The sequence below is a fragment of the Lonchura striata genome, chromosome 3 (genome assembly GCF_046129695.1).
Source record: "Lonchura striata isolate bLonStr1 chromosome 3, bLonStr1.mat, whole genome shotgun sequence".
Classification (NCBI taxonomy): Eukaryota; Metazoa; Chordata; class Aves; order Passeriformes; family Estrildidae; genus Lonchura; species Lonchura striata.
This window is the reverse complement of record NC_134605.1, coordinates 8,613,986-8,757,147: the sequence shown is the minus strand read 5'-3', so window position 1 is coordinate 8,757,147 and position 143,162 is coordinate 8,613,986. Positions and strand designations below refer to the sequence as shown.

At 39.7% G+C, this 143,162-nt stretch overlaps 7 protein-coding genes and 1 pseudogene across 14 annotated transcripts; 4 read left to right on the top strand and 4 right to left on the bottom strand.

The window, feature by feature from the left end:
* The window catches only part of LOC144246031 (calcium/manganese antiporter SLC30A10 pseudogene), a 635-nt pseudogene extending 611 nt beyond the window's left edge, over positions 1–24 (bottom strand).
* Positions 25–4,578: 4,554 nt separating this feature from the next.
* On the bottom strand, positions 4,579–42,030 carry EPRS1 (glutamyl-prolyl-tRNA synthetase 1). Of its 6 annotated transcripts, XM_021546826.2 has the most exons (35): positions 41,928–42,030; positions 39,622–39,706; positions 35,097–35,196; positions 33,127–33,283; positions 31,849–31,988; positions 31,103–31,203; positions 29,717–29,843; positions 29,325–29,517; positions 28,774–28,945; positions 28,030–28,263; positions 26,944–27,028; positions 26,570–26,629; positions 26,258–26,278; positions 24,074–24,184; positions 22,431–22,567; positions 21,511–21,718; positions 20,963–21,075; positions 20,237–20,354; positions 19,757–20,131; positions 18,675–18,905; positions 17,746–17,994; positions 16,948–17,178; positions 16,346–16,611; positions 15,314–15,365; positions 14,256–14,465; positions 14,031–14,103; positions 13,185–13,264; positions 12,757–12,858; positions 12,040–12,195; positions 11,722–11,919; positions 11,193–11,366; positions 9,037–9,197; positions 7,517–7,595; positions 5,224–5,288; positions 4,579–4,949 (listed from the first exon to the last, which is right to left on the bottom strand). In XM_021546826.2, exons 1-35 carry the CDS (start codon positions 41,971–41,973, stop codon positions 4,799–4,801), a joined length of 5,061 nt encoding a protein of 1,686 aa, XP_021402501.2. In that variant the 5' UTR covers positions 41,974–42,030; the 3' UTR covers positions 4,579–4,798. The 6 variants fall into 6 exon arrangements, with proteins under 6 accessions (XP_021402501.2, XP_021402503.2, XP_021402502.2 ...); XM_021546828.2 differs by lacking the exon at positions 18,675–18,905; XM_021546827.2 differs by lacking the exon at positions 26,258–26,278.
* Positions 42,031–45,104: 3,074 nt separating this feature from the next.
* Positions 45,105–56,348, bottom strand: BPNT1 (3'(2'), 5'-bisphosphate nucleotidase 1). The gene is made up of 9 exons (XM_021546837.2): positions 56,185–56,348; positions 52,946–53,070; positions 50,822–50,926; positions 50,454–50,561; positions 49,857–49,905; positions 49,047–49,138; positions 47,887–48,084; positions 46,917–47,022; positions 45,105–45,731 (listed from the first exon to the last, which is right to left on the bottom strand). Exons 2-9 carry the CDS (start codon positions 53,060–53,062, stop codon positions 45,583–45,585), a joined length of 924 nt encoding a protein of 307 aa, XP_021402512.2. The 5' UTR covers positions 53,063–53,070; positions 56,185–56,348; the 3' UTR covers positions 45,105–45,582.
* Positions 56,349–56,434: 86 nt separating this feature from the next.
* IARS2 (isoleucyl-tRNA synthetase 2, mitochondrial) lies at positions 56,435–82,843 on the top strand. The gene is made up of 23 exons (XM_031504237.2): positions 56,435–56,626; positions 57,034–57,156; positions 57,997–58,153; positions 59,113–59,261; positions 59,351–59,400; positions 59,497–59,606; positions 59,692–59,782; positions 60,153–60,268; positions 61,313–61,482; positions 62,247–62,337; positions 62,545–62,696; positions 63,640–63,800; positions 71,152–71,254; positions 71,863–71,956; positions 77,153–77,261; positions 78,050–78,152; positions 79,122–79,247; positions 79,619–79,750; positions 80,325–80,431; positions 81,163–81,308; positions 81,459–81,649; positions 82,213–82,357; positions 82,469–82,843. The coding sequence occupies exons 1-23, from the start codon at positions 56,435–56,437 to the stop codon at positions 82,621–82,623; spliced, it is 2,973 nt and encodes a 990-aa protein (XP_031360097.2). The 3' UTR covers positions 82,624–82,843.
* Positions 82,844–83,045: 202 nt separating this feature from the next.
* Positions 83,046–125,162, bottom strand: RAB3GAP2 (RAB3 GTPase activating non-catalytic protein subunit 2). 3 transcript variants are annotated; one of them, XM_031504241.2, is made up of 35 exons: positions 124,965–125,162; positions 116,237–116,304; positions 112,856–112,979; positions 111,326–111,407; positions 109,380–109,427; positions 109,201–109,276; positions 108,955–109,056; positions 107,796–107,895; positions 106,563–106,661; positions 105,610–105,758; positions 104,605–104,684; positions 104,399–104,488; positions 103,786–103,925; positions 102,925–103,141; positions 102,481–102,624; positions 102,140–102,222; positions 101,760–101,824; positions 101,284–101,374; positions 99,339–99,466; positions 98,421–98,634; positions 95,999–96,096; positions 95,331–95,436; positions 94,262–94,422; positions 92,308–92,524; positions 91,778–91,951; positions 91,553–91,659; positions 90,497–90,563; positions 89,805–89,875; positions 88,475–88,510; positions 87,838–87,912; positions 87,410–87,628; positions 86,227–86,316; positions 85,924–86,142; positions 85,159–85,317; positions 83,046–84,895 (listed from the first exon to the last, which is right to left on the bottom strand). In XM_031504241.2, exons 1-35 carry the CDS (start codon positions 125,071–125,073, stop codon positions 84,749–84,751), a joined length of 4,155 nt encoding a protein of 1,384 aa, XP_031360101.2. In that variant the 5' UTR covers positions 125,074–125,162; the 3' UTR covers positions 83,046–84,748. The 3 variants fall into 3 exon arrangements, with proteins under 3 accessions (XP_031360101.2, XP_077637994.1, XP_077637993.1); XM_077781868.1 differs by having other exon boundaries at positions 106,563–106,655; XM_077781867.1 differs by having other exon boundaries at positions 116,237–116,301.
* Positions 125,163–128,068: 2,906 nt separating this feature from the next.
* On the top strand, positions 128,069–130,412 carry LOC110483020 (acrosin-like). The gene is given in 5 exon segments (XM_077782533.1): positions 128,069–128,316; positions 128,593–128,808; positions 129,118–129,383; positions 129,661–129,806; positions 130,227–130,412. Coding segments are annotated over 5 exon segments (1,062 nt in total).
* Positions 130,413–132,429: 2,017 nt separating this feature from the next.
* On the top strand, positions 132,430–134,257 carry LOC110483013 (acrosin-like). Its single transcript, XM_021552646.2, has 4 exons — positions 132,430–132,686; positions 133,001–133,266; positions 133,522–133,667; positions 134,072–134,257. The coding sequence occupies exons 1-4, from the start codon at positions 132,487–132,489 to the stop codon at positions 134,255–134,257; spliced, it is 798 nt and encodes a 265-aa protein (XP_021408321.2). The 5' UTR covers positions 132,430–132,486.
* A 2,626-nt stretch (positions 134,258–136,883) lies between these two features.
* On the top strand, positions 136,884–139,106 carry LOC110483008 (acrosin-like; the record flags this gene model as incomplete). Its single annotated transcript, XM_077782532.1, has 5 exons — positions 136,884–136,972; positions 137,249–137,464; positions 137,775–138,046; positions 138,349–138,494; positions 138,933–139,106. Coding segments are annotated over 5 exons (897 nt in total), but the record flags the coding sequence as incomplete, so codon positions are not given.
* Between the last annotated feature and the right edge of the window lie 4,056 nt (positions 139,107–143,162).

The following is a 143,162-nucleotide window of genomic DNA, read 5'->3' as shown; positions in this document are numbered from 1 at the left end:
ATGCCTGCGGCTCCCTGCCCTCGCTCCTGGAATCTGCGGGGACGGCGCCGAGCGGGAGCAGCTCCCTGCCCGCGCTCCTGCCCTTCAGCTGCCACTGCTGCTCACGCCTGGGAGCCACTTTTATAGGAAGCAGTAAAACAATAAATCAGTTTAAAGGGCAGTTCGGCAAGATTTGTTATGTGAAGACACACTGAGGGCTCCAGTCCTGCAGGTGTCCCACCCTCAGGAGGCATTTTTTCCTACAAAACCAAAAATAAACCTAGGAAGGCTACTGGGAGCACCAGCACTTGCTACTCCACTCAGTGTCCTGAAAAACTGAGTAAGGCTCAGACAGAAGAGCATAAGAAGGTGGCTCAGAATTTTAAGTGGTTAGAAAAGACCTCTCTTTTGCATAAAATTCTCCTCTCGTGTCTATTCCTGTTGTCAGTAATTCTAGTATTGAAAAAAATCTTACTACACACCTGTGCAAAAAGACACTTGAAATCCAGGTTGGGTGGACATGATTTTTAAGAACACAACAAACATGAACTGCTTGTGAGACTCACTGAAGATGTTGCACATAGAACAAGCTCCAAAGACAACTGATTGTCCATTTTAACAACCTAATACTACAACTATACAACTTCTTGTACTTCTTGGCACATTTTAACATTGCTCATGTATATGGAGAAATTTATGAGGCCATTTTCTAAACAAACTTCCAATAGACATGGAAGTTGAGGCTTAACAATAAACCCAAAGCACATTGGTTTTCTCCCACTTTGAAAAGCTGTCTCAAAATCTCAAAGCAATTCTTATACACTTGCACATAAAAGAGTTGGGGAAAGCACAACCAGAAGTTCAACCTGCTGACGTCCTAGCTTGCACTTTGTGCCATTTCTGGAAAATAGATCCTGAAGCAGTAACATTTTTTGTCACTCACTGCAGTACCTGTTGAGCTCTGAGTGTGCACATATTAACACAAACTACCACTAATGGTACACCAGGCAGTATGGGCCATAAGACCAGGTGTTCTCCTTGAAAAGTTTATGATCCAACTTTTTATTTAAAACACCCATCTGTGTCCATATATGCACACAGTTAGTTATGAGGTAGGACAGAAGGAAATTACATTAATTACATGCAGTACAGCTATGGAGAGATAAGATAATATTGATAACCTGAGCTGACCAATTGTCCCTGCTGGCCTTAGGCTTGCCAAGGTGAATTAACTTTAGGTTAAAAACAAACACACACCCCTACATCTGGATTTTTGCTTACAGGGTTTCAACAGCCAAAATATTTATGTTCAAAGTCCAGTTTGTTAGAAGTCTTTCCTGCCAACATACATAATTTTTAACATTTGGTCATTTGCCTACCCACACACTGCAGCTGCAACTCAAGGGTTCCCCTCCCCCAGTCATTTTAAGAACACCATTAAGCCTGGAAGGGTGGATTACTAGAACTCATTACAACATTGAAAACTGGCACTTACTCATCTTCCTTTTCATCTTCTCACCAGTGTCACCACTTCTACCACAGCAGTTATTTCCACAGCATTTTTTTCCTTCTTGTATTAAAGTGATGTTTAACTACTTATTTTACTACCAGAACTACAGAGCATGAATGGTGAGAATTTTTTTTTCATGTTATTCTCCTTTCAGTGGGTACAGACCGAGGTCAAACTTCAGTGGTCTCAAAAGTCCTGCCTTACACAAAGTTGTGATTACCGAAACAAGAGATAAATGAAGCAGTCCCTTTGCAGCAGAGCTAAAATGTTCACCTGTGCTCTATTTCCAAAAAGGAGCTGCTACTGCAACATTAAGGCACTTTCCTAACACCCACCCCCTTACAATTTAACCCAAATTTATCAGTACATAAGAACTAAAGAATACCAGGAATTTTGCAATTCTATTATAAACACAAAGCAGTATAATTTGATCAACAGCAGTGTATTATTCAAATTCATAAACCTATTTTTTTAACAGACAGAATCTATGCAGGGTCTGAATGTTTTTTTTTCTATAATGCTTCACAGATAGCTCAGGTTGTACTTTTGGCAAAAGGATAGTTGATATGGATGTTACCCCTCCCAGGCAAATATTAGCCTCCTTGTGGAAGATCATCACAGGGACATCTGCATGTGAGATATCAACATTTCAGACTCTTCAAGCCTTATTATGACCAGGAAGAAATATGTTAAGGAAAAGTAAGATGGAAAAAAAAAAAAAAGAAATTAAAAAAAAAAAAAAGCTGGCTGTTTGTGAAATCTGTCTTCAAACAAACCCATTTGTAGGCTCAGAGCAACTCATTTCTAAGAATAGTGTGTCAACATGTTTACTCGAGGATTTGATCCAGTCAACTGGTTGAAGGTTGACTGTTTGTTTAAATTGGTAAGGTCAGAGGATGCATTTAGTTTTGCCTTTCCTTTGTTCTGAGTTACTATGAGCTTCCACATCTGATTTTTAAAATATGGGTGTTGTAGAGCATTTCAGTGGGAGCTGTGAGTGCTCATCTATTCTTAAGAATCTGGTTTGCTCTGCCAAAAAATCTGGGCACATTCCTGCCTCTTATACCCTAAGACATCCCTCTCCAGGCTACTTTTAGTCACCAATCATTTCAGGATGTGAAAACATCACTCTGGTGTTATTGCTCACCCTCTTTCTCAAAAGTACAGTCCCAGTCAGCATTAGAGGCAGCACACCAGGACACAAACCCTGGGGCCACTCATCTGCTTTGTCAACTTAATCCAAAGATAAACGCACTGACAAATCCTTCCCTAAATCTTTTGCCCATTACTACACCTGAGAAAATATCTACACAAATGCAAGACAGGCAATTTTAAGATGCAATTGAAGCAAACCTTTCAGGACTAATCATAATCCAAAGAATATTACAGCGAATTTCCAAGTTTCAAGCACTCTGAGCAAGCTGATATGAAATATTTAAAATTTTTTGTACTTTTCTGTGGAAAAACTGGGGCACAAGGCACACAGTCCTAAACTGGACAGGCCAGGTTCAAATTTTAATATTCAAAATTTTGACTAGGAAGGCTGACCACAGGAATCTGGGGAAAAGCAAATATTCTGCATGTCTTTAAAAAACAGAGATCTGGCAATAGCACTCTAAGTCTCCTGCATGCTTTAGACTATGACTGCTTCATAAAACCAGGTTTTTGGAAATAGGCAGCCATGTAGTGTTGGGCCAGGAAGCATTTGGGGAGGATCTTAATGGTCCAACTTTTTAATGATCAAGTTTTCACTATATTCTTTTCAGGGGAAGGTGTTCATGTAGAGAGCCTTCAAACATACAGGAAGAAAAAAAGTAATAAATCAAGTGTGTGTCATCTAACCAGTGTTTTGTGCCAGGGCCACCTCTTTATTTTTCAAAGTCAATCTTATGCTCAGAGTGGAAGTGATGCTATTTTAAAAACGATTTTGCAACTCTGTAACACCCAGCCTCCTCTGCTAGAGCAACACTTGGTAAGTGTAGGAAAAGCAAAAAAGGTTTTGTGAAACATGCTGTGGATATAAGCACAGGCTAAAATCTCTAGCACTGATCTTAACTCTCTTCAGATTGCATTTGCATTACTCATTGCAGTATCACTGTCAGATAGCCATAAAGCCCAGTCTGCAAAATAAGAAAAACAGAGTTTGGCAAAATGTCTGCAAGAAATGGCCACAACCCACACCTTGCTACAAGGCATCATTTAATCCTTCAAACTTGCTTTACAAGGGGTGAAAATCTGGGAGGTGATTCTTTCCCTGTACCTCTTGTGAGATCCCACCTGGAGTGTTGTGTCCAGCTCTGGAGCCATCAGCATAAGAACAATGTAGAGCTATTGGATGAGTCCAGAGAAGGGTGATAAAGAGACCCAGAGGTATGGAGCACCTCACCTGTGCAGACAGGCTGAGCTGGGGTTGCTCAGCCTGGGGCAGAGAAGGCTTCAGTGAAACCTTAGAGCACCTTAGAGTACCTAAAGGAGTCTATGGGAAACCTGTAGAGGGACTTACAAGAGCAGGTAGTGATAGAATAAGGGGGAATGGCTTTAAGTTGAAAGAGGGCAGGTTCAGGTGAGATATTAGGAGGGAACTCTTGACTGTGATTGTGGTGAGGCATTGGAACAGGTTGTCCAGGGAAGTTGTGGATGCTCCATGCCTGGAAGTGTTCAAGGCCAGGTTGGATGGGGCTCTGAGCAAACTGGTCTAGTGGAAGGTGTCCCTGTCACAGCAGGGGAGTTGGAGTGAGATGATCTTTAAGGCCCCTTCCAACCCATTTAAGATTTTGTTTAAATGACAATATTCCTTGAAAGATCTGGCTTCAGAAGGGAGTTTTCTAAAAGTAGTAATTACTATGCCTACAGGTTAGTAGCAAGTCTCTCCTGAAAAATTTGAAGGCAAAATTAGAAGCAGATGTTTTATCTAGGAAGTAGATGTCAGCACGCTAAAGTGTGCTGTAGTTTTTATGACATTCTCTCCAACCTTTCAGGCATTTTCTCAATGTACAAGGAAATGCATGCACCAAACCAGACAAAAAACCACAAGCAAATACCTATTCCTCCCTACTGAGCGACACAGAAAAAAAACCCACCACAGCATGTTACAGCTCACAATACATTTTATTTTACTGGGGATGTTTACAGAAAAGTCTGTGAATTACTGCTAGCCTATGACCATCGGGGAGCCGGGTTATGGTTTATGGCTTTGTCTTTGAATTATTTAAAAAGGTCATAAAACCGATTGAAGTTTAAGGGGCTATTTCAGTCTTATTAAAAAAAGTTCAATTCACAGATAAAGGAGAAGGTTCTTCCACTAGTGATTTAGTAGCTACGACCAAAGAGGGTGTAGAACTTGGCAGGGTTTTTGCCACACACACATCTTGCTCCAGGCTGGAGCTCACAGAGTGGCTGGAAAGGTATGCAGAGGCTTTTTGCTCCCATGGATGGAGCACCAGGCTCAAGATCTTGATCCCTGAAACAAAAGGTTATTAATAAATAAATGTATTAATAAATAAATGTTTCTATTAAAAAATAGAAGCACAACAGAAGTGTATTATACATGAAATCTTAAAATCACATTAATTATTCTGAAAGTTCCAGAGCTAAGGAAGTAAATATATTGAATTATGTAGGGCAGCAAGAGTCTGTACGTAAGTGTACCCAAAGGCATCTTGCATTCCTGTTTTATATTCAAAACATTTTGATTTTGATCTTGGTAAATATTCTCCAGTTCAGTTATATTTTACCTGGCAGTGGTCTTCTTGATCCAATCTTCGCACTCAATTTCCCCACAGAAAGGGATTTGTACAATCTGAAGGGAGAAGAGGAGAGGAGAGAGAAAAACCCAACAGTTATACATGTAAAAAAATCATCTTTGTCTTTGGAAGACTCCTAAACCTCTCATATACAGATCTCAAATTGGGAAAAATTCCAATTAATACAATTGAATTTTAATAGCTCTTCTTTATCAGAGCAATAGATAAGCACATCCCTCCACAGTGCAGTATGGAAAATCCTACATAAACCCAAAGCATCATTTAATTTTTTTTTTTTTAACCAGATACATCTTTCTTCTGTGAAAAGTATAAACATTCTTTTCTTATTAAATGTTTTGTTTTTAGGAAAAGTTTAAAATTTTCAAACTACTGAACAAATGCTCGCCTTATAAACTGTAAGACAGTGCCCTAAGTTCCCATTTTAATTCCATTACTATGAATTTTCTTTTTTTCTGAGTGTACATCATTTTAAGAAAATAGAACTGCCAACAACACATTTTTCTGGGGGGTGTAGGGTGGGTGTGCAGCTTCCTGCTGTCTCCTTCACTTAGTTTAACTGAAGAAAATGAGAGAATAAGGCTGAAATAATAATGTCACACATTCTTCCTGTACTACTCTTAGCTATTGTAGCACATCTCTTGCCCCTAGTTTTATATTCAATTTTACTGACTTTTTTTTTTTTAATTTTTAATGGATTTCCACAGAGAAAATTCAGTTTGCTACCAAGAGGTAGCATTACTTAAAAAGACCCCCTACACACATTTGAACGCTCATGAAATGCTGATAGCTGAGGGCAATCTCAGCTACTAAATTCAGCCTTCATTCATTTTAATTCTATCCCAACTGTGAATCTTAGGTTTACTCAGTGCATCTTTCTTTCACCTAATTGACATTCTTACTGCAAAATTATCAATTTGCCATTAACTGGAACACACCTTTAGTAGACTTCACTTTATAGCTTCACCTTCTTGCAACTGAAAAAAGGAACTATTACCACTGTACTACACTGTTCTTGACTTAATCTTTTGTTAGTGAAATGAAAACAGTGCACATTTTTAAAGAGCTAAGAGTATGCAATGCCATTAGGGAAAAACAGCAGCAGGAATTAAACAGGAGCATTTACTTGATCTTAAAAATTTTCCTCTTAAACACTAGTCAGTACTAACAGAGCGTAATTTCAAGTAATTCAGAATACATATGCTATAAAATTATGTTAATGCAACAAAAATATCTAGAGAGTGAAACAAAGACTAAATGGCAAATTTTTTCTTTTTTTTTAATAATTTAGATATGCAGCTCATAATAAATTCATATAACCTAAGTACCAAAACAGTGGAAGTATCCAGCATGGAATGTAAAACTATTTGTTCACATTTCCAAGCTTAACTACATTTAGACCACATTAGAATTCTAAGCATTATAAAAACAGCTTAATTATCTTTGTCATATCTAGAATCTAGCTGCACACAACAGTGAGTGCTGGACATTGCTAAGTCAGCTCCTCCTCTGAAGTTCATCATTATTCCTTTAAATTTTGCTCTAAATTAAATATAAGTGCAATAGAAATACAAGAAAATAGTATAATGGAAGGTCAAGCCTAACCAGGAATAACTTAAATTTATTTTTGAAGTTTAACAAAGTATTCATAGATTCTCGGCACTTGTACATTTTTCATCAGGAATTTTGAAGTTTTCAGAGTGGATCTAATTCGTACACAACCCCCTCATCTCTATAAAATACACAACCTGGCTAACTAATGTTGGGGATCCTACCTCTTGAACATATTAATTCATATACATAAACAATTTTCCACCCTGATCTGTGACAGAATTTCAGGGTTAAAAAATTCTGTCAGGAGCTCTTTGTAAAACAAACAGCAGCTCAGTTCTGTGCTGAAAGCTTAATCTCTCATCTAAACTTAAATACCTTTTCACAGATGTTTAGATCAGTAGAGCTCACTCATCCACATGATGGGTTGTTTTTACTATAAATCCAAGGAAGTTTCTGACTTGCAGTAATTCTTAATGAACCCAATGGCTTCTACTCAGGTCATAAAGGTAAAATTTCCTTGACGTAAATAGCTTGTACTTTAAACTCTTACCTGGACCTTTATACAAGACTTAGTAAGACTTGTTTTGTCACTGCATTAGAATAATGACAGTGAAGTTATTGTAATCTGAATGTTTACAATACTCACTCTTAAAAGCATATTCTGATAAAACCATTATTGAAGCACAAGAATAGAAGTGGTAAATCCCCTTACCTTTCCTGAATCAAGCTCTTTTTGAAAGTCCTCCATATTACTGGCCACCACCATATGACTTTTTAGGTCCTCGGACGCTCTAAGAAAAGGAAAAAAATTCAGTCAGGGCAGATTTAGTCACATAAACTCTCTGGCCTAATGAGCTGAGTTTTCAGAGCCAGTCAAAACAAAAGGTTACAAAAAGCTATATATTCATTAGAATCTTCCTAATCAGGTTATGTCTACCACTGATCCTCAAGGAGGTAAAATTTTGATTAATTGCAGATGGGTTGCTGCACATTTCCCTGTGTTCATTCACATTGTTGTGCCCATCAGTTAAACACTGACCTAAAGCAGACAGAAATAAACCATATGGATGTATATTTTGCTTTTCAAATTATCTTCTAAATCTAAATCACAAAATGCTTTTGAACTAGGTGAAAATATTCTGCCTGTAAACAATTTTGATCACCAGAGAAGGAAATAGAAAAGCTCATCTGCCACAGTGCTGTGTTAACACTCTGTTCTCTTGGTGGATTTATAAGCAACAATCAGCAATAACAGACCTGTGAGGGATTTTGGCATTTGCAATAAGGGCCAAAAACAGTTTCAAAAAGTATTTGACTGCATACAAGAAAACAGTCTTGTGAAGGTCAATAAGGTCTTAAAATACACTTATGGACACATAACTTCAGCTACTGAAGTTACTTGGACAGCTTTGTGTCTTTCAAAATTGTGCACCAAAAGCATCTTTCACAATTGAATCCTGTACAAAAGATCATGGAATTATTTAGGCTGGAAAAGACTTCTAAAGTCATTGAATCCATCCACTAAGCCAACACTGCCAGGCCCACCATGAAACCATGCCCATAAGCACATTTATATGTTTTCTGAACACTTTCATGGATGAGTATTCCATTACTGTGCTGGCAGCCCGTTTCAATGCTTGACCACACTTGCAGTGAATACATTTTTTCCAATGCCCAATCTAAACATCCCCTGGCTCAACCTGAGATAATTTCCTCTTATTCTGTCAAGTTACCTGGGAGAAGAGACCAACTCTCACCTGGCTACATCCTCCTTCCAGGTAGTTGCAGAGATTGATACAGTCTCCCCTGAGTTTATGTTTCTCCAGAAGAAACACCCCTCCACTCCTTCAGCCACTCCTCATAGGATTTGTGCTCTACACCCTTCACCAGCTCTGCTGCCCTTCCCTGGGCAGTGTGAAGGTCATTGGTCATACAATGACCAATGGGTCACACCTATTTATGGTGTATTTATTTATTTAAAATACACATGAACTCATGGATTTATTTTTTAAAGCAAGTTCACAACCTTTTACCTTTTATTTCAAAAGAACAACAGACAGCCTCTATTGCTGAATGTGAAGGAGTTTAAGAGGCAGAAAATTACATGACACAAACAGGAAGATGAGCCTAACCTGTCTCTCTCCACAGATAAACCATTAATGTGAGAAGTTCTTCTGACAGATGAAAGGCATCTGTGCTTAGCAGAGCCACTTACTGTCTCTCTTAGTTTACCTGCTGTAAAGGTTTGCATGGATCTCCTCCAAGATCTGCTTAAGTTTCTCTTCTGCTTCATGTTCAGACAACGTCAGCTTCTGCCCTGTGTCTCTTCTAACAGCTACAAACTGTTGGCTCTTCATGTCTCGTGGTCCTACTTCAACCCTGACTGGCACACCCTTCATGGAAAAAAAAATTAGATATTCTGATGAAGAATTCTCATAAGAGTTCATTTTCTCTTTATCTGTGGCTTTTTTTTTTGTTTGTTTGTTTGTTTTAAAGTCCAGTCTTAATACAGGCTTAAATGATACATTTAAGTTTCTTTGAAAAAAAAAAATCATTATATATTACAAAGCTTTTAAGATTTCTGTCTTTCCCATCCACATTCTCTTCACTTGTGCCTTCTACCTTGCTTCACTAGCTTGGAGACTGCATCAGTGCAAACATGCAAGTGCAAGCATGAAGCACCTGAAACTGCACTAAGGTATCCCACACACTGCAAATCATATTTTTTAAGTCTGAATAATTAAGACTTCTACAGCAATTATAATGTTCTAGTTCATCCAGTAATACATTTAATTCTGATTTCAAAGAATGCTTTTAATAGCATTCAACAGGTATTTTTTTTAGCAGCAAACAGCAAAAGTTCTGTTAAATACAGCCTAATATCAACATTAATTGCATAGGATATTTGACTACAAACAGCTAATTGCTTTAGCAAAGCAAGTAATTTCAAGTACATCAGCATTTATCATATCAAAGTTTATAAACTTTGGTGGTAAAATGTAATTTCTCATCCCCAATACACCATCAGACAAAAATATTTTCCATGTTACTGAAAAGAGTCAGTTGAGAGCCTATCATGTAATTATTTTCTCTACATCCTAACATGTATCCCAGAGTATCCACATTCTCTCACAGGAAATTAAAAGAGTGAATGCAAATATATTCTGGAGAATTGTTCCCCCTGCAAGGAAATTGAATCAAAAAGTTTATAAGCTAAAACCATTGCACAGTGTTCAAGAGATGAACAAGACAATCAAAATCTGTACCCAAGCTTTCTGTGCATTGTGTACTCTGGAATCTCCTCAGGTTCACAGCTTCCAAATGATTCCCTACACTCCCTCTGCCCCCACTACCTTATTTATGCTAAAAAGGTGACTAATACAGTAAAATCCATCTGATCAATGAACTATCTACTAGTGCTGCACAGCTACATTAAAAGCTATTCAAAACTGTTATCAACAAGCAATTCAAACTGAACATTCTAGTTTATGCCCACAAAACATTGTCTCCATAATAGAAACCTGGAAGAGAGTATCCAGTACTTCTGATTGTAATACAACTAAGTGAAAGAATACTTCATGATCCCTCAAAGATTTCCCAAGAAAGCAACAGAACTAATACCAGACAATATGAAAGAAGTACCAGTGACCTTTTTTTAGGAAGCAACATCAGAAGTTTGCTAAGCTGAAAAGTACGTAAGGCAAAATATTTTCCTGTTAATTCTTGTACTTCTTATTCCAGAATCTTTGTATTTCTTAAACAATTTGGGTCACTTCTATCAGGTTACTTTGAAGATTAACATATTGAAACTGATTTTGAATTCAGAATAAAAATATGGTTTCATAACAACACTCAACACATCATTCAATTTTTAATTACCATTATTACCATTGTTTTATTCTGCTCACTATTTCTGTTTTATAAAAGCCTCTTGTATTAGGGGAAGCAGAACTGTTCCTCTAAAGTGCTATATGTTTGGAACATGGCAATTTTGAAACAAAAAAATTGCTCCTTTCTTTGCTGCCATCGCAGGTCTATCTTCTCTGTTCTGCTGTATGCACCGAAGGCTCTGCTTTGAGTCAGGACACACTGAAGTATTAGTACTCATTTTATAAAATGCAAGTAATTTATGCACCTAATTTAAATTTTTAGGTATATACATAGAGCCCTGGAGATTTGAAAATCCCTAATGACATGCAAATCCTAGCAAACAGAACAAGTCTCAGAAAACACCTTTTCTTCTTTTATTTACAAACACGATCACCGATTATCAGGCAGCAATTCTTAATTTACAGAATACATTTGCCTTCAGAACACAGGGCATACATAGCATACCTTATATATACACCTCACCTAGGCTTCAAAACACCTCCTGGAAGGAAAAGTACCTTAAGCTCCCAGTGGTTGAACTTCCAGCCAGGTGAGTAGTTGTCCCTTAAATCAGCCCGGACACGGATGTTCACAGCAAGCAGCCTGCTACGATATTCATTACATTTCTTCAACAGAGCCTCTCTGTCCTCTTCAGAAAGGGAGTTTGTGATACCACAAGGAATAATTACAACCTGCAATAGAACAGGACATGTACTTTATGCTACAAAAAAAATAGCTCATAGTTATAAAAAACTTGAAACCAAAATTGTGGCCCTATATTCCAGTAATTTCCTTCATGCTCTCAGAAATGAAGGATGCATTTCCATTTTCATACTAATGGCACAGATAACTTTATTTCAAATGGATGAACTATCAAAGGGGACTGGTCTGTCACAAGTATCCTAATGATCTGAATTAACTTCACACAGCTACTCTGTAACTAGACAGCTCCATCCTATATTAAGTCTTCCAGCTGCCTGATATGAAATGCTCATGAATTCCAAGACAAAAAAGGAAACTAAAGCAGTTTAAGGCATTTTTACACACCTGAATACAGGCTACACGAGGTGGGAGTACCAATCCCATGTTATCTCCATGAATCATTGTCATTACACCAATAGTCCGAGTTGTAATGCCCCAGGAATTCTGATAAGCAAACTGTTTTTCTCCTGGCTTCTTGGGATCTTCAAACACAATTTCAAACATCTTTGAGAAATTCTGCCCTAAATGATGTGACGTTGCTCCCTGAAATAGATAAACACAGAAAATTCTATTCAATGGAAAGCTAAGTCTATCAAGCATCAGTTTAAATATTTAATCTTCCTATATTTAATGAAAAAAATAATTATTTTAATAGGTAAATACCTGGATAGCTCTTCCACTGGCAGATATAAATGCCTCTAAAGTGGTTGTATAATCCCCCCCAGCAAACTTCTCCTTCTCTGTCTTCCTTCCTTTCACAACAGGTATTGCCAAGAGATCTTCATACACCCGAGCATAGAGATCAAGTATCTGCAGCACCTACGATGAACAAACTATCTTCAGAATTACTCAGTATTTTGCATTTGTTACATCATGAAATATTTTTACATGACAGAGTCTGAAATCTTAAAAATTTGACACTTTCTCAAGATTTTGTTTAGAAACTAAGATTTCTTCAATTAGTTTAAACTTTGGATGCTATTTTCCCTGAATCAAAAAGCAATAACTCTAAGTCATGACAGACAACAAGAAGAAAGTTTTAAAACTGGGCAAAGGAAGTTTTAAAACTTCTAGCAGTAAACACGTGGATGCGTTATTTAAATTTTTAAGGAAAATTGATTTTTAAGTATTTTTAAGAAAAATAAATTAAGGAAAGCACATACTATATATCACACTCTTCAAACTCCCTATATTGATTGTAGAGACTGAAGCCTCAGAAATGGGTTACATCTGAGAAAAAAATGGGTTCTAATAAACTTGGCATTTAAAAGGGCTCTCTAAAAAAACATTTCCTCAAGGTCTCAGTACAAAGATTTGTTTGTGTTGCTATGGAGTAAGATAACTTCCTGAAAGGAGAAGCACCAGTGCATTTGCTTTTACCTCCTCTGCTGCTTCTTCATATGTTGCAAATGCTGTGTGACCCTCCTGCCAAAGGAACTCACGAGTACGAAGGAAAGGCTGGGGATGTTTGAACTCCCAGCGCTGGAGGGGCAGAAGCAAAAAAAATTAACACTATGAAGTGTCAAATTATTGTTAAAAATAATGTTTATAAGCAAGTATTAGAAAATTCTCAATAAAGATAAAAAAGCCAACTAGTTATAGATTTCTACTTAATACAATCAACCATGCACATTGATAAAGAATGTTTCATTAGAAACACTGTGAAAAACATATCATATAAACCATGGTAATAATTTTGCCTTGAAATATGTGCTGTGACTATTATGATCATGCCAAGTCCACAGAGAACACCTGTCCTACACTGCACTTGTGATAAGAAGAGGTACTCAGGAATTGTGTACACATACCACAACACTGCACCATTGATTAAGCTTGATGGGAAGATCCCTGTGTGACTGCACCCACTTTGCATAGGAAGGATACATGACTGTAAAAAGAAAGCAGCTTTGAGTCTCCACACAATAAAGACATTTATGACAAACTTTTCCTTTTATTACATATAAGCTTAACATTCTCTGCTGTGAGAATTATGCTTTTATGTTTCATTTCCTTTAAAATACATTTTTTTGTCTTAATATATAATATTTTCATCAGAGTACTTCCACTTTATCCCGAGTCTCTGCAAAAAAGCTTGGTTGCTGCTGGTCAAAGTACAATCCAAAGCTTATTATTTAATGACACTGGGTTTGAATCACTGCCTTACAGTATGGTAAATACACCTGGGTTCACAAATAGGAACTACCCGACTTCAAGATTTCAGGATGCTATACTAGACCTGACTCAATTAAAAACTCATGCGGGCTTAGGTCTTAAAATGCTTGTTTAAATTACTCAGAGTAACAGTTACTGTCAAAACACATGCAAAACTGAAGTGAATTATGAGTTGAAAAATTTCTTATAAACACTATAAACCAAATAATCAAATGTGTTTTCAGACAAAGTAAGTCTTCAAGAGATTGATGAAAAAATTCCTGAAGAAATCTGCATTTCCTAAAAGTGTCAATTTAATGGAACATATAATGTGGCTTTGCTATGAGCAGCAACGAGATAAAGACATTCTCCTAAGGAGTTACAGAAAACATTCTGAAAAATGAGGGCTTCCACTTTTCAGAGGGGACTCTTGTCTATCAGCTACACTATACACAGAACTTCATGTATAAGTTTACAGCCAAACTATACGAAAAGAGACCCACCTGTTTCACTTGTGGGACGTATAGCAATTGGTTCAGCCAGTTCTGTTTTCCCAGATCTTGTGACCCAAGCAACCTAAAAAAAAGGAGAAAATAAAAAAAAAAAAAAAAATCAAACAATTTGTTTGGGAAAAAATCCTCTAGCCCCAAACTTAATTTCATACACAGCTGTAGACTAAGTGGTTGGGTTTTCTTATAGTCAGACTAAAATGAAGTTTTGAAGTGTACCTCAGGAGCAAAGTCAGCAATATGAGACTTCTCTGTCTCTAGGGCAGCCTGGGACACAAACATGGGGAAGTAGCAGTTTTCCACTCCAAGTTTCTTGATCTCTGCATCAAAGAAGTCTTTGATGGCTTCCCAAATAGAATGAGCCCAAGGACGAAGAATGTAACAGCCACTGACATCGTAGTATTCAATCATCTCTGATTTTGTGATCACCTTGCAAAAGATAAATCAGAGGCTGAAGTTTCATTTTGTACACAGAGAACATTCAGCAATTCAGGTGTGTGTCATGCAATTCAAGAGAAGTCTCCTACTTAAAACTGCTCAAATTGTTAGCAGCTCAGATAGACACTAGGGTCACCTGTGTTACCTATAGAAGGTTAACCAGAAACATTAAGTTTCATTATAGGTCTGAGTACTGTAAACACTTAACTAAAACTGAATTTCATGAATCCAAGTAAGAGACTACAGTTACTTTCCAGGAACACAAAAACTGCACCTCTGTAAGAAATGTCTCTAACTCATGTCAGAAGAGAATTTTATTCCTTAGAGTACAGGCAAAAATACTACTGACAGGAAATGTACACCACTGACAGCTACTTACAATCACTCATAACAAGACTAATCTTAACTAATCATCTCTACCTGGGTTATTTTCAATTTCACAAGCCAGAAAAATTGGTCAGTATCAACATATATTAAATTTTGTTATGCATCACCTTCAGCTGAAATAAAACTCTCAGGTCTGTGAAAATCCTGTAATTTCAATTAAGTTTTTCACTCTTGACAAAAGAGGAATCCAGGTATGAATGAAGAAAATCATATATATATACTATATATATATGAGGTTGGGTGGTTAACACTCACCCTTTATACAGCTTACTAAATTTCAGCTCTTTCCTCCAAGGCACTTCTATTTAAGACCATGGTAACAACATAAGACATAGAAAAGAGCAAACGCTTTGCATTGGAAAAAAAGGAACTCAAACAGAAAGATGCAAATCCCAAACAGACATTGATTTATAACAGAATGAAACACTTAAATCAAACTGATGTGCACTTACCTGAGAGAACCACTCTGAAAGATTTTCTTCTTTTTTAGCTTCTAGACCCAGCCTATGGTATGACAAAAGAACCAGATTTGTGCTGGTCAGCATTTAGCCATGAAAGTTATCCTAACCCTTTTCATTTTCTTTTGGGGCAGGAGGTATGGCATAATAAGGTGAAAGAGAATGCTTTAGTTTTACATTAAAAAGGCTAAGTTTTGGCTGGTGGTGGTTGCTAGTATTTCCTTACCCTAACAAGAATATTTAATAAGAACAGCTCCAATTTTTTAGTACGGTTTGAAGACTTCTAATTCTCACTATGGCTGTATCAAAGAATCTCACAGCAACAAATTAAAAAACCCAACCACCAGTAAACAGTCCAATAAGAACCTAAGATTAACCAGATCTCTGTGTATGCTGTTTTACTTTTCATTTTAAACATTTCCTACCTAGCCAGTAGCTACAATTTCAAGAAAGACATGTAGCTCAAATTTACCATTTATGTGAATGTCAGTCAGACTGTTTAAGACAGAAAATTGACCCTACTTCAAAATAAAGATAACCAATATAACTACAGGATTCTAAAGAAGGTTAACCTCACCAGACTCAAATGACAGAACACAAAAGTAAAGTTTTTTTATCTCTACAAACAGGTAAGTTTTAAAGGAGGGAAATAAATCTTTTCTGGCATTATTTCTATACAAATAACCACATCTCTGTCTCTAGTATATACTTTATATATATGAAACAGGAAATGCATAGTGCTGCATAATATACAGTGTAAAAAAGACATTTAAACTTTGAGCAAGACACAGCAGCACATTTACAGAAGCAAATAATAAGCACAAAAATTTTCAGTGACAGTAACAATACAAGATGCTGAAGTACAGCTGACACTAAACTTTGGTGAATCCTGAATATGAAAATCAACCCAGTTGTTTTGCAAATGTCAACAATTGAAGTGAAATGAGACACATATCAAACTCTAAACCTAAACAGAGGTAGACAGTTGATGTTTCTATCCAATAAGATTAAAGATTGCATTTTTACCTGGTTTGTTTCTTAGGGCCTTGGCCCTCTCCTGATCCATCTGAGGAGCGCTCATTACCACTTTGTCCTTGCAAAGGTTCTTTTTTGGGGCCATCATTTTGCTTCTGTTGCTTACTCTGCTTTTCAGACTTGTTCTCCTTCTCTTTCTTCTTTTTATCTTTGTCATCTACACCAGTAGCAGATACTGGTTTATAGTCAACTCCTGCAACAGATTTATACTGGGCCTTCAACTGAAGAAGTTCTTTAACAGCCACATCGATCTTTTCCTTGAGGAAAAGAAAAGAATAAGAAATTTATAGAGAAAACACTGGAATAATATGGCTCTATCAAAAAAAAAAAAAAATATCTATATGGCATTATGCACATTCACAGACTGTTGGCAGAAAAATCTGCATAAGCCAGTCTTAACTTTAATGTGCTGACATTTTAAAGGACCATATCTGACAGCATATCTAATTTTAAAAGAATGTTTTAGATCTCAGAATTCAAATGCTGCCTATTTAAAGGTACATTTTTAATTCCCACAATAACACTGAATTTCAGAGATTTTTAGATTTCAATACATATACTACATTTTTACACTACAGTGTATATGTTATTACCTTGTCTGCTTTTTCTGCTTTTAATTTCCTAACTTCATCTCCTTGAAGAGCTACTTTGCTAAAAAGGGCTTTAGCTTCAGGAGTGTCTGGACCGCTGGGTACTGTGTTTGATATCTGAGGCACAGCCCCCTGAGCTGCTGGTGGGTGTCCTGGCTTGTACTCCTGCCCAGTCTTTTCCTTGTAGTCAGCTTTTAGAGAAAGGAGGAGTTTTACTGCTTCATCTATTTGATCCTGTGTGGAGGACAAATAGCAAGATTTACTGGTGAGAATTAAAGAGAACTGACCAGAAGCACTGATTATCACACTATGAAACCAACCCAACCAACAAACAAAAAAGCCCCCAAAAAACAACCCAACACCAAAACTAATTTTGCAAGGTGGAAATACAGGCAGAAACGGCCCACCCCAGAAGCACCTAAAAAGCTGCAGTTTGTCTCATGTTCTTTTCCACAACCATCACTGAATCTGTCTAGTTTTGAAAAGTCTTGCTATTGCTGCAGCACACCAGATAGTTGAACAGTCACTTGCCCCAAATACAGCAGGAGACAGTAAAATATATTAAACACTTCTGCAAGGTCGGTATCTGCCATGCTCATGCCTATTCACCTAGAAATGAGAGGTTAAGTTTGACTTTGTATATCTGAGTCAGAAAAATATCCAGCACAGCCTTTTTTTTTTTGCATTATCAGAGCATGCATGACCTGGATAGCAGAGCTTAATCACTACTTGGTGAAAGATTTCCCCCCAGTGGCCAAATGTGATTACAATTACAACTGCTCATTCTAATGCCTATTGTACCTTGGAAGCTTTCTCTGCCTTGAGTTTGCGTACCACTTCCCCTTGCTCAGCTACAGTATCATAAAGTGCTTTGCCATCCACTAAGCTACAGCTTGCCAAGTTACTGCAGCAGACAGGAGATGGAAGTGCAGTGGAAGATAGGCAAAGAGGTGTTGAGGGTGGATTTCCAGGCTTGTACTCTTGACCTGTCTTTTGTTTATATTCTGCCTTTAGGTTTAAAAGAATTTTCACAGCCTCATCTATTTGTTCCTGAAGCAAGAAAGAAAAAACAGCAGTTGCAGATAAGGGTAGACATAACAGAGGTGTAGCACAATAGCTGAGATAACACAAGCTCTACTAGAATGGCACTAACACAGCTGTTGTAATAAAACTTCTCAAGCTATCCTGTGAGTATAAGCTGTTATTACTAAGTTCTGTGGTCAAACATTTTACCACATTTTACCAGAACACCTACAAGTTGTACACCAAAGGACCAAATCAGGTAGTGTAGATAAGGGCTGACATCTGTGCTATGAAAGCCTCCCATTTAGGTGGCTTAGTCCCCCTCCAGTTACAGCAGTCCATGAGCTGCACACTGGAGAAGAACAGCAAATACAGAGACTCTGAAAAAATAATGGTTCTTTGGCCATGATCAGGTAATTCCCAAATTTATTGCTGCCATTCTGGCTCCAAGTTACAGCCCTTCTTTCAAGTTATTGCCTATACTCTGCTTTGCTTATCTTGCATGACTAAAAAAAAAATTTATTTATTTTCCATGCACTAACACAGAACTCATGCAGTCAGCCATATCATCAGCTCAAGAGAATTTGGGAAAGCACTTCATGGAACTAGCTTATGTTTTGCTCTTCAAATTTCACAAAACCTGCCATTGGGGTTTTAGCCTAAACTGGAGACACTGTTCCACTCAGAAGTATCCACAGGTAGAACACCTTTGAAGCTTTCTCCGATTTGAGCTTGCGGACCACTTCTCCTTGTTGAGCTACTTTGCTGTACAGAGCCTTGCTGTCTACTGGACATGGGGATGGAGGAATGGGAACAGGAGAACACTGAGGAGGGACAAAGGCCACAGGTGGGCTTCCAAGCTTGTACTCCTGGCCTGTCTGTCGCTTATATTCTGCCTTTAGGGATAAAAGGACTTCCACAGCAGCACCTATCTCATCCTGAAAGAAGAAAGGAAGGGGGACAGAAAGAGGGAGGAACAAAGATATAGAGACATAAGACTCTCAAGAGTACCATAAATATTTTAATAAAAAGACCTGCAGTTTATGTGCACCTATTCCAATTTACTAAGTACTTAGTAGAGTTGTTCAGAGAAGTTTTCTCTACTAATTTCCTATTTTAGCAAAGTAACTCCTCTTAAGGGATATACAACCCAAACTGTCCTAAGTAAAATTATAACAATAAATAAATTTAGATTTTATGGTGCCATCAAGATACTACTACTATCAACATTATTTAACCACCAGGCAAACTATGTTATTTTCCCTCTCTGCTTTGTACTGCACTAGAAAGAAAGGAAATAACACAGCTAATAGTAGCAATGTTTGCTATGTACAGTTACAGAGAGGAAGATGTCTCAAAAACATCGGTTGCAGATGGATATTTCCATTCTCGTTTTGGAGCTTTATTTTAAGGCCTAAACAGCAACAATTAAATCCTGTGATGTCACATAATTTGACCATAACAAGTTAAACAAATGAAGAAACTGCCAAGGAATTTTAATTTCCAGGACTTGATTGGATACTTAATAAACTCTTGCTGTTGGGTAAATTCTGTCCATGCTTCAGAGCACCAGCCTAAGAAATATGGGAATTCACCAGTACAAATTTGGTCATGCAAATTAACTGAAGAAGTAAGTATTGGAAAACACAAGTCTTGACAGAACAAAGCCCAGTCCAAATGACAGCCACTATAAAAAACCTGGATCTATAAGCACCCATTCATCTCCACAGAGAGGGAACAATGGGCTATGCAAACCCAGACAAAACCACAGGATTATTTTAACCATCACCTTAGATGCTTTCTCAGCTTTCAGTTTTCGGACCACTTCTCCTTGTTCTGCTACTTTATCATACAGAGCTTTACTGTCCAAGGTACCAGAGGTCCCAAGCTTTGATGACTGTGCAGTCCCAGATACTGGAGGATTTCCTGGCTTATAATCCTGGCCTGTCTTCTCTTTGTATTCTGCTTTCAAGGCCAGCAGTTGTTTCACAGCTTTATCAATATCTTCCTTTGCTGCCTTCTTAGCCTTCAAGTCACGAACTACATCACCCTGTGCAGCCACCTTGTTGTAGATGATCAAGTGACCTTCAGATGATTCAGTACAGGCTGGAGTAGAGGCATGACCAACAACTGGAGCAGATTTTCCTTTCAGAGCTGAACTAGCCTTAAAAAAAACAAACAAAAACGCCAAGTATTCAGCATGTAATCTTGTACAGAAATAGACTTATAGTAATACATTTTATGATACTTTCTTAAATTAATACTTTACCTCTTTCTTTGCAGTTTCAGCTTTGGTCTTCTCTTTTGACCCAGATGTTGGCATTTCTTTAGTGTGTCCATCAGGGATGTAAATCAAAATGCATGGAGCATCTTTACAGCTGTAAGGACTATAAAAAGATTTACAGTAAAGGAAATAAAAGATAAATATAAAACATGCATTTAAATAAATGAGCTACTCTTTCTAAAAGATGCTCTCACACAACTGCAGGTTTATCTTTATACACAGCTATAATTACCTAATTTACATAATTGGGCATCTGCAATGATTCCTCTTACATGCAACTTTTCCTTCTTTTATAATATTTATATGTTTATGTTATAATTGCATGTAGATGTTTTGATAGCTTGCTAAAAAAGTGCTACAATGAAGTAGCATGTGCACAGTCTAATTGGAAAAATGCCTATTTTATTCTGTAGCACTACTATTTAATTTCTATACTCCAAATCACAAGGTAACCATGACCTCATTACCAAGTCCAGGTTAGCTGGGGTGCACCTCAAATGCACCATACTTGGATTAAGACAATTTGAAGAGCCAGGAATGTAATAAAAAATAAAAGTCATGCCAGTCCACCAAGATATTCTTCACACAGATCATGGGAAAATGTTGGCAGACAGCATTACTCTTGCCAATGTGCGTGTGTGTGAACACTAAAACAGAGCAAGCTAAAGCAAATTCTGTGAAGTCTGTTTAGGCCATTCTCAGGTAACTTACCTCACTGGCTCATAGGGCTGATCACAAATAAAGAATCCTCTCCTCTGAAGTTGTATGATGTCTCCTTTTTTTAACTCCTTAAGGCACGGATCACCCAGCATCAGTTCTTCTTGCTGTTAAAAGAAATCAGTCCATGTCTAACAGAGCAAGGGAACAGTAAGAAATAGAGATGTAGAAGGATAGTGGTGATTTCCTCCTTTTCAAAGTGTCAAGATGTTACTTAATTCCAGCAGCAGCAGAACAAGTACTAACAAGAAGATGCAAAACTCAACCTATGGATATCAGATGTGTAAAAGTCTGGTAATAACTACGAATAAACAAGAGTCATATTTTAATTTTGAGATTATGACAGGTTACATAGAAACACGGAAACTAGATACACCAGCACAATTTATCTGTTTGACAAAAAAACTATTATATTTTAAAAAGAGCAAATAGAAACAGTGAACTTAAAAAAAACCAAAAAAAAACCAAAAAAAAAAACCCATAAAACAAACCCAGACAACACTAAGTTTTGTGGAATTAAAGGGGACAAAAATATAACTCACCTTGCTATTTCGGTTAATATATTGCTTGAAGTCTTCATCTTTACCTAGAACTGGCTTAGTGATCAGATGCTCATAATTAACACAGACAGTTGGGATGAGTGGTGCTCGTGGAGTTTCAGCCAACCAAGTGATCTTAGTAGTTTTTTTGAAGTCCTTATTATCTAAGTTCAACTTGGCATTGATGGATAAAATTTTTCCACTTGAATTTCTATAGGAAAACAGAATTTATGACAGTACAGCCTAAATGATCAGTTCTGATTCAATACTGTAAAAACAAATGTTCAGAGTTCATTTTTGAAGTGTGAATCATAGAAAATTAAAGAGTGCATTCACTGCCATTTAAGTCCTCCATTAATTTTGTTGTCTTAAATAGCAATATAGAGCAAAAAGCATCGGGGAAAAAAAATTTTTGCATTTTTATGTTCTCTATCAGAGCACACCCCATTCTGGCACTGTCTCAACACAACCACCTCAAAGATACCACAATGACATTAAATGGTCTCCTTCTCCACCTAACATCTATGCAACTGAAACTGTGACAAGTTTAGTTTCTCAGTATGCAAAAGCATTATTTGTTATGGGGTGAAAGTTGTTAACATTCCAGGTGTTTTTTTTTCTGTCTGAAAAAGCTGTTTTACAGTGGCAATATTACCAAAGAATCATGGAGAGCACTGGATGAGAAGGACATGCAGTATCAACACTGACTAATGATTTCCAACCTGAATCTACAGAAATAGACACCCTATGCTAACAATGTACTTTCATGGCATATTTCAAAGTAGACTTATAAACATAGAATCATAGACTAGACATGTATGGCCAACCATTAATTCTTTACTGTTACAAGCTTCCTGATAGAAGAAAAGGCAACAAAAAGCTGAAAAGCAAAAATTAATTTCATTTGCTATTGAACAGGTTACCTGTTTAATTTGGTGATGATGATATTGCCCCAGTTTATGAATGTCACCACCTCCCCCTCTGTCAGGGTCTCCGCATCTGCGCCCTCGATGAGGACTCTGGAGCTGTACCACACAGGCTTCAACCCAACGTCAGCATTCTGTGAACAATGGTTTACATTTCAAAGGTAACAGATGAAGACAGAAGATGGACAATAGCAGTAATGCAAAGCTACAAAGTTTTTTCACAGCTCTCTCCAGTTTCTTGTTCACAGGTGTTGCCCACATTCCCTTGACAGTACACTCAAAAAATCCACTGACAGCATATTCCATTTCCTTAAGCTCCATACATCTTTAAGATCCCACAGGTAAACCTGAAGTTTTTCTCAAGTTCCCATTTTGCTATGCAAATTTCTTTCAAAACTCATTTCAGAACTCTCACTTTTGCTTTTTTATAAAGTTAATATGGAAATACATATGGAGCTCCTTTCAGCTGCATAGATTTGTAATGACAGAAAACAGAATTACATCACTTATAAAATACTCAGCTTTAAAGTATCTCAACAATTGAGATAAACTTTTGTTTTCTAAAAAGGCCAACAGCTCTAAGTTCAGACTTTTTCAGCTGGTCAGGAGTTTTCAATTTGTTTCTTCTGGTCAGTATTTATTTCATTACATATTGAAGGCAGCATTTACTGGTACTATCAATGTTTTACTATGCTGGCTTGTATCTAACCAAACTTCACAGTCTTTGAGCCTTGAAGAGTTACAATTCTCACTTGCATCTGCTTAAACCTGTTTCCTTGTCATCAGCTATGGGGAAGAGGGGAAACCCAATGTCCACCTCTCAGTTACAAGAAATTGCTACAGGAACACTCTAAACAACAAAATCAAAACAAAGAAATTAAGCAAAGCCTCAGCAATATTCACTCATTTCTCAGTGTAAGCATATATAGACATAACTAAGGGATGCTTTTAGTGACATTTAAGCACTATTTGAGACATTGAACTCAAAGGAAAATATCTGTTACTTGTAACAACAAGAAAGAGTTGTATCAGTAACATACTCCCCTTTTAAAGGATATTACTCTGCTTACTGGATACTAGAAGTATCAAATCAGCAAGTCCTTAGCTTTTGATAAGAATTATACAAATTTAAGTCATATTAAAAACCCAGAGATTGACAGAATCAACAGGTTAGTATGTTACCTCTCCACATAAAACCTGATTTTATAAACCACTTAAAAAACACCTCACTGTTAATGGATAAAGAGCGTTTACTGTATTATAGCCACAGAGCTTGAATAAAACTTAATATTTACCCTCTGCGAAAGTTAGCATCAAACAATAGGAAAACCAGCTTGAGCAGCACTCCAGGCTTGTAATGATTCACCTCTTCTGAAAGCTTCCAGAGAGGCCTTTTTAAGGCACATTTTATATGCACTCTATAGATTTACAAAAGGAGTTTCCTCTTAAAAGAGCAAACATGTTTAGTAGTTGCACAGCTTTTGACAATTCTGAGGCAAAAAAAAGGCACCCCTTGGATAAATCTGATGCTATCTGAGCAAGCTAAAATCAGGGCTCTCCTTCCTGACTGTTTCATGCCAAGGTACTTCCCAACCTTACTGAGCTGCACTACAAGAATATTAAGAGAGTAAAGCAAGAACCTTTGGATGTTTAGCCACTTCTTTCATCTCCTCTTGAGCTTCAGGAATATTTACTGGGACCACTGCATCTTTCAGTAAAGCAGTGTACCGAGGTGCTACTGGGTCTATAACCTACAGGAAACAAATGAGGTGGGGATCATGAATATATGCCACTGACAAAGTAAAGATGCTTTACAAAACAATAACCACAAAAAATAGAAAAGGAATATTAACTGGTATTCTTTATGTTACTGCATTTTTTCAAAATTTGCTTTAATGTCACATTCATCCAAAGTTACAGAATAGGGATAATAGAGTAGTGGTAATACTTTACAATTTCCAATCTTTAGTAAAATACTCTGAGTAAAATCTGGATTGGGTACTACTGACAGAGAAGTAACCAAAATTATGATCCAATGCCTTATATGGAAGATACAAAAATGTACTCTGACATAGTTTTACTGTGCACATAAACTATTACATCTGAGCTACTTTTTCTCTAGTTAACTATATTTAAAGCAATAATTTTTAAGTGGAGTTTGTTCTTTTTCCAGCAGCACAAGACCTGATCTCATACTCATTTTCCAGGCCAGTACTCCAGCAGAATCAGTGACAGAACTGGCTGCAGAGGAGGCACCAATCAAGTCTGCAATTTTACTACAGACACATTAGATACTATAATAAGGCAATACCATAACATTGACTTCATTAGGATTTCTACAACATGACTTTGGCAAGAAAAAGGTACCACTAGGATGTCTTCCTGTATTTTATTGCCCATTATCAAACTTAGCTTCTGTAGTTTTTCACAGCATTTTTTACACCTGAAATACTGGTTTGTGAAACTGTTCAGAGGCACTTAAGCACATAATTCAAGTAAAGCAGTCATATAAGACTGAAAGGAGTATCAGAGATCTACCAGGTTAACTGGAAACTAACACAAAACACCTGATTTTATTAATCTAAAGTGATTTTTGCATTCCTTGGTTTATTCCTGCTCAAGTAAAAGCTACTCAGCTATATATTTTTCTATATTTTGGAGAAAAGTATTTAACTTGTAATGACTTGACATTAGATAATAAAGCGGTATGATGATATACTTTTAAGAAGACACATTTTTATAAGTTAGTAGTCACTGAAGTCAGACACCTAAATGTCAGACATACACTCTGAAAAAGGACTTGTGTATATATCTCAAAATGTAGGGGTATTATATGACTTCATATCATAATTTCAATAATTAAATGACCATATTTTATAGTGTTATTACCAGGCTCTTTATTTTATTCATTAAAACTCGCAATCCCTTGTCAGGTGCTAAAAATTACATGATCACATAAAAAATATGAGTTGTCACACTGATAGTCTTTGAGTTCAGAACTACCTGAAAGCAGCCAACTGGTTTTTCTCATATTGCAGACAGCTTTCAATCTGCACAGCCACATGTAAATAAAACTGGCTAATAAATATGGTGCTGTACAAGGAGCCGAGTCAGAGGTCTAAGAAACTCAGTTTAAAAGTCAATTAAAAAAAATGAGCCTTGACAGTCCATTGTGGATTCTTTCCCTCAAACCAGTTGTTAGTCATAAATATATTTATGCAGCAACAGAAAGAACCAATTCATAAACCTATGTGTATGTAGCAAATCAAATGCAAAATACATGAAGAAATACAAGACACATGCCAGACAAGCAAAAACTATTTAAATGAACAGATCTGGGTACTGTCTAAGCAAAACCAAGCAGGAATCCCAATGCAAAATAACAGGTGTTTCCACAATCACACAAAATATGCAATCCTCATGAAAACAAATCGCCTTATTATAGTGTCCAAGCATCTGCTGCCAAAAAGCAACTCATCATGTCAAGATGCAATATTCCTGATTTGCCATTCAGTCAGAAACTCCAGCAGTGCTGGCTTATCTCCCCAGGCAGAGCACGCAGTGCGTTCATCCTTTTGCCACAGAAAGGAAACGCAGCCAACGTGAACCAAATTGGGGAAAATTTGTGTTTATGTTGATAAATCAGCCAAACCAGAGGTGGTCAGCCTTTGAAAACTAGGAATAATGCATTTTCAGTGGGTTTGTAGAGCTCCTGTTATACAAGCAAGTGTGACTGTGCTATGAAGCTGCAAAATGATAGCTTATGCTATGTATGCTTACAGCACTGTAAGCTATATGCTAAGGTAAAAAGCATTAAGTAATACCTTCTTACAGATAGCTCGCAGCTTGAAAGCAGAAAAATGAAATGCAGTTTTCAGATCAGGTTTACAGCAAATACCATTATCTTTTCCCGTACTACTAAGGAAGGCAAGTAAGTACTGGTATAGGAGAATCAATAGGATTAGTGCTTCTTCAGGTTAGAGGGGGGGACATTCCATTTTCCTGAGAGTGTGCCAAATGATGCAGCATACTGCAACTGCTACTTGTTGTGATAAGCACTCCAATGAATGCTGGATTCTCTACATATCCTAGAAAGAGGATTTCAGGAGTAGCATCAAATTTGAGTAAGCACATACCTTTTTGTTAAAGGACCAGATTTTATCCCACTCCATATTCACAACAGATCGAGAGGAGCCCTGGATAAAAAAAACCCAAACCAACACCACATTAATATAAATATTCTAGCTCTTAGACTAATTTTAAACAAAGTTCTTTAAACTGAAAACTCTCTATGGTTTGTTTTCATCAAAAACAGTTTTTGAGCTTGCAAAATAAACCCCCTGCAAGTCAATTTTGCCAACACCTACTCACAGGTGCTACTATTGTTGAAGCAATACACGTGAAAGTACCAAAGCTTCAAAACAGAAACCTACCAGTGACAAGTACATTAAGTGAAGCTTCACAAATATTTGATCGAGGGATATTCAAAGAATCAGAAGAAAACACCCACCTGAGCAGCAATAAATTGTTTTAGCCCTTCAACAGTCATGCCTCTTCTCAGGACACCACGCACAGTGGGAAATCTTGGGTCATCCCTAGTGAAAAAAGGTATTCCATTAGTGCCATACACTAAATTTTCTAAATTCTGCACTTATCAAGAACTTTACTAATACTGCCACACACAAAAGGCACAGCCCCTATTTTACTTAGTGAAGTCACAGCTATGTGAGAACACCTAACTGAGAAGACTGTGCTCTTATCCATACAAAATGTATGGTGAAGGTTAGCAAGGCAAAAGTAGTGCCCCTATCCATTACTTCCCTTCCAAGGACACACAGAAAATGTTACTGGAAAGAAGAGACAATGCTACTTCTTGATATAAGTGATAGAATTCTATGATTTTTTTTTTCTCTTATGGAAAAAATAAAAAGGCCTGATCTGAAATGTAACATTTGAATTTGTTGAATCAAACTTTGCTGAGGACCTAACAGGGAGGCTTAGTTTTGGAAAGAAAGGTAAAGACCATAATAAGACCAGCTACACCTCTAGGGAAAAAAACAGGCAGGCGCAGGAAAGGATAAATTTGGCTCCAGCCAAGTGTCTCCACGCATAAACTAGGAATCTAAGCTTCCAACTCAACTGACAAGTAGACAACAAGTCCACCAAACACTGTCTGCAGAAATCGAATTAATCTGAAAAAATTATCAGAAAGAAGGAGGGTGAGGGCAGGTGGGAGAGAAGTGGAATGGATTTGACTAGATGGACAGGACCAGAAACACTTCAATCCAGGCCCTCTTCTGGCATTGTTTAGCAATTACTCCAATGACAACAACCAAATGACTCAAGAGTGGAAAACATGTAAATGCCACCCACAGCAAGAGCCAGAGTACAAAAATAAGCTGCCTCCTGTTTATTACAGGACATGAATATGTATCTACACAGCTACTGCAGAGTAGGAAACAGACACACTGTACATACAGAAGCCAGTGTAATTAATCCATATTCTTTAATATTGTTTAAATACTCATTCAAACTAGCCCAAAGCAAAAATGAATATGCCAGTCAAAGAGTGTTGACCTACAGCCATGGAACATACCATCCATCCACAAGACCTTCGTTGACAAACCACGTGAGCTTTCTCTTGGAGAGCACAGTGTTGTTGAGGTTTAGCCTGCTATACTCCCATATATATGGTTTCCTTATGCCCAGAGCCTCAATAATCCAGTAGAACTGCTCATCTCTGTCATGGTATTCAGTTGTTCTCAGTGCATGTGTGACACCTTCAATACTATCAACAATGGGGCAGGCAAAGTCGTATGTGGGATAAACCCTGACAAAAAAGATCTTTAATTAGCAAGGCAGAACAAAACACTTTCCTCCCACCTAAACATTTAAATTGAGTGCAGTTTATATCCATGTATTATAAATATTTATAAGCTATGATCCTAAAAACTTTCAGATCAAGACTTATCAAGACACATACACAATGAATTGTCCACAAAAAGATCCAGAGAGCAATACATTTTTAAGATGAAGAAAGCCTTCAAGAAATGAACTGATCACAGCCTTAATATTCAAGCCTAAACAACCCTACACTGCTAATGTTTCTTTCAAACATACATAAGAACCAAAACTGAATAATATTCACTGTTGACCACGATGGCCATCTCACAGGTTTTAAAAGTAATTTGCACAAGTGTCAGAAAGTCAAGAGACTCATCACATATTCTGGTTGAAAAATATTAGCAGGTTCCAAGTATTAAAATAAATTCATTAACGAATTTTAAGTGCCCTGAAAAGAGCAAAAGTTACAGGTCACATAAGGAGAAAGTAGACATACTTGTAGGTACTTCCGGTCCGAGGGTGAGGCTGGTTTTTACAACGATAAAGAGTTGGATCCCTCATACATCCATTATTACTACTCATATCTATTTTTGCTCGTAGACAACAAGTTTGTCCATATTCTGTTCCCTTTTTCATTTCTTCCCACATTTGTAGATTCTTATTAACACCTAAGAACAACAAAAATAAACCATTTTCTAAGGTGTTATGAAGCTGATATAGAATCAAGTTTCATTACTGCCACAACAAAAATCAGTGTCACCCACCTCTTTGGACACTGGAATTAATTTTCACACATTTTACATTTTGAATTTTTTAAGTGGTAATGAATGGTGATGAATTTATACATACCCAAGTTTACTGCCCTGGTCTAAATGTATACTTAATCCATCCAGCCTTGCAGAACAAAGCACTAAACACTTTTAAGTCCCTATAAGCACCTTGACGATATGCAATTTAGTACTCTCACTCATATTTGTTAACAACAATCAAGTTTTGATACCAAATCAAAAAGGTAAGAAAGCAAGACCAAAGCTTAAAATATCTTACAGTTATTTCTGTGTTTAGATTCCACTCTTTGCTCACGCTCTGCTTTCATCTGCTCTGCAGGAGTATCATCCACATATGCCTTCCCTTCATGAATAAGCTTCTCAGCGTATTTCATTATTGTTTCAAAGTGATCTGAGGTATATGTGAATTGATCTGGTTTGATGTGCAGCATGGCAACGTCTTCAAGAATAACCTGCGAAGTGTGAAAATGTACACTGTAATATTCAGGAAAGGTAGTTTTCTTACATCTTTATCCTCTTCATGCAAGATGTGGTGTTTTTAATGCTCCATTGTCCAGGAAGGATAAGCCATAAGAATAAGCATGAAAGAAAAGAGAGGCATGCACTTATCATTCTTTCACAGCTTATAATCACTCTGCTATCTTACTATACCTTTTCAAAGTCTTCTTTCTCTTTTTCTGGATTTGTGTCATCAAACCTCATAATAAGTTTTCCTTTAAAGTTAACTTGGTAGTGCTGATTTAGCAAGGCAGCTTTGGCATGACCAATATGCAGATATCTAAAAAGGAAATTAAAAAATAAATATATACACCAGAACTACTTCAGCTAGACTTCTTTATTTGTGAGGGAAGGAGAAAGAATGGAAAAGCAATATCTAAGTGTAACAAACAGCAAACCTAGGATATTTTAAATATTACACGTTTATGAGAATAGATTATGTTCCCTCTACCACAAATTTAGTAGTTAACTGTTAAAAATAACTAAATTGGTAAATTAGAGTGTTGATATGGATATAAAGATTGGACTGCAATTATCTCCATTTTTACAGACTAACTTAACCCAACTGCTGATGATACCCAGTAGCAGCTAAAAGATAATCTGAACCTACCACATTCACAAGAGTGGAATTTTTCTGATTGTTGTGTATTTTTTAATATAAGCTATAAAGCTACTGACATTTTGAACTAAATATAAATCCCCAAATCCACAATACTAAAATCTCTTGCAAATGCAAGAGAGTAACATGTCCCTGAAGAAGTGTTTTAAAACACCAGGATTAAGACACTAAAAACTACTAAAGTAAGTTGAGAAGAATATATGTTATAAACATACATATACATAATACATAATTTACAATATTTGAGTATCAGTTTATATTGAACTAATAGAGTAAGAAGCACAGCTACAGAAGTCATGTGATGCTGAACAGCAAGTTTAATGAACAAATTCAGTTGTGGAAATTTTATAGGCCATCAGGCAACTCCAAAAAGAAACAGAAAATGAAAAGCCAGCTGAAAATTGAGTTTATTGCACTGGCTCATCACATCTCCTCTGTGTGGTCTTTAAGGAGTTTGTGCTTTGGTATTCCACACAGTCTGGACCCCTGGCCCTCCATTATACATCTGGTGTAAAGCTTCCCCAAGGAAGGCTATCCCACACATCTTTCCTTTCTCAAATCTAAGCTTCCTTGGGAAGCACCAAGTCTCTTGACCCAATTTGTAAGGACTGCATGTCCACACCACAGCTCCTGGTGGGGCACACACATCCATTATCCATACAAATGCCATCCTCCTGCTTGTCCTCATCCCACTGCTGAGCAGCACAATATCACCTCACAACTAAACTCCCCGTTCCAAGTTGAGGCAACGGCATAATGAAGTACGGAGGAGAAGTGAACAAACAGCTCTAGTGGAGACAAAGCTTTAAACATTTATTTGGTTTAACAGCCTTGTCTGATAAGCTGATTAACATCCTTACTAAAGCACTTTTTTTTTTAAAGACAAAATAGAACCTTCTCACAGTATTCATGCTTCTTACCCACTTGCTTCAGGAGGAAACCTCACAATGACCTTTCCCATCTCTGCACCAGGAAGTTCAACAAACTTCCCAACATCTGCTTTCTTTTCTTTTTCTGTTGCCTTGAAAAGAGACATAATTACAGATTGTACTAGCTGTAAAAACAGATATAAAACTCTAGATAATAACTGCTGTATCAAAGTCTCCTTTCAAACCTACAAGCTGCCATATTGGACCGCATCATCTCTTCACAACTTTCACATTACTCAAGGCACTCCAGAAGAAGATTAATTCTAGAGTTTCAAGTTATTTTGTCTTCAAATCTTATTCACGACTGAAAAGTCACACCAGTTGTCTAATTTATTCCATAGAAGGAAACAATTTCAAGTTAAGGTTTTGTATCTTAGCGTTCTTAACCTGAATATGATTAACAAATTCAGTCAACTGAAGACAGCAATCTTTGCAAGTCTATCAGGATCTCAAACTGTCTTTAGAAAAAGCAAACGATGTATCTAAAGAGCAGTGCTGATTAAAAGAAGAGATGCCATATTTCAGTTATTCCAATTAAGCACTGGACTAGACAACTCATGCCCTTCTAAATTTGAAATCGACAGCTTCAGCTGTAAACAAGAGTTTACAAAAGTTTAGTTCATTGTACGACTGCTTACTTTCAGTTTTTAATTCAACAACTTAAAAGAGAAAGAAAACCTTGCAGTGTATTCACAGAAATAAAGCTATTCTCTCCAGAGGATCTGAGTAAACCTTACCATTTTAACCTTTGGTGTACCAGCAGCCCACTTGGCTCCTACTGACTGGAAAGCATGTTGTGCCTCAAGGAAGCTGTACCATCGCTTTGCATGCACAGGAGCTTTGTTTTGTTCTATCTGCTCTTGCCACATACTATTATCTGTTAGAAAACAAAGAAGTTTTCAAACTATTAAATTGTAAAAATAAAATTATTTTTATCAACAGCAGCTTTTTAAGACTAAGAAAAGATGATTTTAAAAATCTACTCGGTCTCTCTTCCGAAGAGATTTAGTCATGGGGACACATGCAAATTAAATAAATTCTCTTCAAACCCAGAATATACTGCATTCCTTCTTGGATTCATCAAGGCAGAAGCTGAGGGGGAACAGTCAACACACATGTTTCTTTGTATCATCCACCTCAAAATTATAGCAACTTTATTTCAAGACAGAAACATAGGATATCCTTTGATTGCGTTTACATCTAATATTTTCTACACTTTATCATAAGTGAAACATGTCAATTGGCATGAAACATGCCAATACCCCCCTTTATATCTGAGGGCTGTGTTCCTTCAATCTAATCTCCAAGGAACACAACTTCACTAGAAGGATTCTGAGGGGGAAAAGGAGAAAAAAAAAAGGATACTCCCTTGAGATTGCTCTTAAGAGCAGCAACTTTGAAAAAATACTAAAAGCTACTACTAGCTTTTAATCTTAATTATACCCTTTACTTTCAAGTGGAATTGGGTTATACTGAATGGTAGATTGTCACCTATCACCTTTAGATATAGAGCTAAGAGAAAATAAAAACCAAATCCATAAAAACAGACCATCAAAGCTTCTTTAACCTCTAAAGGGTATTTTGCAGAGTAACATCTACCTCTTTTAATAATTCAGTGTAAACACTGAAGAAATTTCCACTGCTAAGATAATGTCACAAAAAGGTCTATGCATATAATTTATGTTGCACATTTTCATATTGAAGCAACAGGTAATAAAAGATGTTCTTACAATTATTAATACAAAAGAAGTTAGAAATAATTCCACCTAGGGATTACAACTCATAAATTTCCAAATGTAACAACAATTAAAAAAAGAGCAATCCAGGATTTCCTAAGCTATACTATTGCCATCACTAGTGATGCACAGGTCACAGCAGTGTGCATGACAGTCTGTGACACAGGTAGGAGTCACTACTAGCATCCACAAAAAAGAAAAACTGGGGATTCCTGTTGTATATTGATTATCAATATATTGATATTGCAAGCCAGTGAAACAGAGAACATAAACCAATACCTTTTAGTACAGCCCAGACACACAAATCTGCAAGACTCAGAGAGTTTCCCACCAAGTAGGTCCGTAGAGACAGACAGTGGTTGAGTTCTTGGATGGCTGAAGGGAACTGGCTAGTAGTGGATAACTTTGTAGCACTAAACTCCAGCCAGTGGTCAATCTTGTTTGAAGGGACAAAAGATAGTTAAAGTTACTACAGGAATGAGAATTAAGCTTGTAAAATAACTGAATAATATACAATCAATGTAACAGCTGAATAGAAAATATTAACAGGAACATTAGAATTAAATATATCAGACTATAATATATGTTGAAAGAATATTTAAAATAAATTATATTAAAAAACTCACCCAGAATGATACTAAATGATGAAATTTAATTTCTTCCTTCAGCAGTTTGAAAACATCACCTTCACTGAAGTTATTCCCATTGGTAAAATAATAAGCAGTTCTTAGGTACTCATCACAAAAGTATATAAAAGTCATCACTGTCCTTTAGCTATTGATATATATTTGTGATCTATTTCCTCTTCCTGGCGCTGCTGCTGGTTAGTAAACCATTTTCCCCTCAGTCCCTATTTTGTCTTCCTCATCTCCTTTTAGATTTGAAGAAATCAAACCCCTGACCTTCACAAGTCTTACTCTCCATTCCTGCAAAAGTCTTTTCCATCTATCTTTGCACATAAGCACAAAAAAAAAAAAAATTAAGAATTAGGCTGGTTAATAATGTAGCCCTGTCTATAAAACAAATCCCTCAATCCTGCAAGAGACTAAGTGTGTCTTCTACTCCTCTGGTCCTATTTCATGTGTAAGCATTCTGCAAGCTGCAATGGGAATCCTTCCAACATTCAAGACAACGTGGCAGGCACAGATGTAATTACAACCACCACAGAATTCAGTTCAGTCATTTTCAGCTACACGCCAAAATATGTGCACCACAAATGCAGCTGTCCCTGTACTTCTCCAAGTACAGTAGTATTTTGGAAAGAGGCGGAAAAGAAGTAGTGTATCAGAAATACCAGCTCTGAAAGTGTGCTTGCTAAGGTCTGGGCTTAACTTAAAAACAAGGGATTTGGACAGAAATTTTAAATAGCGACAAGATAACTTACAACTTTTTAATGCATCACAGGCAAAGTACTAAGACAACACTTCCCTTGAGACAAGTTATGAGGGCTGAAGAGTGATTGAAGAGTGATTACCACTGGCTTCAAGAAGAAAATACCTGAATCAAGTCCTTCAGTCCCTCCCCAAATTTCAGAGGAAATAAATTTCAATTTGTCTGCTAGTTTCAGCTATCAATTTAAAATGCAGCACATAATTGATTATTCTGAGCTAGACCCAGGAAGAGACCGGGGTCAGGATTTTGTCCACCATCCACAGCAAAAACTACTTCAGGATTTCAATGCCACACAGCGTTCCTTGGTGTTACACTGAAGTGTTACAGGATAGCAACTGATGGCAACAGAGCTGAGAAAAGTGAGGAGGGAAAATCCCATGTTTTACCTTCCAACCTGAATTATTTTATATTAGTGAGCTGTCTGCTTAGGAATTGCTGCTGCAGGAGTGGGCAAGGGCAACCCTTCCAAAGCTCAGATTTCTTAGTCTTTATATTTTATATAGATTTCTTAGTCTTTATATTCATTTATAAGAAGGAAGCTTAGCAAAACAAACCCCTCAGCATCCCACATAGCTGGAACCTCAGTCTAACAGTAAAATGCAGAACAATAGGCACAAGGTCAAAAAAAAGCCCAACCACAAAACACCCCCCCCAAACTTAGAACAGGCCAAATGAGAAAAAGGAAAAAAAAAAAATACAAGAGACAAGAGCATGATTCAAGTCCAATCCTGAGCAACCTGGTCTAGTGGAAAGTATCCTGACCCATGGGAAAGAGATGGTCTTTGGGGTTGGGAATAGATGGTCTTTAAGGAACCTTCCAACCCAAACCATATTATGATTCTGTGATTCCTTCTTACCTCAGTGTGTTCCAACAGATTTGAGCCATATAACCCAGCAGAGGCAGCAACTCGAGCCAGGTACCGAGCTATTGAATTCACATCAGTAAATGACACTTGCCTAAAAAAAAGAGAGGGGCAAGGCAAAGGTAAATTACTACCTCCAGACAGTTCAACTTTAATTGCACACACACACACAGTTGAAACATGTGCAAAGCAAACACAAAATAATTTCCAGGCAAGCCCAACAGGTACCAGGTCACCAGAGTAGAAAAACAAAAATAAAATAAATCTAGCACAAGAATAAATAAGTCCTTGCTTTTCTATCACCAGATAGAACACTAAGCTTCTAAGCATAAAATAATTTTGTTTAAGCTAAATTAAGACTCTGATTATTCTTTCAAATACTAAAACTTTCTCCATATCTAACAGAATTCATAAGTATAACCTGAGCTACAGATTTTCCACATTATAAGGAGCTAATCACTCTTTGTTTTCTTTTCATAAAAGAAGGATCACTTTGAAGAGGATTCCTAGTGAATCAACAGAAGAATTCAGAGGTCTTCATCATGGTTTTAAGGCTAGCAACAGGGGAAAAAATCCCTGTTTATTTGTTACTTACTTTACTCAATTCACACTTCACAGAAACCATCCCCTGGTGAACAAACCTGCCTGCCTGTATTTGTTTCTTTACCCAGTCTTCTCCAGATAACAGACTAATTTGAATTTGTTGTCTCATTCCCTTATGAAAGTCCTCAACAGACCTGAAGAGGAAAGGCTCTCCAAAGGTAGTATTTCTTTGTTTTCATGTCCCTTTTCTACATTTTGTACAGCATCAAAAAAGCTGCACACTATCAGAAATCTAGCTTCCAGTTCATGTAAGAGAAATTAATATTTATTAAAGAACTCTGGAAGAATGATGCATCAGAAGCATCAGTCTCTGGATAATACTCATCTCTACTTGACAGTCCCATGTAGATGCAGATTGCAAAAACAGAGCTCCAATTGCTTCTAAATCAAGCATTGGTATCAACAAAAGAAGTCCCTGTAAGTGTTCTTTTGAACATTTATTCAATTTAATGGACTGGATGCTATACTCCAACTTGTCCAACCAAAGTTCCACTTCTGTTCTGTCATTGTTTTCTATTTCCTTTTTTACCTACTGTATCCTTTATAAAATTAAAAAAATTCTGATAGCCCTAAAGCTTTGCAAAAATCAATAAAAGTTCTGAAAATTATACAGAGTGCACTTTATATATTAACAATTAGAATGTGTCCCATTTTTAGTAAAAATGCACCAGCCAGTCTCATTAGGTTAATTGCAGTAAAACCTAAGGAATATAGTTCATTGGGAGGGTTTTTTCGGTTTGCTTGTTTTTAATTCTGCTTGCTTTCCAAGCATCTAGGATCCAGTATATATATAGAAGATCCATAAAATATAACTAAAAACAAAAGTCACAGTAGGGTCTTTAAATTCCACCCTACTGTGTAACTGAAAGTGTGTCCTATTCTAATTTCCCACTATCAAATTTTAAGAAAACTTGTTTAAACTGAGAAAAACAAAACACTTCCAACACATTTTCACTTGAAAATCTGCGAAATGCACTTCTATTGTTTTCACTAGTTCATACAAAAACAAATACCCCTTGATTACTCAAGCAAAACTAAATACATGTATAACATGGGAAAATGTTATTCTGAGTAAAGTCTTACTTATGCTTTAATAGTTGTTATTTTCTTCACAAAAACAAAATACTCCCACCCAAATATCACTAATTGACCTCTATGGAAAAGTTATAAAAGGCTCTTTGCAGCCAGTGCTTGGTAACTCCCGGGCTAAGTAAGGGAGAATGAATAGGGACAATGCAATGTTACAGGCAGAGAGTGGCTATTGAGAGTGACATGAAATGCCACATAATTAAACACCAGGGCAAATGTTTGAGACAAGGGGAAAAAGGGACCAAAAAATAAAAGCTAACACATAACACAAAAAACCCCAAAACACAAATTATTTCCAACCATAATAAAACAACGTTGAACTGATTTGTAAAAGCTTTTGCTTGATCTGCCTAGAAGGAATAACTACTATGAAATGTGCATGTGTTCACCACACAAAAGCTGTACTAAAGCTTGTTTTGACAAGACACAGGTATAGCAAAACTCTCCAAAAAGCCATCAGCACTCAGCAGAGTAGTTTGCTTAGGAGCTATTACTCCACAAAGTTTTGAAGTTAAGTCTTCAAAAAAAACCTTTAAAATAAAATTCATCATCTCAAATGAGCAATAAACCTTTTAGATAGCTGTCTGACAGCTAAGTTTCAGCTAGTTAGTTGAAAATTTTATCACCAGATTTTAACTGAGCTTCAAAATCAAACCTAGAAGAATCACAAATAAAATGTTGTTTCTTGTTCAAGTAAAGTCATTAGAACTAATGGATTCTCCAAACAAAAAAAAAAAATCAAAATCTGAAACATCCCAAGTGATTTTCACATCATGCCAAAACACGATGCTTCAGCAGAACTGATGCCATGAAATCCATTTAGCAAAAGCATTAGTTGAGATACGAGTTCAGCTGATGCCTCTCACATTGCAGATATACTTTTAACAGACTTTAAGGTACAGAATCAATTTTTAAAATTATTGTACAACCAAGTAAGGGAAAATTAATGCAATACTGAGGTCTGGAATAACTTCTTGAACATAAGCCAATGCCAGGGATAAGAGGACAGTAACACACAAAAATTTCCATCTGATGGGCCCATGATTCTAGATATTATCTACCCGAGGCCAAAGTGCAGAAAAAGAGTTTTTGCTTTACATTTCTGACAAGTTCCTTTACAGCCAAAATGAGTGCTTTTGCAGTGGACAGGAAGAAGGCATGGCAACGCTAAATTATTTAATGAAATAAATATTATTTCAAAGCAAACTATATACATTAAAAACGTTCTGTCACAGGAGCACATCTATGTATAAATACATATATACATACATATATATATATATATATGTGTGTATATATTTTAATATATATATCCATCTACTGCCCAAACAGTCAAAGAAAAACAAAATCTAAACCTGACTAAGGCTATTTAAGGGGAAAGCTTTCTCTGGCAATTAAAAAATATCCAATTAACTTTCTGTTATGTAAGCTGTATCCCACATGTGCAAAACACACACCGAAGATTATTAAAGCTGTACCAATTAAATCCCAATACAACCTGTCATGTTTCTCTTGCTTTCATTCAAAACCACAGATTCAGCGCTATCACCAGGCACAGCAAAAGACAACATGCAATATCAGATTATGCAAGAACCTCTGAGTTCAGGTCTAACATTTTAAACAGAAAACAATATTTGCAACCAGTAAAACAACCATGACTGAAGGCTGCGAGTCTTCCTGTGCTTTGATTTTCTGCAAATATATGTACATAGTGACAAGCTTATTACCTAAGGTTAGAAGACATGGAAATGCTCAGTTGGTGTTAATTTATGAGGAGCAAGTCTGTAACTGCAAGACAAAATTAAATATATATAGCCATTCTACAGACAAGCAGGTATTCCAGTTTGAGATGCATTGGTGGTTCTAACAGCATCTTCTATGGAATTAGTTCACAAAATTAGAGTTTGTCACCAAGTCTGTGAACTATAGATTCCCCCAATCTTCAAAAAAACAATCAATGTTCAAAAACTAGTTATAATCAGTAATTTCAAATTCATCATGGTGTTACCATACTTCAAGTTACAACTGCAATGCTCATGTGTACAAATATGCTCCTTACTGCAGATACTAAATGCCAGAGTTCCCACTGATATGTCAGACAGCAGGATCTCGCCTCTTGATATATCCAGATGTCTTAACTCACATGGAATTGAAGATGACAATGCAGCTTCCCAAAACTAACAGTGTTAGTCCTGCATTTCGGATAGGCATTTGATCTTACTCAGTTTGCAGAAACCATCTTCATGTCCCAAACCTGAAGTTATCCATTCCAATGGCAGAGTATTTTTAGAAGGACAGACTACATAAATTTGTCAGATTATTACAAAAATTTCTAATATTCCTTCTACATTGTGCAGATGGATACACGGGTTAGCACTACACAGTTAATTAGTACTTTCCTGACATAACATCATGCCTTTGCTTATACACACACAGGAGGGAGCCTCAAATAATGCCATCTAAACATTCAAATTTCAGTCCACCACACACATACAAATCCAAGAAATCTTATATATCAAACCTCTCTAATGTAAAACAGCTTTGCTGTTGCTAATGCATGGCACCACAAGAAGTCCTAAACAGTAAAATGACTGGTACAGCATAAATATTATACATAGGTACATGTAAATAAAAAGAGTTTTTTCCATAAAGATCTAGTTCAGAATATACTGTAAATGTTTTGCCTGCGCTAGAGACATCAGTGATGAATAAAACTGTTTTTTTTTTCCTTTTCCTCCTACCTCAAAAGGTTACTGTCAATGCTACAACCATGTGATTTTTAAAACTGCTGACCCAAAGGTAGAAGGAGAGATGCAAAGTCACTTACTCGGACACAGAGAGGATGGTTTCTTTGCCTTCTTGCACTGAAATTTCAACATCATTCTTCACATGCTCCACTGTCAGCAGAGCTCCTTGAAATAACAAGAGAAAAAGATACTGAACTTCTTCCAGGAGAGACACCTTTCATAGTTACAACCAACCATTTACATCAGCTATCCACTAGGACCAGGTGACCGAACTGACTCCTTCAAGTGAGAATGTCCAGGGAAACAAAAAAAATCAGTGTTCAGTTTCATATGCAAGAGGCTGCTTCTTGGCAATCCTTACAGCTTCAAATTGATAATGTCCAGCACACAGGGATCTGCAGTGAGCTCAGCAATTGATACATATTGCTTCCTAAGGGTATGGTAAAAATTAGTCCAGTCCCCCAGGATATGAGGAGAATGTAATCAAAAAGCTCTTAATTATTGAACAGTATTACTAATGTACTCCATCCCAGCCTTACACATGCTTTAAAGGAGAAAAATTACTGAATATACCAGCACTTTCTGGACAATGATGAGACTGTTTTTAACCTGATTTAAAGTTTATGAAAAGATTAGCCACTCAAAACCAAGAAACTTTATCCATGTAAAAGCACAGGAAGCGTACATTGGGTTCTCAAAGTAGTCCCCCAGTGACAGCAAAAAATGGTCTCCAGAAAGAAAAGAATTACTGAAGTTTTTAGGCTACACCATTGAGTGGAAGACAGCTCTGACCACATTCCAAGAGGCTTGATGCAAACCTGCTCTGATCTTGAGGCTCTACAGCACAACACAGCAGCTCAAACAAAGCACCGAGCTCACTTGGCTGCGTTTCTGCACTGGCTCTGCTCCAGGCTCAGCCTGCTGAGCACAAGCAGAGGAGCTTGTGTTCTTTAACTTTGCTCAGAAGCACAAAGGCAGCAAGCTTTTGCACAGGCAAAACAAGGACTGTACTCTAGGTGTGGAAAGGCACCTAACCTGTTACAGCCTCCACAGCGTGCTGTGCACTTCACCTCCCCTAGAACAAGGCTCCAGCTACCAAGGCAGATGATACTATAAGCTATTAATACTCTGGCCTAAATACAAACCACTGGAGCTAGGAATTCCCTAGCTCTCACCTCTGCTCAGCTGAAAACCCTTCTTGTGGCATTAAGTCAAGGTTCTTCTTCTCATCCCTCAGCTATCCATCTCTGAAATTCAGGGTGACATCCCTTATGCAATATGTTAGTAACACACGTAAGTATTTTAATAACATGCACGGAAATGCTTTGAAAATGACAAGTATTATGTGCACCGAGCTGTGTCATTAACACTGATGACATTAAAAACTACTACACTCTTCCCACTGCACAGCAGACACCATGAAGAGTATGAAGTAAGGATGAGTAAGATGAGTGTGCTTGTCTCCTTCATATAAATCTTTCATCTGTAATATGTAGTATTTCTGACACAATCATGCAATCTCCTGAAATAAACCTCCAGTGCCAGACACCAGCTGTCAAAGAAAGTAAGTCTCCAAAGCCCCTAAAACCTGACATTAATCGTAATTCATATGGCATTGTTTTATTTTCTAGCAAATCGGTATAAACAAGTCTTAGGAGAAATTTTATTTAAAACTTATATGTTTTTATACCTTGAATCAGTAATCATGCAAGTTGTATTCAACTCTGAAATGCATTTGGGAATACCAGCGAGAAAAATAAAGCAATAAAATATGATGAAGAAAATTTATTTTGAACAGCTAAAACGAAATGGAGAAATTTTATGGAAAACATACAAAATATCGTTTCCAGATGGGTGGAAGTTCAATGAAGGAGGTTCTCACATTTTTAAAGGCAAAAAATAACATCGAAGGGCCGTAAGCAACTGAGAACTTCGAGCCAGCTCCCCAGAGGGGAATTTTAGCAGCAGATTAAATGAAAACGAAAGACAGCACAGCGGCAGAGCTGAGGAACAGGCGATGTGAACTCGGGCTGTGCTGAACATTCATCCTCAACGTGCCAAGTCACCCGAGGCTGCAGCCGAGTTCTCGCAGCCCGAGTAGCTGACCAGAGGGACCCGCAGCGGGCACACGGCCCCGGGAAGGACGGCAGGGGTGGGAAGGGGGACGGGAGGGACGGGAAGGACGGGAGGGACGGGAAAAGGACGCGAGGAATGCGAAGGACGCGCACGGCCCCGGTGCCGCCAGCCCGGCCCCGCACGCGGCACGGCCGGCGCCGCATGATGCAACACGGGCGGGAGGGAGGAGGGAGGCGGGGAGGGGACAGAGCCCGCCGGAGCCCGGGCAGCATCGGGGAGCGGGGCGAGGCGAGGCGCGGCCCGCACTTACCGAGCGGGGGGCTGCCCGCGTCCACGGTGAGGCTCAGCGCCGCCATGCCCGCCGCCGCGCCGGAACCCAGGGAGGCGGCGGGGCGGGGCGCGCAGCGCCGCCAGCTCGGCACGGCCCGGCGCGGCCCGGCGGCCCCGCAAGGCCCGCCCCGGGGCGGGGCAGCGCCCTCACTTCCGCGGGAGAAGCCGTAGAGGCGGCGGGGCGGGAGGCGTGTGAGGGCGCCCGGTGCGTGTCTGTGCCACCGGCCGGTCCTGCTGGGCCAGGCCGGAGCCGCCCGGAGCCCTCGCCGCGATGAGGGATGGGTGCTGGGTGAGGGCTGCCCTGCCCCTCAGCAAACCAGATGCCGGCGCACATTCCCTTAGCTGCTTGTCTGGCGGCAGCCGTGGAGATATCTCCAGCCCCTTTTCTATCTGTGGCGATCCAAATCGAACAGCGCAACACGCACCGACACGTCCGAGTGCGGTGGTTTCACTCCTCTGGCTTTGTAGGATGTCACTTGTTAAACTCCTGACAAACGTGCGAATTTTGCAGCGGGTCAAATGAGTCCCAGAATATCCCGAGTGGGAAGGGACCCGCAAGGATCATTGAGTTCAACTCCTGGCCCCGTGCAATGTGGTCCAAACGCTTTTGAAGTCTGGCAGGCTTGGCACTGTGACCACTTCACTGGAGAGCCTGTCCCAGTGCCCAGCCACCTTCTGGAGCCTTGGAATGAATTACAAAATGCTGCGTCACCCAGTTTTCACAGGAGACTGGCTCAAATTCACTTTGTTGCAAGGACAATGCAGTGTCACTGTGATTTTATTTTTTCCCTTCCCCATCTATTTTATAGATGTTACTGTAGCACTTAATGTGCTCACAGAGACATTATCAAATGCTTGATTGGTGAAGCAGTGCTTTTTGTGCAGTGGAGGTAGTGGTATAGCCAGAGCATGACTGCCCATTGCATGCTGGTTTTTAGGTTTGATTCCTGCTGCTGGATTTTTTTTTCAACTTTCCTTACTCTTCTCCTTACTCTTTTCTCCTCTTCTCCTACAGTTTCTGTAAGCATGGAAAGTATTTCCAAGTGTTACCATACATAAGTATCTTTACAGACCATGCAGAAGCTGATACATACTGTGTGTTCTACTCCCATTCAGATAACTAAATGAGCAGACAGAAATTACAGCAGAATTAGAAAGAAGCTTATCCTGAAGATATTTTCAAACCTATTGCAAGTTTCAAATAAAAATAAGGTTATAGAGGCAATAGATGAAGATTCCTATTGGTGGGTTTTGTTCTTTGTATCTTAATGATTGCATGGAAAGAACGATTAAGGCAGGCCTTTGTGTTGCCTGAGTTGTTCTACATTTTATCTCAACACATTTTGCAGATTCACATGCAGATTTTGATGGGAATGCTACAGCATGCGTATCAAAGAATCCTGTGTAAGATAAAGGTGAAAATTATCTAAAACAAGTGGTGAAATCATTGTACTTGTTCTGTGGTTCAAACTTCAGTCACAATCAGTATGTGGAATGACTAAATTTATAATGGGCCAAAATATGAAGATGGTTCTAATTAAAGCAGGCTGAATCTGCCTCGCATGCTCTTACCAGTTATGCAATTGAGGAAAAGAAAGGTAGGCTTTAGATCAAGGGATTAGAAGAACACATTGTTCCTATATATGCAGCTCTAATCCAGTGTCATGCTAGAATGAGGTAAATGCTAATCTTGCTAATTTATCTGTAAATGTTAGGCTAAGATGACCTCACTAAGGAAAAGATTGCTTAGATTGTGTTCCACATGTGCACATGGAGAGACAGGAACACTTTAGCAAGAGATGCCTTTTTGTGGCAAGCCGTTCCTGCTTATTGGAAATAGAGTCAGCTTTAAGCCAGTGAAGTCATATTGGTGATGTGATGGAAAGGATCTAATCTAAGGACTCTAAGTGAAGTTGTTGAATATCTTGTGTGACAACAGAAGAAGTAACTTGAACACACTGTGGAAAACTGAATTTCAAAACTTGCTTCTGTATGGAAAACAACTTTTAGTACCTTGAGGCACACATTTAAAGATAGTTTGTGTGGATGAAGAGTGTAGTAATTTAGAAGACCTAATCTTGTGGGCAGAGAGGAAGTGAGAAAGAGTGCAGTGTATCTTGAAGGCTACTTTGGCATTCACGGTGCCAGCAGAGGGTAAGGAAAAAAATCGTGGGAGAGCTCAGGGATTCATGTAAGCAAGCAGCTGTGTTCAGACACCCTTCCCTGGCAACCTGACATATGCTACTCTTTTCTCACAAGGAGAACAAGGAGAAACAAGGAGAAAGAAAAGCAAATCTCCGTGTTGTCTGTTGAAACCGGCATCTCTCCATGGTATGCCTCAGTATGTGTCAATTGATAGGGAAGTGGAGGCCCTATGACTCCTTAATTTTAAAGTAAGGGCCTTGAGTCACAACATCTGGAGAAAATAAGTGTCACAGATGCCTTGGTGGTTCAAGAACGTAATTCCAAAACCCTAAACTCAGCTTGAAGAGACTTCAAAGGAGTTTGTCTAAGTTTCCAATTGTAGTTCGTTATATGTAATTTACTACTGGTTCTCTTTTGTGTTCAAGTGGACTGGGCAGTTGAATCCTACTTTCCTAACAGCCACACCTATAGGAAAGCTGACTGAAACAGGATCTCCAATTTCAAAGTTAATTACAGGTGATCTTGGTCCTGTTCTCTCCCCTCCTCTAACATGTCTGTGTTCCACAGGAGGGCGTAATGGTACTGTCAACTTCCTCAACTCTGGTGCTGTTGGAAAGGCACCTGGTTTATCTCAGAATTTGGACATGGAAAATTTCAAGTTCTGGCATTTCTGTTATTCCCAAATATGCCAAAGTGACCTTGACTTTGGATACCCAAAGTGCTCCAAGACTGCAGTGACATAAACCCTGAAAAAGGCATTTCAAAACATCATAGAGGTGCTAGGAACTCCTTACCCCTGTCATGCTTCCTTGGTTCCCAACTGAGCTGTCCTGGACCCTGCTGTATGCACACTTCACTGATCCTTAATGAATCCAGTGATCCATGAACCCTTATTTGAGATTTCCAGGCCCAGCTGCATTGTGTCCTGCCTCCTTCAAAACTCAGACAACCCAACAAATAGCAGTCTTGGCCATCCCAAAACTCAGTGCAGACCAAATAAAAAACTCAGATGCCCTTCTAAGAATCAACACTGGCAACTTTATAACAAATTGGCTCATCCATCTAGCCAAATGCTTAGTCCATTTGTATTTAAAACAATAACCCTTATTGACAACAAAAACCATTGAGCAAGATCAGGTACATGATTTAACATGATTTTGTGCACAGAATATGAAGATGATTTTTGGTCTGCAGTGTTATGATTAGCAGTATATTACACTCAGTCATGAGGAAGAAAAAATCCCAAAGAATATAGAAAACAACTACTGAAGAAACATGACTGTTTTGATGTTGTTGTCTCTTCAACACAGCCAAACAATCTGATCCAACAGATACTTAGAGATTCTGTATAATTTTGAAATTATTGAACACCTTACTGAAAGACTTCAGTTCAGATTCTATGAAACAGAATTTCAAGCTCAGTCATCTTCTTCCTTTTTTCCAAGCTCATTTTCTCAGCCTTCCAGGCCAAATGAAGACTCTTCCCTGCTTTAAGGCACTAGAGATTCTTTCACAGTGTTTGGAATACGACTGGCATAGTAGTCATAATTTCTCAAAGTGGCAAGGACCCCAGCTGAATTCATGTGCTTCACCTCCTTGTTATACTGAAATGAATTTCCACGGATATCAGTTATCTTGCCTGCAAAAAAAAAAAAAAAAAAGGAAAAGAAAAAATATTATAGCAAAAAGGAGTTGGAGTCCATTAGTTCAAGTAAAATAACTAAAAGCAGTCTTTGGTACACATGCCTGTCTTCAGATGTGAAGTATCTTTGGTTCCAGTTTAAGTACAACAGGTTTGATATTGACTAAAATCAAGTAACTAGTGAGTTTATTTTTTTTTCAACAATACTTAAATTCTTTGTGTCTCAGAAAAAGAAAAACATTTCTCATGAATTACTTAAATGCTTCCTGAATAGCTTTTACATTTGCCATTGACAAGCAGCAAAGAAAAATCCTCAGTTCAAGTAAAAAACAAGAGTGACTCTATACCACAAACTAAAAATGTCAAAACACCCCAGCTGGTTTTAAATGAGAGTTTAAAAATCACTTAGCAAGAGCAACACAGATCTTTATTCAAGCTAATTTAACCAGGAGCTTCCTACCTACCAATGAGGCTAAATACAGCATTGTGCTGCCCCAGATTGGTTGGGTTGCTTTGTGCTAGAGCTAACCCTATTTAAAATTATCCCACAGCAGCCTGAACACTACAGGCTGCAGGAGTTTAACAGTGTCATTATGAAGTCTGTTATCCTTGATTGACAGAATTTAGGAATCAAGCTCCATACTTTTAGCATATGATGGTAAAAGGTTCAGTAATGTGAAAAGAAGAATTAAAAAGAAGAATTAAAAAAAAACAGTACTTCAAATCCTTAGTAGTGAGTCTTTTCATAACTTTTCAACCCCTTTAGCCCCTAGATAAGTGAAGTGTCTCATGTTGGCTGGAGACCACTAATTCTACTGAATTACATTAATGACAAAATTTTGGAGTTTGTACATCCAGAGAACAACAGCATGATTTGACCTATTTTTGTTTGTTTAAAGAATTCAATGTCCACATATTACATAACATGTTACTAATAATAAAGTACTATACTCAGTTAGTAGGACAATAGATTTTACTGTAGATAGTAGCCAACAGAAAAAAAAGGGGCATTTGTTTTGAAAATATTAAAATGAATATACTCCAAATTTGGGGATCTGGCTTTTTAAATTATGTGACAGTTATTGACACATGTACTGTAATTTTTCTTTCAATGGAAAGCATAACTAACTTCAAATTAATGCAGTTTCACTTATCCTGAAACTTTGAATGCTATTAACTTACCTCCCACAGCATGTAGGATAGCTTCAGGTGCACATGTATCCCACTTCTTGCACCCAGGACTGGCAAATACATAAGCAGATGCTTTGCCTTCTATGAGTTGAATGATCTGTTAAGAGTAGAGTTGCAATCATTGCCAAGAATTTAGGCATTTAGAAATGGGTAGAAATAACACCAGGAAGTGGGGATTAAATCTGTTTATTTAAGTACTGATAGCCAGGAAAGGAACACCAGCCATTTCCTTATTACTATTACAAGAAATGTATTAAGATTTAGAAGTTATACTGTATCACCATTCCCAGGTCATTCTTTTTGATTGTTATAAATACAGTCTACAGGATGAAAATCTGCTCTCAGTTTCAGAAACAAGAATTCACTTCTTGTGCAAATACTAAAAAAATAAAGTGGAAAATATATACATGTTGTGTTCGTGCCACTCTGGACCTTGCACGTGCTGGAGAAAAGAGATGAGAGGGTGTGTTTTTGACAGCTATGACAAAACAGCGTTAAAACCTGTACCAAATGAGTGTTCCCTGTACACAGAGAAATTCCAGAAAGGAAATATCACTGTGTGCTTATATTTTTATCCTTTCAAACGTGCTGCTATATAGTTGGAATAAAAGCTGTATTAACACAAAGAGGAGGACATGTCCAATAATTGAGATAAAACTGAATTCCCATTTAGTCATTCTGGTCTTATAACTTTTTATTTTCACCCCTGAAAAACAGACTACTGGGGAAGACAGACCTCAGCCATGACCAGCATGGCTACTGGTACAAATACACCTGTGCCAAATTCTCTCAGCCTCACAGCAGACTGAATGCTAGGAAGAAAAGTTGTCATGGGTAAGGCGGAGGAAATCTCTCCTGTATGTTCATGCAAGTAAGCAAATGATTTCTTTAAAAAGGCTTTTTATTTTTTTGCCAAAGGTGCCACCTCCCAGTAAAACCAGAAGATCTGGGGCTTTCATACCTTGTTTCCTGCTCCTCCAACTCTGATGACCTGGTCTGGGTTCAAGGCAGTGATGCACTCGTTCACCAGGGCACTGCTGTGGGAGCGGGTGGTAACCACGATGTGTTTGCCAGCAGGGGCTTCTGTCAGCTGGAAGCCAAAGGCACCCATGCCCAGCACTCCCCAGATTGTCCTGCCCAGCACAGCATTAGCTCCTGCCTACAAGAAAGGTCCAGAGTGATGGTTAATCACACTGATCAGCAGTTAAAGCACAAAGGGAAAGGGTACCTAGATGCATCTTGGTATATCAGGGAGTATAATATTAATGCTGGGCTGTACATTTAAACAGTGGCACTTAAAAAGAACTACTCAAGAGCCCAAAGTGAAAAATCTCTTTCCCTATAAAGCAATGACATTATTGACCCTTTTCTTATCTGTGACATTGTGGTGGTGCATTACATCTTGCCTCCAGTGACTGACAGATTAATATTAGTATATTTCTGTACTTGGGGCACAATCTGTAATTGAAAGTATCCTGTAATTTGAAATATTTTGTGATACATATCACACAGAACATGATAGCATTACATCAGCTCAAGGGCTTTTTCTTTTAACGCAAATAAGTTTAATTAATCAGGCTGTATCATGAGCTCCCCCAATAATACTGAAATAATCTCCAAATGTGTAAATGCCTGTAGGTTTGCCATCCTGACTTTTACCTGAAGCCTGGCATGATACACTCTAACCCAGCTGTCAGTGACAATTTATGCTTGATTTATTTAGGGCTGCAGATCTATGGCAATTACCACACATTGCAAATGCACCCATTGCAAGGATTTACTAAAGACTAAAAACTGCAACACCACTGACCTGTACTTGTTTTACAGTAGGTACTTTATAAGGACTGTAGTAATTTGCAGAGTATATATGTAATATATCCTGTATTAGTGCATTACACCAGCCTCATGATTCAGTATGGTTGCTAATAAGTTCCTGATATTCAGTTCCTGGAAACCAACATTTAAAATTATATATATTTAATTAAAAAACCCCAATAACTTACATTACAACATTAACTCCACTACACGCCACTTTTCAGTTTAAAGTGTGCAAACTGAAATAGCTTAGGAGTAACACTTAGAAATCACACATTGCTTCTAAATAAATCAATGATTTAATACCTCATAGTTGTAATATGGCTGGTTAATAACTCCTGCTATTGCTTTGCCTCCATAGGCAATTCCAATAAGAACCGTTACATGGTCAAGGAGACCTGGACAGAAAAAGCAGGAATGTAGTTATGCTTGAAAAAGAGATCTTAATAAAAACATAAACATTCAGTAAAAGTCCACAAATCAATATGCAGGGTGCTATCTTAAATATGCAAATAGTATTCAAGAGTCTCAGATGTTGATTTAATTTTTTTAGTCATTTAGCCTTAAGCTCTGCTAAAAATGCCCCAGATAGAGTTCTTTTAATACAGCTATGTTATTATTAACACATAATGAGAAGGAAGTTTAAAGATACAACTACACAGCAGTATATGATGACATTCTTCTGTAATTGTGGTGGGACTTTAATGCTGTTAAAAACTAGCAATTTATTGAAAGTTGTACATCTCTCTCCCCACAAAGGGAAAAAAAATCTGCCTAAAAGATTTTACATTAATCAATTTAAAGATGCATTAGGAGGGAAAAGTGAGGTTTCAGCACATTGTTTCTTAGAGGCTTTTCATTTTTTTCTTTTCTTTCATTTTAATGTCTATTTCTGTGGATAGAAATTGGGCTTTGCTGAGAACAGTTTCTTCCCATGACTGAAGAATTGTGATTTGTGGGAGGATATTCATTTCAGTTTGAAAGGACTACAAGTACAGCTGTGGTATTTGGGTTGTTTGAGAGGAAGATGTAAATATAATTGAGCATATTCCTATTTGAAGGGTAGATTTAGTCCTTCAATTCAAAGATATCAAGAGAATTAAAAGAAAATCCAACCTTCAGTGTACTCCTTGGTTCCATCCAAGGGATCAACCCATATTACAAGCTTTAAGAATAAAAAAATAAGGAAAATTAACAAACACAAATAATGTAAATTACCACACAAAGCATATATTTTACTTTATTGTTTTTATTTCCTTACGGTAGTAAGCAAAAAAAAAAAAAAAAAGAGAACCAAAGTTTTAACAGTATTATATGGCTGAAGCCTATAATAGTAATTTACACCAAAAAAAAAAAAAAAAAGCTTAAATATTGACTGGAATGTCTCAGTAAATGTCCTGATAGAAGTATGAAGGATTAAGCTGAAATGGAAAATGAGATTACTTGCATATGTCCAAACTAGATTCCTGCCAAACTAATTTGAATCACAATTGTAAGAAGCCAATTTCCATTTCCCATTACTGCACACAGGAACACGCAGCATTTGTAGCTCTGGAGGTGTGATTCTCATGACTACATTTTGGTTTTCAAACTAAAAAGAAATACTGGCAACACTGAAAAAAAATCTCTCTTCACTGTACACTCTAAGCTAAAATCAAAAGTAGTATAGATAATGTAAAATATTAAGACACAGATATAGCATTACCACATTACCTCTTCCTCTTTAATTCCTGTGTACTGAGCAGGACAAGGTTTCTTCAGTATTTCTTCACAGTGACCATCTTCAATTAAATCTTCAGTTACATCATCAGTGGGCAGGTCCTAACCAAAGGATTCTCAGAATTATTAGAAAAATGTTTTGGACTCACCTCATTTTGCCTTAGAGCTGTGTATTTCACAGCAGCTTGATAAAGCTAATAAAATGGAAAAGTGAAATGGGATAGAAATACCTTTGTTTGTTGCTTTTTGCGTTGTTTTTTTTTTTTAATTAAAACTGATATTTTCCTAAACCCAACCAAAACAAATTCTAGTGCAAGCTACAGCAAGATAAACTGTCAGTATGAAATTAAGTAGGTACTTACTTCTTCTCCTATGATTGTCACCTTGGGAAACTTCCGTGCCAGGGAAGCACAAATGCTCATTTGTACCAGTCGGTCAGCTTTGGTCTGCAAGTCATTGGGTCCAGCCTGTGCAAGAGTGGATAGGAATTTGGGTACTAAAAAAATACACCAGCACAGTGGCCCATACAGCACTCTGAATATCTACTTGTAATCTAAAGGAAGTCTAATTTGGTAAATCTTCAACCCAGTAAGTGACCTTGTGAGAGGCAGGCTAAAAACTGCAAGAAGCAGAGTTTTCCTGTGCACCCCAGGGCTAAGACACGCTGGTCTGACAGTAGAGCAGTGGATTTGGTGCCCCAAGGTGACATAAAAAAATTACTGCAAGGCTTCCCAATGTTGTATAGCCAAACATATGCTACTACATGTGTTACACTAATGTCTTAAATGCTAATAACCTGCTACATGTGAAAGTGGGTAACTTATTAGCACTTTTTAAACCCTTTAGGTTCAGAGACAGAATTCCAGTGAGAAATCAGTCTGTTAACATTGGAATTTAGAAAGACAGTTTATCTAAGATTTACATCTTAGTTCAATCAAACAAAAATTTTATCTGCTTGTATCGTATTTGCTGGCAACATGAAAAATGTTTTATCCAGCTACAGAAATTAGCCATAGGAATGGGATATTCCATTAAGAATCATGTAATGGGTTAATTTTTGCATGCTCAAAACTAGTCTGTCCCTTAGCCAAGTGCTAATTTTATGAAACTTGATATTTTTCTCTGAAATTTCCCTCTCATCCCCTAAAGAATTTGGTTGAAATTGGTCCTGAATTTAGACTCAATAAGATAAATTTATTGCAGAGAATGTCCTCTGTTCCAGGACATGAACCCAATAAAAGAGTACAAGTAGTTCTTCAGTGTAAGAAAGGGTGGACAAAATTGTCTACCTACCAAGTAGGGGAGGAAAAAAAGTACTACAAAGAAAAGCAATATAAATAGAGAGCTTAGAGTCGACCGAGAGAAAGAAAACTCAGGATATCAAGAGAGGAGATGGCTAAAAACTCAAGTGTTCCTAAACTAGATAAATGAACAGAGGATCACTATGTTGAGGGAAAAGGTGGAACATTCCCTTCCCAGATGTTCTAAAGCTTTCAGTAAGGTCACTTGGAATTGGTCTTAGTGTTTGCTGCCTACAGAAAGAGGATGAATGATGAGAAGCAGCACTTCTGTTCCTTTCTATTCTGCATTTCTTCCCATCAGACTGCAAAACAGAGGCACATGCAGAGGTTCTCTTGCCTTCTTCCTCTTCCTTCAGCAGCCACCTTTGGCAAGAAGCTTGCAGGAATTTCAAGATCTCTAGTCCCTCAAACAGGAACCTCTTCTGTTGTTCATTGCTTTCAATCTAATTTTGTGTGTTTGTAAAAAAAATTAAAATTATGTAAAACCAATCTTACTTAGAACCAATATCACCTGTTACTTTTGATAATTTTTGAATAATGTAAATTCCTGCAGTACCTTCAATGTAAAGACCAAAAATAATATAGATATATTTAATGAAGCCCTTAATATTGTAACATATCTGTAAAGCTAGAATTAATTTCCAAAGTTAATTTCACCTATTCCAGTACTGTAATCAAAACAAAGATCCTGGCTCATCAGTGGAATTTACTAGATTACAGCAAATTAAGAACTTTAATATCTGTTTTCTTTTTAGAATTAAATTTGAATCTCTGAATTTATTTTGAAAACTTTGATTTGCAATAAAAGCTAAGATTTTTTTGTTTTAGGAAATCAAACACTGATTTATTCTAATCCAAAATTCATCAAGGGCACAGTATTTTAAGCTGTACTAAGGATGTTAGAATATAGGTATAGAAATTAACAGGAAATATACCTTGTTATGAATTTTGAGGTGCTATGCAAACCTTGTGTTTTGTGAAGGAAATCAGGATAAAATTATGGTGTTTTGTTTAAATGTACAAATGTTGTTCAGAAGTACTGGTCAAAAGACATTTCTTTAGGGCTGTTTTAATCCTTTAGAAAGGAATATTTGTTGTAGGTGGTGGTGGAGATGGTGAGGGCTGTATTAACCTAACTCAAGATTAACAAGTGAAATTAAACTGGAACAAAGTAAAAGGTAATACCTTCTCCACTATGCCCAGATCTCCTGCAGACATCACATTTCTAACTATTGTTGCAGCTTTTTCTGCAACAGAATATGCTGAGGCCACTACACGCATGAGGAGAGCTGGAGAAGCCATGCTGAAATCTGAAAAGAAACAAAAGCCAAACTTAAACATTTCTCTCTTTAAAGGAAGAAAAAAGATAAGAGCATTTTACCTTTTATTCTGAACAGATGCAGTTTAAACTGAGTAGGAAGGGGAAAGTGGGTTGCTGCCAGGGAGTGGTAATGAAGCAAGCTTTGGCTTTTTTAAAAACATACAATTAACAAACACAAACATGTAAAGCTTTGTAGACAAGATCTTACAAATACCTAAATTCTGTCTGACAATGATCCTGGTTCTCACTAAGATAGAATGACATTAAAAAAGAACAACAGCAGCAGCAGAAACTCTTATCATAAATATTAAGAAAAAGAAGAATCGACACACAGCATTCATTTTTTGCACACTTTGAACATAATTTCATTTTTTCAGTACTGAACCTACAATTGGTTCATGCCCAGAACACAAGCACAAGACTACCAGGAAGGATGACATCAGCAACTTCACTTACTATTCCCTTTGCTTAACTATAAAACAGGGGTTTGTAGATGGCCAATTGTGCACACCAAGTAGGTTAATGATATGCAGATACTGCAAACTTGTATGCAAAAGCTGAATTTAACTATCTGAATTTAACCATCCTTTCTGTATTTGTTTAACTTCTCCTGATTTCTTTAAGGAAATCAATTTCTATCTTCCTGCCTTCCCTCACCACTCCATGTCCTGTCATTCTTAATACTGCATTTTCTTCCTCATCTGTCCTCCAGCACAAACCAGTGCAATTCACTGGGCTTTCAGTTACCAAGTAGAATAACCATCACCCTTGGAAAGGCTGGCATCCCTCCCAGCTTTTCTTTAGCTCAGGAAAAAGAAGCATTGATAACCACACTGCATTTTTTAAAAAGCAAAGCTAATTGCTTTTTATGTTTTCCTATCAGTTGTTTCTTATCTGTTTTCTGTGTAGATGACACACTTTTTGGCTTGGCCTGACATGTATGACACACTTCCAAGGAGACACTTGAGCAGAGCCAGAACAAAATACAGAGGAACTCACTGATCACCACACAAAAGAAGATATATTATGGGGGAAGTGTAAAATAACAATCATATAATAAATATTGCAATTGCAGCAAGTACTGCTTAAGTGGCAATAGGTCATTATAGAACACCTGTCCTTTCTTCCTTGACAAATGAAGTTCATGGCTGTTCACAAAACAGCAATGTCAGAGGTATCAGAATCCCAAATTTAGCTGATTTAAGAACTCTTTGAGCACTTTAGTAACACCATACTTGTATCAGTAAAGTCAGAAGCCCTCTGAGGCTGAAAGAATAGAGTGACTGTGCAAGCACATTCAAAAAGCACAGTTGCTAATGTTAATTATTATTTCCAGCTAATGGGTGGGAGCAAAGTGCATTGGAGTTCTGAGGAACAGCCAAGGTCCATATCCAAAGTAACCTAGGACAGGTAGCAATGGTTACAAAGGAAATTTTGGAAATGCTACCTGTGGCAAAAAGCAGCTCTCAAACAATTGAAGGTTGCAGAGCAAATATGTATCATAACACATGGAAAGCCATATACTGTTTTAAGTCTATACCATCACATGAAACAAGTTAGCAGGAAGGAAAATAGTTTATTCCATAATGAAAATATATGGAATATGAGAATTTCTGAGAAAGGGTTAAAAAGTAGCATATTAGATGGGAAGTTTGGATTAAAGAATTGAAATTAATTATCAGATTAACATAATTAACATTCTTTGCTCAGCTTCTCAAAAAAAAAGTCATTTGACATTTTACTGTACATTTGATCCTACTTCAAAAAGGAGATTAAAAACTTGTTTTATAGTCTTGACTTATTTTATGTTTGCATAAAATTTCAAAAGACTCAGAAAACAATACAGAAATACTATCTTGCATTCTTGAAGCTTGACCCAAGGTACATTTTTAAGGTACATTTTTCTTGTCCATACTTAGTGCTTACAAATATGCTTTCTGTTGTGAAACCAGAATCTCCTGGCAAACCTTAAATTTAAAATATTTTTATGAAAAAATAAGGTTTATTAAAATTAGCGGAAATTAGAGGTTCAACACCTCTTCCTCATCACTATGGAGTAATCACCTAATGAAATGCAAAGTATTTTATTAGTGCAAAGGTGACTTAGATTTTTTACAGGACTGCATGTCCTGTGTGACACATCTTCTGGTGTATTGGACCTTTTAGATTAGATAAGTGAATACAGTAGTTGCAGTAGCAGTTCTTCACCTCTGTAACTTTTTGATCTCAAGTTAACTTATTTATAGGTTTATGGCACATTCTTTCTGATGAGGGCAATGTCTAATGTATGCTTCCACAAGGCACTTAAGAATATATTGCTTGCTTTGGTAAAAAATAGCTTGACTCCTAGAAAACTGTGCAGTTTACAAATTATCCCTCAAGTTAAATTTAGGTATAATTTTCAAAACACACCTTGTCCTCTAAAGATCTTCTCTTCTTTCTTCTAGCCCAGCAACCCAACTGTTGAATGGTCTCAACAAATCAGTCTATTTTGTTACCTATTAAAATGATTGAGTTCTCTGGTTCTTGTTCTGCTTTTTAATTCTGATGTATGTAAGTACTACAGGCTGATAAGAATTAATTTAGCAAAGCACACATGACTGATTTGTTGATGGTTCTCATTCAGTCTCTTTTACACAAACTTCCATTTTCCAAATTTTTGATTTCACCCGATGAAAGGTGAAAGTGGACATCACACAGAGCATGTCCTTAAATCCAATTGTTTCCTGGAACTCTTCAATGCCTAAGCGCCCAGAGCTCCCTATTTCTTTACAACAAACTTCAGCCCACACTTAGTAAAAGATAAACTTTCCATTATATAAGGGAGCAACATTCACCCAGCAGAAGCAGGCTAGGACTCAGGGTAGAAATCCCGCTGCGGTTCACCTACAGACTTCCAAGTGGGAAAAGCCTGCGCTGCCTCACTTCACCAAAGAGTTAAAAAAGGGAAACCTGTTCCCGATTCTCCTGCCGCGGTATTCCCGGTGGCAAATCGCCTGCAGGGCAGCGCAGCAGAACCGGGAGCGGCGTCCGCGGATGCGCCCAGCGCAGCGCGGCCGGAGGCGCCGCGGCGGGTCGGGGATGGCAGGAGCAGCCAACTCACCGTGCCTGCTCTCGCTTTTCCCTGGATCTCCGCCGGCAGCGTGCGGGGCGCTCCGAGCCGTCCCCTTGCCGAGGAGGGCCGCACGCCCCAGCGCCGCCGCTCCTCCCCGCAGCGCACCGAGGCTCCTTTAGCGGGGCCTCGCCGCCTCCCCCGCCCCGCCCCGGCCCGGCCCGAATCCTTCCGGCCCCGTGCGGCGTGTCCCGTGCCGCGGCCCGTCGCGCCGGCGGAAGCGCGGCCGCCGCCGCTGAGGATGCTCCGGGCCTGGCGGGCGCCGGCGCTGGCGCGGCCCGCGCGGGGCTGGGCGCGCTCCGCCGCCTCGGAGGCCGCGGCCGAGAGCCGGGAGGACTCCCGGTACCGGGACACGGTGCTGCTGCCGCGCAGCCGCTTCCCCGCGCAGCTCCCGGGGCGGCTGCAGCCCGAGACCGAGCTGAGGACGCAGCAGGTGCGGCGGGGCCCGGCCGGTTCCCGGGAGCGGCTGGGGCTGCCCCGGGCCGCCAGGGTTTGGGCTCGGCCCCGCCGCGCAGGAACAACTTCTGGCCTGTCCGGGCTCTTTTTTAGGAAAGCGCGGACTCTTGATGTTTCTATGGTTTATATAGTCATACCGTTCATACAGTTTGTTTTGGAGGAGAGTCACGGCCGTCCGGATAGTGTAGTGCTAGGATAATAATCTCAGGCTTAATATTTCACTCTCTTCCGCCTTTTTATTTAAAACCTATGAATGTCGTCCCTTGCGGAGTTAGGAAAGTGTATTTGTTTGCTTGCCTGCTTGTGTTGTTAATTTCACATCCGGACTTTTTGGAAGTGCAGAGATTTGGGATGGTTTTGGTCTTTTTCTTGTTGTTTCTACAGAAATGTGGTTTTTCGGAACTGTACTCATGGCAAAGGCAAAGGAAGACAAAACAGGAATTTTGTCTGCATGATGGACCACCCTATGCCAATGGAGACCCTCATGTTGGCCATGCATTAAACAAAGTAAATATTTACTTGTTCATACTTTATGCTTGTGAAGTGGTAAAAAGCCAGCTGTCATGGTGTGCCCTGTGTTCTCCATTCCCATTTAAATCTATAACACTTTAACACGTTTTGGGTTTTGGTAGTTGGGGCTTTTAAAAACCAGTGGTTTGGTTATGTGGATACTATATTTTGTCATGTTGACATAGATAACATACTCCAACATAAACACCATGTACTGAATGCTTAGAGTTCATTTTGATTCAGCCCTGAGATTCACAGCATTATGCTGACCACAAAGTGAGAAAGACTCAGATTGTGAGCTGTGACCCACAGTGTCTCACAATCCCAGTGCCAGAGCTTGGGCTGCAGCAGTGTGCTCTAGGTCAGTGCTTTAGACTCAGCTCAGTGTTTTAAAAATGAGAGCAAGTCAGATTTGTTCACTTCAAGTCTTGCAAGTCTATAAAATGCATTTTTCAGTTCCACTGGTTGTGAACTCCTTGGATTAATGGTCCTCTAAGGTTCTGCCAATGTACAAAATGGTAGGCAAGAAAAATAAAACATTCAGGGTCTTTGGATCACAGAGTGCTTTGGGTCAGAATGGACCTTGAAGATGATTTAGTTCCAAACCCTCTGCCATGGGCAGGGACACCTTCCAACAGACCAGGTTGCTCAAAGCCTCATCCAAACGGGCCTTGAACACATCCAAGGATGGGGCACCCAGAGCTTCTCTGGTCTTAATAAAGAATTTCTCCTGCAGCTTTTGATAATTGTATTTTTTAAACAGGAGGAGTTTAATAACAAATGTGTCTGTTCCACGTGGGGGAGCTAAAGTGATAACAGACCCTTGTGGCTTTTCAGATTTTGAAAGACATCACGAATCGCTTCCATGTGATGAGAGGCTACAAAGTGCATTATGTGCCAGGATGGGATTGCCATGGGCTGCCAATTGAGTTGAAGGCACTGTCAGAAGTCAAAGGAGCTGAAAATCTTTCACCGATGGAAATTCGGCAGAGAGGTAAATAAAGGCTGAGAGACTTTATTGTGGCCTTTTCTATTAGCTATTGGTGACTATTTTCTATGTTCACTGGCTGTATTTGCCAAACAGAGCAGGCTGGAATCTGATGAAATGGGATAATTTCACACAGGCTTGATTCGTTGCTGTAATGGGCAAGCAGAGCATTGACCCTCAGTTTAAAAAAAAAAAAAAAGGAGGGCAGGAGATTTGGATGTCTCCTTCAAGGAAACTGCTATTTATCAGATCAGCATCCATTTGGTTTTTGAAAGCTGAATTTAATTAGGAACTGAAAAGATGGATGTAGAAGTCAGGCTCTTTCAGGACAGCTTGGTTCAGTATCACAAGTAGGAATGTATTTGTTGACTTTTTAACAATGCTACAAAACCATAGGGGGGATCCTTTTGGAGAAAGTCTGCATTATATGGAAACAGTTTTGAAGAAATAATTTCAAGCCCCTTTTTCAAAATGGGTTGAAAGGCATCATAATTCAGCTGCAAAGCTTTTTGTAATGAGCAATTGAAACTGCTTTAACTTGAAATTGTGGTAATGAAATGGACTAACTTATTTTCAAATGTATGTTAGAAAATTTTGGATCAGCATAAGCAGAGGGAGTTAACTTTCACTGTTACTAGTTTTATGTTGAGAACTTATCTTAAGAAATTTTTCTTCCTAACAAAATATATTTCCCCCTGCCTTTCTTAAAAAGAAAGTTTGTAGTCTAAAGACATGTGCTTAATTTTCCTGTGTTGGTGAAAAGGTGCCACTCCTGTTTACTCTTTGCAGTCATTTTTTGTAACAACCAGTCTGAAATGTATGTATTTTGAACCATAATGGTTAGTGCATAGGTTCACTACATTCAGCTCTGGCTTTACTATAAAAAAGTCAATAGTGCATTTTAAGTGGTATTTTATTGATCTTAGTGTGCTAAACCATGTGCTTAATGGGACCATTCCCTTCAGCCAGAGCATTTGCAGAAAGAGCGATTGAGAAACAGAAATCTGCCTTCATTCGTTGGGGTGTAATGGCAGATTGGGACAACTGCTACCTTACATTTGATCCAAAGTATGAAGCAAACCAGCTGAAAGTCTTCCACAAGATGTATGATAAGGTATGTTGAAGTTCTGTGCAAGTCTGTATTGATTTTTTATGAGTTTTGGTTCTCCTAACTTTCTTTTTTCCCCTCACTGTCCTCTCTAGGGTTTAATTTATCGGGACTATAAACCTGTGTTCTGGTCCCCTTCAACAAAGTAAGAATCAACTTATTATTTTGTCTTTAAAATTTTAGCAAGGATGCCAGTAGCTTTTGATGTTGGAGTGTGTAACTTGTGTTTGATGTGTATCAGAACAGCCTTGGCTGAGGCAGAACTCGAGTACAACGAGCAGCACGTGAGTCGCTCTGTGTACGTGAAATTTCCGCTGCTGAAGTCGCCGCCTAAGCTGACTGCTGTGATAGGTACGACTTCTCTGTAGCTTTAGAGACTGACAGCTTGGATTTTTGTTGTAACTGTGAGTAAAGTACTTCTGATTTACATCTGTAGATGGATCATCCCCTGCTAGTGTGCTAGTCTGGACCACGCAACCTTGGACTGTGCCAGCCAATCAAGCAGTTTGTTACATGCCAGACTCAGCGTAGGTGTCTTCCACTTGGTTCAGTTGTCTGTGTCAGTCCTTATTGGTATTTAGCAGCAAAATTAAAACATCCTGCCATTACAGTTTACTTAAGGCATCTTTTCTGGGTTTTGTTTGGGGCTTTTTTGTTCTGCTTTTAAGTGATGCGATTGTAAGCTTTGTTTTATATCTAACATATTAATTTCTGTGTACATTTTTATTAAATTATTTCTTTTTCATGAGGCAAGATTACCTGGAATTTTGAGATTTATGAGTGAATTGGACATGTAAAACCTACTTGTCTGTCTTTTAGAGATGAAGCATTTCACAGATTGGTAGCTTTGTGGTATTTGGAATTATTTAGTATCACAAATTCACGTTTGTATTGCAGCTACTCAATTGTAAAATGTGCAACGACTGGACAACACTTCATCCTTGCTGCAGATAGAGTTGAATCCACAGCTGCTGTTCTGGACACACAGTTTGAAGTTGTATCAACATGTAAAGGTAGGATTTCATATTGTTAAATTGCTTAGAAATCTGCTGAGAGGTGTCTCAAAACTGTTCCAGTTTTGATGGATTAAATGTGTTTATAATTTGAGAACATGCCTCAAAAAATAATACAAAGGAGAGGAGGAGTCTGTCAGATTTACTGTTGGTGTATTGTAGCTCAAATTATCATCCATAGATTTCAAATAAATATTTAAAATCTGGCTTCATGTTTGGAAAAATGAAATGTAGAGTGCAAGTCTGTTCAGTATCAAAATCTTTATTACACTGAGTGCAGTTTGTATTTCCATCCATTGTTGATGACAATAGGGGGCTAATTACAAGCATGACTGGTGAGGTACTGTAGTTGTCTGTCTGGGCAAACTAAAGCAGTTGAGTTGGCATCCTAACAAACTGCACAGTGGCATTTCTAACAGTCAGGCTTGGGATTCAGTGTCATGAGTTGGGATTTAGTGTGTTGTTTGTGAGCTTTATTCATCTGCCTCCATCAGTGGTTCAGTGTTGGAAATATGCATTTGTAAAGAAGGTGAGGAATCTATTTCTACCTATTTCTATGACTTCTTGTTTTCTTTTTTTTTTTTTTTTTTTGGTGTCTTTCCATGCCTTCTCTTTCAGAGGAAGTTTACCTAATGATGAAATTACTGGGGGTGTTTTTTTCTCACAGCTTCCCCTTTTTGAATTATGTGATTTACAGATAACATCCCAAGAGTAGTAGAGTTGAACCTTCTTAAAAAGAAATTTCATATTGGAACCTGTTCTTTTTAACTTCCCATATATTCAGTAATTAATTATAGTTCTGTATTTGTGTACATAACTGTGAAGGCAGTTATTAAACATGTTCCTTCTAGGAGAAAATCATACTGTGAACACCATTTTGTCACATGGCACATTCCTCAAGCTCTGTGATTCTTGACTTTCAGCAAGGCTTTAATAATAGTATTTCTTCTGTGTTTTTTTACACTTGTTCTTTTTCTGCCCTCTGACAGAAGTTGAATGCGTGAATTGTGTTTCTCTATTTTATCTTCTGCTTGTATTTTTCAGGTGCAGATTTGGCAGATGGTTCTTGTGCTCATCCCACCATTCCTGGCAAAGTCTCTCCCCTGTTACCTGCAAATCATGTGACAATGACAAAAGGGACAGGATTAGTTCACACAGCCCCAGCTCATGGTATGGAAGATTACAGCGTAGCTTCCCACCATCAGCTACCCACGGTACTTTGTCTTTTCAGCTGTTGTTCTTGATTTCCTGGAACTGATTGACTCTGTAACCCTAAAATTATTTATTTTAATTTGTGCATAAAACTTGAAAATATTTCCAAGCATTCACAGAAGTGTGAGTATCACTAATGGCCTGCAGAAATGCAAGACTAACCTTAAGGAAATGTGTATCGGGTTAAAAGAATGAAGTTTCCTTCTGCTGATTAAAGCTTCTGAGGAGGTCTTAGAATCAGTTTTTTCTGCTCTTTGTGTGGTTTTGTTTTTAAAGAAGAACACAGAGAATGTTTCTCAGATACTGACTCTCACTACTCAGAATTATCTTTTACATGCAGATCAGTAAGTCACCTGTTATGTAGATCATTGTTACTTTTTTTTCAGCAAATCTTGTTTTAAACACATACATAAATACAGCTCATTTATGCATAGCTAGTTTGATTGATGGGAGTGGAGATTCAGGATATTAGGCATGGGGAGGGTTAGGTTTGCCTTTATTTTGCACTGAAATACCAGTGACTGTGATGTATGATAGTTGTGGTATGTGTGCAGATGAAATGGTGCTCATTTCTTCTGAGACCTAAAATTCACTTACCTGGTAGATTACTAAACGGCAGTTTACTAAATCTGAAGTATACTTAAATATTTTGTTATTCATCAGAAAAGAGTCACCCAGTAGAGTATTTTACTCACTTTTGAATACCAGAAAGATAATTAATTGGTGCATGGTATTTTATTGACATGATTAATTTATTTATTTTCAGGATTGCCTTGTGGATGAAAGTGGGTATTTTACAGAAGCAGCAGGTTCTGAACTTAAAAACAAGAATGTCCTTGAAGAAGGGAATGAAGCTGGTGAGTATTTGATGTTTGACCATTTGTTACTGCATCACTTACAGTCCTGCATATATTTTGAGAATATGTATAAACTGGCCATATTTTGAATATAGATGAGGTACAGGCATTCCTTTCTAAGTGTTGATTATAGAAAGGACTGAGTTGAGGTTAACAGCAGCCATATGTTCAAACTGAAATTTAATCTTGCCTCGTTTTTTCTCTCAGTCATTAAGATGCTTCAAGCAGCTGGGAGTTTGTTAAAAGAGGAGAAATACGTGCACAGTTACCCCTATGACTGGAGGACTAAAAAACCAATTATTATTCGTGCCAGCAAACAGTGGTTTGTAAACACAGCAGATGTGAAGGCTGCAGCACAGGTATGTAATTTTGCTTTCTTATGAGACACTTGAAGACAGCTGATGCTACTTGGAATTAGAAAAAAAATCTTGCTGTAGCTCCCTCCAGAATATGATCTTCTCTAGGGTTTATGAGCAGTAGTTGAAAAGCATTAATTACTTGTTGAAGTGAAATATATATTGTCAATTCGTTTGTCAATGTTGATACAATCTAGGGTAGCTACACTGACTGGTATATTTGCTCATTGTAATTACAGATGTAGAAGTTTCTAAGAGATACTGCTGGTGTTTTCCCTAAAATATTGTTTTTAAATATGATGTTTCAAGGAATTAAATTAGAAGAGACAATTTTATTACTGTTAAAATGACCTTTTTTTTTGTTAGGCTAGCCTTGTGTGGCCAGACATCTTTGTTTGCTGCCCTGTTAATTTTGTCACAGTCCTGTTTTGAATAACTTTAAAGCTTTTGCTCTTTGAGGCTACATAGATCCACAGAGAAGATTCAGGCCAGCACCTTAGGGTAACTGATTTTATTCTAATTAGGGCATGAGGTGTGTATTCCAAATTAATCTTTATCTAGAATGGATGAAAACACAGTGGTTACTCAGCAGGGTTGGGAGTGAGTGGTAGCCCTCTACAGACAATTTATTTCAAGGTGGGTTTTCAAAGTAGTCAAGAGTACAGGATACAGTCAGCTTTTAAACTTCTGATTTGGTCACTGATGCCATTTTAACTTGTTTTTAGGGTGTGTCTGCTAGAGAATCAGAGAACTGGGGTTTGGTTGGGAAATGCACAGTAAATGCAGTGTTCAAGTAAGTTATTGAAGAGCAGCAGGCAGTTGTCTGAGAATATCTTGTTTGATACTGGGAATGGGAGAGTAGATCTGTAACATATTTTACTGACAGCATAGACATTAATTGTGGGAAAGGTGAAGCATGGTTAACAGTTCACTGTCTCCTTTATAGGATGTGCTGAAAAAAGTGAAAGTGATCCCTACATCTGCAGTGAACAGGATGCTGGAGATGCTGGACAGAAGGACGTTCTGGTGCATATCACGGCAAAGATGCTGGGGCGTCCCAATTCCTGCTTTTTATCAGAAGAGCACGGGAGATTGCTTGATAAACAGGTACCTGCCTAGCTTAGACATGAGAACTGACTGAAGCAGCACTGTCTGTTGTGCTGCAGTTAATGATATTATAAAACTTATTATTATTTCAAGTAGAAATACGTGCTTTTACTTGTAGTTATTTATACACGGATCTCATTTATATGTAAGTTAAAACAATCGAAAGCTTGTGGCTGGAAGTGACTTACATATAAATAATAGGAATCAATTTACTTAAATACTTAACTTACGTGAAAACTCTCCTTGAGATTAATTGCTGCTTTCATCCCTTGTCTTCAATGAGCTGACAGTCATGACTGGCATTTCCATTTAAGCAAGCAGTGAAATGCAAGTTGTGGTTAGAATACATGGCAACTGTAATTGTACCACTGTACATTAAATAGTCCAGGTGCTGTGTCAAGATAGCTTTTTGCAGTTAAGTGACAGTGAGATCTGAAATGGAATAACCACAATGGTTGCAGAATAAATATGTGTCATTTGTTTCAGAACAAAATTTGAGTAGTTTTGAAGACCAGCCTCAATTGGAACTGACCCTTAGCTATATGATTTGGTGTGTCCAGATCTTCAGATGCTAGCCTGGTTCTGACATCTTTTGATTAATAGTATCCAGATATTGCAAATACTGCATTTCAGGAATTATAGACAACATAATGCAGAGGAAATCCAAGCTATGCTTTAAAACAAGGAAACTCAATCAAATACGATCCTTTTGTGTCCTGTAAGGAGTAATAGAGTTCTACTTTTAGTTCTCTGGGGAACAGAGATTTTCAGTTGTGAATGCTCTCTAAGAAGTGATTTCATAAAAAGAGTATTGCATTAGTTCCATAATTTTGAATTATTCATTGAATTAGTTCCATAATTTTTTCTGCCTTGAGATACACTGATGTATCTTGGTTTTGTACACCTTAACCTTACGAACTTCTGGGAAAATTCATAAATTTTCACAAGTGGAGGTGAACTTGAATATTGTTGCAGAACTTTTTTTTATTTTGGTGTTGAGTAATGTAGTGCAGGAGTCCAGCATGTTTTCCAGAGGCTGTACTGAGCACAGAAGCAGTAGATAGTAGACAGTAGTAGGTGAGGCTCAGGGTGTGGAGAGCAGGGAATGGACTTTAGACAGGTAATCCTTAGCTTCACCTGGCGTGACTGGGTGTGTAGGTGTGCAGAGAGATGTACTTTGGCTCTCTCACTGTAGGCAATAACTGTGAGAAAAGACCACAGTAGCCACAATGTTGTTTATAGTGCCTGGATAATGCTGGCACACAGCAGGAAATAAATGGGTGGAGGGTTTGTGGGACATAAAAGCATTTTACCTGCAAAAAAGCATGTGTGTGTCTCTATAAAAAACTACTCTTTCTGAGGAAAACTTCTTGTATTCTGGTTGAAGAGTAGGCTTGAGAGTGTGTGTGTTGCCTAAAAATTGTTAAATATGTAGTTTAAGAAGCAAAAAAGTGTAATGGAAACCAGTCCAGCAGTTGGCACTCAAATGTGAAGGGCACCATGAAGCAGGAGCTCCTTCTGAACACTGAGCAACTGGGACAGAAAGCATTTGAAAGGAGGGATGTGTAGGAATTCCTTCAGGTTGTAGTAAAATAACTTTGAAAGGCCATGACCTCTATTAAAGCTCCTGCCTTTTGTGAGTGCTGAAGCAGTGTGAGATTATTCCCAAAATTGTGCAAAATGTGGCAGTTGCAGCATTTTGATGTAGCAAATTCTGCCATAGCTTAACACCTCCACTTTTGTGTGTAGTTGTTGGCCCAGCAGTGAGACTTGTAGGGGAGTGAACGAGGGGACAGCATGGCATGTTTGGGTAGAGAATTGATCTGGGGAATAGAGAGACATTTAGGAAAAAAACCAGGCAAATTCACTATGCTTGGAAAGAGATTTATTTCATTCGACTGACAGGTTCAGATGATCATTTACAGCCAGTACTCTTTACTTCTAACTTTACTTACTCTCTGTGGAATTTTCAAAGCAAGTCATTAAATATTCTAAAACGTTTGAATTTTAATATTTGTAAAGTTAACTGTAGGAAACTTCTGTAACTGGAGTAGAAGTGCACAGAATATTGGCCTATAGAAGTGACAGGCAAATGCAGAAGATAGTCTGTCAATTCATAGGTCATTTTCCTGGACACCAGTTCTTACTGAAAATAGCAGCTAAGCCTGACTGTTCTGTTACATTTGCATTATCATTTTGAAAATCATATTACAACAGGTTGCTGACATACTTTTTAAGAAGTTGCATACATAGTGTGAATAATTAATATAGTTAAAACATAAAACACAGTAAATAAGTTGCATTTCAAAACATGAGCTGTTTTTAACTTGAATGCTGGATAAACAACCTTTCAGTAGCAGCTGCTGTGGAGTTTTTGAGTGACTATCAAAAGTAACAGCATCTCCACTGGAAGTCAGTGTAGTCCACATGGAGTTGCTGTTACATATGAGAGCACCAGTGGTCGATCTTGAGTGATTCTGTTCATGTATCACCTGTAAAAAGACTTTTAAAAAGAAAAAAAGTCCCTAAAATAAACTGCTGTTTCCCTCTGAGAGTTGTCCCTGAATTTGTCATGTGAAAAGCTGCTAAAAGCCCTTCTTTCAAGGTGGAACTTCTTTCCCTAACAGTGTTTTTTCCACACCAGCAATCCAGTCTTCCTAGCTTAAAAGCCAAGAGGTAGTTAGTAATGTTCAGTGCAGAATCTCTATGAGTCTCCTTGCTGCTGTGGCCCCCCCATAACCCTAAAATATATTTGATTCAATGACATTGTCATCTATGGTTAAAAATTTAATATACCACTGATGTTTAAAATATTTTATGCAGAGTATGCTGCATCATACTGTGACCAGGAGTGTAAAAGTTATTATTAAAAATCCCTTATAGGAAAGAGAGAGAAAAGAGAGAGCACTTTTCGTTATTGCCATTTTCAGTAAGAATACAGAGGTGGGATTCTGTGGGATTTTTCTGCACAAATGGAGAAAAAAGACTTTAAGTAATTTAGAGAACATGCACAAATAGATGCTTATGATGTGTGACAGCTTTCAACATTTAATAGATTTCAAGAGAAAATATTTAATAGATTTCAAGAGAAAACATTCTTCATCTAGGAAATTCTGTAACTCATAGAAAAGAAGAAAGAGCTCCAAAACTAAAATATAAGAATTGTATTTCCAGTAGTAGCTCAGCACAGGTAATAAATGTGAGATAGTCCTTAATATGACCTCATGCAGTAACTGCTTTACAAATAAACTGTTCAGATATAAATATGATAATAAATAGCAGTATTTGCAAAGATTGTTCTAATGCCTCACAGCCTTTGTCCACTTCCCTGTGACTTTGATTAACACATAAATTAAACTTCTGAAAAAGAAAAACCCAGCATGTTTTTGAAGGAGGTCTGTCCTGTGCTCTAATTTGTTTTTTAACATAATAAGACATTTTAGTGAATTGCAATTAATAGCAGCTTACCATCTCCTAAATACTTACAGCTGTAGTATCGACGTTCCTGTAAAGCAGAAGATAACTTTCCCTCTTTGCTGCTGTTGGAAAGGAGATGGAGAGAACATCGGGCTCTGTATTCTTCTGCTCCTGGCTGTATCTTAATGCTGCCTCATTTCTGTTAACAGATTAAATAAGTGTGCAGCATAATCAATACCTGGCTCCCGGGTGATTGGCTGGAGCCGTGGTAGCGTGAATCGCCGTCGGGCTGTCAGAGCGCGGCAGGGACACGTAATGCAAGTTCTTCCAGATAGCCTCTGAATACAGGGCAAAGTTTTACAATGCCTTTATGGCTCACTCAGGGAATTATCATACTCACCTTGAAGGCTGCAGATTATAAAGTGATGAGTAGTTATTTGAGCAAGGTGGTTTTCACTTGCACCTTACAGAAAAGTACTTTGCAAAAATCCTGCTCCTTACAGTGCAGATACCTTAAATAAAGTTATTTCTCTCTTGTAGTAAAATTAATCATAAGGATCCTGCAAACAAAGCAGAGACAAGTACAGGGATTGTGTTTGTCTTGTATTTTTCAAACTGCAGGAGTAAAAAAGATTTGTTGAAAAGCTACCTTGGCAATTTTTCATCTAAACTACCTGCTCTTATAAAATGCTTGTTAATGTTCACTTATACTCTGTAGGGAAACACTGTATAGCGAAAAAAACGTGCACTGCTAAAATAGTGTATTTTTTAAAACGTGATTTGAAACAATGGTAGAATTTTGATAATATCGGTCAATAAAAATTTGACTTCACAGTCCTTGACTCCTTATTTCTTGTAAGTAATTGATAACACAAATCTGACCTCCTTTTACTTATCTGAAAACTTTTATCAGTAGCATAATTGCACCTGTTGGATCTTGTGTAACAAAAATATCTTTAAAAAATCTGCTTTTCATAAATTAATAATGTAATCTTTTCATTGCATGGCAATATACTTGATAAAAGGTTAGCCCATGGTATGTTTTGTGGGAATGGTTTATCTACAGGGGTACACAAGTCTTGTGTGACATTGGCAATACTTACTGTAAATGAAAGTAGGCATTTCATTATGGTTTCCCAAGGGAGAGTAGTAGCAAGGGTTTATTTCCTTCTTGTCTGTCCCCTCCCCCCACCTCTGATGGAAAGGAAAAAAATTAATGAAGTTTATTAAGTTTATTAATAGTTTATTAAGAGTATCTTTTTATATGCTGTCCAAGATAACTCTTAGTTTTGATCTATAGCTGGACTTAGGACCTTTTATGAATCTCTCCAAATATTGATGTTGTGAAATACCTGTTGAATATTTTAAAGATGTATAGATTAAAAATTAATTCATCACTGGAGTTTATGTCCATTCACTGAAGTGTATTTGCAATATGAAAAAGTTATGTGGAAGACAGGCTTAGTTCCTGTTTAAATTTTCTGCTTTACAGGATGTGCTAGTAGCTTTTCTGTACTAATTGTGGATATGATTCCTGTTCAGAGAATTTGTCTGGCTCTCACTGAGACCAGAGCCATTAGCTGAGCACTGAATTACCTCTTGCATGCGTCACTCAACATACACAAATATTTTACATGGTAATAAACATGTTTTAGGGTAAATAATCCTCTTTTCAATTTAGCTATTCTTGTCTTCTGCTGGTGAGTTCCATGGGTAATATTCAGCCAGTGAGAGGAAGGCGTTGAAACTGTGGAGAGAGCTTTTCAAATCTTCAGGTGAAGATAACTGGTTATCTATAACTGTCTTTAAAAATACACTGAAAGTGTATTTGAGAAGCCAAGGTGGAAAATTCTATTGGCAAAGAGTGAAAAATAATATTGTGTATTGCTTTTTCTAAAATGTTCCTGGATGCTGCAGCATCATCACTAAAGGTCAAGGTGTAAATCCAGCTTTGTCAGTGGAAGGTACTCACCCTGCAAAAGACAAATTCAGTGGAATAGTTTAGTCCAGGCTGAGGCAAATTTCTTTTCTGTGTTTCCTGTGAGCTTTCTGAATTTGAAGGTTTAGGGTAAAGGAGACAAGACATAAGGGTTGCATATCAACTGTCTGCCAGGAATTGTACCAGGGGTTGTTGTTTGCTTTTGTCTTGGAGAAGTAACACTCTCACAACTGGAAGTGTAGCCAGCCAAATAGGCCTCTGTGCAAATATTTCTGGAAAGAAGTGGTACCATTCACAGCTGGAGTGCCTCAGTGTTGTTTTAGCAAGTTAAATGTTAGCAGATGCATTACAAAGCCATAAATTGTGTCCTACCACCATTAAAATGGAAGGTAAATGATGCCTGTGCTGGTTTGAAAGGGGCAGAATGGTGGTGGTGCCACCAAGGATGTCCATGTGTGAGTACTGGTCCTTAGTGACCTTTCCCTGAAGAAAATCCGCTGAGATGTTCTACAGGAATTTATTTTGAGAAGTGAATTGATTAATTGATGATTGAGTGATTGATTGGTACAAAATTGATGTTCTGTCATTGCAATTTGAGGAGTCAAGAGCAAAATTGATTTTCTTCTTCCCATTGCACCTCCTGTCATGAACTGAACTAATTTGTTCTACAGCTTCTTGGAGAATGTTTTCATCCTTAAACCCTGAATGTAGGAGTCCACTAAATGTTTTTAGTGATGTAGCTCAGCTTATTAGCAGTGCAGTAAAATACTGTGCTAAAAACCAAACACAAAACGGAGTGATGACTGAAGAAGATCATCTGCCTTCTGTGTTCTCAAGACAATTATGCCAGATAATTATTTTACTTTCCCCCCTTTTTGCAGTACTGTGTCAAGAAATTAGTTAACTGATTAAATCTTCATTTCTCAGGTTATAAATAAGTCTCTGGTGGCCTGGGTAACACAACAGGTTTAGTTTGAAGTTGGTAGGTCATGATGATCTGCTGTACTCCTTAAATACAGCAGATGTCTTCAAAATCACCTATTTAGGACTGTGCTCTGTGTGTCAGCAAGACAAAGTGTGTGGGGTTTCTCTTTGGTTCTTTAAGATACCTTAATTTATGTCTAGACTTGGTATTAAGCAATATTAAAAATCAATTCCCTATAGCCTTACCTACTGGGGCCAAAGATTGAATGTGTCATAAATAATGCACAGAACTGCACACCTTGAGGTTGCCTTATCTGTTCAGATCAGAAAAAATGCTTAGTTAACTTTTTAATTTTTCTTATTTCTGTAATATCTGTTTATTTCAGAACTTTTGTCCTGGCTGGTGCTATATGTTATGAACTCATAGATTGCCTTCAGAGTATACATTGAATGGTTTATTATCACTCCTCTACTGGGTGCAGAATTTTCAGTTTCTTACTGAATTAATATATTAATATATAATTAATATATTTACATTTATTACAGTTTGAAAAATATATTACTAAATTTGGGAAATTCGGGCAACTGGAAGCTTAAGATATATATGTGTGTGTGCTACTTCCTTTCCACATGAGTTCTCAAAGTCTCTGTATCCAGTAGGAAAAATAGACCTGTTGTTAAAAAGAGCAGATATTTTGAGGGGAAATAGTTGTGTAGTTTCACTAAATTCAAGGTCAATAAATAGCAAATAAAATGGATTTTAGAAGTTTTCAAGCTGCTGGCATCTTTTGAGTGCCCCAGTTATGAGGTATTTGCAGAAGAAGATATTTGGAATCCATGTGCATTTTTGTATGTTGTACAAATCCACCCATCTTGGAAGGCAAAGGCAGAAAGTATTTAATGCAGGCAGGAAGCTCTGTGAAGTCTTGTATGGATTAGAAGCTGGAAAATCACAGGTTCTAATAGCTTGGTCTGTGTATCAGCATCTCTCACTGCTTTGAGTCTGGGATACTTGTGGAAAGGTGTGATTAACTGCTCCATTCATAAACCCCTTTTTTCTTCCTAACCCAGTGAAACCATCACAGATGTCATCAAAGTAGTGGAGCAGCAAGGGACAGATGCATGGTGGGCCCTCCCCATCGAACAACTCCTGTCCAAACAGGCTGTAGCAAAGGTAAACTCCTGACTTCAGGTACAGCAGGTGCTCGACACAGTTGAGTGATGGGAAATAGTAGAAAAATTTTGTTTATTCCCATGAGCCTCTTCAGACTTGTACCCTCATTGTAAAAGGAGTACTCACAGAGTGAGATCTGAGTGGGGCAGAACACACACAATTGGATTTGTTCTGTTAATTCAGGGCAGAGATCTCCATCCTCCTCCTCCTCTTAGATCAGGAGGAAAGTGGCATCCTAATGAACCAAATTATGAGCCCAAATATGTATTGGGTCTTGGTCATTAAGATGGATTAGAATTTTTATTTAGTTGTTCCTAACTTTTTATTGTTCTTTAACAGTTGTGTACTTAAGCTAGCACAAAGCTGTAGTGTTACTGTGCCATCTGAGGTTTTCTTTGTAATTTTTCCTTGCCCTACCTTGAGTTTCCATTCGAAATTAGAAAACTCTTGTCAAAAATTATCTACATTATTTTGTGTTCACTCACAGAGTTGGTAACAGAACCTGTACAAAACTGGTCCAGAAATCAAATTTGCTTTATTTCTAGCTTTGAAAAGCCTTGATGATAGGGTATTCTATTTGCATTATTTAATAATTGTTCTCTCAATAGGCTGGTGGTCATGATGTTTCGGATTATGTCAAGGGACAGGATGTCCTGGACATTTGGTTTGACAGTGGAACTTCCTGGGCTCATGTTTTGGAAGGTAAAGAACTCCTGTGTTGATCCTTCTTCTAAAAGACTTGGAGAGCAAAATATAACTCTTCTGTGTGACAGTGTTGGTGTCAGCAAAACTGAGGCAGATTATGCCAGCAGCAGGCTGGCTGTGACTTGTAAAGCTGCTTTTGCTTGTAAAGATAAGGATTTAATGTTGGCAAACTCATTTGCAGCATAATTAAAGTCGAGATTTTTCTAATATTCTGCTCTAATGATTCTGACATGTGGTGTACTGTGTAACTGCTAATCACCTCATACTTGTTTTGAGTGAAGAAGTGTCATAGCATGGACAGCCAAGGTACTTTGCTGCTGGTTGGTAGTCTTAAGTTGTTTTTAGTTAACAAATTTCAGTCTGTGCTTGTCTGTGCTATTTGAAGCAAAACAAGACTAAGATCAGCTGCTGAGTCTAAATTCTATAATTTAAAAGTGTTAGGTGTGTTTTTTCACTTCAGATTACTTTCGGTAACTAAAGCAGTATATTGTGACTTAAAATATTTATAATTGCTATATGCTATTTATGTCTCCTACTGCCAGTAGTTGCTACCCAGTAGGTAACAGATAGATATTTGTATAAAAAGATGTAAAATATAAACTGTTTGCCTGGAGGATAATGCAAAGTCAGGAGTCCTTTCTAGAGGAGGAGTCTGGTCCCATACATCAAGTCTGTTGGACTTTAAACCCTCTGTACACAATTACATGATAACAATCTTGCTGAATTATAAAACACGTTAGTAGCAGAGTTTTATTTCATAGCAACATGGTCAGGCAACAGTACCATCAGCAAACATTAATTTTCTAGAAGACTTTTACATATATTGAGGTTTATGCTCTTAAAAAATGTTTCTGGTTTGATTTTGAAAGGTATAACAAAGTAGAGTTATTTTATGCAGTCACAAACTTGCATTGGTAAAGGACTGAACCTCAGCCCTCTAATCCTGTAAAGGAGATAGCTTTTCATAAGGAATTGCAGAATCAAGACTCTGGATTCGTTGTTAATTTGTGTAAAGCTCCCATATGGATTCTGTAGTGTCTAATAAATGTTTGGGTTACCACAGTACAGACTTCTTTCATGGAACTATTAAAGTTCCTCTTTTCCACCTAGTCCTCTCTTTTAATGAAATTTGCTGGAGCTTGGTGTGTGTGAGGCATCTTCTGCTGCTGTGTGACATAACTGGAGTGGCCCCACTGCTGTCCAAGCTGGGGACTGGCTAACCAGCAGTGTAACCTCCTAACCCTGTTTATTCTCAGAAATTACACAAAAATTGCATTACCTTTTTTCTGTGTAATTGAGGCTTCCAGCCACTGCCAGAAGTGAAGTACAGTCTGTGATTCATATCAAATTACTGGTTTAACTCACCTTTTACAAAATTTTGCAAGAGAAGTTGTTGAATTAAGAGTTTTGTTCTCTATTTCCCAAATACACTCCAGTTTTTAAAGCTTTTTGCAGAACTTCTTCCAATATCAATGATAAGCAGCAAGGCTTACAGACAGGCTAATGGGTGGGATTGTTTTCCAAAGTACTCTTGGAGAAAAAAAGATGGAATTCATGGAGAAATCCAAGATTGCTTAGAGAGTGTCATTATGGGAAGAAGAACTAATTTTGTGGTAGGAGATAAGTGATAGCAGAGGTTGTTGCTGACTTTTGTCACTGTTGGTGGCAGAGGTTCTTTCATGAGTTACTTTCAGGGCAACTGCAGGATATAAAAGATGGCTAAAACTGAGACTAATGTTTGTTTCACTCTGCCCTGAACTCAAGTTATTGAAAATTCTAAGTCAATGATCTGTTAATAGCCAGCAGGAATAACAGATGTTACAGATTTCCCTGTCAGTTCCAGTGTTGTGAAAATAATTCCTTCTCTCCAGCATCTCTGTGACTCAGAACTTGGCCTGAGTTTTCACTGCACTTGACCCAGCTGTGTCTGAGCTTGCTAAAGGAGGAGGAGCTGTTAAAAAAGGAATCCTTTAGATGATGGCCACACAGCAAATACAGCAGGACAAGAAAAGAGATTCTGCTGAATGAGGTTAAAGGAATTGCTCAGTGACAGCCAAGCCCAATGGTGTAAATCATAGGTTGCATTACCTTTTGCCTTTGCACAGTCCTACTTCTAATGCTTGCCCTGCTGCATCTCCTTCCAGGGACTGGGTCTATTGCTGATGGACATGGCCTAAAGTTACTCTTGTTCCATTAAATTATGGTTGGCTTCCTTTTTCCAGCCTGGGTGTGCCTAAGGTACCACTTGTAGCTAAATGACAGATTAACCAAACCATTCTATGTCAGCAGTGTGGCAGGTGCAACTTACACACTAAAATCAGAGATCTGGCTATTAGATTTGTAGTCACAAACTCGAAGTTGTACAGCTACAAGTAGACTGTGTATGAAATAAAAACCACTCACTAGCATCACTGAGAGCAGATCCACAAGTGCAACACTCTCTGAAATCCCCTAGAATTCCCTGGGGATGCTGTTTGCTTTGTTAATGCTCTGTTTGCCTAACACTGTTTTCACTGAACAGTTGTTGTGCCCTCTCATCCTGTTTATTTCTTGCTACACATGCCTCAAATTTTTTGGGGGGAAGAACTGTTTTATGCAGTGTTAAAATTTAAGTCCAGGTGCTTCATGCATGGATAACTGTGTTCTCACAATGCTGCTGTGAAGTAGAAGAGTGTTAATCCACTACTTACAAAAAGAAAGTGTGGTAAAAGCAAAATTTTGTTCAAAAGCATATATTAATTTTAAATACTTAATGTTGTGGTGCCCAGCATTTATTCTGTTGTTTTTTTGCTTTAAGTTCAGCCTTTTGACAGAGCTCGTTTCAGTGGCTCCTTCTGGAGCATCCATTTAAGGCATGTCTTAAAGTTCTTCTTTAATGTCTTAAAATTCTTCTATATCTTCCTCATGGACAGAATGCCAGCTTCACTACAACCTTGAGATGATTATTTTTTAAAATATTTCATATAAAAATGCACACTGGACTTCACTATGATGTGATTTGCCACTGGTAAAAGTCACGCAGCTTTTTACCCACAGTTTTGTGGGTATTGCAATGATGGTAGTTTTCAACATCATAACTTTTTTTCCCTATCTTATTGGCTAATGTTTAACTGAATGAATGTGATTATTTTACAACTTGCCTATCTAAGTGTTTAAACTTTTGTGCTGACTGAGAGGCTTGAATTTATCTTAGCTGGTTCATTCCTGGCATTAAAATACATTATGTTTAATCTAAAAGTCAAAGTCTATAAGATCAAAGATATGGAATCTTGAAATCCAAACCAGAAGGATCATAAATTGTAATTCTCTTTAATGACCTATGTACTATACCTCAGTTAAAATAAACAACAGAAAAGTCTCTTGGGTTGTTGGACATACTTTTCCATTTATCAAAAAAAAAAAAAAAAAAAAGAGCACTGTTGTAATTAATTTATATATAACAATCACAACTTTAACAAAACTGAGGAAGGGGAGCTACTTATAAGGCAGGTTTTTATATGCAAACTCCATGTTTGTATTTACAGATAAAAAGTTCAGGCCTCTGTTAACTTTGCCAGCACCAGCAGCCAGCTTGCCAGATGTACTAGTTCCTATCAGAAAAGCACAACCCACTTTGCTGTTTGTAATCAGTTGTTTGTTGACATTCTTCTGTCCTCTAACTACTGGCATTTCCATGAAAAGTTCACTTCTCTAAAACCTGTGGCTAGTAAACTAGTTGTAAGTAACAAATGTGTTGTTACAGATTTTCTAATGTTACTATCTTCCTGACCACAAATATTCTTTTTCTATCTTGTCCTCACAACTATTTTTGAAGTCTCTTAATACAAAGGTTGCTTCTTACCTACTGTACTTCTAAACCCCAGACTCTTTGTAGATTTCCTTGACTGAATAAGCAAATGTGTAAAAAGTGTGATATCCACCCACACGTTTTTCCTGTGCTACCTGGAACTGTGTGGCCTTGACCTTTGTAATGTTGAACTTCCCTTTATTGCAGGATGGATCTAAATATCGAAACTTCCATTAAAAGTTAAACAAATAAAGTGTGTCAGTGGCAGAAAAAAGAATTGTCTCAGGGGTCCTAGGAAGAAGAAAAGAGGAAATAGTGAATAAAAATTGAGTAGAAAAAGTTCTGTCTGAATATTGAGAAAGCAACACCATCAACTTGTAGAATCAAAACTAAACTTCTGACAAATATGTGTATGGTTTTGCATCTTTGTAGGCTTTGACTTGCATGTTCTGCTGTGTTCACACTACTCTGTTCTCACTCTGGTGACCTGTCTGGGATTGCTTAGGACAAGGAGGGACTTCTTGAGTCAGCAAGCTTTGTACCTTTTTGTACAGTGGCTGAATTCCACCAGTAAAGCCATTTAAACTGTGCTGTCCTCTTCTCAACCCTGTGGAATAGCTGGGTTGGCTCTTTTGCTTTTAATGTGCAGTCAGCTAATACTCTGCCTGCCTTGTAGCCCAATTTTCCTCATTAGCTCCACTTGTTCTTCCCTAGCATTCCTCTTTTTTTCTGTGTTTGTATTTACAGGGAATAATAATTCTACTCAGCCTTCCCAAGCCAGCCTTTTCCAGATGCCTCTATCCCCAACAGGCTTTCTTGTTTCCCATGTTGTCCTAACTCTTTGCCTAAGTTTTTAATCTTTCTGGAACACCAGTGACCAGAAATGTAAATTCTGTCACAGGTGAGCTGTGTTCACTGCCAAAGCTTCCTGCTCTCCTCTGTAAATGCCTTTCATGGGCTGGTTGGGCACCTTACCTCTGTGCCTTGTGCCCTGAGTAATTCCAAATGGGGAAGCTTCAGATGGTGGAAGAGTTTTCTATTAATTCCAAAGTAATTCCAGTAACTGGGTATTCCAGTTTGTTCAGGAGCACTTGAAAAGTATTCTGAGAACTTCTGGAAGCAATCTGAGCATGATAGCTTCTTTTCCTATTTTATTATTTAGCTTGGGAGAGACCAACCTTATTTGTTAAATTCTGGAGTGTGGCAAGTTTTGGATTATTTTAAAAATTGAGATATTAGTTAATCCCTCGTATCACAGTTAAGTAACCACACACCATTTAGAAAAGTAACTTACCTTGGGTTTAAAAAGCAGGATCAATGTTACTAATCACTTTCAGAGATTTTGTCCATTCATTGTTTTAAGATACAAGGTCTGATATTTCAAATAAAATGTTCTGCTTTTAAAGGTGCAGATCAAAGAGCAGATACATACCTTGAAGGAAAAGATCAACTGGGAGGTTGGTTTCAGTCCTCTCTCTTAACCAGTGTGGCAGCAAGGAAAAAGGCACCATACAAGTAAGTGCGTGGATTGCAAACACATTTCTAGTCCATTTATTGAATATTGGGCTTTTGGAAGTGTGCATAGTAATGCATAAGCAAGAGAAATCAAACCAGTACCAAGTATCTGATTCATGATCTTACATTTTCAGTATAAACTTTTTCTTATATTAGACTTTAATTAATTTACTGTTTAACTTTTTTCTGTCATAATTCTAATAATGTTTTAATTCTTAGTCATTTAGGACTTCTCAGATACAAGTCTGGCTTTTTGCTATCTCTCACTCCCACAATTAAAGAAATTCTTTGGGAAGTGCAGTGTGCAAATCTCCCAAGGTCATTGACTTGGGAATTCAACATTAGGCTGTAGGGAAATGGGAATAGGTGTGTGTGTTCTGCTGGAGCTGTGGCACACCATTTATCTCCTGAAAGATGGAAAGCATAGGGAAGGGAAATGTGGCTCAGCTACAAGGAGGCTGTGCAGTTTTGAGAAATGTATTGGCTTAGAAAGTAAATAACACATTAGTCTTTAATTAATTTAAATACTCGTGCCCTGGCTAGCTAAACAATCTGTTGCTTGCACAACAAAATTAAATGAGGAAAATAAAGTAGTTTGCTCTCCTTGGATGGTAGTACAGGGTGTATTCATGGTTGGTTGAACTCCGGGGATGAAGCCTCAGGCTCACTGAAACAGGGGGTTTCTGTGTGCTTTGACTTAAGAATATCCAAGAATATCCTCATTAGAAATCAATTCTTAGCATAGATTTTTCCCTGGGATTTTGTTTTCACTAAAATCTTTCCTGCAGGACTCTGGTGGTTCATGGCTTTACTCTTGGTGAGAAAGGGGAGAAGATGTCCAAATCCGTTGGCAACGTGGTTGACCCTGATGTTGTCATCAATGGAGGAGAAGTAGGTCGAGCTCGTGAGTTACTCAGAACAGCCACTTGCAGTCTTTCACTGCCAGATTCTGCAGCTGTCCTGAGGCAGAACTCTGTCAGGCTCTGCTTTGGCTGTACTGCAGTTCCATCTGGCTGGACTGAAAACCTTGAGTTGTGTTGATTCTGCCGTAGTGCAAGAAAACCTCTGACCTCCATTCTCTGCTAAGGGAAAAGAAAATTATGCAGAGGGTGTAGAATGGGTCCTTTTTAACAGTGTTGATGGAGTAATGGAGTAGAGGAATAATAAAAGCAAACAAACAAAAAAAATAATGAACCTCTGCTGTCAAACTGACCGAAGCCTGCCATGTGTGGCTGGCAGTGCAGCAGTCTGATGTAACAGTGGCACCCCAGCAACCTCTCTGCTCTCAGGCCATTATTTACTCTGGAAACTTCATTCCATGGTCAAGGAGGTTGCAGTGCAAGTGATGCTCTGAATTTCCTTCCCTCCTCAGTCCTGCTGTTGCTCTTTCTGAGGCTGCTGAGCAGATTTTGCAACTCACTAGAGAAAAGAATCAATCCTTGCATGACTTGCTTCCCTGATTAATTAAAACATACAATTGTTCTATTCTTTCGCAAAGGAGAAAAGCCATTTTCAGAGCTGAAAACGGGCTGAAGGGGAAGAAAAACTTCTGTAGTTTTAGATATTAACATTGCTATTTAATGATAAGCATTCAAAGGGTTTAAGGCTGCAGATGAGTTTCTCTCAGCTTACCTGGGTTCTAGCACTGCCTGTACACAAAGTGCTGCAAGTGTGGGATGTTACTGCTGAGCAGTAACTCCTGCTAAAAGAGGGGGAAGCCTCCAACCACAGCGGCCTCTGGGCACATGGACAGAGTTTTAGGTAGTCCTTTGAGGAGCAGGAAGTTGGACTGAATGATCCCTATGGATCCCTTCCAGCTGGAGTTATTCTATGGCTCTGTGCTTTCCTGTCTGTCTTCAGGATCATGCCAAGGATCCTCCGTACGGTGCAGACGTTCTCCGCTGGTGGGTGGCAGAATCCAATGTTTTCACGGAGGTGATGATTGGGCCTGTGGTGCTCAATGCTGCCAGAGATGACATCAACAAGGTAAGAGCCACCAGTACCAACACTCATCCCAGCAACAGGTCCTCTGTGTCTTGCCTGCAAAGCTTTCCAGTCTTTAGCCTAAAGAAAGCTTTTCCAAGCTTATTTAGGGAGGTACTGCTTTTTACACCTGTGGGTCAAATAGTAAAGCGTGCTGAGAAAAAGACTCATTTCACAGCTTTGTGCTTTGGTAACAACAGACAGTCTTTATTTTTCTGTAGGTCCTTTTGCCATGTGTTCTTTATGATGCCTTTGTAACTATTCAAACAGCCATTTTGAAAAGTAGTCAGTTTTAATTAATGATGGAATATGAGCATTTTGTGTTTCATCTGAAGTGAAGGCTAATAATGTTTAATTGCTCTGGGTTGTTCCAGCTCCGGAACACACTACGCTTCATGCTGGGAAACGTGGAGGGCTTCAACCCAGAGACAGATTCCATCCCCCCTGCAGAGATGCACGTAGTGGATCAATACATGCTGCATCTACTGCACGAGTATGGCAGCAAGGTAGGAGGCAATTGTGTTTAGATGGAAATGTTTTCCATTTATTACATTTTCTTTAGGTGTGTGAGTAAAGTGCGTGTGTGTCACACAGGCACATTACAACCACAAAGGATCCTTCAATGCAATGTGCACTCCCTTAAGCCCATCTCAATTTTTGAGAAAGACTTTAATATTCTTAACTTGGTTTGGACATCAACCAGATTTTCCCACTCATTGCCCAAGGCCTCAAATTAGTAGTCTTTAAAAATAGTTAAAGATAGATATTAAAAAAAAAAAAAAATCCAAAAACTAGAGCTTTGGAAATGTGCTGTTTTACAGAACTTTGACATTTCTATCACTCAGAACCATTCTCCTGAAACCATGGGCCTAGTTTCTAGGGTTCCCCCTTTCCTTTCTTTCAAGTTTGTCTGGAAATTATTTCTTTGGCCTAACTGTTAGCTGACTTAACTTTTTCCCCTCCAATAACTTTTTAAAGTTTCTGCCAGACTTTTTGCCTCTCATTCCCTTTTCTGTAAGTTTAGTTTATCAGGGGCTGTGTGATGCAAAGCAATGCACTGTTCTTACCTCCCTCTCCCAGGTTACAGAAGCCTACAAACAATATGAGTACAGCAAAGTGGTTCGACTGCTGCAAGCATTCTGTTCCAGAAGCTTGTCTAACTTCTATTTCAGCGTGATCAAGGACAGGTGAGTTCCTTCCTGCTGGCTTTAAAGGTGAATGCTGAGTGAACACAGGTATCTCAGAGGACTCAGTGCATTCAGCCGAGTGGTTGCATTGTTGTGCTCTCTTCTCTCCACTGGTGGTACTGAACACTTTAAAAGGTCATCAAATGAACACATTTAAAACCAAATATTTAATGATGGAATCTTGGATCTATATTTCTGCCCAGAAAGGGTGTGCATCTGTATTTGGGAAGACAGGAGGAAGGGCTTTTAGCAGTTATCTGTGCAACTGAGTGTATTTATCTGTTTTTTTAGATCAGTAAAAGAATCCTAAGGCTGCGACAGATACCTGTGTAAATGTGCAAGGCCCGTTTCATGGGGTAGGAGGGGTGGGTTATTCTGATCTTTAGTTTGCAGAACGTGAGTAAAGGAGGAGCGAGGGGAAGAGAAAGAATTCCTGATGCTGAGGTTTAGAGATGAACCACAGCAAAGGGCTGACAGCTTAAGGCTCAGCTCCCTGAGGACAGATTCTCTCTCCCCAAATTACTGTGTAGAGAATCTTCTTTTCCTGTGGTTGCAGATGGTGCTGTCTGTAGCCCACTGTGCTTACCAAGTGAAGGGCACTGCAGTAAAGTTTTCTTTACAAAGGCTGGGTGGGTCAGACTTCTGTATGTCCAGTGGCAGTCGCAAAAGTGTAGCTCTTGATCAGAACCATGAACACAGGAATACTTTCCAGCTTTCCCTGCTGTCTTTAGGCTCTACTGTGAAGAAGCAAAGGATCCCAAGCGTCGTTCATGTCAAACTGTGTTGGCAGAGGCTCTGGACATCGTCGTCCGCTCCTTTGCACCCATCCTGCCCCACTTGGCAGAAGAGGTTTTCCAGTACATCCCTTACAAGAAAGGTAAAGCACATACCACTGCTAAGCAAGTCCTTTAGTGCACTGTTTAATTGCACAGTTACACTGTTTAATTGCAATTACAGACATATGCCACTCTTTTTGATTAATTTCATAAACCAACTAAAATAAGCATTGCTTTGTTTTGCTTTCAAGACTCAGAGGGTGTGTTTCGTACTGGCTGGATTAATGCAAGCTCAGCATGGAAGAAGCCTGGCATTGAGGAAGCAATAGAAGGTGCATGTGCAGTGAGAGACTCCTTCCTTGGGTCCATCTCTGGGAAGAATTCTTTGGAATATGAAGTCATCATTGTAATTGAGCCTGGATTGCTGTTTGAATTAATGGAGGTAAAAAAATGGAACTAAGAGCAGTGTTGTCTGTGTAAAAGCTTTCTTCTGCTTTGTACTTACCAGAGGATCACAGAATGGTTGAGGTGGAGAGTGCTGCTGGAGCCTGTACAGCGCAGCCCCTTGCTCAGGCAGGCTTAGTTAGAACAGGTCGCCCAGGCCTCTGTCCATTGGTTTTCAGATAGTTCTGAGGACAGAGACCCTACCAGCTCTCTGGGCTACCTGTGCCAGTATTTGACCACCCTGACAATAAAAAAATCAGCTTTTATTTCTTAGAGAAGGATCACCTTCACCCTACTGGCAATGCTCTAATACAGCATCCCAGGATGGGATGCTCCTGTCCCTTAGAATGCTGGCCTACAGGCAGCTGCTTGGCCCTCAGGCCCCTTTCTCTTGGACACTGCAGTTCAAGTCTGTCCCACTGCCCACTGCAGGAGTAAATCAGACTCTTGGTTCAAACCATCCACTCTGATGTGGAACCACAGCTCAGTATTTATTTTAGATAATGGACAGTGCTGAGAAACAAAACCAAGTTCCAAGTCTGAAAGCTCTTTGTCCCCTAGGCACTGCAGGCTGAAGAAACCTCCAGTGTTTCCCAGCTGAACGAGATAATGATGGCTTCCCAGACAACCCTGCTGAGCGAGCTCCCCAAAGAAACACCTTCAGATGCAAACATCATAAAAGGGACCTTCCTGATTAACTTGGAAGGTAAGAGAACCATTCCAGACAGACTCCTGCACTACAACACAGGGTAGTTCCTGCCTTGAGTCTTACCTACTGCTCCAGCCTCTCTCTCAGCAATGACACTTTCTTTGACAGGTGGTGACATCTGTGAACAATCTTCATACAAAGTTATAGCCCGACCCATTGCCAAAGCAAAATGCCCTCGCTGCAGGAGATACACGGCCGAGTCCTCAAGCACTCCCTGCCCACGGTGCCTCCAAGTCCTTGCTGCTGGAAAGGGGAGCACGTGAAGACAAAATGCCTATGCAAAAGCTGCTCCAAAGTGGCTGAAGCAGCAGGTCTGCATACTGGAACCTGTAGAAGCAGATGCTTAAGCCCCAGCCTGAGCAGGAGTATCATGTATTTTGGGGAACTTTATGTGTGTGTGTATATATATAAATATATATATATACATATACACTACTTGTGTATATCACTTTTCAGCTTAATAAAAAGGGTGGTTAAAAATAAGTGACTGATTTACTTGTTCTTAGCAACCCGTGTTCTGTGGAAATTCACTTCCTTTTAAGAGAAAATCCCCAGTGAACCAGCTCTTGTTTAATTTTTATACTGGCAGCTGGTAGTCCAGCAGCACTCCAGAGAACCAGTCCTCTCTGCAAAACAGAGGAGAAAGTGGTGACCACCATTCCCTAAAAGGAAGGAAAAGACACAATGAAACCTCAAATTTTATTTAATCAATTTACACAAATCCACAGCAAAATAAACACAAAATAGCACTATATACAGAGTATTACTTACAGTACATTACAGATTTGATTGGTGTAGTGTGTCAGCTCTGACATGATACTCAGTTACAGTAAATTCCTTTACACAGCTGTACCAGGATAGAGGAATGTAATGCAGCTAAGGAACACTCTGCTTTCCTCAGGCTCCATGATGACCAAATCTCAAGCTCACTCATTTCTGCAGAAGTGTGAGGTGCTGTCAGGCAAGGTGATCATGACACCTGTGTGATATTGCCTCTTCCATTTATCCTTTACAGCTGTTTTAACCTCAGTTATGGAAGTCAGTAGAGAAGTACAATAGAACATAGACCAGGGAATTTTACTGGAATTTTGACTATTCTTTGCTGTGTCTGTATGAAGTTAAACATTGAGTATCAAAGCAAGAATCCTTCACCAGCTGCCTTGCAGTGCAGTGATCAGGAACTAGGGCCGCAGAACAGATGGAGGAGGCTGTGTGGAGCAAGCCACCTGTATTGCCTTTTTGAGGGGGAATCAAACCCTTCAATAACAGCAGCACATACTTCAGAAATATAAGACTCAATTCTAAATTCTGTCTTCCAGCAAGGCAGAATATTCCAAATGTTTCTTACATATAATGCAGGAGGAGCAGGTTACAGGATGGAGCTGGTAATTTCAGCTAACAAAGACAAAATGTTTACACCAATTTAATTTTTCTCCTGGCTTCCTTCAGACAAGTAGTGAACAGGAGTCACCAATGCCAGATAACCACGTTCAACACCATTCCAATAGTGAAGATACTCACTATAGGATTCCCTGTAGGTACCATTAATGAAGTGGGGGTTTTAAGGCTAAAGTACTTAGTACTATCAATCTTCAGAGAAGTTGGATCAACTTTTTAAGCATTTTTGACTACAAGTTAACATGTGCAGAGATTCATAGCATACTACATCTCCTACAGTGATAAGATGGAGGAAAAATCTTACAGTAAGACATTCCTTGACCTACTTAAACTCAGCAGAGCTTAATAATAATAATGGAGAGGGATGTAAATCCAGTTGTAGCTGAAGCCCAGCACCCCAGAGACAGCACAAGGAGAGCTGGACTAAAAGTCCATACTCATATGTCTGGAGAGTTGGGTTCTCCTTCCCAGGCTGTTCTCCCTTTTGCCTAAGGCCCCAGCACATTTCATCCTACACTGAGTGCAGTTGTCATTGTCACATAATGCAGTTACAAGGCATGAGCCCAACACCAGCTCGAGCTTCAGATAAAAGCAGTATTGGCTTTACATGGTAACTTAGAGACTGAAGTTCTTGGGTTTAATTCTAAAGTTGCTTTTGGAAAGGAAATCATACATGGAACATTGAAAGTGCAGCAGTTACTGCCAACATGAAATACAGAATTTCACAAGATGTGATTGTGTTGAGAGAGTAAAACTGCTGCCAAATATACCCAATTTAAACAACTGCATAAAGCACTCAAGTCAGAAATAAATAACAAAGCAGTTCAGATACTGACAAGTGTACTAGAAACTAAACATATTCTTACTAGTGCAGAATTTAAAATATACTCCAATTTAAAATTACCTTCTGAAATTCTGGGATGGGGAGCATTGTTCTTTTTGTTAATTAACCAGAGCCCTGTGGAATTACTTTCCCATGAAGTTCAGCTCTCAGGCGGGGATGGCCTCGACAGCCTCGATGAGGTTGAGGGCCAGGTTGTACTGCCCGTGGTTCTCAGGCAGGTGCTCGATCACCTTGCTCACCAGCCTGGCTGTCGTTGCAATTGGCACGTCCACATTCTGGATTTCCTGAGGGTCCTGTGTGAAACAAACTCAGCATCTCAGTCATTTCACAGCTAAGCCCTCCAGAACTTTTGTAAAAACCAATTGCTAATGTTTAAACACAAGCTGATGCTTTGACACACAAAACTGCTTTACTCTCCATGAAACAGAACTACAATGGAAAAGTGGAGGGAAAAAAATCCTATTTCCGTGAGTAGGAAAGGGCCATTCAGATGTAATCTTTAGCTTGGTTAACCTCAGAAAAATCAACCTGTTTTCCAAACTGGTGTTTAACTTACCATAGCTTTGAGCCAAGTGCTCAGTGTTGGAGGAAGCCTGGTGAGGAGTTCCATGCCATCCTTGATCTGTCCGTGGAGCAGAGCGAAGGCCAGCCTCTGCCCAGCCAGCAGGAGCAGCTGGGATGCCAGCACTTCTTTGTCAGCCACCTGCAGGAAGGCCTGAAAGCAGAGAAACCGAAGGGCCTAGAAACAGTTTCAGTGTGACAGCTCACTCAGCTGGAGGCCTGAACAGCCATAACAAAAGAAAGTTCTTGATTCTGAAAGGACAAATAGGCTTTGAGACTGTTTCTTGTGTTATGTGTTACTGTAACAAAACACAGGATTAGGAGCTTCAGAGCAGCACCAGGCAGAGAATTACTCTGCACTTTACAGTGATTAGCAGGAGCACAAGATGTCTTACAGTCCAGCAACATCACCGCCCCTCAAGGAAGGGTTTTTTGTCCTTTTTTTTTTCTTTCTGTCCTAAAAAGAAGCCAATTCCTGAAATTATCAAATATAATGAAATTAAAAGGCCATGCTAGTTATACCAGTAATGCAACTCCCTGTCACATTTCCACTAGTTGCTTTACACAGATTCTTGCCGGGGAAATGGAAAAATAAAGGAATTATTATTAGTCCTGAATTATTATAGTTGCTGACTTTTCAGCCTGGGGATTTTTTGAGCTTGATAAATCTTGCCTAACCCTTCCAGGCATCTTAAGTAAGTGAAAAGTAATTTTAGCAGAATACACGACACTGTTGTAAAATATTAAAAGCTGTTCTTACCTCTTCACCAAGATGATCCATCCCATAACTGTACAGTTCACAGACATAATGCCTTCTGACCAGATCCTCAGAGATCTGAAGATACTGAGCCAGGTCTGCAGCCAAAGTTGGCCAATTCTTCCCCTTCTCAAAAGGAAAATAATCCTCTTCTGAGACTTCTCTGTCCTTCTGTGACGAACACAGTGTTTGAACCGCTGCACTCACAACTTTGAGCAAGAACTTTGAAGCAAAAATCACAGGTTACCTCAGGAGTATCTGTAAGTTCAGAAGTTTAAGGACTTTCAGTACAGAACTTCTGCCTACCTGCTGTCGTATGGATAACACATCTGGATCCATATCCCCACTTGGTAGCAGCTGAATTGATGTTAGGTCTTTGAAAAATGCATTTTTTCCCTAAAATTTGGAATCAAAGACAGGGAAACAATACAACAAATAAGCAATACAACAATCCACTCTGATCCAATACTAAGCAGACCACTTATTTCTTAAATTTATTTTGTATTGCATCTTCAATAATGCTCACAGAGCAAATGGAGACCTTGAGCAAGTGAAGGTAAAAAAGAGGATGGCTAATAGTGATAGTTGTATGTAGAATAATGGATGCACAGGAATAGGATCTAATTTTACTCAAGACATAATATGTACTCTTAAATGACAAAAGGTAGTATAATGCTTTCTGATAACAGATTAAAAAAATACAAAACCAATGGAATTTGACCTGTGGCAAAATACTAAAATCAGACTCAAATGCTTGATGAGAGCTTGCAGACAAGTGCCTACATCAAAAGGAAAGTAATATTCTGCATTTATAAAATTCCCACAAATCCTTTAAGGAAAATATCTGAACAGTGTTACAGCACTAAATTATTTTCTCCACAGCAGGAATTAAGCTAGATTCTACACTAGACTGTGTAATTTGTGTTCAAATTCTGTTAGAATCAAAGTGTGGTTATGATAGGAGGAGGAAAGCTCGATTTGTGGTATCAGGATCAAGCTCTGATTGTAATATACTACATTTTAAATGAAGTGGCTTTTCAAAGTGGTTTTTGTGGGTTAAATGAAAAATTTTTCATTCTTTTTGAGATGCTGGGAATTCTGGAATAATCATCAGCAATAATGGATACAACAGTGACACTAACAACATTTTTGACCTTTAAATACTTATGTTTCCACTGGTCTGGCACTTCTCAAAGCAACCAGAAAAACCTGTCATCCAGTGTTCTGACTATGCAGTATTTTCAGGCTAATAATTAAAATGCTGATATTCATGCAAATGAGGTCACTAGAAATCTTTTATTCATAAGGACGCTTACCAAGGTTGAGTTTCTAGCTGAATTCTGGTGACAGTGCACCACAGTGGACTAAAGGATTTCATAAAATCATGCAGGAGCTGTTTAAAGTGCGAAAGCCAGCAAATATCCCAGATACCAAGAGGAAGGGAGTATTAATCAAGGCAGTGTTTCATTATCTGCTTTCTAAGCTATACCTTGCTGTCAAACAGTGACAGTGGCTTCACAGCCTTGAGCGAGAGCCTCATGATGGCGTAGAGGACGGTGCAGAGCACGAACTGGTGCTCCACCAGTGGGTAGTGGATGCGCTTCTGCTCCAGGGCCAGCTCCACGATGGACACCGGGCCCTCCACCGACACCCAGGCGTCCTCAGTGTCCAGCACAGGGGCCTGCATCTCATCACTGCTCACGTCTGCCTGCCAAGCAACACACCAGAGCAGTCACACACTAAAAACCTCCTACACGGGCCTGCTCTGCAGTGAAAGTAAAAAGGAAACTTCATGTTGTTTAGAATATCAGCAACATTTGTCTGAACTGAGCAGGACAGAAATTAGTATAACCACAGTCTTCAAAAAGATTTTAACCCATCCGTTCATTACATTCAATGAGAAAAATAAGAATTTACCTCTAGCAAAGTTTGCAGAAGTTCTGAACAGCAGGCAAGAAAAGCTGTCATTGCTGTGTCACTCATCCCTACATCCTGGTAACAAACAGTGAGATTTAAATTGTTTCAGCTGAAATTGAAACAGGCTTTTATTAGCTCTTTATGTCTGAGAAGACAGTTGACATAAAATACATAGTTCAGCTCAATTTCTTAACCTGTTATATTTAAATGTAAACAGATACTTACTGAAGTACAACAAAGAATTAACAGGAAAATTTGGAATAAAGTAAATGTAGTCATTTACAATACTGTATCTCCAATGAAGACTGAATCAATGCCACCGAATAAATTTAATTTTCTGATCATATCAGTTGTCTTCCAAAAAAGTTTTAACTAATGACATTACGCATGAAAAATAATAGTAATTTGTCATCTTAAGAGTCTCAAGCCTACCCTCTATAATATTTGAAGTTATGCTACTGCTCTAATCTGCTTTTTCAGATAAAAATTAATTTATACTTCTTAAAATTTGTAGCATTCTCTCTAGGGCTACATTTTCATTTTTTTTTAAACTTGCAAAAATAAATCACAAACCAGCATTACATTTAAGGCATTTTTAATTATTTCTTCCCACTCAGACAAAAGTAGTATTACTTGCCCGTCTACATAATCTGTCCTTTGGAGCTTTTCCAACCTGTTTTATCAAAAAAAAAAAAAAGGTAAAATATATCAGAACTAAATAATTTTCATTATGACGTTTGTTACCCACATTTTAACCTTTCAATTCTAGTTTCCCAATATAAAATGAGAAAATAGCTCAATTACAGCCACATGATACAGCTCATTGCACATCTTGTTTTCAACAAAAGAGTTGATACAGATTGTAAAGGAATGAACACCACTGATGCCCATATTTAGTTCATCCTTCTTAAAGCATAGGATTAGAAATAAGACCCCAAGGTCCTCATTCAAATCTCAGTTAAGAAATTCCCACGAATTCCTAGAATGCAGAACTAAAGCTGTAACACCAAGCATGGTATTAGGAATAAATCTGTTAGTTAATAAAAACCTTTCTCTTCTCTGCAGGTGTAACTCAGGTAGAAGAGTTATGGTGAAGGATTTGCATAAATGCATGCAGAAAAACTGGAAAAGGGTTTTTGCAGAAGCAACACTTCCTACAACTGTACACAACTGAGCCTGTTTGCTGAAAGAAATGGGGAAGATGATATTCTTAGAGATATATTAGTTCTTAGAGAGCTAAACAAAAAGCAAAGGTAGAAAATGAGAAAAGCAGAAGAAAGACAGGACAGGAGAGCAAATTCTTGCAGCTTTTGTGTTGTAGTTTTATTCTTTAAGTCACTCCCACTTACAAGGAGCATTCTTCCTAAAGTGCCTTCCAGTAAACAGCCCCACTGCATAGTTATAAGCATGAAAAAACCTGAAGCTTAGCGGGGACAAAAGACCACTCAAATTCTAAGCAGACAGGCTACATAACAGAGCAAAAGCTAAATTACAATAGTAGCAATAGTTGAGTGCTCAACAACATCTTCTGTATTTTGCAGTGAAATCTGGACTTGGAGATCCTTGGTAATAACAGGAAACAGGCAGAGGCACTTAAGATATTTATTGTTTTCTAAAAAAAATTTATATATGCACACACAAATAATTTCAAACTGTTTCACAAATATTTCTTATTTAGCAATTACAAGCTAAAACTGCACTTAAGTCTTCAGAGCACATCACCCAGTGTTTATCAACTGCCTCTAGTTAATCATCCAACAGATTTGATATTTTAAAATATGCATTTCATTATCACTTCCAAACATTAGCTACATAGTAAGTCAAATAAACGGTGATTTGAATAGCTAAATCAAAGATTTAGTACATTCCTAATACTTTTAAAACAAAACATCAACATGAAAATGTTTATAAATACTGGTTTCACTTTTTAGTTAGTAACAAAAACAGCCTCAAAACACTGCACTCACCTTGTCCATAAGATATGTAGCAGAAGAAAGCCTTTTTACTAGGAATGTACTCCACATCATCAGAGCAATACCTAGAACAATCACAGTCTTGTAAACTCCAGGTGAATAGAAAAGGGTGAACAAGAAGGTGGACAAAACAAGAAGTAATTGTGAATTATCCTCACTGATTATATTTGGAGTTTAGATTTCTCAGGAGGAGACTACACTGGTGATCAAATAGTCATAAGTGCAATTAATAACTTGTCAAAATATTTTATTATGCAGACTGGGTTAAACATTTTAAGTACACATCAAGAGAGCACCTATTTGCATACATAAATAGTCTACAAAAAAGAAAATGGTCATCACTTTCATTGAAAGAGGATATCAAAAAATACATGAAAAGTAATTGACTGCAATTGATGTTCCACTATTTAAATACAAGTAAAATTCATTTCAGAGCAATTTTATTTTCAAATGCTTTTAGTTGAACACATCAACTTTATATAATTAACTTACTTCCACAGTTGTGATGGAAACTCAATTTCACCATGGAAGAGAGAAGCATGGATGTCAGCAGAAAGTTTTGGGGTGGTTTGGTGATTTTAAGACAAACTGGCCATCACTATTATGAACAGCATTCATTCAAACAAACATCCAATCTGTTTTACAATTTAACAAAGGATCATTTTTACTAAGAGCTTTGTACTTACCATGCTGAATGTGAGCATTAATGATGCATCTTAGATGATCTATAGATCTATTGAGAAAACATGCTTCCTTATGGAAAAAAATAAATGAAAGTACAAGTCAATACATTATTCAAAACTTACTTCAAATGTAAATGACTAATTCTTAAAGGGCCCAGGTAGATTATCTTAAAGCTTTTACTTTGACAATTATAAAACTTGTAGAGAAAATTGCAACAGCAGAATAACTTACCAATATCTGACAAACGCATGCATGCATGGCAGTTTGTTTCAGTCATCATGAAGCCAACTGTAATTTCAGGGGTTTTTTAGTGTAAGTCCTGCTCACATACTCTTTGCTGAAAGGCACCTCACCTGACAACAGTATTTTTTTTATTTTTCAAATAAAAAATCCATTTCTGATAGAAAGAGTAATTTTTATTCAATTTTGCTATGATGGAGTAAGTTTTTAACAAATCTCAGAGGAATCTTCTACATCAAGTGATGTGGCACAGCTATAAGGTGTTCTAATTTAACTTTTATCATCATCTGAACTTAGAACATTTTCCCTTATAGAAACTATAGGACAGGAGAGGAAAAAAAGTAATTTTTTTCTATCTTATGACAACTCCCAGCAGTGGCCAGGAAATCTGAGAATATTCAAGAAATCCCTCTTTCCTCCCACAATAGAATGGGTTCTAGTCTAAAAAATTTAGCATTCTGTGACTTGTTTAAGCATATTTAGAACAGAGAAAAATATGCCTCTGTTTTGAAGTACTGAAACTGTTTTGTACCTACAGTACAAACAGCCAAAAACCTTTTTCAAATTGAACCCAGTTTCCACACTTCCAGTATTGAGAATCTGATAGCTTAGAAATGTACAGTGAGGTGCCATTCAGCCTCAGGACATACTCCCCTTTTCTCAATTCAATTTCCACTTGCCACAGAAAAATTGCACCTAGTAACTGCTTTCAAAGTCAGTCTTATTAATTGATGCTTTGATAAACTACCAGAAAATTGTGAAGCTCCTTCTATCAAGTTTTTCTTAACCATTATCCCCTGCAAAAGACATTTTCTTACCTCTGGGTCCTTATTCCACTGCACTACACATTCCCAAGAGCAATGTGCATGGAGTACATCCACTTCAAGACTACATGGAAATTGTTGATATGCTACTTGCAGCAGCTCTAGCAAAACAAAATCTGAAGTTAGAAGACAGACCTTTTTCCATTAAAATTTCTGCTACTTCACAACAACAGCCTCTGCAGATTTTTATAATTTGAAAAATTTACATTATTTTCTTACCTAGGATTCTTTCCAAGCCTGCAGCTGCTTCTGGTTCCTCAAGAAAGAGATTATCGTGCATTTCTACAGATTCTTCAGTACTGTCTGCAGTGTTTTTGTACTGGGCCACATTCAGTATAATCGGACTGAAGCCTTGCCTAAAAACCCACTTTGCTACAGTGTCAGCAATACCTCCTAGGATGTTGAAAAGTAAGAGGTAGAGTCAAGGTATTGCAGATTATTTATGGTTCACAATCTAAGAACAAGAGACAATACAGGGTTTTTAACTAATACCTTTAATTACATACAGCTAACACTACCAATTAAAAAAATTCCTAATCAACTGATCAGAAGCTTACAATGCAGTCTTTATAGTAATAGCTTTTAACAATTTTAAAGCACTTTTCTACATGATTTACATTGCTTTTTAAATTAAGAATGTTGTCCAGCAAAACAATTTCCAGTGCAGAATACATCATTAAATAGGTACGGATGGCTCAGAAGTCTATTAGAAGGAAAATCAACAATCTCTCCAAGAAAAAAAAATGTACCTTTTCCAGCTTCAAGCAGTTTCTTAACAGACAATCTGCCCAAAGGCTCAGTCTGCAGTGATGAAACTCTTTTTGTCCTTTTGGTCACTTTGCTGTGCAGTAGTGTTTGAAGTATCAGGCAATCCTCTAACTGTTTCAGCAGAAGTTTCCAATATTCAGAATCAAGGGAAAGTGCTTCCCAGGATTCTGTGTCTGAACCTACAATTATTTGGGAAAACTAACAGAAGATATAAATTGGTTTAGGTCTGTTCATTTTAAAGCACCACAATTTTGCTCATAAAAAATGCATAGCATTAAAATTCAAAGCTATATCCCAAGAGCTAATGCATTTTAAAGAATAATTTACTTCAAAGTGTGCATTAACTATTATGCAAAGATCAATTAACATCCCACAAAGCTCACAAGTTACACATATCCTTAGCCTAAAGGAAATAAAAGGACCTGAAGGATCATCTTACAGTCCCATTTTTAAGTTCATATTCAGCTGAAAAGTGAGTTAGAATTCCTTAAAAAGATTTAATTTTAAATCCTCCACTATATACACCTTCCCCAAATATGATTAATCCACCTACATTTCCATTTCCTATCATATTAAAAAATATAGATCATGTACCCAGAAATACTGGATCACACCACATGGCAGTTCTGTGTATTATTTTGATAATTTTCATGTCTATCAGCAAAAGCTCTGCCAGGAAACCCAAGAATCTTTCCAGATTGGTAGGGAAGTAAAGTGGGGGGAAGATACATGGCTTTATGGAAGGGAAATCTTGAAAGAAATAAATCTGTTACTTTTTTTTTTTTAAAGCAGAACCAAAGCAAAAGGGGCAAAGAGGGCATATAGGTAAAGGATAGTATGTTGCAACATATCAACATCTCTATTTTGCAACACTGCCAATTTTGATAAACAGAATTGCAATAGTTCATGTGAATGTGCAAAAATACTGAAACACTTCCTGTTCTCTAATTAAAAGCTATAAGGCAGACACAATTAGGAGGCTGGGGCACCTCTCCAATGAAGACAGGCTGAGAGAGTTGGGATTGCTCAGCCAGGAGGAGAAAAGGCTCCAGGATGTCCATTGCAGCCTCCCAGTACCTAAAAGGGGTCTGCAGGAAAGGGACTTTTTACAAGGGCAGGTAGTGACAGGACAAGGGGGAATAGCTTTGAAGACAAATAAGAAGGTTTAGGTTGGCTATTAGGAAGCAACTCTTTACTGTGAGGGTGGTAGGCAGAGGTTGCCCAGGGAAGCTGTGGATGCCCCTTCCCTGGAATGTTCAAGGCAAGGATAATGATGCTCTTGAGCAACCTGGCCTAGTGGGAAGTGTCCCTGCTCAGAGCAGCAGGGGCTGAAATCACACCATCTTTAAAGTGCCTTCCAAGCCGAACCAGGCTCTGGTTTTATTTACAACACTGAATACCACCTACATCACACCTAATCTCATTCAGACACATCTGCCTGGTGCTATTTGGAAATGGGATAATGTTCTTCATGTTGAATTGAAATGCTGTATGTAGTTTTACAGCCTTAATCACAACTTGGTAAAGGTACTTACTGCCAAGAAAACCAAGCATCCATCATGTTAAGAAGAGATAGCAACATAGGTACTACAAAAATTCAATGGTATACTTAAAAAAAATCTCAACTATGTTAAAACAGGTTTTCCATCCGAAGGTCAGTGGACTTCTCAAATTTATGTGGAAAGCATGTAGGCTTTAAGTTCATCAACATAATTTGCTATTGAAAAAGAAACTCAATACACAGTTTCCATATTTAAATATGTTTAGTAAATTATCCTGGCATATCATTCATTCATCTTAGCATAATGTTCTTCAAATCTGAATGCAAATTTTCAGGCTTGTCACCCTTGTGCCCAGGTTGGAAGGACAAATGCTGAGGATGTTACTGTTACCAGGACAGTAACTGGGAGAAAGGGGAGGTGTGAGATGAGTTACCTTTTTCTGGGTGACGCTGTCGATGATCTCTGCGGTTACAGAGTGTCCCACGTGGGCGGAGAGCAGGGCAGCCGCGCTGCTCTGGGACTGAAGGCAGGCCGAGCGCATCTGCTGCCACCACGGGGACACCGACTGCGTGTCCCACGACTCGTCTATGGCCACTGCAGCAAAGGGAGAGCGGGAAACTCAGCTGGGGCCACCGTGCAGGAGCAACCAACCCCAGAACCAGCACTTGTGAACACAGCTTGCCCATGAAGAACAATTTCTGATTACTCTACATAATCATTTTCCAGATACTTAGCACACGGGTTCTTGGATTGCGACTCAAGTTTAAAGCAGAATGTGAATTACTCATTCTCAAAACTCACTTGTAGCAAACAGACAATAGATCTGAATCACTAGGTAGCAAACCTGCTGCATGCTTTGAAGATCTAAGGGATGCTACATTTCACAATGCAGACAGATTCATTTGTGATTTCAAGATGCCACACATATTCATTGGACTCAAGCTGTCTCCCTTCAGGCTACCTTGGTTCAGCAGCATTAATTTACTCAGACAGCAGCAGTAGCTTATTCATGCTTCCTTTTTCAAGCTGCTAATGCTGCTCTATGGAGAAGTAGGCAACAAGGGAACCTGGCACAGATTTATCCATAGCAGCTGTGAGTAGAAGAGTCAGCATTTATTCATATGTACAATGTATGTACAACCTACTCCAAATTACGGCAAACTGACTTTATAGAGTACTCAAGTTACAAGTGCTGCTAAAGCAACAATAAAGTAAAGGATGCCTGAGAGCCAGTCAGCACAAATTAAAGAAATGGGACTAAACATTCAAAAAATGTGAGGAAAGTGAGCTAGACAGCCACATTCTGGTGCCAAATAGTAGTTGTGTCAACTTAGTGTAGAGAGTGAAAACATGGTATGATTAGTTAGTCCATGAACATGCAGCATTAAGTTTTGCTGCATAATTTGTGAGGGGGGGGAAACCCAAAGTGATAACAGACTCTAGTTACAGTAGCAAAATTTTGATAACAAGTTGCCTTTGAGTATTTTAAATGCACAACTCACCTTTCATTTTGCTCAGAAGTGACAGCATAGTGTGAAGGCAACTGACAGAATCTGGTTTGTCTAGAATATCTTTTTCCTTGGAAAGCCATAAATTGAGAAGGAGTGACTGTAAAAAAAGAGAATATGGAATTGAAGCAGTAAAATGAAACTCTAATATTGCAACACACCTAATGCAAACAGTTTCTCAAATAAGTTATGTGTTACAGAGTAAAAATGTTATATCCATGAACCATTATATTAACACCACAAGTTAAAAATATACAGCACAATGCACTCTATGACACATATTGAAATTAAATAATACAATCAGTACATTTAATTAGGAAGACATTCTATAAAACACTCCCTTTTGAAGGCTCAACTTGGCAAGCATTAGGAGTTATTAATATTATAGTTGAAAATTTTACACTTATAGTCCTTAATGAATATTTTAGATATTCCCACTAGAATACTCACATTTTCTACTAGAATATTTTCTTCTTTGTTTCCTTTGATATGGCTTAACTGGGAAATGCAAATATGAGCAACTAAAGAACTGAATAAGGAGGTATTTGAGCACAGCCTGAATATAGCAGTAATCCAAAGGACAACATGCAGACATTTTCTTTTCAATATTTTGTTTTCAAAATACTAAATCAATGTTTTGAAATATGTAATAAACTTCTTACCAACAAGGTTTGTGGGCTAAAACCTGCTGATTCCAGTGCATGGCACATTTCCTCTGTGGAACTCTCCCCACACAAACACTTCCAGAAGAAAAAGCTGCCTGAAGCAAGAATTAGTTGACATTATGAACATTATCTAAAAGCACAATCCCTCTCCTTACACTTTGAAAAAAGGCAATCTATTGACCAGGTCCCAGTGAGTGCAATACAAAAGAACAGGTTATATTCAGAATCACCTGGTATTCACCTGCCTGCCAGCTTAAACCACAACAGTCTTTTCTGATGCCCAGCAAGGGGCACAGAGGGTTGAGATAAAGACAGATATGACCAGAGCATGTTAAAACAAACTCCGCATAAGCACTGATTGTATTACTTTAATAGTCAGTGGTCAGAACGCTGATGGATTTCCTGCCAGAGCGGTGTGAAGTGTAAATTGCTGCAGACATTCTCTGTTGTGCTCTATCACCCCTGGGGGTTTGGTTTGGGTTATCAGGTACTGTGTCAGCCGGCTCATGGCACGATAACATCTCTGTCGTGACACTGATCTGCCTCAGGCGCTGTGCAGTGGGAAGGATTCAAAATTACATCTTTGCTCCTCCAAGGGCCCATCCAGAGGGAAATGACTTCTCCACCTCCCCCTTCTCCAGCTGAACCACAATCATTCTGCTCGACACTGCTCCGTACAGGCAGAGGGAAGAGAAGACCTCTGGATCTGATGGCAATGTGACAAGTACTGTGGCTACTCCAAGCCCAGCAACCGGCACGGTGGCTGAGCTAGAGAACCAACCTGACACTGAATCACTGACATCATACACCAGAAGAAATACTGGAAATGAAAGTGAGCTCACTCAGGAGGAGGAACAGGAGAAGGAGGTGAATGAGGGAGGCTACTCCAAAGTAGAGCCAGCATGAGAGCAGTAGAATGAGGTGTTCATTACTCAGGAAGGAACAAAAGGAAGAATTTATGAACAAGGAAGTAAGATAGAGATTTTTTATCTCTATCCCTGAGGGAGCTGCAAGATATCCGTGAAGATTTCAGTCAAAATCCAGGTGAGTACACTGTCATTCAGCTGTTCTCATGTTGGGATAACAGGGCCAGGAGCCTGAAGTGAGAGGGTTAGGAAGCCAAAGAGCTGGGATCCCTTTCTAGGGAAGAGGGCATAGAAAATAGGATTGGAAAAGGGGCACAAATCCTCAGCCTCTAGAGGCAACTCCTCCCAGGTGTGAAGGGAAGGAATCCCTATGAGGAATACATTACACATCACCCAGGCAAGCAGACTGATCCAGACTGCACAGAACAGGGTGAAGCCACCCTCTGGAAAGCTTGAAAGATGCAGTGGACTTTTAAAGGCTATATGGAATGCAGTGGGTGCTGGGACATTCAAACATTGGGATACAGAGGTAGCTACGGTCACTTGGTTGGTCAGCACTATGAGATCTGCCAATCAAACTAGTCCTGCCCAATCAAAACTCTACTGTACTTTCTACTATTCCTTAGAAAGGGATAAAAATACACTGGAAAAGAGAGTTTATGTTGCTCCTGTCTCAGGCAAAAGCAAACCCATTTGTGGAACTGCTTTTGCTAAAGGACCTGGATGCACTTGGGGAAGTCTGATGTGTACCTCAAGGGGATTTGATTCTGGATGAGAACACACAATGACTTGAATTGTATGTTAATTGCTATATAATATTGTATGGCATCACTACCACAGATGCTATATGCAATATCAATGGTATTACAATAAAAATTACCAAGATTAATGACAATTTAATTGTGATGAATCTGCCAAAGTGCAAGGATGCTATAACATGACAAGCACAGCAGTGCTGGAACCAGAACTGGTTTCAGCATGCAACAATCCAACACCACACACCACTTCTCCTGCCCTAGAGGACTACCATGACAGACGGAGCCCACAGCCATGGACTAAATGAAATCATTTGACATTTTAGAGGGACTTTGTTGAAAATCTCAACTCCACAAATTAGGGGTCCTTGTTGCCCCACCTAATGGCCTTGTGCTGCCTCTGGCCAGCTCCCCCATCTCTGAGGTTGAAGTCAGTCCTGCCATTAACTCAACTCTCAGAGTGTTCTGACCATGAAAGAAGCTGCAGGGTACAGCTGCTCTGTGAAGTATCCAGTTACCACTGTGCAATTTAGTGGTGTTAAATAACTGAATGAACAGTGGTTCCATGGCTTCAAGGTAACTGTATCCACAGGTGCAGTTAGCTTGAATTAATAGTCAGTCATGTAAAAGATTTGTCCTCCTTTTAGACTCTTATTCCAGGTAAGAGTCTAAAAGGAACAGTTACATACTACTTCAAGGCAAGATGGGTTGCTAAGGCCTCAAATAAGGGCTAAAATATTTATACTATCTTAGATTAAAATCAGTCTGAGTAATGTAACTGAGCTCAATAGCTCTTACCTAAAGCCACATATTCTCCATCTTCCATATTTTTTACAGTAATCACATCCTTTTCATATTCTAGATATTCTAAGAACATTTTCACAGACAACATGTCATCCTTCTCATCAGTCAACTGAGTGGTAGTTTGAGTATTTTCTGTTTTGTAGTTCTCCAGTAGAGTTTCAAGCCTATGAAAATCTTTTTCTTCAAGACGAAGCAGTTTAGCCAAGTCCTTAAAAGCAAAAGCAAAAAAATATCATCTCACAAAAGACTTATACAAGCAGATGATTTTCAAAACATAGTAAAAATTTAAAAAGTCAGAAGAATCAAAATATTCAATTTCAAACACTAAAAACATCTTTGAGAAGGGCCAAAATAATCTCCAAATCAGTTATTCACATTGCTCAAAGAGCTTGTCTAGCTTCCTTTTTAAAGACCAGAACAGATACATTTCCCATTTTTAGATTCTGCCCATAGCATAACAATCACCCATCAAGTAAACAAGCCTATAAAATACCAGTATGGTTTTGTAAATATATAAGCAGTTTTACAAATTATAGCAAAAGCATGCCAAATTATGCTGCTATGCAAGCATCAAAATTTTTAACTTCTACAGGTCCCAAAATATCCCTCCAAAACCAAAGTGAAGAACACACTACGTACTTTGAATAAAGGACTGAAAACAGGAGACTGTGGTTTTATTTTCCTTTGTATCTCAGCTTTGTGTCTCCTAAAGAATTTTAGGTAGATGAATTACCAGACACATGTACAAGGCTGGAGGGAAAGTATTATAAGTAATTACTTCATTAAAAGCTGCAGGCCACCAAAAGGGGTAACTTGCTTACCTACTTCTTTTATCTGAGGCTTTGAAAACATATTCTTATGCTTAAATCATCACTTCAATTTAAAAGACAACTGAATTTTCAATTTACTCACATTATCTGAAGGTGAAGTCTCTTTCTGTATGCTCTGGGAATTTAGTTTGCTAACCAGTTCATAAAGATGTAACAGCTTTAACTTGTTTGCACAAAACTGCAGCAGTCCTTCATCCACACACTCCAGTTCTGAGGAGAAATAAAACTGCATTTGAACTTGAACATGTAGCCTGGAATAGTGAAACACACACACACAGAACTGAAGGATTTCTGAAACTCACTGTAATTTTTTGATGCACTGCTGATTGCAATCATTACATTCAATTCAGAGCAGCTTAAAATAAGAATTATTTTTACAAGAGGTTATTATAAGAATTATTTCTATTGTTATTGTAAGAATTACTTTTACAAGAGGAAAGCTATGAAGCTTGTTTTAAAACTGGAGGTTGACAACGTGACAAATCTATTGTCTTCTCCTGAACAAAGACAAATTTATTGTCATCTCCTGGTTTAAGGCAAAACCACAGACTGTCAAAAACTGAAATACAGTTCCTTTTTTCTTTCATCAAGAATAACAACTATAATATCTTATTCATTCTGACACTTCAAACATATTCCTCTCATCTGAAGAAGGCTTGACCACCAGAGCAAGACGCTGCCTTCTGTATTTTTGCAATCTTAGTCTCAGAAATTTCATGTATTTATTGGCATTCAAATTCCAGTAACAATTAAAGCAAATAACATAGAAAACTAACACCAACATGTCCAAAAAACCCCCACCCTTTTATTTCAACTTATTAGTCGTGAAAGAAAGCTTTTCTGAGAGATCCTAAAATGATGTTTCTATACAAAAGATTCCAGTGAATACGTAAGTTTCACCTGAAGCTGCTTCTAAACATGATTTTCATTTACAAATCCTTAAACACTTTTGATACATAGCTATTAAAATCCTACCAAAAAAAGAGAAAAACACAGAGAGCTTGTCACAGAACTACTTGACTTTGAATTCACAACCACAGTGTTCACAAAGCCCAGGATCTGCTACATATTATCTTTTACCTACTAGACAGAAGTGGAGAAATATAACACTACTCTTGTGAAATTAGAAGCATGGAACATCAGTAAAATTTGCTGTTTATTGTAACTGTGGGGAAATAATGTTATGTTTGACAAGAGATTAATGATGAAAAATGCACAAACACACAGGCCTTAGGAAATATAGTAGTCTGTCAACCTCTCTTCAGATTTAAAAGTCATGTTTCTGTTTTCTTTTGGATGTTTAGGAGTTCTAACAAAAATGGGTAATACTATTGAATTAAAATGAGATAGAGAATTTAGGTAGTGAAGGTCTCAATCTCCTCTGTGTACTTCAAGAAAACCATAAAAAGAAACTACCACTGATAGAAATTAAGGAGAGATTTCTCTGATTTTTCAGCAAAAGATGTTGAATTGGCAATGGCTTTTTCTGACATAAGCTCTGAAATCCCTACCAAAACATGAAGTATTTTTTAAATTTCAGCAAAGTTTACCAAAAAAAGATACTAGATGTGGCCGCAGCTCAGATTCTCAGTGACATAGATTTTGTGCTTCAAGTATATTAAAATTCACAGATCATGCCACATCCTCACTTCCTTCTCTGGAGAGAGAGAATACATTAAAACATCTACAGGAAAAAGCCTATGGAACCTTCTTTCTAAAGGAAGATTTAACAGGACACAAGCACCCAGACCAGTTGTTTTTGAGTTTGTTTTGTTTGGTTTCTTAAAAAATATAATCACAAGTTACTAGACACACAGCAAGCATAGCCAAGCATATTTACCAGCAAGTTATTTGTAGTCTGCATTAAATAAAGACATAGAAAAGCAACATCCTATGATAGCTAGCACTGAAACTAAGCAGACAAAGCCTGGTCTTCCTGTGGAACAGAACATTTCTACAACAGTGTTACAGCACTGCAGAGAAAGTGCAAATGCCTCTCTATATTTGCAAAATCAGTATCCACCTACCCTGCTTTTTTAAATTATCCATTAATGTCTGAGTGATGTTTGTGAGAGATGAAAGTGGCACACGTTCACTTGTCAATATACTTTCCAAAGCCTGTTAAGCAGATATTCAAGAGAATTAAACATTCACTTAATCTCACTGTAAAAACATGCAAGTTCAGCCAACAATAACACAACTTTGATCACGATTTTTCATCTGTGTTTCACCTTCACATATATTTGTGGCATAATTTGTTCCTACAGAAAGGTCTTCTCTCTCTTTGTTATTCACAGACAATGCCTTGGGGAAGACATAAGTTAAAGTTCATTCCACTCAATATGGTGTAAAAAAGCCACCCAGAAAAAATACACAGAAACTCTAAACAGCTCAATTATTTGCTTCAAGTAATTCTAGGGTAAAAAAACTTATTTTGAAAGATTTACCACCCTGATAATGCAGTAATTTTTTTCTAATATTAAAGTATACTCTAAATGTTTACCTGTTTTTTTGTAGCAGGGTATTTGATATCAAGTATTAATTCCTTTGCTTCAGCTTCAATTAAATCTGCAAACAAAGACAATCACAATTTCAATTCCTATTTCTCAAATGCCTTCTGAAGAGCAAGTCAACCTGCACCACATTTAAGGTGCATATGGGTTCAAGACAAAGATTAAGACACTGTTGCAGAAGCTGCCAAAATAAGCTTGAGGAAAATGAAACAAAATAACAGAAACCCCCACTTTCTTAAAGATCATAGCTCATGGCACACACAGCCATCAGAATGCACCACAATTGTACTTGTGGTTGCACACTTACAACACGGATAATCCAAATGCTCTTTGAAAATACAATCTTAAGAAATTATACAAGAGAACCTACCTGGATCTGAGGTTTTAGCTTTGAGTAAAGCATTTAACTTCTTCACTAGATGCATATCTTTTGCTCGTTCACTCTTTTTATCACTGAAGGAAAAGAATTTTTAATTGTATTAGTGAAGAGATCTAAAAGTAATAATTCAATAAAACTGTATTTTTTAAATTATTTATGCTACTTTAAGGTAACATCCCAACAATGAAAATCATGTTAATCCATACAAACCAATGAGACTATTATAGAGTGCTATTCAGCTTGAAAAGGAACCACCAGAATTACTGTCTCCAACTGTTTCCAAAAGCAATAATTAAATTAATTTACTTATATAGAGCATAAAACATTCTTACCTCAGTGATAAATGGAAAGGTACATGGACAGTTTTTACACTTCCAGAAACTGGATCAACAAGGCAGATCTGGTAAGTCTGGGGCTGCCATCCCTGACTGGTCACATTGTTTAGACCCATTATTTTATAACCAGGATACAACAACCTGAAATATAAAAAAATTGCTAGAATTAGCAACCTACCATGTCCACAAACAATTAAAGAGGCAACAGGTTTTATGAAGCTAAGGTTTAAGAACTGCTAAACACCTTTAACAGAAAAGACTATAGAGTGATGAAATATGATGAAGTCTCCACCTCTAGAACAATAAGCAGCATTCAGTGGAAACACTGGGCAGCGCAGGAAGTGTCTGCCAGCACCACTAGCACTTTTACCCCTGGCATAGCTATATATCACTTTATTGCAGCAGCACAGCCACCATGCCTACCTGCTACTTGTTTCTTACCTGCAGTATTTCCCCACATTGAAGGCTCCAACCCGAGGTCCTTGCTGCGTGCTCCACACTTCCAGAATGCCTCTTCTTGGAGCATAGATCACAAGGAACTGAGCTACCCTGCTTGGACCCTGTGCATTCCCAAAAGGAGAAGAATCCATCTTCTCAGTTTCCCTCTCCTGAAGGTCCTCTACAGTCTGTATCCAACCAACTTCTGCATCACGGTATCCTTTGTAAAGAGAAGACAGAAGGTCACTAGTGTGCAGAAATTAATACAGAATTAGCACATCAAGCTGTAATCTTAAGCTTTGTTTCAAATTGTGCAACTCCTGACTCCTGCAAAGAACTCCAGTCCATTGACTTGGAACAGGGCCCACCAAAGAGTGGCCAAACGCAGCCTTCGGCAAAGCTTTGTGGAGGAACAAATTCTTCTTCAGAAGATATAAAAACACCCCAAAACTCATCAGGTCAGTACTCTGGACATTACATCAATGCAAGAAATTGAGGCTGCCCTTGTTGCACAGCCATCATGATGAAATGAGAATCTAATAATCTGTATGTCTTAGTGATTTTTCAAAGTTTATCTTCTCAGCAGAATTTAAGATGGTACTAGAACTTTTTAAGAGAAAGAACCTTGAGGAATAGTGCTAAAGCTCTTCCAAAATAAAATACAAAGCAAACAGATCAAATTTTAACTGTAGGCCATATAAGTATTCCAGGGATTTACAAAAATACCCTTATGGACTTAATATTACACCTGACTTTGGTTTGTACTGAAGCAATGTACTAGAATTCTTGGAATTCTAAGACTGAATATAAGATTCCCCAGTGTTTTGTAGAATATTATTTGCTACACTAATACCACTATCATACCTTTCCACATGCGAACTGCAAGTCCTCTTGTAACATCCAGCAAAATAACCCTTCCAAATTCATCTGTTACTGCTGCCAAAGTGTTACATGGAGAAAGACATATCCTTTCACCATGGCGCCGGGAGTCGGGAAGTCCAAATCTGAAAGAATAATAATGAAGCAAAGCCACTAGACACATCCTTTTCTTCAGAAATAGTTAGCTTTTCTTCTAAGGATTAAGACTTCTTTTTTTGAGGTAACAGAAGGTATGGGAAAAATTAAGAGCAAATAATAAAAAAAGTTCTTGTTCTGCCTACCAAGATATTTCATAGCTCTGCCTAAGTCTTACTGAAAAAGCAAAGTTCAGAAAGCAGGATAAATGACTGCACTGTCATGCACTGTCAGGCAATGACTGTACAGTAACTATAAACCCATGCACTGGAAGGGAAAGATGAATAATTATTTATCCAGAATGATAATCTGAAATGCAAAAAAGCTTAAAACAAATGACCTGCAAACTACCATCACTGCTTACAGCCACATGTTCAATTATACACCTTTCAAGATAATTTAAATAATTAAAAACACAAGACATCCAAAGCACTGACAGTGGAAAAAAAAAAAACCAACTTACCTCACTGCCAATGGGGTTGCAGGTTCCACTTTTGGTTTCTGTTTTTGGACAGGTTCTTCTTCATGTTTACTCTTCCAACCAAGCCAGCCGCTTGCAACAGAAGAACATAACAAGAATTACACTAATGGTCCTAAAAATATTCAAAATATTATGCAGCTAAAACTAAAAAAAAAAAAACCCTATGAAATTTTAAAAAAATTTATTACCTGGCAGCATTAAATAATGCTGAAGTCAGTTTGCTTGCAACTGCTAAGGCAACATGAGACAACAGTGGCTGTGAGCTACCCTGGAATACAGGAATAAAGTGTTTAGAAAGACAAGAAATAATCAGGTCTGAACCACCCTGAAATGAAGCAACAAAATCTCTAGAAAGCCAAGATATAGTTCTTAAACTGAACCCAACTGCAGAATAGTCATTCAGGCCTCCTATGGAGTTCCACTCAGAAAGCATAGCTTCAAGACTGCAAAATTTTAATTCATTGCCCCCAGAAAAGCCATTCTGACATCTCCTTACAATTTCAAAATCCTCCTGCAAGTCACTGATAGCTCAGTATGTTTGTCTGCAACAGAAGTTAAAAACACCCTGTGTATCATCTATCATAGAGTGCTGGCTGGGGTATGGCTTTGACATCCTTACAAATATCAACATAAGCAGGTTTTCACAAACCTATTGGAAAGCAAAAACCAAAATTCCAATTCTAGAATTTTCAATTAACTTTCAATCCTGCTAAGGACAGCATGCACGTAGGGTCTGAATGTACAGACACAGCTACACTGACATCCTTTTCTTCCCATACAATAGAAGATTATGTAAGTATGCCACAGTTAAGCAAAAAATGCAGGTTTCTCCTACAAGAAATCACTACAATGTACTCAGGTCATGTTGAATCAAAGACTAAAGGCCTCCAAATATCCATAAGATGCATGTTTACACAATACCAACATAATTTTTCAAAAACATTAGTTTGCAATAAATGAACAAATTTGAAGAAATTACTTATCACATTCAATTTAAGATAGAAGATAAAATTTCTCAGTAGCAGGAACCCATACTAGACACTACTATCACATCCACTCCAAATCACTCCAGTTCCAGAAGATCAAGAAGGGGAAATGGCAACATAAATGAACATAAGAATACTTCAGAAATATTCATACAGAAAAAAGATAAATTATTCAAAGTTTCAGCGAGTCAGCTTTGTAGTACATACCTCCAGGGCAAAAAAGAACCCAGTGAAAGGATTGGCTCCAACAGTAACATATTGGGACATGGCAGGTGGACTGTTTTTTATAGCTGCATGATATCCTCCTATATTGGAGGCAGTCTTCATTTGATCAAAAGGACACAGTGTCATGATGCCTAACAAAAACATTAAAGTGATTGTCTTACACATTCAGAACAGAGGCATGCAATTGCTCTAAAAGCATAATATATTCCTGCCTTCTTGATTGACAAGCCAGCATTCAGGGGAAAGGAAGAGGAACAGCTTTAACCATAGAAATGCCAAACAACATGGCAGAAATAACCTAATGGATTTGGATTAATTATAAAGCACATCTGGTTTGTTCAGAAGAAAAAAAATTCAGCAGAGTTCAGCAGCGAAAATACATGTACCAAACTCACTTCACCTGCCTTGATATCAGCCTTCTCACCTCTTAGCTGCTTTTGTAGAAAGGGTGGAAGAGAAACTAAGCTTACGGTCCCTCAGATATGCACAAGAACTGAGGCTTCTGCAAATTCCTGAAGGCTAGAAGTCTTTGAGAGCCTATAAATCAATTTGTCCTTTTTGGAAAGGAAACATCTCAAATTTAATCTTCCTTATGTGTTAGACTCAGGAAAGACCCATACCAGTCTTAACCTGCCTGCCAGACAGTTGTGACAGAAATGGAAATAAATGCATCTGATCTGGTCTCTCTTAGCTGTTTCTTACCAAGCAACAAAGAACAAGACAGTTACAGCTGTAAGAGGGAAGACTCAATCAGACTAGAAAAGAAAATCAAAAATATTTTTGATAGTGGTTAATGAGATCACTTACTATGACAGCCTTCTTTCACTATGTATTTCTATCCAACCAGTATCACTAAGTGCTCTCAACCAGAACTTAACTGCACAAAAACATTAATTTTATTTTTTAAATACTTGAAATTAAACAGAAATGCTTACCAATACTGGCATGGTCAACAATCATATCCACATCTTGCAAACCCCATTTCTTATAAGCTAATGGTGGAGGCTGAACATTCTCATTGCCAGATGCTGCAGCTGACAAAAGTTGATAAAGCACAAAAAAATTTCTACTGAGTCAACAACAAAGGACTAGCATATCAGAGAGAGAAAAAAAACACCTGATGCAATCTGAACCCACAAAATAACCTAGTTTTAAGTTAACACACATTAAAACATCTGTTAAAATGGCCTTTTGAAATAGTTACTGTCATGAAAACATTTTTTAAAAATTAACTGAAATAGAACTGCACATGATATTCTATTATAAATACACTTCGTGCTTGCAGATAGCGCATTTACTAGCTATTATGGATAATGTATATATATATATATATATATAAGGTACAATTTTTAAAAGCAACTACAATTGATTTTTGTAGTTTGGGCATGTTTAAGTGGAAACTTCTCCACCCAAGTACTTGCAAATTCAGAACACTCACTAGATACATAACAGTGGGAGGTGAGAACAGTGGTAAGACTAAACCAGTGAGTGTCACTTTCAAAATATCTATTATCCAAAATATAGATGATCAAGAATGAAGGAAGCTACAGCACTCCAGCTGCAGGCAGCTATTTAGCTACTTCCATGAATGCAGAGCTTTATCACACATAACAGTGGCTTGGGAAATCAAATGCCATAACTCTGAAGATTGCCCAGGTTTATTTCCAGGAGTATCATCATATGGCACACAGTATCTCTTTGGTCAGCTGGGGTCAGCTGTCCCAGCTGTGTCCCTCCAAGTTTCTGGAAACCCCCAGCCTGCTCACTGTCAGGGTAGTGTGAAAAACAAAAAAAGCCTTGACACTGACCTAGCACTGGTTCACACCACCTAAAACATCAGCATGCAGTGCTGTTTTCATCATAAATCCAAAACACAGTCCCATACCAGGTACTGGGAAAAAAAAAAATTAACTCTATCCCAGTCAAAACCAGTGTACAGTTTTATGGTGAGCATGTAGAATACCGTCAATACTACTTGGACAACTTGGGCTCTGGGAACATTTTCTGTAAAGGAAGAAACATCCTTGAATGCAGTAGGTGTCAATGTATTGATGAACAAGGAAGAAGATCTAAATTCCACCTTGATTTTATATTTAATTTAAGCAAATTTCCTAAAAAATAAGGAACTATTACCAGATTGAAAAATAAACATTTCTCTTTACACGTACCTCTTGCTACCTGATTGCGACATGCACGAAGGGACTGGAAGAGGCTGAAGCCATCAATTGTCACAATTGCTGCTGGGTACAAGATACTTAGTTCCTCGTTCTGGGGAAAAAAATGAGAAAAAGGAGACAAAAGATAAACCACTGCTACTGTTAGAACAGCTTATTTTCTGGCTTTTTATACTATTAACTACACAAAGATGAGGATTACATCCAGAGAATTAATACTAAACAAGCCACAGGCAACAGACTAAGGCAAAGCTACAGAAATTCAGTATTAAACTCTCCCAAAAATTATTTTAGCCACATAGTTTTCTATTTTTATCTTCTTCTAATAATTTCTTCGTTTGCTTTATATATCTTATGGCTTACATAAGTTACAGCAGCTTTTGAAGGCAACAGAAAAACAAGTTCATCTAGAATGTAAATATCACAGTTTTAGGAAGCCAAATTATGAAATTGGATTAATGCCTGCCTGAATTACCACTTGGGCACGTAAATGCTAATCTGGTGATACAAGATTCATATTCCTTAATGCTTCTGTATTTCAAAACTGATCCCAAAAATGTCATACTAAATCATGTGAGTATTTGTACAAAGAAAACTTGGAAATTTCAGTGATTTTGTTCATTTTCCACATAAAGCTTGCCAACTTGGCCAAAAGCAAAGAAAGCTGCCTTCTTTACTAAATAGTTTGAGTTCTGCAGAGCCTTCTCTGCAGGAAATACTCATAACGACATGGAGGCACCTAGCCCTATAAGCATTCTTTTACTTTCCAGCTATCTTCTCTGTGAAATAATTAAGATAAGTTCTTAAGAATGAGTATGAATAGCTCTTGGCACCTGTCAAGTTTTTCCCTTCATCAATGCATTATTATGTTTTTTTGCACAGAAATGAATAAATAGAACATGAATGAAGTATTCCTTTGCAAACAGAGAAAAATAAAACAAAAAAATCAATAATGTTAATACTCCAAAAGACATTTTGACTTCTCAAACTATACAGGCATGAGCACATCTAGAACAAGAAATCAAGGGCCTCTTGTTCTAAGGAATTGTCCATCCCATCAAAAACTGGTAAAGGACACAGAGCATTCACAGAGAAGACTCCCTTCCATACCCCATAACACTGGCACTTCGCTTTTGAAATAATCTGACAAAACCTGTTCTGTGACACCAGGATGCCTGGGAATTTCATAGGTTCTGCACTTTAGCTGTAGGACAGGATCTTCATTCAAAAGCTGTGCAAGAAGCAGTACTCCACTCTAGAAAAGACAGGATAAGAAGCATGAACATTTCAATCCCTTCTCTTGGGAAAGGCAAAAAGCACAATCTGCAGGGACCAAAGCTGAAAACACCCAGATGTTTACACCAAGAGCTCCCTTGTCCTGCCCCACTGAGAAACTCACTTCGGTGTAAAACCGAACGTAGCCAGAGGTGAAGCCAACCACGATGCACGTCCAGTCAGGGCGGCCTGTGGAGCTCCTGTTTCACAAAGATACACTCAAGTCAAAAACAAATCCCACTCTAAGCCAGACACACAGAAAAGTGTCATGTAAGGACATTAGTGATGCATACACATCCTTACCTCTTCTGACTTGCCAGTGGAACACACAATACACTACTCACACATTCACTAGAAACAGAAACACAAAATTAGTGGCTTCCCTTGTTGTGAAATTTTACTTCATGCAAGAAATCCTGCCATGTCAGCACTTTGAAAGTTTTAATTCATTAGTGCAGCACACCATATATCAAATTCACAGTTAGAAACAAAAAAAATTCCTTCATTTTAAAGACATCTTCAATTACATGTTCAAGAGTGCCGAAACAGACTTTTTGTACCTTGTTAATGCTGTCTTTCATAAATCACAGACTGATTATTCTGCCACTACTGCTCAGCAGATTCAAGCTGAATTTCATGTGCCTAAAGGTAAATTATTTCTTCTGATCTGTAATGATCTATCATAAAAAAACACTTTGTTTTTTTTAAGAGCTAACTGAACCATACATATCAAAATAAATTTTTGAAATATGCAACTAGGTAGATTTTATATCCACCGCCTTTCAGTGCCTTATAATTTGAGAGCATTTGAATATGGTCTTCCCAGTTAATGCAATAACTGAGCATGCTCAATGACAGGCAAAGCATGCAGAAGGCAAGCAGATGAGCAGGCCTCAATATCTCAAATCAGAAGTTATTTAACTGTTACCATGATACAAAGTTTTACACTGTCTAGGGAAACAGAAGGTACAAAGATTTTATGAGACAGCATAGAAGTCAAGATGACATCCCAAACAGCACTTAAAGCATAAATTCCAGCAGTACTGTTTATTATTTATATTTCAGGTCACCTCCATTTCCCAAAGAGTGGCTAAATAAGCAGGGTAGACAATTAGAGAAGGAAAGCTTTCTAAATGCAAGGCTGAGATGAGTTGCAATTTCATTACATCCTCAAAGCAACATTAAATATCTCAGTGACATCTTATCTTGCAATAGCAAATCTTAGCCAACACAGAACAGTCTCAGTTGTAGGCAACTTTGAGAAAAAAAAATACAAACAAAAAACCTACAAAAACCAGTCAAGTCTTTTGAAATTTGACAGTAATTAACATATTAACACTTCCACAGAATGATAAATCAAAATGTATTGAATATAAGTGCCCCTATCTAAACAGAGCAACCTGTTTCATAGGGTAGCATTCCTCAGGACTGTAACCGTAGTAAGAAACAAACCATCAAACAGATTTTTTTTTTTTTACAAAAGATGTCAGGGTAATTTCAAGCACATAGCAACAGCATATTTATAAGAGGATTGTGATTTTTGCAGATTGGAGAGAAGCTGATGAAGTCAACACCTCCTGCAGCAAACAGAAGGTTGAAGGCATCAGGGAACACATTCAAAGGCAGACAGCAACTCAAGGCTGCAAATGTAACAGCAAAGTGCAAAATCTTATTCCATATGGGAGACTCAAAAAAGCATCTGTCTGGTTATTTGAAGATAGATGAAGCGCAAATATTGTATAAATACCAAATGTATGACCAAAGCAAATTTTCCAAGTCCCTGACTTAGAGCCCAAAACTGTATTTTGATCAGAGAGGTGACTATGCTTGTTTAAATGAGGTTTTGAAAATGAAGACAAGTATTTCTAGAACAACTTCATATATTTCCAATTGCAACATTCCCTAAGAAAATTTCATCTCTACTATAAAAGATTTTTCAAAAGAGTACTTTTTTCCCTTCTAAAACAAGAATTTATAGAAAGCATGTCTAAAGTACACACAAATGATTTGCAGAGAGCCATTCTTTTAATTTGTAAGAACTTGTTCTGTGATACCACACAATACACAGGAGTGAGCTTTGCAGATACTGTTTCTCATGAGCCATGTTACTGTATTTGTTTCCAATGCTAATATACATAAAACCACAAATGCACTCAAATTAAAGGAAAAAGATTACAAGTAAAAAGCAGGTTACTAATTGCTAAACATGAAAATAACATCTTAAATCACAGCTGCATTTCAAAACTTACCCTTCTTCAACATTCAGAGAGCCACTCCAGCCAACAGCATATTGCATTTCTTCCTTTCCCTTGTCACTGTGCTTCCATTTAGCTGCCATGAAGAATAAAGATACCATCTCTAAAACCCCAATGTTTTGCATCACACAAATATAGTTCTAGTTTTAATTTTTCTCTTTGGTACAATACATCCTACCATATTTAGATTAAGTGCCAATTACAAACCTTGAAGAGCATAAAAGTAAAAATACGTTCTTAATGACTTTTCTAAAGGACTCATGTTTTCTTAGAAATTTACATGGAGTAAGACACTAAAATTTTGAAATACTTAGTTTTGTTTCAAAATATTTATACAGTAATCCATCAAATTTTAATTTGGTTCAATTAAGGAAACAGTGATCCTTAGGAAAGAAGAACTAAGCAAGGAAAAACTGGGAACACTACTGAACATGAGCTACAATGAATAGAAAATTTTAGTTTTAACTACCAAAAAGAATGTAAGTTCCCTACATTCAATCTGACAATCTTTAATCATTGCATCATAATTCAAGGTTAGAAGACACCATACTTTATTATTCACAGGGTGCTGTTACAGCTGGCATTTGATTGTTGAATCATTTCCCAGGTGTCAATGGATGACCAAAACTAAATTAGCGTTGTGTGCCATTTGTCTGACACCTAAAACCTCAGGCACAGGGTCACTTCTGCCCAGTGGGGGACAGTTGTCACTGTGAAGTTCATCAGAGGCTGTTCTCCAGAAATTTAAATCACTTCTTTATGCTCTTTCCATTAAGAACTTCATGAGGAGTACTGCTGTTTTTCCAATTTTGATGACAAATTAGCAACTGGTCTACAGCAGGTTTGGAACAGGCAGCTTTGCAGGGAATGACAAAGCAGTACAACAACTCAATACAATCTGCCCAACTACGCAAATCTGAGTTTCAACACTGATTTTTTTTTTTTTAATGCCATAATAGCCTCCATATCAGGATGTTTCCCTTCATCTCCCTCACATGTCACCCACTGCAAGACCAGAACCTCAAACAACAGCACATCTGTAAACAGCAGCATGCTGATCAGTGCTCATATATTAGCAGTGACACCTCTAAAAGCTACCAGAGCCCTACTTTAGAGTAAAATAGTTCAAGATAGTATTCAAGAATTTTCTATCAAAGGTGGAATTTCAAGAAAATTCATATGAATGCTCCTTTCCAAATGCGATACTGGCTTAGGTAATTTTTTAAGGGATTCTTACTGAGAAAAATTAATGTCAATATCTCTGAGCATTTTAAAACAACTGGGTAGTTAAAACATGCATGTGGCAAAATAGTTGCCAAAAGGTCAAAACACAACTGAGAAGTAAAGACAAAGCAACTTATTTGACAAACAGCACCTAGAAAATGCATTTTGTGTACTACAATATACTTCAAAATTCTTGAAGATATGACTTGAGGGATTAACAGAAAGGAGTGGGGCAAACAAATCTTGCTCTGGTTACTATAAAGTATCCTGGCATAAACACTCAGTGGAATGGATACTTACGCACTAGAAAGACTGCTTTCTGTTCATTAGCTATTACCATCAGGTCATTGGTTGGTGACAAGGACAACACACAGTCCTGAAGCCAGTAATTTCGCTGGTTCTTGGAATTAGATTCCTCTTCTTCCTACAAGTAAAGATTTAGTCAATGTATGCAACAATTTTTAGACACAGCAGAACTTGCAAGATTGATGAGAACAACCTGGCTTGCCCTCCATAGCAGAGCTGAATGAACATTTTATTACTGACCACATCACTTCAGCTCCAATGTGCATGAAAAGCTCTGAGAAATGCATCAGCCTTGCACTAATTCTGTGTGTTTACAAAACAGAAAACAAAGAAGTACTCATCACCAGCTCTACTTAAAATCATCTCCTTTTAAAGAGACACCAGGAGAATAAGATCTACAGTTTTAAAATCATTGGTTAGAAAGTGGAGAGACTGGCAGTTTCCAAAACTCTTTAGTTATTCTCATTACAATCCATACTCAAAATGAAGAATTTATCCAAGCTCATATGCTGACCAGCATTAAGCAAATACATGCACATATGAAGAAGGTAATTACACTGGTATTCACATGGCAACAGGTATCTGGTGCCTTTCCACAAAGTAACTTCACAATGAAACAATTCCAAACTAAATGGTGCCAAGTTTTAAAGGTATCAAGATGGGTAAGTAAAAATTTAGATACCATCTTCATGTATAAGAGAAAAAAAAATGTATCTTTGTTCCTTGGGGCAACAAGCCAAATATTTTACTGTGACACAAACAAAGTAACTCCTGCTAATCATAGTTCAAAGTCAGGAAGCAACAGCCTTGAAGTGAACTGCTGCAGTCTCAGGAGTTCATACTCCTGGTTAGTCAGATCCATCTTCTTATCCAATCGCATCACAGCAACACGTTTCCCTTATCCACAGAGTCAATTTGCACTTCTATATGCAATCCTACCTCCTGTTAGCTCTGCAAAATATTACTCTATCCTTAATATCTCAAAGCAGCTATGCACAAATAAAAAACACAACTCCAGTGTGATCATTTTCTGATTCATTCCATTTATTCTGTTACAGTGAAGTTGCATCCACTTGAAAATCTGCCCATTTACTCCCAGCAGAAAAATAAACATCAAACTGTAGGAAGAATTTGCATGTCATGCTCTTAATCAGCTACTCATTGTATTTATTTTCTTGCACCACAAAAATGGTCACTGTACACATAGAAATATGCTGTGTATCCATGATAAAGTCGACATTAGCACACTACAAAAATTGTTAACTATCGTTGTCCACACAATCTCCTAATTTGTGTAAAAGAACTTATTTTCATGTGATTTTTGTCTGTTGATGGATGCCAAATTTTTAGCAACTATTTTCCCCTATTTACTTGCAGTTTTCAAGACTTTACAAAAAGGCAATGAAATTATCTGAGATACTTATGACAATTTTAACTCCTCATGGCAGAGATAAATGTGTCATGTACAAAAACACATAAGCAAAAGCCAAAGAAAAGCCTTGTACTAATTTTTAATGTCATGATTTTCAGACTGAGGAAAAATAAACAAAAATTAAAGGATTGTCAGAAGATTAGAAGGAATTGCAACAGCATTCCAGGCCGAAAATTTAAAATTATCTGAAAGCATGAACAAAGAACTTGAAATTCGAAGACAAAATACACGACTATCTCATATTACTTACAAAGACAAGTTAAGAGTTAAAACAGGAAAAGCATCGAACTTGTCAAAATAAACTTAAAGGTGAAAGACAGAATGATTAAAATCTGCATTTAAGAAAAGATATCATCGTTCATACAAAACAACTAATCAGATCCATAAAAGGACATCTTATAAAAAAACAGAACTTTTTTTTAATTTTCAATGCCTTCTCAGAAATTGCTGTTCCATGAAATACATATTTGTCCAGGGCACAAGTAATTCCAAGAAATAAAAAATCTTTCACAGCTAAAATGCAAATCAAGAGTAAAAAGATTTAACAATGGAATTGATTGTTATATTTTACTAATAATTCTCACCCACTCACTTTACTGTGTGTTCAGACACACAGACTCCTGTATTTATAATGCTCCTACACATAACAACCTCTTTGCTGTGTATGACAGCAAACCCTTTCTGAAGTTTGGCCTGGAATCACTGGTAACTTCAGAGGAAAACATGCAAGTAAGGATGCAAGAATGATGTGAACCACCTGGCACAAAAGTGTGACATCTTATAGAAAAGAGTGCAAAAATCAACTATTCCAATTTAGAAATTCTTGCTGGTTCTATCACATTACAACAAAAGTAGAAAACCAAGTATTTGTTCCACTCATTCATTCAGCAAGTTATAAATTTCACAGTTCATCTAACAAAGATGTGGCTTGAGAAACACACTCATTTCATGACAATTAGAGTGCAGCTGAGTACCCATCCTATTTAAAAGGTTTTATACCCAGTCATTCCTGACAGTGTCAGTGATTCATCCCTGGGAGACAGAGACGTCATGCTCATTTCAATTTGTCTGTCACCTTAGCTGAAAAATCTGTTTCTCTGCTGAATAGTCACAAGGACACTGTCCAACAGCTTGGGCATCCTTCCTACACACTGAGAAAAAGATGGCAGAGAACTGGTTTGCTAGTAAGGTGAGGTCTGGATTCTTCAGAGCTCTTAGAGGGAATTAATCAAGTAATTCTGTTGAGAGGATTCTTTTAGGTACAAAGGATTTCTACAAGCAGCCTCACTGATATCTCATCAAGTCAGCTGGTAGTTGGAAGGCTCAGCCTTATAAACAATTAACAGACCAGCCCTGCTACTCTCAGTTGAACAAGTTGTGCAGAGCAATGTTCTTCCCTTTTAAAGAGCAACTGTGCTGCTCCATCCCACATAGGTAGCTTAAACCCTCCTGCAGCACCATCCACACATCACAGCATAAAAGGAGCACTAGTGATCCTTAGGAAGATATCTATCATCTTCCTAACTCCAGTAATTCATTCTTTAGGATTTTTTTGATTTATATTAATTCATTATTCACTGCCATGCCCTACTGTTTCTGACTAGCTACAGCACAAAAAGGATGCCTCCAGGGTGCAGCTGCACAGGAACATGTGTGTATACTTTGGTGAGAAAAGCCCTACAGAACACAAGCATTTCAGCAATTATCACAATAGGTAACATCCAAGTTATATTTAGAAAAAAAAACTACAGAACAAGGGACAAACAAGCAGTCACATTTCAAACACAAGTCTAGACCTTTCTTGCCCAGGTAACAGTTACATAGGAAGAAAAAACCAAAACACCACACACACAAACTAATGGAAAAGTCTTCTATAATAGGGAAGTTAGCAATAAATATATATATATATATATGTATACACACATATATACATATGAACTTACAGGTTCTTGTAATTCTGCTTCATCCCAGGCTCCCCAGCCACCATCTTCCCAGCTTGTTGATTTGCCTGCTTTAAGTGAAAAAAAGACTTGTCACAGGAATACAGCATACACAACAAAGTGAACATTTCCCCACTAATGCATTAAAACTTTTTTTTATGACAGATACTAAACGAGTTCTGCTGAAAGCACCCTGAAGTGTCTTATTTTTCTGTATTTTATTTACTTCCATTTCTGGCACTAAGGAAGAGTACTAACAGGAGATGTACCCAAGATACAAAAGGGAACAATGGTACAGGGAAGTTTATCTGTGACCACAAAACATCACAGCCCAGAATAACGCAGATCCCACCAGAAAAACAAAAGCTGAAAGTTTGGCCTCTGATGAGAAAATGAGCACAATGATCTTAGTCATTCACATCTTTGCATGACAACAGAGAGGAAAACTAATGAGACATTGATCAGTTTCAATTATGTCATTCAGAAACTTCAGAGAAACCACAAACTCAAAAAATACCACAAACACCTGAGAAAACAGAGATTAAGAGAGACAGGCCTACTTCTTTAGTTGTAAGAATGAATGTGGAAGTTCTTTTTTTCACCTAAAAATACAGAATTTGGAATAAATTGAAAAGCCACAGGCATTTAGTAGTAGCAGATGTACAATTCTCAGATACTACCACCCCTGGGACCCTCAATAAATCAACAAACATCACTGTAGTTCAGTAGGAAAGCCAAGGACTGTTTCCATCCAAGCATACACCAGAGTGAAATCTGAAGCAGTAACATTGACTCCAAGAATTTTACAAAGATTTCTTTCAAGTTTTTCCATTAACTGTTGTCATGGCAAATTTGATCTTAAGAAGTTTAAGCATATTGTCTCAAACGAGTTTAAATTTAGTTCTAAGCAAGCAAGATTCTGCCATTTTGGATGGCCAAACAGTACAGACAGGAAGGTTTGTATCAAGAACAATTTTATTTGGTCTAAAAACTTGTAGTTCTGTTACCATCACACAAGGAAAGAGTGAACAACAAAACAGAAATCTTCTGCATGGCTAATGAAGACAAAAATCTTTGAAAAAAAAAATTCATTTTAGACAAACTTTTCCCCAATGCTGTCAAGAAGGTATTTTAGGAGGATGTAGAAGACAAAATGCCCACTTCATTCTACCTCTGTAAAATGGAAAGGTCTGTACCATCTGCAAAATGGGCAAGCCAAGCAGTTTTACTGCATCATCAGCAATGCAACTATAACTGCACAGCTATTTCAGACATCACTATATAAGCAACAAGCTTCCAAGGGTCACAGTCTCATCTTGCATTTGAGATTGAAAATTTTTGCAGTGTACAAACATACAAAGGAAAATTATGGCAAATACTGTTAAATATAGTAACCACAAGATTAAAACAGTAGCTAACTTCAATGTTTAGATTGAGATCACTAATAAAATTCTACTTCTGTTTGCATTTTATTATCTAAAATGATTTTTTAAAAATCCCCTTCCTATAAAATTTGTGGAGGAAAGAATGGTCCAGAGACAAACAGAACCATATCTAAGAAACACAGCTGGGGCCAATGTCTTCCCTGCAGCACAGAGCAGACCAACCTTCCCAAAAAACCTCAGCCACTTCAATTCTGAGACTGAACACCCACAACATAAAACTGCAGCTGTGAGGATTCTTGCTGCCTCTGTGAATAGCCACAATTTTGCGGTAGTTGTCATCATGCTGGGATGATACTAGATAAATGAAAAAAGATGGGAAAATGATGTAATGGTGAGTCACCATTCCACTGACGAAAATGCAGAGATCTTTTGGAACTGCGTGTGGCCTGCCCTGCAAAGCCAGCACCCTCTCCAGCTTACAAGCATTTACAAGCCTGCTCCTTCATATCCACCCTCCTCATTGGATAGACCATCCCAGGATGTGCCATCATATGTATTTCTCAAGGCTTGCATCCATCTTGCCTTTCTTCCACACATTGTTTCTTATTTTAAGAAGAAATGAAATTAAAATTGTTTTCTTATTCACACCATCCTTATTATTTTGATGTTTCACCTAGGCAATGAATAGTGAAGCAAGGCATTAAACAATTGACAGCAATTCCTGGAACATTGGACAGAGGAGATACTATCAAAGTAACTCAAAGCACTAGTTATTCACCTGTGCCAAAGAATTAAAAACCATTCCATGGAGGCTGCCAGCTTGCACAGCCTTTCCCACCCACCAGCACTTGATGGAATTGGTCAAGTCAAAGTCCAAGTCCACAGGGTCCAAGTTCTGTTACAATGAAGATTTTAAAAAATCCCCCAACATTTCCTTTAGTAACATTACAGACCAGAACTAGCAACTGTGGAATTATCTAGTAACACATTATCTAGTAACTAATACCTAAGCAAGACCTAAACAGTTGCAATACAATCACTTTTTCCAGTCCCTCTTCAGGAAAAAAAAATAAAAAAAAATAAAAAAAAATAAAAAAAAATCAAACTTTCCTGCACAAATCTCTATTTCCATTCAACTCTATCTCTGACTAGTAGCAGATGTCTTATAAACAGTTCTCCTTACTTGGATAAAGCAGCAGCAATATTCCAGAATTTGCTTTACTACAGAGATTGCAAAAATAAAAGTTCATCTACTGGATTTACATGAACCACTTAATTCTTTAATTTGAAGCATATAGCATCAGCACATTTGAAATTTAAGAGCTGGTTTAAATGCTGCACATGTGCAACACTGGTGTTAATGCATAAGAGAATTCATTTAAGCATATTTGTCATTAAACATAACAAGAACAACTTTACCTATAAGCATATTTTATTTAAAAGACAAGAACGGAGGAGATAGAAAAAAATAGGAACAGATCTAGACCACCGAGGTCTAACTGGCATTTAACAGGTCAAATTCAGTATGAAAGACATTTTTACTGACTTCCCAAATTACAGAATAGACATCTGAGCACAGAGAACTGCCTGTGCCCTTCCTTCCAGAGCAGCACCATGACCTGGGGCAGGCAGTTGAAGTCTTTTCTTCCTGCCCTCACATTTACATTCCAAATCCATGCAGGAGGTTACTGGGGGCTGTGCTTGGACACATGCAATGAAGCCCCATCCACGCTTTAGGAACATAAAACATTACTAGGTAATAGTGCAAGAAATGATTGCTTAACTGCGAGAGTTGCAGGTTTTCTTCATGCATGTTTACTGCAATTCTGATACCACTGGATTGCATAATTACAAAAGAAATAGAAGCAGTTTCTTTTCTCTTCTGGCCAAGGAATTTTAGAAACAGCTTAGAATCCTCTTGCTGCTCAGGAATCATAGAGCATTTATTCCCAAAGCTCCTCCAATGTGAGGACTGACAAATACATAAGATTATTTTGCTAACATTACAAGGAAGCCTCTCTGGAAACTAGTTTTATATTTGTTCTTTCTTCTCACTTTGGGCATCCTTAAGTGGGGGAAAAAAAACCCAAAAGCACAACTAAGTCTCCTAATCACAAAAATAACCACTTCAGCATTTTTTCTTCCTTAAAGAGGTCAGAATTGCTTTTGACAAAGTAAAAAATGACCAAATTAAAAATAATCCAGGTACTATATATATATTTTTTAAGTAACAGTGCAAAGTTCCATGGCTTACAGTTATAACTTAACCCCAAAATTTGAAATACTGGAGGGAAAAAAAAAACAAAATCCATAGGAAACAATGAAACAGATTACATACAAAATGCAGTATTCCAAACTATTCCTCAGATCCAAGCAATGCCTTAAGTTAGAGCAAGAAAGAATGAAGGCTGTGCTGTAAAGGAGGTGTTACAGCAGCAAAAACTCAGGTGAGAAGATAATTTGGATGAAGTACTCTGACAGCATTCTCTTATATATGCTGAGAGCATATCATTTACTCTTCCCCACGTCTGAGACATATTGACTGCTACAAATGCAACCCAATTCATACAGAGTGCCTATTTTAATGACCCTTTACAGGAAAACTGAAAGAAAGAAATACTAAATGTAAATACTACAAGCTGGAAAGGGATGATCTGATTAAAGAGGCAACGAAAAAGAGCTTGTAAGAGGAGTATTCAATAGGAATATAACTGATTCAATAAGATTGATATGGAAGCAGTTAACAACACCCCTAATGCTAAATGGAATCTAGAATTTCATTTTATAATGTATTTTTTTCTTTGTAACCTTGTAGACAACTCTGAAATAAAAAGCCTGGCCTTCCGCATTTGTGAACTAAGTCAGCTGATCCAGATAAAGCAAAGTGTACAAGTCTAAAGATGTTGTTCAGAGGAACTGGGCTGAAAAGCACTTCTCAGGCTGCTGTCAATGTAACAAGGCAGGATTTTGGAAAGGAGTTTCTCTGACAGGCTTAAGCCATCATTTCTACTGCAAAAAGAAGCAGTAAAGTGACACCTTGTAGCCCTGAGGAAGCCCTCAGGTCAGGGGATCATTTTTTTTCTTCCCCTGAATAAGAACAAACTCACTATCATAAATGGAGATATCATTGCTTGGGAACTCTCATGGTCAAGTTTGGGTTTGTTGGCTTTTTTTCCTTATTAATTTTATTTAGGTAATGAGAGATAAAGACAGCTGGGAACTAAAAATATCTGCGCATCAAAAAAGTACTGATTTTTCTGAGTCATCTTAATACCCCCACAGTTTATCTAGCAGCAGTCCTTGCTGGTTATGACACTGAATTGCTGTCATCAAGCCTATAAAATGTTTGAAAACACAGTTCAAGCTCTGAGTGTACTAGAAGAAGAGAGACACCCATTGCTCTAATTAAATTGTAGTTAAAATCTTAAATTCAAAAAGATTATAGGAAATTCTACCTGTCTTGCTCTACTTTCTGCTCGGTTCAGGTAAACATCCATTAATTAATTTCTGAATGCTAAAATTCTGTCATGCCTGCAAAGCCTTATCATATATTGCAGATAAGATGGATCTTTTCCTTCCTATGCATGCCTTTATTTAAGACAGCTTTACAAGAGAGTTAACTGTTAGAGCTGTTTCCTGATCCAGCCAACAGCAGCCCAAAACCTCTTCAACACAGCAAGATGTCAAATTAAATGTGGTGCAAACATTTCCTATTCCCAGTATTTGCACAGTTAGAACAGCTGTTTTCAGAGCCACTTAGACACCACTAGGCTCAGGCTCCACAGAGGACTTGTGCCTCATTACTCTTCCCAAGAATCTTAAATTCTCATGCTTGTTTAAGTCTTCCTCATTAAAATATGAAAAAGCATTCATAACATTTTTTTCTTAAAGAATAAAGATATAGCAACTCCATAAGAAGCATCTTTAACCAGCTCACTCTGTAACACCAGGTTTATTTACTTAAAGCATGTGAGCCAAGATCCAATGCAACACCTGTTATTCTATTCTAATATGGACAATTAAGAGTAGCTATATTTTGCTTCATGGCAGATCAATGGTCAGCTCAAGCAGTCTATGAACATTTCTTACATTATTCCAGCATGGCATCAGTGGCAATTTTAACAGATGACTGCATAACACAAACACAAAGCACACAAACCCTTCCAGTGTCCACTGAGTGAGCAGGAAACAGGCACCTGCAGAAATTACTTCACACAAGGCTCAGAGGAAGAGGACAGCTTTCTTTCCCTCCCAGTTTACCAAAAAAGTGTATCCTTGGCACAAACAAGACAACCTGCTAGGCTACAGGAAAAACTTAAGTGAAGTTGTAGTTGATAGAAACTTCCCTTCATCTTGTTCTACTGTAGAATGTGTTTAAATGCTTACCTGTACAAAAAAAAGGGGGAAAAAAATCAAGTCCCCTTGGAATAAAAATCCAGATTTTTTTTTTTTATTTACCTACACCTGTATTTTTAATATATACAAAACTTTGCTAAGCATTTCAAGTAAAATTTGAAGTTGACAACCTCGATTAAATTTTATATAAACAACATATACTGCTTTAAATACAAGATGACAAGTTACAGGTTTTTACACAAATTAAAGACATCTGATTTAAAAACTGGACTAAAGTCACAGTATCACATTGTGATTTAGAAATGTATACTGCCTGCATTTTCTGAAGCAAGAAAATTCTCTTTATTTAAAATGTTACTGCAAAAATGCTTTTACAAAAGTAACCCTAAATTTTATTGCAGCAAATACACTCACAGAAAAAACTTTGGTTAGTCCTGTTAGAACTAAAATATGGCCCAAGTTAAAACAGCATTAGAAACTTCTTTGCTCTATAACTAAGAAACAAAGAAAGACAAGGCCTACAGCCTCCACTAAAAACCCTAGACCCCACACCTTGAAGATTTCAAAGGCGCCTTTTCAAAAACATTTGTTATCCAAAACCTGACAGGAGTTCTTGAAAACTCTACTAAATACTTGAAATATTAAGTTATTACTAAAATAATTTGTTAACTAGAATGTTCCCTGTTAAATAAAAATATTTAATATATATTTATTTCCCTAAGGTAGCTATAATTTTAAAATGCAACCTTTAAAGACTAGCATGAGTTTTCACACAAATGAAGCATAGCGTTAAAAAAGAGAAAGTATATGAAAGGTTCACATCCTCAGATAAAAAAAAAATACTTAAGAGTTTTGGCAGGTGCTTGCTGGTATTTATATAATTGTTTGCATAAAAACAACCACAGTTTGAGAACTAAAGTTTGATTTCAGAGCAAATTAACATCTTCTTTGTTGAACTTATTAGCATAAAAACCCTAGAATTTATTTTTTTCCCTATAGAGTAAAAAAATCTAAAAACAGACTAAAATCCAAGTTTTTAAACATGCAACCTTATGAAACTACTCTTCAGTCAACAGAAGAGATTTTAGCAAAGCATTCCCTGATAAAAAAACAATTTATTCACTTCTAATTTAAGATACCCTGGCAAATTTGAGCAGCACTTCTCCCTTGTCAAATACAAATGCATCAAGAATTTTTGCTTCAAAAATCACTAAGTTACATCTTTATGTCAAAAACCACTTTGGGAACTCTCACTTGCTGATATTTATAATTATTTATCCTCAACCATGAAACATCTGTAGTAGCAAAAAATTACAGGCAAAAATCCAAAAGATTTCAATGAATCTAAATGAGCATTATTTTGAAAAACACTCACTTCTGCCTCAATGACTGAATAAGCAAATATAAAAATAGTCCAGAAGACAGCCAACTCATTAAAATGGAACAGCAGCTATGCATCTTCTTTACTTCTATTATTTTGGTAGTTTTACAACATACTAAATATTTCTCTTTATGGCTACCATTTGATAAATCCACTCCAATAAAATATCCAAGTTACTTTACACAAACATCTCTCATGTACCATCAAATAGGAGAAAAATATTTTGATTTCTTTCAACGCCCACTTTTAGAAACACAAACACATTCCAATACTTTGAGTTATCTTCAGAATTCAAGACATACTAACAGAAGCCTTCTGCTTCCAGAATCTCTCCTTTAGATACAGATGATACCAGAGAAAAGCCATGTGGAACTTGTTATGCATTTTTCAAACACTATTAGAGTTAGAAAACAAGCAGCAGCAGGAAACTGTTTTTCTACCAAAAGTTTTGCACACAGAAGTTTTAGTGGCAAAATTAACTAGCTGAACATATAATGTACTTTTAAAGGTTTTTAAAAACTGTTGTGTCATCTTTTTAACAAGACCTGTAGTTACTGGATAAGGAGCAATGACTTTAAACAGGGAATGAGTTTATATTGTATATTAGGAAGAATTTTTTTATATAATAAAGAAGATGAGGCACTAGAACAGGTTGCTCAGAGAAGCTGTGGATGCTTCTCTGACGTGATCTCTGAAAGTGTTCAGAGACAGGCTGGATGGGCATTTGAGCAACCTGGCCTGGTGAAAAGTGTCCCTGCCCACAGCAGGAGGTTTAGACTAGATTAACTTTAAAGGTCACTTCAAACACAAACCATCCTATAATTTCCCCTCTTCTAATTCCCTCACAGCCATTTTAAACTTTTAAAATAAGTACCTCGATGTTTTCTCTTAAAGCTCTGTCCACAGCTGTGAGGATTTTTACAAGCATCCTCATTAACCTCTTCAAACACTTTCCTTCCCTACTGCTGTCAGAAACCAAAAAACATCAGCCAAATACAGTTTGTCTATTTTGGGGGGTTTACACCTATACACACACACTGTGCAGTTTTCACAGGATGCGTAACAAATACACGAAACGGTGTTTCAGTTTCCTGTGGTTTCTATCCTGGGCATGGATCTGTTGAGAACGCAGCTTCCTTGTCAAGCAGCTCAGCCTGCACTGCCTCACACTGCAGAAACCTGGTCCACAGCTTCAGACTGATAATGCTTTAATATTTGCTGTCTTTTAATTTAAGCTGCCAAGCTAAACCTTTAGTACACTTTCAGCACGTTCTGCAATCCTAGAAAACCTTGCACGCACAGCGTGCGTTGTCTTTCGGAGAGCGTCTTCAGACAGCTGCGCTCCCAGCAAGAAACCTACAAACTTTTAAAGTTTGGGGCACGCAGGGTCAGTGGCCAAAGCACTTCACCTCCACACTACGGGATGAGGAGCGACAGCTGCGCAGCTGGGACTCGTGGGGGCCAGGAAAGTCTGACTCTGCGGTGGCGGCGCGGCAGCCACGGCGAGACTCCCGCGCCGCGCCCCAGGAGCGCCGCGGGCTCGCGGCCACCCCGGAGCGAGCGCCGGGCCCGCGGCCACAGCCCCGCGCCGGACGGGGGCCGCACTCACCGCTCTCCTTGCCGGCCGCGGCGCTGCCCGGGCGGCGCTGCGGGCTCAGGAAGTCGCGGGCCAACTCCAGGTCCTGGAAGTGGGCGAAGGGGACGAGGCTGCAGGACATGCTCCCGGTGCCGGCGGAGCCGGAGCCGCGGCCGCCACCCAACCCGGAAAGGCTCGGCCGCTTCCCCCGGCCCGGCGCGGCCCCGCGCATGCGCGGCACGGAGGGAGGGCGGTGCCTTGGCGCTCCGCCCGCAGCGCCTCCGCACCGCCCCGCAGGGCTCCGGAGTGCCGGGTTTAATCGCGCTTTCCCTGAAGAATTTCCTCCCAGCGTCCGACCTAAGCTTCCCCTGCCGCTGCTTGAGGCCCTTTAATCTTGTCCTGTCGCTAGCTGCCTGGGAAAACAGTGCCATCGCCCACCTTCCCACAGCGCCTCTGAAGTAGCTATAGAGAGCTATGAGATCATCGCTGAACATCCCTTTTTCTAGCTAAACAACCCCAACTCCCTCAGCTGGATTTTACCATCTAGACCTAATATTGAACCAGCACAGCCCAAACCCCCCATGTTACTCTGATAAATAGAAAACACCTTTTATGGTTAGTGAAAACAGAGTTTCTTTCAGTCTTGATTGCTCTTGCAAATAAAAAGCTTTTATTTAGATTTCATGTCAACCCATTTCTATTCCTTCTCTGGACTCTGCAGCATCTGAATGACAGCAGCAATTATGATGATTGAGATTTGCTGTGGAGTGCAATTGGTACATGGCTGACAGCTGACCTGCAGCCTCCAAAACCTCTTCTTCAGGTAAGGAATAAAAAGAATGTATGGGAAGAACACCAAGGGATGTTTTCTGGACCCGGAGAAAATACAAATTCCCCTAGGTGTAAGACTTGATGAATTTTTAATGGATCTTACTTGACTAGCCTTTATATGCGTACACACACACACACACACACATACATACACACACACACACACATATATGTATATAAGAACTCTGTTTCTTGTTTTCTCACAGGGCTCTTTTATGTGATAGCAATGTGTGTCTTATGTAGCTAAAAGCAGACATAACTAAGAAAAGTAGAAATAACTGAGAAAGTTATTTCTGCAAGTTTGGTTTGTAGTCTAGGTCTTCTACATAGTCTTTAAATACCTTTTTTACTAAGAGAAGTTTCATGCCAAAGTGGGCTCCGGTTGGATAGTCCTAAAAGCACAGATTGTAATAGGTTATAAACTCCAGAAAATCCCTTGTGAGATATGCAAAGAAACTGGCTTTAATTTACCCTGACAACTTTTTAATGTCTTCAGCTGTTCTACTTTGTTGTAGTGATGTACTGGTTTAAAACCCAGTGGGAAAGTTAACCCCACTGAACTGCATCTCCTCTTCCAACAAGCAACAAAACACTAGCAGGAGTCACAATTTTACTGAAAAGCTTGTTATAAATACAGTATCAATAAAAGAGAGCATAAAAGAGGCCTACAAGAGGATATTCAGCATGGAACAAACACAAACACTTCCTGAAGAGAGAGAGCCTGGCATTGTTTCTTTTTCCTACCTTTAATATAATTGCTTTGATATAGTGCACTATACTACCCTGTACTATACACTACTAGTAGTTTTAACTTTTATATTGGTTAAGATCTTTCATGTAATAATATGTCATAATGAATAATTCATTCTATATAAGATATACCTGAGGTGGCAGCAATGGGACTCTATGGTGGCCATGGTGGCTTTATCTGGGTGCTGAACAGCCATGCAGTCCCAGCCCCTTCCACGAGCCTGGAAAAAAGATAAGGAGCTTTCTGCTTCCAGCACCCCAGATTTCCTGCTGATACCACAACCCCACAATGAGGTAGGTGGTATTGAATTAAAGAGCACTAAAAACAACATCTGTCTTTTCCTCTGTACCCAGGACAAGTAATCAGGGCTCAGTAATTTTGCCCCTGGCAACTACAGGAACATTTTGTGTTTCCATTTCAAACCTGTGGCTCCTCAGGCAATACACAGGTTAGACTTGAATTTAAGCAGATAAAAAATCCTGTGGTTGTCCAATAGAGAGTTGTTCAATCCTGTTTTTCCGATCAAGCATAGAATTACGTGATGTGGAGTAATAGGAAGGATACTCTTCAAAAACAAGGTCACAGTGTGGGAAAAGTTGAGACACAAGGCTGGCAAATTTGCAGATGCTCTAAGAAAATTTAAACTATTTACTGACATTTTAGAATTGTCATATGCACAGTCACTAGTAATGTCAACTGAATTAATAAAGAGTATGCAAGAAACTAAATTAACAACATAGTTTGTCATTCTTTAATGAAGCTTTCATCACTTTATGAAAATTTTCCTCATTAGAGAGTAGTGACAGTGTAAGACTGTCATATCACTGCCTGGTTTGCTGTACATGAAGAAGTCAAGTTGCGAACTACCAAGATACCAATGAAAGCGTAAAATAAGGCAATGAATACTCAGCAAATAACCTGATATTTCAAGGCATTCTCGAGTACAGATAAACTCATATTAACACTTTGGCTACGCAATAACCCTTCATGTATTTGTTCAATAGATCCTAATTTTTAATGATTCATTATACATATATGGATGGCTACAGAAAACAAAACTACTTTGGAAAACATCTGACATAATTTTAAGTTCCTAAAGACATTCAGATAAACACTTAATAGCTAAAACTCACCATACATTTCCAGTAAGAATAATAATTTGCATTGGAATACATGCTGCTGAACAAAGGCCTTAATGCAGTTTACAAAAATAGATAATTAGGCTATATACAGATTTACACTATAGGAAATGCAATTAATGATTTGTTTGGGTTCAACACAAGAAATTACAAAGGGGAAAGTCTTCAAAAGGAGAGAGAGTAGGTTTAGACTAGATATTAGGAACAAATTCTTGACTGTGAGGTTGCTGAGACACGAACATGGATTGCCCAGAGCAGCTTTGGATGCTCCATCACTGAAAGTTCTTGCGAACAAGTTTCTGAGCAGCAAAATCTACTGCAAGGAATCCCTCTCTCCCAATGGCAGGGGGATCTCCAAGATCCCTTCAACCCCAAATCATTCTATGGTTTCTTGATTCAATGTTGTTCCTCCCTCCATGAACCCTGAGCCACAGATCCCCAGAGAGCCCAGAACATGGAACCCACCTCTCTGTGACATCAGCCCCGGGGCCGAGGGCTCCACGGGCAGCGCGGCTGCTGCGGGCACTGCGGCTGTGGCTGTGCTGCTGCACGGAGCTCTCAGTGCTTGCAGCTGACACGTGCCTCTGGCAGCCATGAGTTGGCTCGGCCTCCTCCTCCTGCTCACCGTGGCTGGGCTGGCACAGGGGACATGGGACAACTGCGGGTGAGTGGCCCCAGGCCCTGGGAGGAGCCAGGGCAACACCTGGGACCTTCCCTGGAGGGGACCCGCCTGTCCCCCATGGCCGGGGACAGCTTCCCACCCACCATGGGGAGCCTCAGCTCCTTGCCAGCAGCCAGGTGCTGCAGGGACAGACGCACACCCCATGGGCTTCCCTGGCCTGCAGGGCGTGCAAGCCCTTGTGGGGAGGGCAGAGGGCTGAGCTTCAGCCTGAGACACAGCAGGCCACGAAACAGCATGGAAATGACTTTCTGCTTGCAGATGGAGCTGTGGGCTCCGACCCATGGTGTCTGACTCCATACCTCCTGATGACGGCGTGACACGCATTGTGGGTGGCACAGGTGCCAAGCCAGGGGCTTGGCCCTGGATCGTCAGCATCCAGCACCCCTGGGTACCAGGCCTGGAACACTGGTGTGGAGGGTCCCTCATCGGTGCGGAATGGGTCCTCACAGCAGCCCACTGCTTTGACAGCATCAAGTAAGGAGGAGCAGAGAATGGGGACATCCCCACAACTCCAGCAGGTGCCCTGTCAGCAGCACCACCTGCTGTTCCCATCCTCTTTCCTCTCAGGCAGCCAGGCTGCCACACTGCTCAGGAGAAGCCTGGGCTCATGCCAAGGCTTCCTAGCAGCCTCCAGCTTGACATTCCCCCAGGCATGTGAGGGCACTCACACCTGCCAGAGCACTGCTTCCTCTCTGCCTTGCCATGCAGAGGTCTGGCAAGTGCAGGGCTGCTGTGGCACTGTGGCTCTGCTCCCTCTCAGCCCTCTCTCCATCTACCTTCCAGGCAAATTAGCATCCTGAACGTGGTGATTGGGGCCACCCAGTTGACTCAGCCAGGTGCTGGGGCAGAAGTGCGCAAGATTAAGAAGCTTCATCGTCATGAAAACTATAAGAGAAGTGATATAAGTAATGATATTGCCTTGCTGGAACTGAATGAGCCTGTCCAGTGCAGCCCTTACATCCAGCTGGCCTGTGTGGCTGACCCCACCCTAATAGTCTCAGCCCTGCACAACTGCTGGATTGCTGGCTGGGGTGCCACCACAGAAGGAAGTGAGTTCCCAAGAGGGACCCCGGCCTAGAGAGCAAACTCAGGACACTGGGGAGAGGGTTTCCCAGCTTCCACACAGCAGAAGCCAAAGCCAGGCTGCAGAACATACACCTCTGCAGAGATGGGTCTGGCCCGCTCCCCAAAGGCTGGCAGCGGGGTCACAGTGCCCCAGTACCTCTGCAGAGGCAAAGCTACCAAGGGAAGGGTATCCCCTCCAGACAGGGGAGGGGGAGAACTGGCAAGGAGCTGCTGGGGACTCATTCCTTTCTCTGGTCACAGATGAAGACTCAAGTGATCACCTCCAGGAGGCCAAGGTCCAGCTCATCAATGTCCAGCTCTGCAACAGCAGTGGCTGGTACTCAGGGGAAATCCACACCCACAACTTGTGTGCTGGTTACCCAGAGGGCAATATTGACACCTGCCAGGTAGGAGTGTGCCATGAGCCACTCACCCCCCAGCAGCACCACCCCAACACAGCCCAGGGCCTGCTCTGCCCAGCCACTCAGTCGCCCTCCCAGCCCCAGGTCATTCCCAGCTGATCTGGGGGCTTCCCACACACTCCCCATCCACCCCTGCCTGCCCTTGTGCCAAAAGCCCAGACAGCACAGCTAGTACTCCTGGCAGCCCAGAGGTCCAGGTGCCAAACATCCATCCTCTGCACATCCAGGAGCCCTGTGCAGAGAAGAGAGAGCGCTGATTTACAGGACCCCAGGTCATTCACAGCCAAGCTTCTGGAGGCTCAAGCACTTGAATACAGTTCTGGCAAGGGCTGTGAGAGGGAAGGAGACAGCCCGTGTGCTGACAGGGGCAACCCAATACCACCTTGATCCTCTGCTCTGCTGCAGGGTGACAGCGGTGGTCCTCTCATGTGCCAAGACAACGATGCAGACTCCTGGTGGGTTGTCGGAGTGACCAGCTGGGGAAGAGGCTGCGCCAGAGCAAAACTTCCTGGAGTCTACACCTCCACTCAGTACTTCTATGACTGGATTCTGCCCCAGATGGGGCTGAGCCCATTTGGAAGTGCTTCCTGAGCAGCAGGATGGGCAGGATCCAGGGCATGCTCCAGTGCACAGCAATGGTTTTCTGCTGGAGCAATGCCTGCTGATCCAAAAGCAGCCTCAGGGTGAAAATTTTGCTCTGACCACACTGCTCTCTGTGTGCATGCAGACATTGGAGATGACTTATGTGTTGAAGTAAAGTTGTCCATGGTCACAGGGAACCATCTTTTCAGTGCAATTCCAACTCCTGGGCAAAGAAAGGACTGCCAAAATTGGCAACTGCAGAATGAGCCTGAGGGCAGACCTGCCGGGCACAAAAGGACAGAGTGGCTCCAAGAGCCACTACTCAGCCAGAGTGCCTGGTCAGGGTGGAAAGTTCTCTGAGCCAGCATGGGCTGCAGGAACTTGATACATTAAGCCTAGGAAAGGTATAGGAAATAATATACCTTGAGGGTGGTGCTCAAATGCACTTGGACTGCTGATTAGGGCCTGGTATGAACCTGGGCTAAGGAAACAGATCTGGGAAAATCCCAAGCATGACACGGGAAACTCCTGACTCCTGACTGGAGTGCCAGTGCTCTAAGGCAGAGCCAGATTTCACAGGTAATAAAGGGTATTGATGTGCCAGGTGGTCACATTTCACAGATACTCAAAGGAAGAGCTGGGGTCATTCTGGGGAGGGGAACCTGGCAGGAACAGAAGGAAAGCACACCAGGAATGACATGGAAGGCCAAGGTGTGTGGGCCAACACCACCTGCAACACCAAGACTGTTGACAAATGCTCCAGCAGTGCTGCCCTAAGGTCCCATCTCGGCTGCCAAAGTGCTGAGGAAACTCCCGTCTGTGACTATTCCAGAGGCACAGGTGACTCCAATGAGCCAATGGTTGCCCCATTTGATTCCCTACCCACACCACTCTCACCACTCAGAGCAGGTTTCCAACCCATCCAAACTCAGGATTCCCCAGCAGACTCGAAGATGTCACATTCCATAAAGAGCCACCGGTTCCTCCTGCAGTGCTCAGTGTCCATTGAAATCCTGGCCAGAGCCACAGCTCCCTGTGCCCTCTGTAATGCAAAGCATGGGCAGTTCACAGCCTCTGGTCCTGGGCTCCTGCCAGCCAGAGCTCAATCTGCAGCTGGCACTGCAGCTGCACACCCAGCTCACTGCCCCCAGTGGATTCCTCAGCCACTGCCTGCCCCGGGGGCTGCACAGCCTCATCCTGCAAGAAGAGGGACCTAAAGAAAGCAGCAGAGAGCCTTGTTACAGGGGCAGGTCCTGAGAGGACAAGGGACAGGGGCTCTACAGTGACTGAGGGTAGCTTCAGTTGGGATCATAAGAAGGAAATCTTGATTGTGACAGTACTGAGGCAAAGTCATGGGCCATCCAGAGCACGTGTGGATGCCACACCCCTCAAAGTGTTTAAGGACAGCTTATGAGCCAGGGTGAGTCTACTGCAGGCCATCCCTCCTTGCCCAAGGCAGTGGGGTTGGAGCGAGATCATCACCAAGGTCCCTTCCAAACCATTTCATGGCTCATCAATTAGATGTTGCCCCTCCCCCAGTGGGTTCCATGACACAGATCCCCAGAGAGCCCAGAACATGGAACCCACCTCTCTGTGACATCAGCCCCAGGGCCGAGGGCTCCACGGGCAGCGCGGCTGCTGCGGGCACTGCGGCTGTGGCTGTGCTGCTGCACGGAGCTCTCAGTGCTTGCAGCTGACACGTGCCTCTGGCAGCCATGAGTTGGCTCGGCCTCCTCCTCCTGCTCACCGTGGCTGGGCTGGCACAGGGGACATGGGACAACTGCGGGTGAGTGGCCCCAGGCCCTGGGAGGAGCCAGGCAACACCTGGGACCTTCCCTGGAGGGGACCCGCCTGTCCCCCATGGCCGGGGACAGCTTCCCACCCACCATGGGGAGCCTCAGCTCCTTGCCAGCAGCCAGGTGCTGCAGGGACAGACGCACACCCCATGGGCTTCCCTGGCCTGCAGGGCGTGCAAGCCCTTGTGGGGAGGGCAGAGGGCTGAGCTTCAGCCTGAGCCACAGCAGGCCACGAAGCAGCACAGAAATGACTTTCTGCTTGCAGAGGGATATGTGGGCTCCGACCCATGGTGTATGAGTATGAGTACATGGATAATGACAACGGCACGACACGTGTTGTCGGTGGTGCAGATGCCAAGCTAGGAGCCTGGCCCTGGATCGTCAGCCTTAAGCATCCTGCAATACCAGGCACAAGACACCTGTGTGGAGGGTCCCTCATCACTGCAGAGTGGGTCCTCACAGCAGCCCACTGCTTTGACCCCATCAGGTAAAGACATGCCGGATATGGGGACATCCCCACAACTCCAGCAGGTGCCCTGTCAGCAGCATCACCTGCTGCTCTCATCCCCTTTCCTTTCAGGTGGCCAGGATGCCACAGTACTCAGGAGAAGCCTGGGCTCATGCCAAGACTTCCTAGTAGCCTCCAGCTTGACATTCCCCCAGCCTAAGTTGTGCGAGGGCACTCACACCTGCCAGAGCACTGCCCCATCTCTGCCTTGCAAGCAGAGGCCTCACAACTGCAGGGCTGCTGTGGCACTGTGGCTCTGCTCCCTCTCAGACCTCTCTCCATCTACTTTCCAGGAAAATTGGCATGGTTTATCTAGTGATTGGGGCCACCCAATTGACTAAGCCAGGACATGGAGCACAACTGCGACGGATTAAGAAGTTAGTGCGTCATGAGCACTATAATCCAAGTGACAAAAGTAACGACATTGCTTTGCTGCAGCTGAGCAAGCCTGTTGACTGCAACCCCTATGTCCAGCTGGCCTGTGTGGCTGACCCTGCCCTAAGCCTGTCAGAGCTGCAGAACTGCTGGGTGGCTGGCTGGGGTGCCACTGCTGCAAGATGTGAGTTCCAAGAGCAACTTCTGGGCCAGCTCAGCACACTGGGGAGAGAGTTTGGGCTTCCCCTCATAGCAGAGGCCAAAGCCAGGCTCTACACCTCTGCAGAGACAGGCCTGGTCTGTTCCCCAAAAGCAGGGACACAGTGCCCCAGTGCCTCTGCAGAGGCAAAGCCAAACCTTAGGAAAAGGGATCCCCCTAAAGCAGTGGAGCAGAATGGGTAACGAGCTACAGGGGGATCATTCCTTTCTCTGCTTACAGCTCAAACCTCAAGTGATATCCTCCAGGAGGCCAAGGTCCAGCTCATCGATGTCCAGCTCTGCAACAGCAGTGGCTGGTATGCAGGGGTAGTCCACACCCACAACTTGTGTGCTGGATACCCACAGGGCAAGATCGACACCTGCCAGGTAGGAGGAGTGTGCCATGAGCCAACACAGCCCAGGGCCTGCTTTGCCTCTCCACTCAGTCACCCTCCCAGCCCCAGTTGCCCCACGGACTGCTGTGGGGGCTTCCCACATCCACCTGCCTGCCCAGGGCTCCCATTTGCCAGAAAGTCCAGAAAGCCCAGCTAAAGTGCTCCTGGTAGCCCAGAGGTCCAGTTGCTTAATGTCCATCCTCTGCACATCCAGAAGCTCTGTGCAGAGAGGACAAAGAGAGCCCTACCCTACAAGACGCCAAGCTATTCACAGATTTCTGGAGGCTCAAGTGCCTGGGTGCAGCTCTGGCAAAGGCTGTGGGAGGGAAGGAGACAGCCCCAGTGCTGGCAGGGGCCACCTAAAACCAGCTGAGAATACTCTCTACTCTGCTGTAGGGTGACAGTGGTGGTCCTCTCATGTGCCAAGATGAAAACAGTGACTTCTTCTGGATTGTTGGAGTGACCAGCTGGGGAAGAGGCTGTGCCAGAGCAAAGCGACCTGGAATCTACACATCCACTCTTTACTTCTATGACTGGATTCTGGCCCACATCAGCCCAGAGATAATTGAAAATGCTTCTTGAGCACCAGGATGGGCATCATCAAGGGTGTACTGCAGTGCACAGCAAGTCTACCCTGCTGGGGCAATGCCTGCTGATCCAAAGGCAGCCTCAGGGTCAAACCCCTGTTCTGTCCTGATCACACTCCTCTCCTCTGTGCACACAGACACTGGAGTTGATTTAGTTGTTGAAATAAAGTTACCTTTGTTCCCAGGGAAGCGTCTTTTCAGTGCAATTCCACCTCCTGTGTGGTATTTACAACAGAGAGATACTTAGCTTTCTCAGGATTTTTCCTGAGAGAAGCTGTAAGACAAGTAGAGAAAAGAGAATCAAAACAATTCTTATCTCATTTGCTGCTCTTATGTTTTGCACATGTAGAATGTGTTACAGAGATTGTTTACTCAAGGTGATTTCTTAATGAGATACTGGTGATGGTATTTTGGATAGATTAACCAATTAGATCAGAGCTGTGTCAGGACTCTCGGTAGAAAGTCATGGTTTTTCTAATTAGTTAGTAATAGTTCTTGTTAGTTAGTAATACAGTGTAATATAGTTTTAGTGTAATATAGTTTTAGTATAAAATAGTATAATAAAGTACTTAATTAGCTTTTTGATATCATAGAGTTCTGTACATCATTCTTCTCACATCAGGGTCATCTCTTAAAGTTGTGATCCCTGATGCGCAGACACAAACTGCATCTTGATGTGCTTGTTTGCCTGAGTATTGCATGGAATCACCACAGGATGTGCAAGAATACTTCTCCACTCCCTAATTAACAAATCATCTACAAACTGTACAAATTTGGACCTAATTTTAAACCCTTTCAATCAAACTTTAATACTGGGGCCTTCGGTGGGGAAATGGTAGAGGATCCTGGAATGCCTTGGGGAAGACATGTGTGAAGTACATTCTCTTGGCATCCAGGCCAATGGAGTCCTGTCTCACAGTGGGTGGCATTCTTCCCTCTGTGTTAATCAACCTGGGCTGTGCTGAGAGCAACCACCCCACATCTGTACTGGTCCCTGCCACCTTGACTTAAGTCACAGGCTGTCTACTCACTAAAGGCACTGAGTGCTAGAGTGCCACTCAAGGCTACAGAAGTCCATTACCCTGCCCAGTGAGGAGACTGCTTAGAGTCACCCAATTGCCCTGGCAGAACTTTATTGCACTGTCATGGCAAAATTCTGCTGCCCATAACAATTTCTGTAAGTGTTGCACAACTTCAGCCACAGGCACCCTCTGATCTACAAAAGGGATCTTTCCCATCATGTCAAAAACCACGAGGGACATCAAACTCCTTTTTCATGCCAAAAAGGGACTTCCACCCCCTTCTGTGTGTGCCCAGGGACCCTAGCAACCATTGTGTGGCAGAAGGGACATAAGGCTCTCCGTCTGTCTCCAAAAGCCTTTGAGCAGAGACTCAAGTGTCCTAGCAGAGACTCAGGCCCCCCACCTCACACCTTATGTGGACCTCCACAACTCCTCTGTGGCCACTTTACACTGATCGTGCTTTGCATGCCTTCTTCACCCTCTACCAGTGATTTCACCAAATCTGCCCCAGATGCCTCAACAACAGAGAAGCTCAAATACACATCTATAATTTACACAGAATCTGTGCATAGAATTGTAACACTCCCCATTTTGCTCATTCCTACTGTAAAGATTCCTGGTGAACTCACTTGCTGACAACAGTTGAATGTTTAGAGGAGGGAAGCTCCAAGGGTACATCTCTATGGTCCCATCTGGGCTGCCAAAGTGCTGAGGAAACTCCCCTCTGTGACCGTTCCAGAGGCACAGGTGACTCCAATGAGCCAATGGTTGCCCCATTTGATTCCCTACCCACACCACTCTCACCACTCAGAGCAGGTTTCCAACCCATTCAACCTCAGGATTCCCCAGCAGACTCGCAGATGTCACATTCCATAAAGAGCCACCGGCTCCTGCTGCAGTGCTCAGTGTCCATTGAAATCGTGGCCAGAGCCACAGCTCCCTGTGCCCTCTGTAATGCAAAGCATGGGCAGTTCACAGCCTCTGGTCCTGGGCTCCTGCCAGCCAGAGCTCAATCTGCAGCTGGCACTGCAGCTGCACACCCAGCTCCCTGCCCCCAGTGGATTCCTCAGCCACTGCCTGCCCCGGGGGCTGCACAGCCTCATCCTGCAAGAAGAGGGACCTAAAGAAAGCAGCAGAGAGCCTTGTTACAGGGGCAGGTCCTGAGAGGACAAGGGACAGGGGCTCTACAGTGACAGAGGGTAGCTTTAGATGACATCACAGATTGTGAGGGTATTGAGGCACGGGCATGAGTTTGTTCAAGGACTGCTCTCAAGCCAAGCTCTGGACACTCTTGACAATGTGGTTTAGTGCAAGACCCTCCCCATGATCCCTAGTGCTATCCCTCCATGCCCATGGCAGGGGGTTGGAGCTAGAGGATCTCCAAGCTTCCTTCCAACACAAACCATTCTATTGCTCCTTGATTTGATATTGCCCCTCCCTCACTGGGCCCCCTTGATAGAAGCCACAGTGCCCAGAACATGGAACCCACCTCTCCATGACATCAGCCCTGGGACCAAGTTCACCACGGGCAGCGCGGCTGCTGCGGGCACTGCGGCTGTGGCTGTGCTGCTGCACGGAGCTCTCAGTGCTTGCAGCTGACACGTGCCTCTGGCAGCCATGAGTTGGCTCGGCCTCCTCCTCCTGCTCACCGTGGCTGGGCTGGCACAGGGGACATGGGACAACTGCGGGTGAGTGGCCCCAGGCCCTGGGAGGAGCCAGGGCAACACCTGGGACCTTCCCTGGAGGGGACCCGCCTGTCCCCATGGCTGGGCCACAGCTTCCCACCCACCATGGGGAGCCTCAGCTCCTTGCCAGCAGCCAGGTGCTGCAGGGACAGACGCACACCCCATGGGCTTCCCTGGCCTGCAGGGCGTGCAAGCCCTTGTGGGGAGGGCAGAGGGCTGAGCTTCAGCCTGAGCCACAGCAGGCCATGAAACAGCATGGAAATGACTTTCTGCTTGCAGAGGGAGCTGTGGGCTCCGACCCATGGTGTCTGACTCCATACCTCCTGATGACGGCGTGACACGCATTGTGGGTGGCACAGGTGCCAAGCCAGGGGCTTGGCCCTGGATCGTCAGCATCCAGCATCCAAGGATACCAGGCACAAAGCATTTCTGTGGAGGGTCTCTCATCAGGGCAGAGTGGGTCCTCACAGCAGCCCACTGCTTTGACCTTATTTTGTAAGAACGGGCAGGAAATGGGAACATCCCCACAACACCAGCAGGTGCCCTGTCAGCAGCACCACCTGCTACTCCCTTCCCCTTTCCTCTCAGGTGGCCAGGATGCCACAGTACTCAGGAGAAGCCTGGGCTCATGCCAAGGCTTCCTAGCAGCCTCCAGCTTGACATTCCCCCAGCCTAAGTTGTGCTAGGGCACTCACACCTGCCAGAGCACTGCTCCCTCCTTGCCATGCAGAGATCTGGCAAGTGCAGGGCTGCTGTGGCACTGTGGCTCTGCTCCCTCTCAGCCCTCTCTCCATCTACCTTCCAGTAACACCAGCTTGGTGTATGTGGTGATTGGGGCCACCGAGTTGACTCAGCCAGGCCCTGGGGCACAAGTCCGCCAAATTAAGAAGTTACTGCGTCATGAAAACTATCAGAGACGTGACATGAGCAATGACATTGCCTTGCTGGAACTGAGCAACCCTGTCCAGTGCAGCCCTTACATCCAGCTGGCCTGTGTGGCTGATGCTATCTTAGGAGTGTCAGTGTCACAGGAGCATAACTGCTGGATTGCTGGCTGGGGTGCCACCACTGCAAAAGGTGAGTTTCCAAGAGGGACTCCAAAGCCAGCTTAGCATACTGGGGAGAGGGCTTGGGTTTCCCCACAGCAGAGGCCAAAGTCAGGATGCAGGACATACACCTCTGCAGAGATGGGCCTGGCCTGCTCCCCAAAGGCTGGCAGCGGGGTCACAGTGCCCCAGTACCTCTGCAAAGGCAAAGCCATGTACCCCCCAGTACCTCTGCAAAGGCAAAGCCATGCAGTAGGGAAGGCGATCCCCCACAGACAAAGGAGAAGAACTGGCAACGAGCTGCTGGGGGTTCGTCTCTTTCTGTGCTCACAGATAATACCCCCAGTGATAAACTGCAGGAGGCCAAGGTACACCTCATCAATATCCATCTGTGCAACAGCACCTTCTGGTACTCAGGGAAAATCCACACCCACAACTTGTGTGCTGGATACCCACAGGGCCTCATCGACACCTGCCAGGTAAGAAGGAGCATGCCACGAGCCACTCACCCCCCAGCAGCACCACCCCAACACAGCCCAGGGCCTGCTCTGCCCGGCCACTCAGTCGCCCTCCCAGCCCCAGCTCATCCCCGGCTGCTCTGGGGGCTTCCCACACACTCCCCATCCACCCCTGCCTGCCCAGGGCTCCCCTTGTGCCAAAAACCCAGACAGCCCAGTTAAAGTGTTCCTGGCAGCCCAGAGGTCCCCTTGTGCCAAACATCCATCCTCTGCACATCCAGGAGCCCTGTGCAGAGATGACAGAGAGAGCCCTACCCTACAAGAACCCAAGTCATTCACAGCCAAGCTTCTGGAGGCTCAAGCACCTGAATACAGTTCTTGCTGTGAGAGAGAATCAGACAGCCTCAGTGATGACAGTGGCCACCCAACACCACCTTAATCCTCTGTGCTCTGCTGCAGGGTGACAGCGGTGGTCCTCTCATGTGCCAGGACAGTCATGCTGATTACTGGTGGGTTGTTGGAGTGACCAGCTGGGGAAAAAGCTGCGGCAGAGTAAGGCGGCCCGGAGTCTACACCTCCACTCAGCATTTCTATGACTGGATTCTGGACCACATGGGCACAAAGAATGTTTAAAGTGCTTTTTGAGAACCAGGGAATGCAGCTTCCAGGGCAGGCTGCACTGCATAGCAAGTGTTTCCTGCTGTGGCAATACTTCCTGATCCAAAGGCAGCCTCAGGGTCAAAACCCTGCTCTCTCCTGACCATACTCTTCTCCTCTGTGCACACAGACACTGGAGTTGACGTAGTGGTTGAAGTAAAGTTGCCAATCATCACAGGGAACCATGATTTTGACTGAATTCTGACTCCTGAGCAAGGGAAAGACTTCCATATTCCATACCTACAGAATGAGTCTGGGGGCACCAAGGGACAGAGTGGCTCCAAAGAGCTCCAGAGCGCCTGGTCAGAGAGGAGAGTGCTCTGAGACACTGTGGGCTGGAGGAACCTGGTACATCAAGCCTAGGAAAGGGATAGGAAAATAGCAGACACCTTGGAGGTAATGCTCAAATGCACATGGGCTGCAGATTTAGGGGCTGATGTGAGCCTGAGCTAAGGGAACACATCTGGGAAACTCCCAGGCATGACAAGGGAAACTCCTGGCTCCTGACTGGAGTGCCAGTGCCCTAAGGCAGAGCCAGATTTCATGGGCAGCAAAGAGGGATTGATGTGCCAGGTGGTCACACTTCACAGATACTCAAAGGAGGAGCTGGGGTCATTCTGGGGAGAGGAACCTGGCAGGAACAGTAGGAAAGCACACCAGGAATGCCATGGAAGGCCAAGGTGTGTGGGCCAACACCACCTGCAACACCAAGGCTGTTCACAGGCAGGGCCCACCTGTGAGCCAGGGGGAAATGATCCCTGGGTTTTTGGCTCCATATTTGGAAGGAGATGAGGGCAGAGAAAGGGAGGAGTTGAGAGGCTGTATAAGCCTGACCAAGGAAGAGAAGGAACAACCAAAGTGCCAGCTGCAGAGACACAAACTGCAGTTTGATGTGCTTGTTTTCCTGAGTGCTGCACAGAATCACCACAGGATGGGAAAGAACCTTCTTATCTCAACTTGCCAATTTATAAATCATCTACATACTGTACAAATTTACCCCAAGACTTGATACTCATTTATTCAACCCCAGAATATTCATGTTGGGGTGAAAAATAAACAACTGCAACTCCTTATGGAAAACATGTACAAAGCTACCCTCTGTCACTGTAAAGCCATTTTCCCTTGTCCTATCAGCACATCTCACAAATCATGGATAATCTGTTAGATTGTCCATGGTTAAATCCTCCTCTTAGTCTTGTGCCCACTTTTAGGTAGCCTCTTTGCCCTGCTGACCTTTTGAGCTAGGAATAATGTCCCCTTGTGCTGCCAATCCAAATTTATCTGTAGCACCTTGATTTTGTAGCCTGATATTGTTGCCTAACTCTTCAGCACAGGGACATCTACATAACAGACTTGAACAATCAGCTTCTCTACCCAGGCAGTGATGTCTTGCCATTCTTTAGCAGTGCAGACTAGTTTTCCTCTACACTGCATTTGGCCTTTTACCACCTTTCCAGCCACCCCCAGACTGCTTGCTACCACTCACCAGTCAATGTCAGGTACAGTTTTGGCCACTTTTCTTACACAGCAATGTCCAAATCCAGCTGGACAATTTTCAGCTCTGCAATTTGACTGGATCCACCTTGTCCTTCAGTAGCTTCCACAACTCACAACATAGGGCTCCATACAGCTCTTTTCTATTTCCTACTGGACTCTACAACATGCAGGATCCATCAGTGAAGAGGGTGTACCATCCTTCACTTTCTGGTATCTGGTTATATGGTGGGGCTTCCTCAGCATATGTCACCTGTTCTTCCTCTTCTGATGATAATCAAAAGTTCTCGCCTTTGGACCAGTTTGCAATGACTGCCAAGATCCCAGGTTGATTTAGGTTTCCTATTCAAGCTCACTGTGATGAGGGTGATCCATTTCCTCCAGGTAGCATCTATGGCATGATGTATTGCAGGGACCTTTCCTTTAAATATCCAGCCCAGCACTGGTAGTTAGGGTACCAGAAGGAGCTGTGCTTCAGTGCCAGTCATTTCTGAGGCAGCTCAAACCCCTACATAAGCTGCAAAAATCTCTTCCTCAGCTAGGGTGTAGCTGGCCTCAGATTCTGTATGCATGACTCCAAAACCCAACAGGTCAGCCTCTGGTCTTACCAGGTCCCTTCTGTCAGAGGCTCCAGGAAGGACCATTCTCCATGGCTGTGGGGTAGAGCACATTCTTCACATACTGTCCTGTCCTGCCAGGCCCAAGTGCTACTGCATGGGCAATCTCATGTTTGATCTGCTCAAAAGCTTGCTATTGCTCAGGGCCCCAGTCAAAATAATTTTTATTTCATGTCATGATGTTGAGAGTTCTTAGAATCTGGCTGCATTCCAGGATGTGCCTTCTTCAAAAGCCCACGGTGCCTAGGAAAGCTTGTGTTTCTTACTGGACATAGCACTTATCTTATTAATCATATCTGTTGGCATCTGTCTGCATCCATCTTGCCACTTCACCAGTAGGAAATTAATTTCCTGGGCAGGCCCCTTGACTTTACTTCATTTGATAGTAAAACCTGCTTCCAGAAGACTCTGGATTATTCTCTCTCCTTTCTCATAAACCTCCCCTGCCATGTTCCCCCATACAGTGATGTCATCAATGTACTGCAGGTGTTCTGGAGCCTCACTCTTCTTCAGTGCAGCCTGGACCAATCCATGGCAGATGGTAGGGCTGTGCTTCCACCCCTGGGGCAGTTGTTCCAGGTATACTGCACACGCCTCGAGGTGAAAGCTAACTGAGGCCTGCAGTCTGCTGCTAGAGGAATGGAGAAAAACACATTTGCAATATCAATAGTGGTGTACCACTTTGCTGCCTCAGACTTCAGCTCATACTGGAGCTCCAGCATGTCCAGCACAGCAGCACTCAGTGATGGTGTAAGTTCATTTAGGTGATGATAGTCCACAGTCAATCTCCATTCCCCATCAGACTTGCACGCAGGCCAAATGGGACTGTTGAAATGTGAATGGGTTTTACTGACCACTCCCTGGCTCTCCAGCTCATGGGTCATATTATGTATGGGAACCACGGAGTCTCAGTTTGTGTGGTAGTGCCGATGATGTACTATAGTGGTGGCCATTGGTACCTGCTGTTCTTCTACCCTCAGGAGTCCTACTGCAGAAGGGTACTCTGAGACACCTGGCAAGGTGTCTAATGCCCTCTGTCTTCACAGCAGCTATTCCAAAGGCCCACCAGAGTCCTTTAGGATCTTTGAAATAACCACTCCTGAGAAAATCTACTGCCAGAATACCTGGGACCACTGGAGCAGTCACAATAGGGTGTTTACTCCACTCTTTCCCAGTCAAGTATACCTCAACTTCCAACAGAGTCAATTGCCGCAACTTCCCCATTGACCCAACAATAGAAACAGGCTCTGTCCTCACACGCCCCAGTGGTATTTAAATACATTGTGCACCAGTGTCAACCAAACCCTTGTATTTTTGTGTTTCTGTTGTGCTAGGGCATCAGATCCACACAGTCCAAAAGACCCAATTTTCCCCAGCATCTACCTGGCTGGAGGTCAGGGCCCTTTTTGTCCTGGCTGCCATTGACTCCCTCTGTGCAGGGAGGACATATCATTCTCCCTTCTGTTATTCCTGGCAGCTCAGCTATGGGAAACTGTACCTGCATTCCTGATGGTGGAACTCCCTTGTTAGTAGCTTCCTCCTTTAGTTTACATACCTGTGCTGCCAGGACAGGAATGAATTTTCCATCCCACTGATATCTTCCCCATGCTCACACAGGAAAACCACAGGTCAGCTTGTGGACTGTACCCCCTCTCCCTAGCTGGGGTCAGTTGCATCTGATAAGAGGGCATCTGCTCTGTACTGATGAGACTTGGAGAAGGTCCTCTAATCTCCTTCCTGAGTTTCTGATGGGTCTCTTCAGTCCTGTTTTCCACTTTCTGTATACGCTCTGCCATGTCTGTTTCCACAGCTGAGATTTTTGGTTCTGTTGGGCCATGCACAGTGTCTTCATAGTACTGGAGCCTCTTTGTCACAGCACTACCATCGCGTTCCTCTCCTTCCACTGCAGTGCTGCTATGAC

What these genes read in the sequence shown, in the direction of transcription:
- IARS2 (XM_031504237.2), top strand. Translation starts at nt 56,435, where the DNA reads ATGCTCCGGGCCTGGCGGGCGCCGGCGCTGGCGCGGCCCGCGCGGGGC. An exon ending in TGCTGTTTGAATTAATGGAG is followed by an intron (nt 81,650 to 82,212) that starts GTAAAAAAATGG and finishes TTTGTCCCCTAG; the next exon opens with GCACTGCAGGCTGAAGAAAC. An exon ending in CTTCCTGATTAACTTGGAAG is followed by an intron (nt 82,358 to 82,468) that starts GTAAGAGAACCA and finishes TTTCTTTGACAG; the next exon opens with GTGGTGACATCTGTGAACAA.
- BPNT1 (XM_021546837.2), bottom strand. Translation starts at nt 53,062, where the DNA reads ATGGCTTCTCCAGCTCTCCTCATGCGTGTAGTGGCCTCAGCATATTCT. An exon ending in CAGGAATTAAAGAGGAAGAG is followed by an intron (nt 49,906 to 50,453) that starts GTAATGTGGTAA and finishes TTATTCTTAAAG; the next exon opens with CTTGTAATATGGGTTGATCC. An exon ending in TATCCTACATGCTGTGGGAG is followed by an intron (nt 45,732 to 46,916) that starts GTAAGTTAATAG and finishes TTTTTTTTGCAG; the next exon opens with GCAAGATAACTGATATCCGT.
- LOC110483013 (XM_021552646.2), top strand. Translation starts at nt 132,487, where the DNA reads ATGGTGTATGAGTATGAGTACATGGATAATGACAACGGCACGACACGT. An exon ending in CACTGCTTTGACCCCATCAG is followed by an intron (nt 132,687 to 133,000) that starts GTAAAGACATGC and finishes TCTACTTTCCAG; the next exon opens with GAAAATTGGCATGGTTTATC. An exon ending in GCAAGATCGACACCTGCCAG is followed by an intron (nt 133,668 to 134,071) that starts GTAGGAGGAGTG and finishes ACTCTGCTGTAG; the next exon opens with GGTGACAGTGGTGGTCCTCT.
- RAB3GAP2 (XM_031504241.2), bottom strand. Translation starts at nt 125,073, where the DNA reads ATGTCCTGCAGCCTCGTCCCCTTCGCCCACTTCCAGGACCTGGAGTTG. An exon ending in CCACTGGCAAGTCAGAAGAG is followed by an intron (nt 109,277 to 109,379) that starts GTAAGGATGTGT and finishes TTTGTGAAACAG; the next exon opens with GAGCTCCACAGGCCGCCCTG. An exon ending in TTAGCCCACAAACCTTGTTG is followed by an intron (nt 95,437 to 95,998) that starts GTAAGAAGTTTA and finishes CTTTTTTTACAG; the next exon opens with TCACTCCTTCTCAATTTATG.
- EPRS1 (XM_021546826.2), bottom strand. Translation starts at nt 41,973, where the DNA reads ATGGCGGCGCTGAGCCTCACCGTGGACGCGGGCAGCCCCCCGCTCG. An exon ending in AAGCAGAAAAAGCAGACAAG is followed by an intron (nt 16,612 to 16,947) that starts GTAATAACATAT and finishes CTTTTCCTCAAG; the next exon opens with GAAAAGATCGATGTGGCTGT. An exon ending in GGCCCTAAGAAACAAACCAG is followed by an intron (nt 15,366 to 16,345) that starts GTAAAAATGCAA and finishes GTCATACCATAG; the next exon opens with GCTGGGTCTAGAAGCTAAAA.